General features: G+C 44.6%; 2 protein-coding genes across 4 annotated transcripts in view; both read right to left on the bottom strand.

Annotated features, from left to right (window-relative positions):
* LOC144681796 (interleukin-1 receptor-associated kinase-like 2) overlaps nucleotides 1–56,054 on the bottom strand; it is a 64,133-nt gene extending 8,079 nt beyond the window's left edge. The window contains exons 1-13 of one of the 2 annotated variants that reach the window (XM_078543804.1): nucleotides 55,839–56,054; nucleotides 42,073–42,252; nucleotides 31,738–31,878; nucleotides 31,127–31,230; nucleotides 29,587–29,781; nucleotides 21,700–21,764; nucleotides 18,850–18,964; nucleotides 13,775–13,890; nucleotides 12,524–12,734; nucleotides 11,104–11,166; nucleotides 10,354–10,545; nucleotides 8,058–8,892; nucleotides 2,505–2,637 (exon numbers count right to left, since the gene is read on the bottom strand). In XM_078543804.1, coding sequence (XP_078399930.1) covers nucleotides 2,505–2,637; nucleotides 8,058–8,892; nucleotides 10,354–10,545; nucleotides 11,104–11,166; nucleotides 12,524–12,734; nucleotides 13,775–13,890; nucleotides 18,850–18,964; nucleotides 21,700–21,764; nucleotides 29,587–29,781; nucleotides 31,127–31,230; nucleotides 31,738–31,878; nucleotides 42,073–42,252; nucleotides 55,839–55,938 — 2,450 coding nt within the window. In that variant the 5' untranslated portion in view covers nucleotides 55,939–56,054. The remainder of the gene's footprint in view (nucleotides 1–2,504; nucleotides 2,638–8,057; nucleotides 8,893–10,353; nucleotides 10,546–11,103; nucleotides 11,167–12,523; nucleotides 12,735–13,774; nucleotides 13,891–18,849; nucleotides 18,965–21,699; nucleotides 21,765–29,586; nucleotides 29,782–31,126; nucleotides 31,231–31,737; nucleotides 31,879–42,072; nucleotides 42,253–55,838) is intronic. The other variant, XM_078543805.1, reaches the window with a different exon arrangement.
* A 17,998-nt stretch (nucleotides 56,055–74,052) lies between these two features.
* On the bottom strand, nucleotides 74,053–140,515 carry LOC144681795 (protein SSUH2 homolog). 2 transcript variants are annotated; one of them, XM_078543802.1, is made up of 12 exons: nucleotides 140,398–140,515; nucleotides 118,907–119,011; nucleotides 116,917–116,995; nucleotides 109,636–109,765; nucleotides 106,068–106,128; nucleotides 93,600–93,724; nucleotides 92,734–92,796; nucleotides 90,548–90,630; nucleotides 86,403–86,495; nucleotides 83,849–83,954; nucleotides 82,845–82,952; nucleotides 74,053–78,096 (listed from the first exon to the last, which is right to left on the bottom strand). In XM_078543802.1, exons 1-12 carry the CDS (start codon nucleotides 140,420–140,422, stop codon nucleotides 77,959–77,961), a joined length of 1,116 nt encoding a protein of 371 aa, XP_078399928.1. In that variant the 5' UTR covers nucleotides 140,423–140,515; the 3' UTR covers nucleotides 74,053–77,958. The 2 variants fall into 2 exon arrangements, with proteins under 2 accessions (XP_078399928.1, XP_078399929.1); XM_078543803.1 differs by lacking the exon at nucleotides 140,398–140,515 and adding an exon at nucleotides 132,654–132,794.
* Nucleotides 140,516–144,179: the final 3,664 nt, after the last annotated feature.

The following is a 144,179-nucleotide window of genomic DNA, read 5'->3' as shown; positions in this document are numbered from 1 at the left end:
CTGCCCTTGTAGCCACTGTATTTACATGGCTAGTCCAATTCAGTTTCTGGTCAATTGTAACCCCCAGGATGTTGATAGTGGGGGATTCAGTGATGGTAATGCCATTGAACATCAAGGGGCGATGGTTGGATTCTCTCTTGTTGGAGATGCTCATTCTGACACTTGTGTGGCGCGAATGTTATTTGCCACTTGTCAGCCCAAGCCTGGATATTGTCCAGGTCTTGCTGCATTTAGAAATGGACTGCTTCAGTATCTGAGGAGTTGTGAATGCTGCTGAACATTGTGCAGTCATCAGGGAATATCCCCACTTCTGACCTTATGATGGAAGGAAGGTCATTGATGAAGCAGCTGAAGATGGTTGGGCCGAGGACACTACCCTGAGGAACTCTTGCAGTGATGACCTGGAGCTGAGATGATTGACCTCCAACAACCACAACCATCTTCCTTTGCGCTAGGTATGACTCCAACCAGCGGAGAGTTTTCCCCCTGATTCCCATTGACTCCAGCTTTGCTCAGGCTCCTTGATGCCATGTTCTGTCAAATGTGGCCTTGATGTCAAGGGCAATCACTCTCACCTCACCTCGGGAGTTCAGCTCTTTTATCTATGTTTGAAGCAGGGTTGTTATGAGGTCAGAAGCTGAGTGGCCCTGGCGGAGCCCAAACTGGGCATCAGTGAGCAGGTTATTGCTAAGCAAGTGCTACTTGATAACAATGCTGATAACCCCCTTCCATTACTTTACTGATGATTGAGAGTAGACTGATGGGGTGGTAATTGGCCCGGTTGGATTTGTCCTGCTTTTTGTGTACAGGACATACCTGGTAAATTTTCCACATAGCCGGGTAGATGCCATTGTTGTAGCTGTACTGGAACAGCTTGGCTAGGGGCGTGGCAAGTTCTGGAGCACAAGTCTTCAGTACTGTTGCCAGAATATTGTCACTGCCCATAGCCTTTGCAGTATCTAGTGCCTTCAGCTGTTTCTTGATATCACTCGGAGTGAATCGAATTGGCTGAAGACTGGCATTGATGCTGGGGATCTCTGGAGGAGGCTGAGATGGATCATCCATTTGGCACTTCTGGCTGAAGATTGTAGCAAATGCTTCAGCCTTACCTTTTGCACTGATGTGCTGGGCTCCTCCATCATTGAGGATTTGTGGAGCCTCCTCCTCCTCCAGTGAGTTGTTTAATTGTTCACTACCATTCACAACTGGATGTGGTAGGACTGCAGAGCTTAGATCTGATCCGTTGGTTGTGGGATAGCTGATAATGCAAGCTGAAACAATACATTGGTAAAGTCAAGTCAAAGGCATGGGCCAGGCTTTTTTGGATGGCAGAGCTTTCCTTCCCCTCATCCGAAGAGTTGCCAGCGAACATATTGCCGCTGATACTCGCTGCCCACAGCCATTTAACACTCCAATGGGACATGGGTGGGGGGGGGGGGGGGGCTAAGCCTTGCCCATCCCACTGTAAAATTGCAGAGAGATCAGGGCAGATGAGAGGCCAGTGGAAAAGGACATCTGAAGAATTTTATGGCCACTCCCCACGTACAAACCTGCTGGTGGGGTTGTGGGGGGGACACATAAAATTCTGTCCATGGTTTCATACTTCTTCATTCCAATTTCACTCCGTCCATTTCCTCTCCTGAAAGTAATGCTTCATGCTGGGATGCAGTAAGTTTAAGCATGAGGTTGGCCAGTTACAATCGTAATTTCTGCAGCTATTGTTCTGATCGTTCACTGAGCCTTCAGTGGAAAATCAGTAAATCTGGAGATACTGTGTAAACGGACTTTTACGTGATTTGTCTGGAATTTCTGTTCTTAATATGTGAATGGTCAGAGCAACTGAGAAGAGGTGGACACAGTTTTGAGATCCGTTTCACAAATGTCCCAGTTCTGAGCCATGCAATACAGGGAGGAGTCAAGCAAAGATTGCAGTATCTCCCTTGCTGGGGTATGTAAAATCATATATAAAAATACAATTAAGATTGACAACTGAATCTTCGAGCACCTGCCTAGAGCAGCATTGGTGTAGCAATTAGGCACTAACAGCAAGCCACATATATGTCTAATTGGATGTCTTTTGAACTAAGTCCAGTTTCTGGGGACGTCATTTGAACATGTTTCACTGTACTTGTTTTCTATTGCAATGATAAACTAGCTAAACTTAGCTACTGCAGTAAATATATTACTTTATTAATTTATTGTTTAGTAAATCTGTTTGATGGTTGTGGTTGAAGACGAAAAAAAATCATTAAGTCTTATTCTCTTCCTCTTGAAAATGAGAAACAACCCATAGAGGCATTGAAATACATAAATCTCGAGCATCATTATTCCAGACACATTATGAAATCTACCTGATAACCAGGCAATAAAGACACTCTCAAGAATATAGGGAGGTAGGGCTTACTGTTGAAATACAGGTCAAAGTATCTACAACAAAAATAGCAAAATAAATGCAAAAATGTAGCACTTGAGTTTATACAATACCAAAAAGACTGTCAGCGTACATACCTTCATCAGTTAAAGAGGGAGCTGAGAGGAGCTCTGCACTATCGATTCTCTCTTCTTCATACAAAAGGATCTTAGCCAATAGTTTCTTTTTGTGAGGGTTTATCTTGATATTTGAGGAAGACAATATTTCTGCAAACCAAATAGACAGAGAAAATTAAGTGCTGCAGCAGAACTGCATCGGGTGATTAATATCTGACACAGTTCACCACTCCTGCCCTGAAACCGAATGAAAGGGTTGTGTATTCATATGCTTTGCCTTCAAGTACTGAATTTTATGATGAAAACGAGTTGAGGAAATTATTCATCTAGTGATTTTTGAAAAAAAATGTCTGTGCTTATCTGAGTGACTTGTTAGTATGAGGAAATTAAATACATTTTTGGTTTGGACACGATCAGTATCAATAACACTCCCAGATCAGGTACAATAGTACAGGTTAGGTACAGAGTAATGTTATTTCTACTTCACTTGTCAAGCAGTCCTAGCTCCTGTAATGTTCCCTTTGTGCAGCCCTATTGGCCAGAATTTTCCCATTGGCATGCGGGGGCGGGCCCTGCACGTCGATGTGTAAAATGACGCGCGGTGACGTCGGGTGAGTGTCCCAATGTCACCACGCGCCATCGTGATATTTAGATGGGCGGGCACGAGATGTTCTCGGATGCGCACCCGCCATTAATTAATCACCCAGTTAAGGCCCTTGAGGCAGCAATTGACTGCAATTTTTCGGTGCCTTTGCGATCTTCAGGACGAGGGCAGGTGGGTAGGAGATATTTGTATGATAATAGGCGGGATAAGAGAGTTAAGTGGGGTTGCAGATGTTATCTTTCAGGTTTTTAAGTGTGAAAGTTACTTATACTTGCCTGTGTGAGCAGGAATACTTCAAAACTCATACCAGCTGCTTGGACAGGAATAAAGACCTTCAGGTCAGGACTCTACAGTAAAGATCATTTTTGGGGCCTGCAGCTTTCAGAAAGCCTTCCCTTAGCCTGGGAATGGGAGTTGTGCTCTCCACTTGAGGCACCTCCTCTGAGAAGGAAGGGAGGGCCAGATGGGGGAGGAGGCCAGGAGTGCACATTCAGCCTCCAGGGGAGCCACCTTTGGGAGGAGAGGCACAGTCACAAGGGGCACAGGGCCAACAGGAAGTCCAAGGTGGAAGGGCCCACAGAAGATGCCACTATTCTGCTTCCAGGGTACACAGGCGGCGAAACAGCTACCTCAATATGTCTGAGGTGCAGTGCCGAAGGAGGCTCCGTCTCTCAAAAAGGAGACAGTCGCCTCCATTTGTCAAATGACAGGCTCTGAGATCTCTGCAAACTGTGTGGGTGGGCACCCCATGCCAGTGGCTCTAAAGGTCACAGCTGCCCTCAACTTCAATGCCTCAGATCTTTCCAGGGGTTGGTGGGTGATCTCTGCAAAGTCTCCCAATCAGCTGTCCACACTTGTGTCAAGCAGGTGACAGACGCTCTGTTCAGGCGTGCATTGACTTTCATCCATTACTGCTGGGAGGAGGCCAGCCAGACAGAGCGAGCCAGAGGCTTCGCAGCGATTGCTGACTTCCCCTGTGTTCATGGTGCAATCAACTGCACACATGTGGCCATCAAGTGAGCCCGGTGCCTTCGTCAATAGGAAGGGATTCCACTCCTTGAATGTGCAGATAATGTGTGATCACAAGCTACAGATTATGCAAGTCTGTACATGGTACCCAGGCAGCTCCCATGACACTTACATCCTCAGACACTTCCAGGTGCCGAGGCTCTTCAGCGCTCCAGCACGGCTGGATGGATGGCTGTTGGGTGACGAGGGCTACCCCCTCAAAAGGTAGCTCATGATGCCTCTCCGCCATCCAAGAACAGAGGCTGAGCAACGGTACAATAAGAGCCATGCCTCCACAAGGGCTATGGTGGAGAGAACCATCGGTCTTCTCAAAATGCGCTTCCGATGCCTGGACCGCTCAGGGGGTGTACTCCAATACCCCCCAGATCATGTGTCGCTGATAGTGGTTGCATGCTGTGCTCTCCACAATCTGGCGCTGGAAAGGGGTGACGCAGTAGACGAGGAAGACGTAGACGCAGTTGCTCCGGATGCACACGATGAGTCCGAGGATGAGCATGCACAGGAGAATGCAGAGGGGGTAGACACTGACCCGGGCATACTCCAGGGAGGCAGGGACACCCAGGAGGCTTTAATCCAAAGAACCTTCAGCTACCCCACCACAGATGGACCTTCAACACACGCCAGGGCTGCAGGCTCCATACTTGATACCCGAGTGCTAAATCAGCCTGGATTAACTAAGGCTCTTGTCAATAAATCTCAATGCCACACAACTCACTCATAACATCATGGGTTCCTGTCCACCTGCAGAAGTAAGGAATCACCGTGAGGCATGGCATCACGTCAAAATTTATTGAGAGAACAAATGTAACTTTTTAAACCAAAAAAAGTGTTGGACATCACACCAAGTCTTCAATAAACTACTATGGGCCAACATAAAAGCACCAGCAAGAAACCCGTGGTGTGCCTAAGGTGCCTTAAGTTTACGCTTACGGGTGCTACATCTTGGTGCTGTCCCCTTGCTGAGCACCTGGCAGAGGAGCTGCTGCCCTCACCCAGAGCGCCCTGAGAGGAGCCCGCAGAGATGACAGGCAGCTGCTGTGCCGACATGAGGTTGCTTTGGACCTCCCTGCTCATTGTAGATGGATGGGCACCGAGCTGGGATACTTGGTGCCCACACCATCCCCCACACGGGCAATGACCAGCTGAGGTCAATGCCGCTGTGAGGGCTTGCAGGTCCAAACGCAACCCCAGGAGGCCCTGATTGTTCTCCTGGAGGAGCCTCTCCATGGAGGAAGCATGGCGCTCGGCTATGAGGCTCAATGCATTGGTGATGCTCCACATAGACTCCTCCAGCACGGAGACCATGCCACACAATGCCTCATGTATCTCCACCAGATGCTCCCGCATACCCTGCTGCACTTCCTGCGTTTGCTGCCACACAGACGACTCCAGAGGCACTTCATCAGCCACCCACCGAGCATGTGCCTGGTCCCCAGCAGTCCCCTGACTGCTGACGCCCTGGGCACTCTCTGTCTCTACCCGCACTTCAAGCGAGTGTGAAGTGCCCTCACCGCCGTGCCCCGGGACACTAGCCGAAGATCGAATTCCCGAGGTGCTTGTATCTGCGCTGGTGCCTGCCTGGGAGAAATGGTGTGACACTGGTGAGTGGATTTCCTCTGGGCCCTCAGGTTTGAGGTGGGCCCTCTGACTCCTCTGATGATGCTGAAAGGAAGAAGGATATTTGATTAGTTACAGTACAGACAATATCAATTTGCATGCCACTCCCCCGGATCATTATGCGCTCATCCTTCCATAATCAACGGTCAACCCATGTTGCTAACTTCAATCGCGGAGCATTCAGCAGTGCCATGGCTTCTGTGACACACATGGTGACCTGACTACTCGCTAAACATACCTCCCCGTGGTACCCCAGCCTCACCGCCACTGGTGGACCTGGGGGCATGGTGCCTCTCAAGGTCCATAGCCTGCTGCTTGAAAGCTGTAAGAATGGCCAACTGGGCCTGCCCTCCGCCAGTTCGCATTTGTTCCGACGCATTGTGCACAGTCTTCTCCTGAAAAGGAGAGAGGAGCATTGATTAGTCCAGCCTGCACCTGAATTCCCATCACATCCCTGCCAACCGAGCCAGAGTGGGACATTGCAGAACTCCAGTTCTTCGTCACCCCACAGCTGCTGCGCACTCACACAAAGAAGCCAGGGCTGACCCCACTTGCCCAAATGCTACCTCCTTCACGTGTAGCACCACAAGGTGTTACTTTGCTAAGCAAGGAGGCACAAGCACATGGAGCGTAAACACCAGAAGATGGATTGGTGCCCTGCCACCTGGAAGCTCCCCTCCCAGCATGTTAGCATCCTGACTTTCCAGTTCCAGCACTATGCCTAGGTGCAGATCCTTGACTTTCACCCCCATTTATACTCTGGGTGTCACACATGCTGCGGGTGCAGAACCCATCCTAGCTCAACCCTCCCAGGGTGATCTAGGCGTGGGCAATATCTGCGAGGGATACATGCCATGAAGGATTTAATGCCATTACTGTACTCAGAGTTACCGGGGTACCGGCTGCATTAAGTGACCTCAGCCAACATGGTACTCACCCTTCCTGAGCGCAGGCGGTCGTTGAATCTTTTGTGGCACTTGACCCATGTGCGCCGCACCACGTCATGGGAGCTCACACCCTCGGCTACCTCCTCCCACACACTTTTGGTCAGGTGGGGGAGGCCTTCGCCTCCCGTCCCTTGGAATCAGGACCTCCCGCCGCTGCCACCTCCTCCAGGAGGGCAGCTAGGCACTCGGAGAGACGAGGGGCACACTGCCCCGCTGCCCTACCCTCCGGTCTGGCCTGTCCCAACGGCCTACCCTCCGGCCTGGCCTGTCCCCTGGACTTGCGCGATGCACAGTAGCCCTCTGCTGTACTCTTCTGCCAGCCATTGTGAGCAGCCTTGCAAAGGCTGCCAGGCCTTCATTTAAACAGGCTGCCGGGTCGCCATTGGACCCGGCGATCTGTGCACACCCGCCGCTGCCGCTGCCCGCTTCCGCTATGTATGGGAGTCGTGAACTACACTGGGCGGGCCTTAATTGGCCCGCCCGTGTAAAATGGCAGTGCGGACCAGATCACGGGCGGTGATCGGGTCCATGCCCGCTCCTGCACGGCCCACCCGACATGGGGAAAATTCTCCCCATTAAGTAGTTTCTGAGCTAATATGGATAAGTACAAAATATCTACCACACACAACAATCTCAAAGAAGGGCCCATGAGTGCCAGTAAATAAAAGCATCCATAAAAATTACTGTAGCTAATGCCCTCTGGGAACTGGGTTGATATTCTCCAAAACTCAGTTCATATAGAATCTTTACAACTAGCCGATCGAGGTGATCTTTTAATTTTTCAGCTGGCTGACTGGTATTCAGGTCCCAGAAGTGGCAGAACAACATATGCCTTTCTACCACACCACCCAGTTTAGCACGTCATTTCCATCTCCAATATTTCCCTTTTGCTTCCCCTGATTGGAGTAGCGGGACAGCTTCCTTCTACTGGACTCAGGAGATAGTCTGCAACCAGGTCTGGTTCTTAATATCAGTAGGGAAACATTTTGGCTAATGCTGCGTGTGTTTAAATAGTACATGTGCTAATTTAAGTGACGTCACATACGACATGACATTTATTGTGTGCAATGTTACCATGGCACCTTTAGTGGCTTTAGTCAGATTGTTATCCAGTGATCTTCGGTAGAAATGACATACATGAAAGTTGGATAAGGGTAGGCCGAAGCGGAGCTGTGTTGACCTCCCAACCCCCACTATGGTTAAACGCCTCACTAATACTTTATTGTTTCGGTTTACTTAGATAATATATACTGGAAGGCCACTGCCATTCATGGAACAGTATCTCACTGCAAGACATTCAGGAGGAGAATGGTAAGGAGAAAAAAAAGTGAAAATATGTATATATGTTTGGTTTTTATAAAGTTGGACACTACCTGGACTCATGTTTTCAGGCACTCCTTTTTGACATCCTGCAGACAATGTTGAATGCTCAAATGCACATGCTGCTCCACCACATAGCTCATTGACATGTAAACTTTGGCAAGAAGTACATCTTGAGGGGGAATTTGAGTTTTCAGATTCTGAGTTGGTGATCAGTCTGTCTTGCATAAGAGAAACACCAGGGCTACAACAGCAGAGCTCTCTGACAGGGTCTGTGGAGCTGGCTTCTTTGTGGTTAATAGGATTAACTTTTCTATTTTTTGAGTCTAGATGAAATTCCCAAGTGCCATTTGATGCAGCATCACAGTAATCAAGTGGAGTACAAAGTTCATCTGAGACACGGCTTCTTGCTGGAGACAGTTCTTGAACAAAGCTACTACTGGTCTCCACAGGTTCCTGACTGGCTCTACAATCATCTGCATTGGTGCATACTGAACTGTCTTCAGTATGGTAGCATGAGCTGGAGTCACTGCAAACACACTTGGACTTAATATTGCACACTTCACAAGGTAATCGGCCAAGAGATGCAGTCACAGGGTAATAATCAAGATTCTCTGACTCATCTGATTCACATGGTATTTTCAGCAATTTTGCATCTGGCAGTTGTGGGGAGCTTTCTGGCAAGCCTCTGAAAATGCTTGGTCCCTGGGATTGCAAAGACTTTATGCTGTATTTGGGGGCCAGAGGAGGATAAAGGATCTCTGTATTTTCCTCTGGGCACAAAGCCAATTGTTTTAACTTGCATGAAACATCTTCTACCTCCTCAGGAGAGTTGTGCAGATCATGACTTTTTACCTGATGCTGAAGACTCTCCAGCATTGAATAAACCTGTAAAACACACAAAATTCATGCTAAATAACCACAGCGAAATTTTGTATTCATGAATGTGAGGGATGTCAGTGTAGGGGAATGAAATATATTTTCTTTTGCTGCATCAATCACTAGCAATGACCTTTGTATAAATATAAATCTACCCCGTCTCTGATCTAAATTTGGTAAAACACTATGACTGTGTGCATTTTTCTGTTTCCTACACTAGCCGTAAATCCAATCTGAGACTGCCCTTGCCCCGCTAGAAATCAGTGGGATTAAAAACAAAAATAAACATTTTATTGCAAAAGAGTATTGATCAAAATCATTTTGGCAACTGATACCCTTTGTGACAATACAGGTGTTTTCCTGTCAGGGTTGTGCACAGGCTTTGAAGTTCAAACTCATTTACATATTGCCAAACTTGAAAATTTGCTATGAACCAGTTCAACTGGGCACCATTTCAACATTTAAGAAACAATGTTTTTCTTCAAAAATATTTCTTTATATTAAAGGGCGAGATCTTGGACTGGTTTCAAAGTTTGTGACATACTGGGGTGGGAGTTAAGTTGGAAGCTCCTTCTTTAGTTTGTTATGGGGCAGTAAGTGGATTATTGGGATTCCTGTTTCCATGACTGCTGTGTTTACCTTATTCTTTCATGGGAAGCCAAAAATTGAAAGAAAACCATAGGTCGCAGAAATCCCTTCGACTATCTTCTTATTTAGCTTAGATTTAGGCATCCCTCTATATGTTCGACAGGTATTCCTGAATGTGCTCACTACAAAGACCCAATGCAATGTAGAAACTGCATTCCCAAGAATGCAGAAATTGCATTTCCCCAACTGTCACTTCAGGAAGCATGGTTTTCAAGGTTTAAGAAGAGGTACTGAGCAATGTGTGTTTGCTCTACACAGCCTCGTCAGTGTCAGCGCATCATGTTAAAATGAGTTTCTGGCCAGGATTTGAATACTGACCGTATCTTTCTGAAAAAGTCAGTGGGAAATCTGGCTCCCACATTAACCACGAGGCTGCTTGCCACCTCCCAGTGATCGACTGTCACAGGCTCTGATCTGGTCAGCTCCTTCAAAGCTAAGTTGGTCAGTTTTTTCACCATTGGTTTGTCTAAGTGTTTGATGTTGTCCTGTATTATCAATGTCATAGTCTTTAGTAAGGCAGAGCATTGTTCTGCCAGCAATACCTTTGACAGAACATAAGTACGATTTTATGACCGATGCTTTCTAGTTTTCATAGTGACTGAGACAAGTTCATTTTAGCAAATTCATCTTTATCAGAAAGCAAGTTCATAACCATGCTCAATGAATATTCCATTCTGTTAGTTACTGTTTCTAACCACACTGTCCCATCCCTTAATAATTTTCTACATCTTTTTCAAACTATTCCATAATCTCTTCTGTCCAATAAAAACAGCCCAAATCTATTAAAATTTTTCTTCATATTGACCAATGTACTTTATTTACCTCTTTCATCTCAGGTCTCTTCTTTTTGATGCACTGACAGGTGATAACAGCAAACTCAACCGCAAAATGCAAGGGAAAAGGGCCACCCTTGGTATCGAAGTGATTCTGATAAATGTTGTATGCTGTTTTCTCTAGATCTGCAGCACCTTTTGTTTGCTTTGCTGCCTCCAACTTTGCCAGCATAAGATCTTTCTGTTCAGCAGAAAGAACGATAAGAACATGTAATATAATATCAAAAAAATTGTAAACATTCACAAATATTTTTGAAGCCTTTTGGGCTTAAGGTAAAGGGTGTCAGGGCTGAGAAGTAGCACACCACCTTTGGTGTCAAGGTCGAACTCTTTCAGGTCACATCTAGAGTCAAGATGCCCTACAAAGCCACAGCCTCAATAAAGACTCCTGAGTCATAAAGAGGTGAGCATCATCTTTAGTGGGTTAACCAAACTGAAATATATGTCTATATAAAATGGAAACCTTCATGTATGAATGCAGAAAAGACACCAATTCAAGATTATAGTGTCGTTGGAGGGAGGAGAAGGAGGCAGAGTCAGAAAGGACGATTTAAAGGGAAATGTCCAAAATCTTATAGGGAGAGGCTGACATAAATAAAAGAGCCAACTAATAAAAAGGCATTGAAGTAGATCATTAGAGATTATTATTTGTGCCACTTTGTGTATCTGATTAGCTAGGAGAGGGGGTACAGCTAATGCAATGTACATTGTGGAGCATTTATTGAAGGTGTCTTCTTACCAGAAATGCTGGTTGCCTGCTCTCATCCACTGCTTTGATACCAGTCAAAATTTCAGCAAGAACCTGCAATAGGATGACAATGACACTTGAGAGCTTTACCCTTAAGCAGATAGGCATTCCTATACAAATATCGCACATTGTACCTTGAATCTACTCTATAAAGTATGAATGAGGGGACAGGTGATCTCTCACCACAGCACATTGTGAGTACTGACTCACTATCCCACCAAGTGCTCGCATACTATTTTGTGCCAGTGAATCTTTCAAATAATGACTTCCTATTCTCAGCCAAGGCCCTTGGGAAAATTGAAGGGCAAACTAGCTATTTCCAATTAGAACCTGAGGGAAAGGGAAATCCATTGGAACATAAAAGTCAGTCTGAATTTTCCTATTGTTCCAAGCAATGGAAGATTAGAGTAAAATCAGGTGCTTTTGTTTATACTGTACTAAAAGAATATCTTCACACAGGTAGGGTCGACCTGATATTTTCACGTCACTACTCTCCTGTTATTTTTTTAAAAAATTTATAATTGTACTTGGTAATGTTTTACAATGCTATGGTGGGTTTCACAGTGCAGCATTTCACAAGGCACATTTACATTGACTGTCAGCTTGCTACCACATCATGATTTTCAATCACCACAGAATCACGCCAAATATTGGCAGTGATATAGGGACGGGTGTCACCCAGTGTTATGTTGGGCGCAGATGAGGAAGGGTAGAGGAAGGGTACATATATCACAGGCAAAAAGGCTTTGGGGTCAGACTTAACCCCTTCCCCACATCAGCTGAACGTCCTGAATCATGTCCCCTCTTTATATCCCCCCAGTTAAAATAAATTCATTTCCCAATGGAAATGAGTTCAGTTCTGATTAACTCTTCATTATTTGGAACACCAAATCCCAGAATGCTCTTTATTCTCTGAATTCTCTCTGAAGCATTAACAACCGAGAAGGGCCCCAACACTGCCCACATAATTCTAATTGACACCTCACCCGTAATCTATATTAGGACACAATAAACTGATTTGTCTTGTAATCAAGTATCCTTGTGATAGATGCCAATATTCCATTAGCCCTTTCATAAGTATAACGATGACTGGATACTTTAAATGAATGGTCAAACCCATCACATAAGAAATAGGAACAGGAATAGACCATATGGCTCCTCAAGCTCCGCCATTTAATATGATCATGGTTGATCTTCTGCCTCAAATCCACTTTCCCGCCTGCTTCCCATATCCCTCGATTCCCTGAGAGACCAAAAATCTGTGTATCTCAGCCTTAAATATACTCAACAATGGAGCATCCGCAACCTTATGTGGGAGAGAATTCCAAAGATTCACCACCTTTTGAGTGAAGGGGTTTCTCCTCACCTCACTCCTAAATAATCAATCCCATATCACAGGCAAACTACTTACTATTCCAAAGCTAAAGGTGTCAACTTTTACAGACAGCTGCCTGAGCCGAATAAACTCATCAGGTAGATAGGCTAGAGGTCCCTGCAAAGTCTTGGTCTTCAGGGTAGTTTGGCTGTTGATGGGGTTCACACCTCCGCTAAGAGGGCCTAACTTCACCAGACCAAAGTCTCCTAGCTTTGGTGTAAAATATTCATCCAGCAGAATGTTAGAACTGCAACAGCAAGAACATTTTAAAAAATTAAACAATATATAATGTCTTATTATTTGGTAATTAACTATTAATTATGGCTTTAAACTTTCAGTAATTATATTACAATCAATACCTTTCAGTGCACAATGTCCTGGTACTTGATTTCCACAATCACATTTAAACTACCAAATACCAATTAAAAATCCCTCTACCAAATCCATATATATCCGTGGCTGTCTAATCTCAGAGTTTGAATGTGTAACCACCTGGATTTGTGGAATGCGGATTATATTAACCTATATTGCCGGGATTACGATTTCAGCTACACCATTTTGAGGAGCTCAACAGAGTCTAATAAATGAGGAATTTGGGAACAAAACCATTCTTGTACATCCATTACTTGTTTCAATTAAATGCTGACAAAAATCTGCAAGTAGGCTGCCCATCTACCAACATTCTTGACTGCAGTTAGTGCACAAAGATGAGAGAAAAGGAGAAAAATAGTATTAAACTCAAATAACTGAATAAAAATGTAGCTGGAACCGCTCCCTGACACCTCAATGGGTAACAGTACCACATGATGTACCACCAAGCTACCCAGCTGGAAGATCCCTGCTCTGGTTTCTGGACAAATCATTTGATCTCAGTTGGGGCAGAGGTGGGTGGAGTGCAGCGCTTCTTAGATAGGAAAGGCAGAACAATATCAGGCAGGATTCCTGGTTAAACTTGCTATCCTGTATCTTTCGAGAAAGTGCACATACAGACTTCGGGCAAGGATAGGACTGGGCCCAGCTATGATGTGCCAACAACAGTTGTTAAGCATTTTGTGGAGGAAAAGTGACAACTTGGGTGAGGTATCAGGCTTTGATTACTGCCTTCGGATTACTACCTTCACCAGCAGATTGGAAAATAGGGGAAAAGCGGCCTGAGGAAGGCGATGAATCACAATGAAGTATCTAGTACAGGTATGTGCTTTTCACATCTAGTCCAATTCCAGGAATTATTACCTTTCTAATTAAAACAGGCTTCGTGAATCAAAGGTCTGGAATTGGCAGTTTTACCTTTTTATATTTCCATGAATTAGAGGCACATTACTCTGATGCAGGAACTGTATTGCCCTTGCTGTACCAGTTGCAATGTTAATACGTCTGTTCCATGAAATGGCATCGGCAGGATTCTGGAACAGAAAATATACGGTTTAACAATTTCTTTGTGCAAAATGAAAGAGTGCTGGGCTGTTGGAGGTACTGTTCCAGGTGAAATGTTAAACTGAGACCCTGTCTGCCCTTTCAAATGGCTATCAAAGATCCCATGGCACTGCTCAAAGAAAACTAGGGGAGATCTTTAAGCATTCTGATTAATGTTTATCCCTCAATCAACATGACTATAAAAAAACTTATCTGATCATTAGCACATTGCTGTACACAAATTAGCTGCTGTGTTTGTCTACACTACAGCAGGGACCACACTTCAAAAGGACATTAACAAAAATACCTGGAAAAACTCAGCAGGTCTGACAGCATCTGCAGAGAGGAATACAGTTAACATTTCGAGTCTGAATGACTCTTCATCAGAACTAAGGAAAAATAGAAAAGAGGTGAAATATAAGCTGGTTTAAGGCGGGGGTGGGATAGGTAGAGCTGGATAGAGGGCCAATGATAGGTGGAGATTGCCAAAAGATGTCATAGACAAAAGGCCAAAGAGGTGTTGACGGTGATGATATTAGCTGTGCTAATGGGGACATTAAGGGTGGAAAGCAGGACGAGCAAGGGACAGATAGCCCTAGTGGGAGTGGGGTGGGGTGGGGGGAATTGAAATAGGCTATTTTTAAATGTATTTCCATCCATTGTTTCATCTCTACCTTTTAGCCGATTTCGATTCCCCCCCCCCCCCCAACTAGGGCTATCTGTCCCTTGCTCGTCCTGCTTTCCACCCTTAATGTCCCCATTAGCACATTTCTTAGCTAATATCACCACCGTCAACACCTCTTTGTCCTTTTGTCTATGACATCTTTTGGCAATCTCCACCTATCACTGGCCCTCTATCCAGCTCTACCTGTCCCATCACCCCCCCTTAAACCAGCTTATATTTCACCTCTTTTCTATTTTTCCTTAGTTCTGTTGAAGAGTCATACGGACTCGAAACGTTAACTGTATTCCTCTCCGCAGATGCTGTCAGACTTGCTGAGTTTTTCCAGGTATTTTTGTTTTTGTTCTAGATTTACAGCATCCGCAGTATTTTGCTTTTATTCAAAAGGATATTGTTGTGTGTGAAGAGCTTCAGGGCAACCTGAAGTCATGCATAATTAGGGGAATTGATAGCTTCCTTTGTAAGCAGGATCGAGAGTCCCGCATGGTATGTTGCCTGCCCGGTGCCAGGGTGAGGGACATCTCTGACCGGCTTGAAAGGATATTGGAGAGGGAGGGGGAGGATCCAGTTGTTGTGGTCCACGTCGGGACAAATTACGTAGGTAAGACTAGGAAAGAGGACCTGTTTGGGGATTATCAGGAACTAGGAACTAAATTAAAGAACAGGTCCTCAAGGGTTATAATCTACGGATTACTACCCGAGCCACATGCAAATTGGCATAGGGACGCGAGAATAAGGGAAGTAAACACATGGCTAAAGGAGTGGTGCGGGAAAGAGGGGTTCCATTTCGTGGGGCACTGGCATCAGTATTGGAACAGGAGGGATCTGTACCGTTGGGACGGTCTCCACCTGAACTGATCTGGGACCAATGTTCTAGCGAAAAGGGTAAATAGGGTGGACAACAGGACTTTAAACTAGAAAGTGGGGGGGGAGGGAAGGGTAAAACTCCAAGAAGCATGACTACTGGGAAACAAAGCAGCAGGTTAGTGTGTGGGGGGTTGGATTCAACTTCATGGAAAATTATGAAAAAACTGAAAAGGAGAGCCCAGGAGAGGCTATTAAAGTCTCCAGAACACAAAATAGGACAGAGTGTTTGGAAAGGACTAGGAATCTAACTTCAAGCACATCAGATAAAGGGATGACAATGAGAAAGGGGATGGGAAATACAGGACTGAAGGCGTTGTATCTGAATGCACGCAGTATACGAAATAAAGTAAATGAGCTTGCGGTGCAGATTGAAATTGGCAGGTATGATGTGGTGGGCATTATGGAGACATGGCTGCAAAGGGATCAGGACTGGGAGCTAAATATCCAAAGATATACATCCTATCGAAAAGATAGGCAGGTTGGCAGAGGGGGTGGGGTTGCTTTGTTAGTAAGAAATGAAATTAAATAGATAGCAAGAAATGATGTTGGGTCAGATGATGTAGAATCTGTGTGGGTAGAATTGAGGAACCGCAAAGATAAAAAAAACATAATGGGAGTTATGTACAGGCCTCTGAACAGTGGTCAGGATGTGGGGCACAAGATACACCAGGAGATAGAGAAGTTGTGTAAGAAAGGCAAGGTTACAGTGATCATGGGGGATTTCAATATGCAGGTAGAATGGGAAAATCAGGTTGGTAGTGGATCCCAAGAAAAGGAATTTGTGGAATGTCTACGAGATGGCTTTTTGGAGCAGCTTTGGTGGAGCCCACTAGGGAACAGGCAATTCTAGATTTAGTGATGTGTAATGAGGCAGATTTGATAAGGGAGCTTAAGGTGAAGGAACCCTTAGGAGGAAGTGACCATAATATGATAGAATTTACCCTGCAATTTGAGAGGAAAAAGCTGCAATCAGATGTAACGGTATTACAGTTGAATAAAGGTAACTACAGAGGCATGAGGGAGGAGCTGGCCAGAATTGACTGGGAGATGAGCCAAGCAGGAAAGACAGTGGAACAGCAATGGCAGGAGTTTCTGGGAGTAATTTGGGAGACACAGCAAAAATTCATCCCTAGGAAGAAGAAGCATACTAAATAGAAGACAAGGCAACCATGGCTGACAAGGGAAGTCAGGGACAGCACAAAAGCTAAAGAGAAAGCGCGGCGAAGAGCAGTGGGAAACCAGGGGATTGGGAAGCCTACAAAGACCAACAGAGGACAACTAAAAAAGAAATAAGGAGGGAGAAGATTAAATATGAGGGTAAACTAGCCAGCAATATAAAAAGATTGCAAGAGTTTTTTTAGATATATAAAGGGTAAGAGAGAGGCAAGAGTGGACATTGGGCTGCTGGAAAATGACGCTGGAGAAGTAGTGGTGGGAAACAAAGAAATTGCGGAGGAACTGAATAGGTACTTTGCGTCAGTCTTCACAGTGGAAGACACGAGTGACATCCCCAAAGTTCAAGAGAGTCGGGGGGGCAGAGGTGAGTATGGTGGCCATTACCAAGGAGAAGGTGCTAGGAAAACTGAAAGGTCTGAAGGTGGATAAATCACCTGGGCCAGATGGATTACACCCCAGAGTTCTGAAGGAGATAGCTGAAGAGATAGTGGAGGCATGGGTGGCGATCTTTCAGGAATCACTGGAGTCAGGGAGGGTCCCAGGGGACTGGAAAATCGCTAATGTAACCCCTCTGTTCAAAAAGGGAGTGAGGCAAAAGACGGGAAATTACAGGCCGATTAGCCTGACGTCGGTCATTGGTAAGATTTTAGAGTCCATTATTAAGGATGAGATTTCAGAATACTTGGAAGTGCATGGTAAAATTGGGCAAAGTCAGCATGGTTTCATCAAGGGGAAGTCATGCCTGAAAAATCTGTTAGAATTCTTTGAGGAGGTAACGAATAGGTTAGACAAAGGAGAGCCAATGGATGTTATCTACTTGGACTTCCAGAAGGCCTTTGACAAGGTGCCGCACAGGAGGCTGCTCAGTAAGATAAGAACCCATGGCGTTAGAGGCAAGGTATTAGCATGGATAGAAGATTGGCTGTCTGGCAGGAGGCAGAGAGTGGGGATAAGGGCGTCCTTCTCAGGATTGCGGCCGGTGACTAGTGGAGTTCCGCAGGGGTCAGTGTTGGGACCACAACTTTTCACTTTATACATTAATGATCTAGATGAAGGAACTGAGGGCATCCTGGCTAAGTTTGCAGATGATACAAAGATAGGTGGACGGACAGGTAGTATTGAGGAGGCGGGGCGGCTGCAGAAGAATTTGGACAGGTTAGGAGAATGGGCAAAGAAGTGGCAGATGGAATACAGCGTGGGGAAGTGTGAGGTCATGCACTTTTTTAGGAAGAATAGAGGCATAGACTATTTTCTAAATGGGGAGAGAATTCAGAAACCTGGAGTGCAAAGGGACTTGGGAGACCTAGTCCAGGATTCTCTTAAGGTTAACTTGCAGGTTGAGTCGGTAGTTAGGAAGGCAAATGCAATGTTGGCATTTATTTCGAGAGGACTAGAATATAAAAACAGGGATGTGCTGCTGAGGCTTTATAAGGCTCTGGTCAGACCACATTTAGAATATTGTGAGCAATTTTGGGCCCCGTATCTCAGGAAGGATGTGCTGGCCCTGGAGAGGGTCCAGAGGAGGTTCACGAGAATGATCCCAGGAATGAAAGGCTTAACATATGAGGAACGTTTGAGGACTCTGGGTCTATACTCGATGGAGTTTAGAAGGATTGAAACTTACAGAATACTGAAAGGCCTGGGTAGAGTGGACGTGGGGAAGATGTTTCAATGTTAGTAGGAGAGACTAGGACCCGAGGGCACAGCCTTAGAGTAAAGGGAAGACCTTTTAGAACAGAGATGAGGAGAAACTTCTTTAGCCAGAGAGTGGTGAATCCATGGAATTGATTGCCACAGGAGGCTGTGGAGGCCAGGTCATTGAGTGTATTTAAGACCGAGATAGATAGGTTCTTGATTGGTAAGGGGATCAAAGGTTACGGGGAGAAGGTGGGAGAATGGGGTTGAGAAACTTATCAGCCATGATTGAATGGCGGAGCAGACTCGATGGGCCGATTGGCCTAATTTCTGCTCCTATGTCTTATGGTCTTATGCAAGCTACCTCCTTTCATTCCTTAAATGCAGCAAACAGGTACTAAGTATCTGAAGCATTACTCAGTTGCATCAGATGTATCATAGGGAGGATCCCAGATTAACATGATAGTTGCTTTTACTGAGGCTTGATCACTAAGGGGTGAGGGAGTTATTACAGAATTACAAGTTTAAGTAGAAAATTTTGTTTGTAATTTCTAATACATAAAGTGAAAATGGAAGAACGACTGCTTACTTTGCACTGAAGTTTGCTCTCAAGCGAGCCGTTGGACATGTAACGATAAATGAGGCAGTAAATGCCATTTTCAGCACAGCATCCTTCTAGGGGCAAAATGTTAGAGTGTCGAAACCTGAGGCGGAAGAGGAAAAATCAAATTTCAATTAAATTTTTTGAGTAAGGACAGATATTTCACCAGAAACTTGCATCATCGCTTCAGCTTTTGCAGCAGATCACACCGCTCGTTTCCTTCTTTCGAATGCAAAGATGCATATTTTCATTTCATTCTGAGCAGCATCAGTGAACTAAAAATTTTTCTGTTAATTTTATAAAATGGATTACTATTTTGGACTTTGCATTGAATCAATGAGGGAGAGCTAGAACAGATTGGGGCATGGTGTGAACAGCATAGCCTAACCTATTGGAGCTCAGGATACTGGTTTGTGTCACTGCTGTCTCAAGATAGTGAACTTTCAGTCTCAGCAGTTACAATAGGAAAGGTGACCATCAGGTGAACCGTTCGTTTACAAGGAAAGAGGGAAAATTGGAGAATCAACTCAAATATTTCCAAGTAGCCATTTAATGCACAGTATTGGCAGAAACCAGGGAGCCGATCACCAGTTTCTTGGCTGCAATGTGAAAAGATCTAAAGAGATGGGGAACTAGAAGTAAGACTTAGGGTTGAACTTTGCCAGTAGCATCAAAATAGAGAACAATTTCACCACCATAAATACTTTATCCCCTTCCTTTTTAAATTTTATATTTCAGCTTTATAATATTGAAAAAACAACAAAACAAAGTACAAATCTAAATCAATTTCATTAATAACTCAATGTCAGTCAGTCTGACACATTACAGAGGGAATATCCATTTGTGCTATAGGTATCCTCCATTTCACTGATGGCACAAGTCCCAGATTCACTGCATTTACGATGGGCTGCGGGTGGATGCTGGAACAGTCCCCACCAGACCTACACATGTCATTTCAAACCTGCATAAGATCCCATTGAGGGAAGCACCCTTATTCAGGCAGGGTCAGAATTTTCCTACTTGTTCCCTCAAAACCTGCAGGATGGGGACCATTTATGATGCAACTTAACCTGATTCAGTTAGATAATGAGTATCTCTCTGGACTCATTAGGCTCAATTGGCAGCCGTTCATATTGCCACATGACTGTCTGAACTGATGCTTAGTGCAGAGTGAGAGGCTTGTCAGTGAGCCAGCTACACCAGTGTATTTGTTTGGAGATCCATGTTGGTCAAGGAAACAGTAGCATAGTGATCATTGGACTAGTAATTCAGAGACCTGGATGAATAGTCCAGAGACGCGAGTTGAAATCTCACCACGGCAGTTAGGGAATTTCGATTCAGTTAATGAAGTAAAAATCTGAAATAAAAAGCTAGTATCTATAATGGTAACCATGAAACTACTTGATATTATATAACTCCATCTGGTTGACTAATGCTCTTTAGGGAAGGAAATCTGCCATCCTTTACCCACTCTGGCTTATGGGTGACACAAGACCCACAACAATATGGTTGCCCTCTGAAATGGCCTAGCAAATATTCAGTGAGGGGAGAGTGACTGCCCTTGACATCAAGGCAGCATTTGACAGAGTGTGGCATCAAGGAGCCCTAGAAAAACTGGAGTCAATGGAAATCAGGAGGAAAAACACTCCACTGGTTGGACTCATACCGAGCACAAAGGAAGATGGTTGTGGTTGTTGGAGGTCAGTCATCTCAGTTTCAGGACATCACTACAAGAGTTCCTCAAGGTAGTGTCCTAGGCCCAACCATCTCCAGTTGCTTCATCAATGACCTTCCTTCCATCATAAGGTCAGAAGTGGGGATGTTCGCTGATGATTGCACAATGTTCAGCGCCATTCACGACTCCTCAGACATTGAAACAGTCCATGACCAAATGCTGCAAGACCTGGACAATATCCAGGCTTGGGCTGACAAGTGGCAAGTAACATTTGTGCCACACAAGTGCCAGGGAATGACCATCCCCAACAAGAGGGAATTTAACCATCATCCCTTGACATTCAATGGCATTGCAATTGCTGAATCCCCCACTATGCACATCCTGGGGCTTAGCATTGACCAGAAACTGAACTGGACTAGCCATATAAATACTGGAGAACCTTCATACGACAACCAGAATTAAGTAACTTTTAGTTAGTTTCTTTTCCCTCTCTAGACCAAGCCTCACAAGAGCTTGGAACAATCTAAAATGCTGTCTTAGGTAGGGAACGGGTGTCGGGGGACAAGAGGAGTGGATCCAACTTATGATAGTACAATAGATAAATAAAGTTCTCCTGAATTAACCCATGTGGCCAGGGGATGACACAACCTGTCTTTAGCAGGGTGAAGTAGCACAAGATCTATATATAGAAAGCACAAGTGGAAAATTGAACATTTTGACACCACAAGGAAGATGTCTGACATCATGACCTAAATACAGATACACACACCATCCTTAACAGCAACTTCCTTGAAACATTTCTTCTACATAATGAGTCTTTGAGAGATATAAATAACACTATAAGTATATAGAGGTCAAAGTATATAAAGGTCATCAGTTGATAAGTATTTATCCCTACAGTCTCTTCCTCGTCACATATGCTGTTAACCCTATTGAGTGTAGTCTGGGTAGGGAACCCCATCTCTGTATCTCCTGATCCCTATGCATTATCTCACTCTTGGCAACTCAACTAAAACCAAGGAGTCACTGGATGTGAATTATAGTCATAACCCATGATGCACACAATGCACCATATTGTGGGGTGGCCTCCTGGTGGTATTTTCTCATCACGAAAACATCACAGGACATAGAGGGATCTTGACACATGATAATAATATACTTACTTGTAAAGACTCTCAACCTCTCTGTGAAAAAAATCCTGCTTGATTTTCAAGTTGATGTCATCCACCTGTACAAAAAGCATTTGGATGTGAGACACACAAAAAGAACCAACACAATTTACAAAACAGAGAGATTTCTATACAGTATCCCTCGACAATAACCCATAACTTGCATTTCTGTGAACACTTAGAAAATTATTCCAAGGCATCTTGGAGACACTAAAAAACAATGACCCAAAGAAGAAAAGTTGAGGAGGAATGGCCAAAAGTTTGGTTGAAGGTAGGCAGAGTTACAGAGGTAGAAGTAGAGGGAGAAGAGGATAGGAAGTCAGAAACTCAACTTGGAGTCAAGCAGGATGTGGAGGTTAGTTCAGCTTGAGGTACTAACCAGAGGTGGGATGATGGGTGGGGCTGAAGAAAATGGCTTTGGCCTTCCCAGACTTAGCTGCAGCAAAATGTGGCTCATCCAAGGCAAGACACTGGGCAATCAATTAGAAAGCACACAGGTAGTGAAAATTTAGATGGAAGCATCCTCCAACTTTCTCTCTTGATAATGGGCTATTCAAGTAAAGGCTGGGCTCACAAGAAAACAAAGAGATAGGAGCAAGAGTAGACCATACAGCCCGTCGAGCCTGCTCCGCCATTCAATATGATCATGGCTGATCTGGGCTTCAGTTCCACTTTCCCACTTGCTCCTCATATCCCTTGGTTCCCTGAGACCCCCCCAAATATCTGTATATTCCAGCCGTAAATATTCAATGATGGAGCATCCACAATCCTCTGGGCTAGAGAATTCCAAAGATTCACAACCCTCTGAGTGAAGAAATTTCTCCTCATCTCAGTCCTACGAGTTCATCCCCTTATCCTGAGACTGTGTCCCCGTGTTTTAGATTCCCTGACGAGGGGGGACAACCTCTCAGTATCTACCCTGTCGAGTCCCTTCAGAATCTTGTAAGTTTCAATAAGATCACCTCTCATTCTTCTAAACTCCAAAGAGTATGGACCCAATTTACTCAGCCTGTCATCAAAGGACAACTGTCTCATCCCAGAGACTAATCTAGTGAACCTTCGCTGTACTGCCTCCAATGCAAGTATATATTTCCTTAAATATGCAGACCAAAACTGCACACAGTATTCCAGGCATGGTCTCACCAAAGCCCTGCACAATGGATTTAAAAAAATAATAAATGAATAAATATTTTTAAAAATTGGATTAAAAAAGGGTGAAAGATGGAGGAAAGAGTTCATGGGGAAGAATTTTCCCCTCATCAGGGGGGTAAGTGCAGGAGCGGGCGCGGGCAGGCGCACCTCCAGTCGACGCCCCCAATTGGGGGCGTGCCGCCATTTTACGTTGGTGGGCCAATTAAGGCCCGCCCAGCATGACGTCCGCCAGGAAACGCTATGCACTCCCTGTGCGGGGCGGGGGGGGGGATTCCCTCAGCCGAGAGTGCGCACTTTCGCACATGTGCACGAAAGAGCGCACTCATCTTCCTGAGGCTAGGTGCTGCTTCAGGGAGATCGGTGCCAAATTTAAAATAGGTAAAGGCGCACAAACAAAATTTCCCTGACATGTCCCCTCATGTGACACTGTCACATGAGTTGTGACATGTCCATCACTTTAAATCAAACATTTGTTACATTTTTTAAAAGCTTCATGAAACCTCATCCCACCCATGGATGAGGTTTCATGCTTTTTCTGAAGCCCGCCAAGTCCATTAATTATGTCAATTACTTTTTAAATGGCCTCAATAGGCCATTGACAGGTCGGCGGGTGCACAGCTGATTTGGATGCGGTACCGCCGACCTGAAAATTGAAATGACGCGGGGTGATGTCGAGCGGAACTCCCGACGTCATCCCACCTCATTTTATGTGTCGGCGAGCAGGCCCCGCCTCCCCCGCCCTAAAGATCCTGGCCATGGTCTGGAGTTGTTGAACTCAATATTCAGTCCGGAAGGCTGTAAAGTGCCTAGTCGGAAGATGAGGCGCTGTTCCTCCAGTTTGTGTTGAGCTTCACTGGAACATTGCAGCAGGCCAAAGATGGACATGTGGGCATGAGAGCAGGGTGGTGTGTTGAAATGGCAAGCGACAGGGAGGTCTGGGTCATGCTTGCAGACTCAGCGAATGTATTTCACAAAACGGTCACCCAGTCTGTTTAGTCTCCCCAATGTAGAGGAGACTGCATTGGGAGCAGCGAATATAGTAGACCAAATTGAAGGAGGTACAAGTGAAGCACTGCTTCACCTGAAAGGAGCATTTGGGGCCTAGGATGGTGAAGAGGGAGGAGGTAAAGAGGCAGGTATTGCACCTTCTGTGATTGCATGGGAAGGTGTCGTGGGAAGGGGATGAGGAGTTGGGGGTGATGGAGTGGACCAGGGTATCACGGAAGGAACAGTGCCTATGGAATATTGACGAGTGGGTGAGGGGAAGATGTGTTTGGTGGCGGCATCATGTTGGAGTTGGCAGAGATGGCGGAAGGTGATCCTTTAAATGCAAAGTCTGGTGCGGTGAAAAGTGAGGACAAGGGTGACCCAATCTTGGTCCTGTGGCGGAGGGGAAAGGGTGAGGGCAGAGGTGCAGGAGGTGGGTCGGACATGGTTGAGGGCCCTATCAACCACAGTGGGGGGAAACCCTTGGTTAATGAAAAAGGAAGACATGCCATTTTGGATGGTAGCGTCATCAGAACAGATGTGACAGAGGCCGAGGGACTAGGAGAATGGAGTGGAGTCCTTACAGGAAGCAGGGTGTGAGGAGCTGTAGTCGAGTAGCTGTGGGAGTCAGTCGGCTTGTAATAAATATTGGTAGACAGTCTATCACCAGAAATCAAGACAGAGAGGTCAAGGACGGGAAGGGAGTGTCGGAGATGGACCATGTGAAGGTGATAGAGGGGTGGAAATTGGAAGCAAAAATCGATAAATTTTCCCAGGTCCAGATGAGAGCATGAAGTGGCACCGATACAGTACTGAAAAAGAAGAGTTGTGGAAGCAGGCCTGGATAGGACTGGAACAAGGAATGTTCCACGTACCCCATAAAGAGACAGGCATAACTGGCGCCCATGCGGGTACCCATTGCCACACCTTTTATTTGGAGGAAGTGAGACAAGTTGAAGGAGAAATTGTTCAATGAGAGAACCAGTTTCAACCAGGCGGAGGAGAGTGGTGGTGGATGGGGATTGTTCAGGCCTCTGTTCAAGGAAGAAGCAGAGAGCCCTCAGACCATCCTGATGGGGGCTGGAGCTGTAGAGGGATTGAACGTCCATAGTGAAGAGGAGGTGGTTAGGGCCAGCAAGCTGAAAATTGTTGATATGACGTAGGGCGTCAGAGAAATGGCGAATGTAGGTGGGAAGAGACTGGAGAAGGGGAGTGAAAATGGAGTCAAGATGGGAAGAAATGAGTTTCATGAGGCAGGAACAGACTGACATGATGGTTCTGATAATGGATTTTGAGGAGGAGGTAGAAGCGGGCTGTCCGGTGTTGGGAGACTATGAAGTTGGAAGGGAAGATCTCCAGAGGAGATGAGGTCAGTGACAGTCCTGGAAACAATGGCTTGATGTTCAGTGGTGGGGTCATGGTCCAGGGGGAGGTAGGAGGAAGAGTCTGAGAGTTGGTGCTCAGCCTCCGCAAGGTAGAGGTCAGTACACCTGATAACAACAGCACCACCCTTGTCAGCAGGTTTGATAACAAAGCCAGTTGGACCTGAGAGAACAGAGTGCAACAAGTTCAGAAGGAGACAGGTTGGAATGGGTGACAGGAGCAGAGAAATTAAGATGGCTGATGTCACAGTTCTCAATGAAAAGATCAAGAGCAGGTAAGTGGCCAGAGGGAGGGGTCCAGGTAGAAGTAGAATACTGGAGGTGGGTGAAAGGGTCCGTTGGGCAAGAGTCCTCCCCACCTTCAAAGAAGTGAGTTTAGGTAAACACCTCAATGAATTTTGGGCTCAGCATGATGCTGACCTTGTCTTCCATCGACTTTGTCTCCGTGCTCACTTTGGCCATCTTAATCTCTCCACAGCTTCCAATTTCAGTCTCCCAACCCTGCACAGCCCAATTCTACCTCCTTCCCAAAATCCACAACAGGATTGTCCTAGTAGATCCATTGTGTCAGCCTGTTCCTGCCCCGTGGAACTCATTCTTTCCCATCTCGACTCCATTCTTTCTCCCTTTTTCCAGTCTCTCCCCACCTACATTCGCGATTTCTCTCACACCCTATGTCATATCAACAATTTTTAGTTTCCTGGCCCTAATCACCTCCTCTTCACCATGGACGTCCAGTCCCTCTACACCTCCATCTCTCACCAGGATGGTCTGAGGGCTCTCCGACAGAGGCCCGAACGATCCACATCCACCACCACTCCCCTCTGGCTGGCTGAGCTTGTTCGCTCATTGAACAATTTCTCCTTCAGCTTGTCTCATTTCCTCCAAATAAAAGGTGTGGCTATGGGTACCTGCATGGGCTCCAGTTATGCTTATCTCTTAATGGGGTATGTAGAAAATTCCTCGTTCCAGTCATACTCAGGCCCCCTCCCACAACTCTTTTTTCAGCACATTGATGACTGTATCGGTGCCGCTTTGTGTTCTCGTCTGGGCCTGGAAAAATTTATCGATTTGCTTCCAATTTCCACCCCTCTCTCACCTTCACATGGTCCATCTCCGACACTTCCCTTCCCTTCCTTGACCTCTCTTTCTCCATTTCTGGACTCCCACAGCTAACTCGACTACAGCTTTTCACACCCTGCTTCCTGTAAGGACTCCATCTCATTCTCTCAGCTCCTTCGCCTCCATTACATCTGTTCAGATGATGCCACCTTCCAAAATGGCGCTTCTGACATGTCTTCCTTTTTCCTTAACCGAGGGCTCCCCCTACTGTGGTTGACAGGGTCCACAACCATGTCCAACCCATCTCCTGCACCTCTGCCCTCACACCTTCCCCTCCCTCCCAGAACCATGATAGAGTCCCCCTTGTTCTCACTTTTCATCCACCAGCCTCTGCATTCAAAAAATCATCCTCCGCCATTTCCACCAACTCCAGGATGATGCCACCACCAAACACATCTTCCCCATTGTCCGCATTCCATAGGGGCTGTTCCTTCTGTGACACCCTGGTCAGTTCCCTCTGTAACACCCTGGTCCATTCCTCCAACACCCCCAACTCCTCATCTCCCTCCCACGGCACCTTCCCATGCAATCACAGAAGGTGCAATACCTGCCCCTTTACCTCCTCTCTCCTTACCATTCAAGGCTCACAAACAGTCCTTTCAAGTGAAGCAGCCCTTCACTTGCACCACCTTCAATTTGGTCTACTACATTCGCTGCTCCCAATGTGGTCTCCTCTACATTGGGGAGACTAAACGCAGACTGGGTGACCACTTTGCGGAATACCTTTGCTCAGTCTGCAAGCATTACCCCAACATTCCTGTCAATTGCCATTTCAACACACCATCCTGCTCTCATGCCCACATATCCGTCCTTGGCCTGCTGCAATGTTCCAGTGAAGCCCAACGCAAACTGGAGGAACAGCACCTCATCTTCCGACTAGGCACTTTACAGCCTTCCGGGCTTAATATTGAGTTCAACAACTTCAGACCATGAACTCTCTCTTCCATTGTCACCCCTTTTTTAATCCAAATTTATTTTGTTTTCATTTATTCATTTATTATTTATTTTTCCTTTTCCCCCACACCAACCCCCGCTCCCCCCAACCCAAACAAGGCTATCTGTAACTTGCTTTTATGATTTGCTTTTACAGAACACTGACCCTTGTTCTGCTATTAACACATTCTATCTTACCTTTATGTCACTATCATCACCTTCTTTAGTCTTTAACACTACCATTAACTCTGTCCTGTGTCCATGACATCTATGCCCAATTTCTCCTTAGCTCCCACCTATCCCTGACCTTCTATTTTACTCCACCTCCTCTTAAACAGTATGCAATCCATCACATTTCTACTTCTCTTTCTCTCTGAAGAAGAGTCATATGGACTTGAAATGTTAACTCTATTTCTCTCTCCACAGATGCTGCCAGACCTAAGCTTTTCCAGCATTTTGTTTTTATTTCAGGTTTCCAACATTCGCGATATTTTGCTTTTATCTTACCTATTCACCTTTTGTATGGCACCTAATTAAATATCTTTTGGAAATCCGACATCTATTGTTCCCTTGTTAGTCACAACCTCAAAAAACTCGAATAAATTTGTCAAACACAATTTCCATTTTGTAAAACCATGTTGACTTTGTCGGATCATACTATGGTTTTCTAAATGCATTGTTAACACTTCCTAAATAATAGGTTCTAGCACTTTCCCAGTGACTCACATCAGCCTAACTGACATGTAGTTCTCGATTTACTCTCTGCCTCCTTTTTTGAGTAGCGGTGTTACATTTGCTAACTTCTAATCTGCTGGGGCCGTTCCAGAATCTAGAAGCTTTTGGATGATAGTCGGCGTATCCACTATCCCTGTAGCTGTCGCTTTTAGAATCCAAGACTGTCGGCTATCAGGTCCTGGGGATTTGTCAGATTTTAGTCCCTTCAGTTTCTCCAGTACTTTTTCTCTGCTGATATTAATTACCTTAATATCCTCACTCCTATTAGCTTCTAGGTTACCCTCTATTTCTGGTATGTAACTTGTGTCTTCTACTGTGAAGCCAGACACAAAATATTTGTTCAACGTCTGCCATTTCCTCATTTCCCTTGGACAATGATTGGTCCCACAAATCTGTCTAATTATATGGAGCGCCAAAATAGCTGCCTTTTACTTCCTTTTTTTATATAAAATACGCAGGCTGCTGTACCACCAAACTATTCTCTGCTGATTAAGAAGGGCTGATGGGGAAGTGGGGTCTTTAGAATTAGTAAAACTAACACTAACAGTATGGAATGCCATTATTTGAGTTTGCATGTGGTACCTGATGTAGGCACTTCTCCTGTATTCAGGAGCAACACCACAATGCAAACAAAACTAGGAAATCAGAAGCATTATTCAACGCCATAGGATATTAACTCCTGTACTAAATAATTTTCATGCATCTGCTATTGATTTCTAATCTGAACTGCATTATTCAGACAGATTTCTGACGGCTGATTTTAACCCTGCCCATCCAGCAGAAACTGGACAGGTTGGCAGTAAAAATGGCTTAAATGACTTACCCCAACCCATCCTGCTGCCTTCCCTTGGGTTAAAATTTTTTAACCCACTCTTTAGAACAGGTGAGAGGGACACTCAGCGGAGAGCAGAGTAGTTAGATATTAAATACTCTGATCAAACTCCAATGTCAGAGAGGCACGGAAAGGTGAGTTAATTTTATTCTTTAGTTTCTTTTTAGGCCAGGATGAGCAGGGGTAGTCCTCTTGGCACCACAAGGAAATTTTGAGCATCCCCATACTCCAGGGTTCCCCTCCTGCAACCATGCGACACTCCCACCTCTGTCCCCCACACCCCCCACCCCTTCCGACGATACACTTAATTTCTGGGGATTGTTGCTTTGGGCCCACAGCAGCAGTTTCCTACTGCATGGATTCTTATTCCCACCTGCTGGCCAGCTAGCGCTGCCCACCAGGTTTAAGTGGGAGCCCATTTAGATGAAGCCCAGCTGTTACAGTCAGGCCTAATATTGTGGAGGGTGGGATAGTTTACCTTAGCTTTCGCTCACAGGCCTCCCTTTTATCAGCCCTTTTATCTCTGGCAGCAAGCATCAATTTTTGTAATTGCAGGCTGTAAAACTATACTGAATGTTAAAATGTACTAACTAAACCCGTGGTGATGAGGGGATCCTTGTGGTATCTAAATATTTTTAGACATTGTTAAGATGGAGATATTAAGAAGCAAGCTACATATTGGTGTGCAAGATCATCACAGCAGCCTATCTATTATTAGCACAAAATAAAGAGACTTGCCTCCTTTAGCAGTTTTATGGCATATTCAGTATTGAACCGGTGACTTTTGTAGACATGGCCAAATGTTCCTGAGCCAATCTTATACCTCTCATTGAAATTATCAGTGGCTTGTTCGAGGTCCTGCAAGGGCCAGATGCAGCTGGGTATTGCAGGGTAGTGATTAGTTTCCTGGAGAGGTCTGCTGCCAACTTCATCCTGAACAAAGCAGATAAAACATATTGTAACATGTACAGGAATTGGCATAGGGACATACACATGCAATGTACCACAGGGGTGCCAGAGGTGTATTACCTTTCCAGTTGTATGTGTCAATATGAACCAAGTGCTGCTCACATGTGACATTATTGTTCCTCACACGGCATTGACAAACAGGTCTGTTCTACCACTTTGGTGTGAATAATCAGATGAAAGGTCATATGGGGGGGTGCGGTGGGGAAGGAGCAAAGCTGCTCCCATGGAAGAAAATGAATAGAAAAATAAAATGGACGGCTGCAGGCATGTTCATACATAGAATCATAGAATGGTTATAGCACAGAGGAGGCCATTTGGCTCATGGTGTCTGTGCCAACTCTCTGCAAGAACAACACAGCTAGTCCCACTCCCTTGCTTTGTCTGCACAGCCTTGCAAATTTTTTCTTTTTGGGTAATTGTCCAATTCCCATTTGAAAGCCATGATTGAATCTAACTTCACCATCCACCCTTCCAGTGATCCTCATCACGGTTGCGGATAAAAGTTTATTTTAGTTCTGTTGCCATTCACATTAAATCAGTGTCCTCTGGGTCCCAATCCTTCCATCAATGGGAACAGTTCCTTCCTATCTTTTCTGTCTAGACCCCTCATGATTTTGAAAACCTCTATCAAACCTCCGCCCAACCCTCTCTTCTCCAAGAAGAATAGCCCCAACTTCTCCAATCCATCCATGTAACTGAAGCTCCTCACTCCTGAAACCATTTCCATAAATCTTTTTTGCACCCTATCCAATGCCTCACATCCTTCCTAAAGTGTGGTGCCCAGAGGTGAACACCAAATCAGTGTGTTATAATGATTCACCAATGTTTCAACCTGGAACAAAATTGGATCAGAATGCTTTTCAGAGACTCCATAATTGTACTTTTGATTACTAGAACTAAACGGTGAAGTAACTGCAACTATAGTCGTCAAAGGGTAGTTCATAAAAGTCCAGACAGACCTCAATTGTTCATGCCTTTTTACGTATAGGCAGAAATTAAGATTTAGCCCATCATACCTGCACCGACACTGGTTCTTCAACTAGAACTATCTACTTCAATCACATTTTTTTGCCCCTTCCTCATAGCCTTTTATATTCTTCCTTTTTACATACTTGACACTGTGATTTCACTCAGTGAGCAACTTCTAATTATTTGGTTCCTGGCTAATCTCTAATTCTCAATCAATGGAACCCCTATACTGGGATGATCAGTGGCATGTCGATATTATTTAGCTGGATGCTCAGTAATCACCTAATCATTGGAAATGTTCAGCTGATATAACAAGTGCCAAGTGTGCTGCTAACCTTACCATCTCTGGTGATGGCATATCGCATTTGTCACAGTCTGGCTTGAAAGTAGAGTTCAAGTGACTCGGAGGAATTGATGGTTTAGGAAGTGGATCAAGCTGGTGCACTGGAGAGAATAAAGACAAACATTAATCAGGAGAAAGAAAAATTTACAAACCAAAACCCTGCAATTCTGCACTAGCCCCTGACATAAACTGCTCAGTATACTCTTAACATCTTCAGTGTTTCACATGGGTAATGTTAGCCGCTTGTGTACGAAAGTTTTTACAAATGGTAGGTTGTTACAAGGGTGAAGGGTATTCTGTTTCTTGATAAAATTGTACAAATTCCAGTTATTTTAACTCCAGCCATGCCTTTCTGTCTGACAGTGTAACTGTTTCAGGTGTGTAAGATTATTTTATGTGATTGGAATTATTCCATTTGATGTAATTTTTTTCTAAATTGTCTTGTAGATGACAGAGTATGAATGTGTAATGTGATTTGACACTGGCGAAACTCTCAATTGTTACAGCTTGACCATCAGCATACTGATGGGACTGTGCTGAACTATATTTGGGAGTACTTTCCTACCACTGACCTATCCCACTAATAACTGTCCCAGTTCAGTCATTACCATTGTTTGATGAATCCATATTGTCTGCACAACTCGGTACTGGGCCAGTGGAAGATGGAGGTGGGTGGAACATCTCAGGAGTTTCTGGCCAAGGAATTTGAGAGCTAGCTGGCTGAGTAATGAAAGAAGCTGCTGGCTTCCCTGTTAAAAAGACAATTTTAGTATTAATACTATGCTTGAAAACAATAAAACTTACCATTCAGACACTGATGGGCAATCTACCACTCACCGTCCACATCTTGTGTAAATAGTATAGAATAAAGGATTTTTCATCAGCATCTTGTAAACTTGTGATCTCTACCACCTAGAAAGACAAGGGCAGCAAACGCATGGGAGCCTCACCACCTGCAAGTTCCCCTCCAAGTCACACACCATCCCGATTTGGAAATATATTGCCATTCCTTCACTCACTGAGTTGAACTGCCGGAACTCGTTTCCTAACAGCACTCTGGGTGTAGCTACACCACACAGACTGCAGCGGTTCAAGAAGGCAGCTCACCACCACCTTCTCAAGGGCAATTAGGCATGGGCAATAAATGGTGGCCCAGTGAGTGACAGACACCTAACATTTGAATGCTATTCCTGCTATCAATAAACCAGTTCGAGCACTGAATTTCTACGGTAATTTCTATCATTCACACATTACATAGAATAATCAATATTTATAAGATTCTGTATGCTGACAGAAGACATGCAACCAAAACCCTCCAGATACTGGCTATACTTTTGATAAAACCAGATCTGAAATGCTCAAGGAGCTTGAAATGATGTAACTTTGAAGATCAGTGGAAAACGTATTCAGTGTTTAACCAGGGTTTCCCGCAGAAGTTATGGCAGCTGATCAGGAGAACCCCCAGAGGAAATTCTCAACGTACTTGGCTAAGTGCTCACATAAAGAACAGCTGCCTGATCAGGCTATAATACAGAAAGCAGAAAGAAGGGGTTAAATTTAATTACTCAAACTATCCAAATGTGGGAAGTGATGTTCATAAGGCTAATAATCCGCAGTAATTCCATAATCCCTACAGACAGGTTTACACCCCCGTATATACCAATATAGCACTTACCAAAGTCACAAATGAAATCTAGTGTGACAAACTTGACCCTGGCTATAGCCTTCGACATGGTTGGCTTTGAAATTCTGATCCAATGCCTTCCATTGTCACCCAGCTGGGTGGGACCGCACTGCCCGATTCCATTCTTATTAATCCAATTGTAGCCAGAGTATCACTTGCAATGGCTTCTCTTCCTGCTCCCACACCTTAAATGTTTCCTCAAAGATCTATCCTTAGCTGCCTCTTATTTATTATCGACATGCTGCCCCCTCAGTGGCATAATCCAAAAACACAGCATTAGTTTCCACATGTACACTGATGACAGCCAGCTCTACCCCATCACCACCTCTCTTTATCCCTCTAAGTTGCCTGCAACCTGACAAAACTGCTGTTCCAACATCCAGGACTGGATGAGCAGAAATTTCCTCCAACTAAATGTTGGGAAGACAGAACCATTGTCTTCAGTCCAGGTCACAAACTTCATTCCTTTGCCACTGACTCTATCCATTTTCCTGGCCACTGTCTATGGCTGAACCAGGCTGTTTCACAACTTTGGTGTTCAATTTGACCCCAAGATGAGCCTCCTACCATATATCTGCACCAACGCTAATTCTGCCTCTTTCCACCTCTGTAACATCGCCCCACTTTACTGTTGCCTCAGTAGGTATGTTAAACCTTCTTCAGGCCACACTTGGAGTAGTGAACAGTTTCAGTGTTGGTATTATAAAAAGGAGATATGGACACTGTAGAAGGTGCAAAAAAGACTTTCTAGGATGATACCAAAACTGAGAGGTTCTCCTCCTCATTTTCAACTCCCTCCATGGTTTCAACCTTCCCTATCTCTGTGATCTGCAACCTTAAGCCCCTAGAGATTTCAGCGCTCCACCAATTCTAGCCTCTTGATTGATTCCCAATTTCAATCACTTCACCATTGGTGGCCTTGCCCTCAGCTACCTAGGCCCTAAGCTCTGTAATTCTCTCCCTCCATTTCTCTTTTCTCCTTTAAGATGCTCCTCAATACCTATATCTTTTGACCAAGCTTTTGGTCATCTGGCCTAATATCTGCTCAGTTACAAATTTTGTTTGATAAAGCTTGCAATGTGCCATGGGATGTTTTATTCTGTGCAATATACTATCTAAATGCAAGCTGTTGTTGGATTTGTGCTGGAACCACTATTGTTTACCATTTAGGATTTGGACTTAGAATCAGAGTACAATTAGAGACACCCATAGCTAATACAGAGGACGAATACTACAAAATGCAGGAAGACATTAATAAACTTGCAGAATGGGCGTGTAATTGGCAAATTAACTTCAATATAAATTAGTTGCGAGGTGCTACAATTTGGTAGGAAGAATAAGGTGGTTACATACTCTGGAAAATAAGTACCTAAACAGAATAGAGGACCAGAAGAATCTCAGAGTACAGATGCACAAATCACTAGTAGTGACACATGTTAATAAGGTCATAAAAAAGCAAGCAAAGTAATCCCCCTATCCTTCAAGAAATGGTGTTGATTTCTAGGCTGATAGAATTGAAGAGCAGGGAAGGTACGTTAAACCTTCTTCAGGTCACAATTGGAGTATTGTGAACAGTTCTGGTGCCCCTATTATAAAAAGAACATAGGGCCAATGTAGAAGGTGCACAAAGACTTTCTAGGATGATACTAGAACCGAGAGGTTATACCCACAGGGAAAAATTAAACAGGCTGTGGCTCTTTTATTTAGAAAGACGAGGACTCAGGGATGACCTGATAGAGGTCTTTATGGTCGTGGGAGGGTTTGATATGGTAGATACAGATAATATGTTTCCACTCGAGGGAAGACAGGAATTAAGGGCCATAAATATAAGATAATCATTAATAAATGCAATAAAGAATTCAAGAGGAACTTCTTTATCCAGAGAGTGATTAGAATGTGGAACTTATTACCACAAAGATGGATTGTTTGAACTTTTAGGGTCAGATTGCCATTTGTTACAAATATGATGCATATAAGATTGTTATGTTTTGGGACTGTATCTTTAATTTAGGGTAAGATGAAAGAGGTCATATGACCTGGTCTGAGGTCTCCTTGACAACAGGCCTGGGAGACATGGCTGCTAAGATTAAAGGGAAACTTGGTTGTTTTTCTGGGAATAAGGTGTAAGGTGTTCACACTTGGAGACAACGGCAGGAGCATCTCTGTTTATAATGGATAGACGTTTAGGGTGGGATTTTCCAGCAATGCCAGCTGGTGGACTTTTGGCTGGCTTGCCCGCATCCGCCACGGTAGGATGCCAGGGCCAGAAAATCCCAGCCTTAATCTCCAAAGCCCCAGGAAGGTGTTGAGAATGTCAGGGGCTTGTCACAGAATCACAGTGCAGAAAAGGCCCTTTGGCCCATTGAGTCTGCACCGACACGTGAGAAACACCTGACCTACCTACCTAATCCCATTTACCAGCACTTAGCCCATAGCCTTGTATGTTATGACGTACAGAAAGGTGTCACCCTTTCAGTCATTAACTGGAAGTTCAAATTTCTTTTTAAAAAAAATGTTAGCTGTCTCTATGGCGATCGTAACAAAGGACGTAGGACCATTTGTGACCATGGGCTTCAATGTGGCTACCTGGTTCAACAGGCCTCAGAGTGCCAACGAGCAGCTTACATAAAGAATATTGACTTGGGGGTATTTGATGCTGACCAAAAAGTAGAAGGTTTTACTCCATCTATAGTCCCACATTTTGAGTTGGAAAATGTATCACAGGGCGGAATCTTGCCCTTAGTTGGGCGGGTTTGGCGGGGGTGATCAGGAAGCTGACTGCTGCCCACGACCGAGGCCGGAAGGCGATTTCACACTGGCAGGCCAACTAAGGCCTGCCCAGCATAAAACGCAAGCGGCAGCACTCAATGCTGCCTGTGCAGGTAGGGGGAGGAGGGCGGACAAGGCAAACGTGACCTTCGCGCATACGCACAAGTGTGCGCTACATAATTTCCCTGAGGCATGGAGCTGATAAATAAATAAATAATGTAATAAAACATGTCCCCTGATGTGACTCTGTCACATGAGCAGGGACATATTATTTAAATTTTAATTAATATTTGATTTAGGAAAGCTCATCCCACCCGTGGATGAGGTTTCCTAAAAAGTGCAAAGGCAGCTTGGCTTTCTCGCCTGCCCCTGTAAGGTTGGACGGGCAGTGAAAAATTTAATTTAATAACCTTGTTAATGGCCTTAACAGGCCTCTTAATTGTCAGCAGGCGTGCTGCCGACTCTGGTCCGCGCCCACTGAACAAAGTATCGTGCCACTGCACGTTGATGGAGGGACACTCGCCCGACGTCACTGCGCGTCATTTTACGCTCGAGCAGGACGGGCCCGTGCTCGCCTGCCAAGCTAAAAATTTTGCCCCAAGAGTATGAACTGATATAGCCTCTACCACAAAAATTCAACCACAGTTTTTTGTTTGAGAGATGGTCACAGACCATGCCCTGTTTGGCTGATACTCCTCTTCCTTTTAATCTATTTTAGAATTGGCATGGAGTTGTGCTGAACCTTAAGCTCAATATAGCGTTAAGGAAAAAAGAGTAAGTGTGATATATAACAAAACAATAACAACGATAAGTGGGCTGTTGGTGTTTCCTTTGGTCTTTTAGTTACACTCATTGCTGAACTTTAATTAATTCTGATAATAGAAAGGAATAAGCAGAACTCTATATAGTGAAAACGGTTTGATTCAGTTCTGCAAAGCGAATCCAAGGTCCATACTTTGGGAACTTAACCAAATGATCATTTCCCTTAATTATCCCCTCGCTTATGCTGCGAAGTGTCGACACTTGTGAGGGTACATTTCTGAAGGCGCTGGCACTGCTCTGTTACTTAGTATTTACAACACCAAAACAGATGATTTGGTCCAAGTCCATGCCATTGGTTTTGCTACACACAGGTCGAGTAGTTGAAGCAACTACTTAAAGGGGAATCTAGATAAATATATGAGGATTTGTTGATGGGGTTAGATGAATAAGGGCGAGAAGAGGTTTTCGTGCAGCATAACAACCCACACCGACCTGTTGGATTAAGTTCCCAAAGTGTGGACCTTGGATTCGCTTTTCAGAACCGAATCAAACCTTCACTATGTAGAGTTCTGCTTATTTCTTCCTCCTGCCAGAATTAGAGTTCAACAATGAGTGTAACTTAAAGACCAAATAAAACCTCCAACAGTCCACTTTGTCATTGTGTTATATTTTGCACTTCCTCTTTATTCCGTTGACACTGTACTAAGCTTGAGGTTCAGCACAACTTCAATGACAATTCCAAAATAGATTAAAGGGAAGGGAGTACCTCGTCGAACATGGTCTGTGACCATCTCTCAAACAAAAGACAATGGCTGAATTTCTGTAGTAGGTTTTAGATAAATTTACACTCTTTGATGAATTTTAAAACTTAAGATATGAAATGGCAGGGCTACAGTATGAGTAAAACCTTTCTGTTTATGGTCAGCACTGAGCACTCCCGGGGAGAGTACCTTTCTCTAATTTGCTTGTTGGCACTTCAAGGTCTGTTGCACCCAGGCAGCCAATTTGCAGTCCAAGGGTCACGTACGGCCATTTGACCTGGCAATCTGGCCTCAAAAGTCCAAACAATTCCATCCCAACTGTGCTTATATCAGCAATGAGATTTTTGTAAACTAATGGGTCAGAGAATTTAAACTGTGTGTGTGATTCCCTGCGGCTCCATGTTATGCACTTAAATAGCTCATGAAGGCAACTTTTGAACACTTTTGAGGTACAGCATAGCTTAAGATGAAGGGTAAAGCAACCTTTTATACTTCAGAAAATAACAGTCCTTAATCCCAGCTTCAATAAAGCATTGTCTACTCTCTCAGACTAGTATTTTGATTTCCTACATTAGTTATTCTCCCAAGAGGAACAGGAGTAGCGAATTCAGCCCCTCAAGCATGTTCCCCTATTCAGTCAGCTTACGACTGATCTGTGAACTAACTCCATATATCCACCTTTGCCCCATGTCTCATAAACAGAAATCTATCAATCTAAGATTTAAAATTAATGATTTATCCAGCATCAACTGCTGTTTTGCAGAAGAGAGTTCCAAACTTCTACCATCCTTTGTATTTAATGTCACCCAACTTCACTCCTGAAAGGCTCAAATTTTGAAGTTATGCTCCCTAATTCTAGACTCCCCAACCAGCAGAAATAGTTTATCTCTCTATCCTGTCAGCGTAGATATCAGCCTACTAACATTTTGAAAACTTTGATAAAATCACTCTTTAATCTATTAAATTCCATGGATTACAAGTCTAGTTTGTGTAATCTCTGCTCATAATTTAAGACTTACAGTTCAGGTATTATTCTGGTAAATCTACGGTACACTCCCTCCAAAACCAGTATATCCATCCTAAGATGTGGTGCCAAAACTGAACACAATGCTCCAAGTCTAATCATGGTTTTTAATAGCTGAAGCATGACTTCTAACCCCTTGTATTCTTCTCTAGATGTAAATGATCGATGTACATGGACCCCATAGGTCCTTTTGGACCTCCACAGCTTCTAGCTTTTCACCAGTTAGAAAGTACTCTGATCTGTTCTTCTTCAGTTTGCAGCGAATAATAAACATTGAAATCCACTCGCCAAAGTTTTAGCCATTCACTTAATCAATCGATATCTCATCAGAATTTTACGCTTCCATCTACACTGCTTACAATGTTTCCTATCTTCATGTCATCAGCAAACTTGGATATGTGGCTCTCTGTCCCATCATTTAAATCATTAATAAATAGTAAATGGCTGAGGCCCCAACACAGACCCCTGTGGGATATTACTAGTCATATTCTGCTAGGGATTAACTATTAGTATTGCTTGGGCATCCATTCACTCTATCCACTGAGTGGCTTGGGGCCCTGTTCAATTGGGTGGTTTTATTGCTACCTGTGAAAGTATGGTGCATTGATAGAAGATAGAGCTGGTGAACTGATAAAGATATAGGCACAATTTTAAAAAGGGTGCAAGTAGAGAGATATGGGGGCATTTGTGCACAAATCATTGAAAGTGGCAGGACAGCTACAAAGCAATTAAAGCCTTGGGATCCTGGCTGTATAAGTAGAGCAAAGAGTGCCTCATTATGTAAAACATTAGTTTGTCACCAGCTTGAATGTTGTGTCCAATTCTGGGTACCACAGCTTTGGGAAGGACATGAAACTTTTGCAGGAGGTACAGGAGAGATTTACGAGAATGGTTCCATGGGTGAGGGATTACAATTACGTGGATAGACTGGAGAAGTTGGGGTTATTCTGCTTGTAGCAGAGAAGGCCAAGAGGAAGAAGAAAGTTCTGAAGAAGTCATATTGGACTCAACGTTAACTCTGTTTCTCTCTCTCCAGATGCTGCCAGACCTGCTGAGCTTTTCCAGCACTTTCTGTTTTTATTTTGGATCTCCAGCATCCGGCAGTATTTTGCTTTTATTCAAGGCTAAGAGAAGTTTGATAGACGTGTTTAAGATCATGAAGGGTTTAGATAGAATAAATGAAGAGAACTGGCTCCAGTGGCTGAAGGGTTAGTAACCAGTGAGCATTGATTTAGGGGGATTGGAAAAAGAATCTGAGGCGACATGAGGAATAACTTTTGTTTCCAAGCAGTGGTTAGGATTTGGATTGTGTTGGCTACTAGGGTGGTGGAAACAGATTCAGTAGCAACCTTCAAAAGGGAATTGGATGATTATTTGGAGGAGAAACAAATTTGCAGGGATATGGAGAAAAAGCAGGGGAATGGATCAAACTGGATTGCTCTTTAAAAGAGCTGACACAGAATGGCCTCCTCCCGTGTTACATTATCCAGACAGATAATAATTAATCAATCCTCCTGTTCTGATGCCCTGAGTTCGAATCTTTCACCTATACCTAAACAAAGAGAATCAAAAAACTGGCTAAGGTGGTCCATATTTCATGAAAACAAATTCAAAAGATGTTTGATGGCCACAGATTCACTTTTCATACAGTTTGAAGCTAAAAACCGCGATTCACTTGAATCCCTATAAATAGACGCAGACTGAAACTGAAATTGTTGGCTGAGGAGGTATATGCTTGTAATGTGTAAATCTGTAAATAAATGTAGAAGTGTGTAAACATTGAATCGCAGATTTTAGCTTCAAACTATGAGGAGTGAATCTGTGGCAATCAAATATCTTTCAAGGTTTAGTAAATAAATGTAGAATTTTGTGAACATTGGCTCCAGTTCTATCCCTCATGAACTGATTTTCCAAGTTAAAAGAATGGTATCCTGAACTTATGCCTCTAGCCCTTTTGCACATCACTGACTATTTTGCTTAATTTGATAGATTTTGGGGTAAAGCCATTAATCTGTGATAATTTAAAATCACTTTACCATTAAATTGTATTTGCTTAGGAACACTGCCTTTGAAGTGAACTTTTACATACCAGACAGTAACATGTATTATTTACAAGCTAAGGAAAGCAAACAAACTTAAACTTGCAGTAATATTCATAGATTTAAAAAAAGACATTCCCATCATCTGAATTGTGACTGCACTCTTACTTGTCACATATATTCACAGTTCGATTGATGGCAGCTGCTCAAGAACATAATAAGAAACAATAATAACAACAGTAAAACCAAGAGAGAAACATAAAATCTGATTTTCCTCAAAGCAGTTTCACATTTATCTGGCCCACAGGCACTGCTTTTAGCAGCTAAAAAGATCATTGTAACCTCCTAGACTCATTTCATGATATGATTTCTCAGGGAAGAGGAGGAGGGGTGAGGTTGGTCCAGTGGCAAATAGAAATAGGTATCTCCTTGTGGGGCTGGATGTTCTGTTCTGCAGTATAAGCAGACAAAAGTTAGCTCACAAGAGGCACTGGAGTCGGTGGATATGAGACACACAATTAGAGCTGAATTGCTCTCCTGTTCTTTCCCATCTTTGGGGGAAACACTGGCCAAGTTCCTTCAAACACAGTTATATTGTTCAGGAGGAAAAAGTCTTGGGGCCCATAGTCCATCTAACTCATGGAGCATAATGGATTTTTTTCTCTATCTTAAAAAAATGTCTAATATTTGTGACCTTGCTTTTTAGAATCTACTCAATTGTTCTAAGGATTTTTTGAAGGAAGAGAAGAGCAACAGGGGCTGGAATAGGTCATTTGGTCCTTTACGTGTCCGTCCCCATTCAATAAGATTATGGGCAGAATTTTACATTCGGCGGGTGAGGCGAGCCCGACACACTGGAACGTAAAATAATGCGCGACGATGTCAGGCGTACGTTCCGACGTCATCACGCTGACTCGCAATATTTCGTTCGGCGGGTGCGCGCCAGAGTTGGCTGCGCGCCCGCCAATAATTGAAAAGCCTTTTAAGGCCATTAGCATACTAATTAACTCCAAATTTACGCTGCCTGTCCAACTTAATGGTCAGCTCCGCGACCGCCCCCACCTGCTCCCGCCAAGCCCGCCCAATGTAAAATCCTGGCCTATGGTTGATATTCCACTTCAATTCCACACTATCCCCATATCTTTTTCGCTGCCGTAGTCCCAGAGGGCTGTAGGCTGCTCTCTCATTAGAGAGAGATGACCAGTGGTGAGTTAACCTGGAGGGTCACCACACCTCAGGTGCGGGGTGAGGCTGAGAAGGCGGGGCCTTCATGGATGACCTCAGCCAGTCATTGGGAATTGAACGGGAATTGAGCCTGCACTATTGCCATCACTCTGCATCACAAACCAGTTGTCCAGCCAACTGAGCTACATCAATTAATTCCTTTAGTACCCAAATATCTATCAACCTCTGTGTGAATATATTTAATGACTAATAAAGAGTTTGCGCTGATCAAGCTGAATGAGACTGTTCTGTGGAAAGATGCACTTCTTCATTACAGGCAACCAGAGTCAGCATCAAGCAACTCAAATCAGGTTTGGCATAGGCTACAGGTAGAATAATGCTCCCTCCAACTGTACTTTAATGAAATACCTCAGAGCTACACCCCATAATATTTTTTTCTTTCCACAGTGAGGTTGCCAATTTAGTGCAAAACTAGGGTCAATTTTGTATTGAGAGCTCTGTGCTTCCAGGAAATGGGCTTTGAGACAGCTCAAACCAAATTTCATCCATGAACTTCATAGCCAGAATAGAAGAGACGTCCATCAGTCTGGGCTGGATTCAAGCTGACAGTTCATTGAAGAAATGAATGTGTTTAAAACGAGCATTCCAATGTGCCTTTTCTGAAAAAAGAATAAAATTATCAGCATCCTAAGTATTTTTGACTAAAGGAGTGTGCTCACATGACAGAATAATAGATAGTGCACGGTACAGCTGCATCTCATTCAGGATGTGTAGAAGCTGTTGGACGGTTGCTTGTTTCATTCCCCACGCCCATATCAGCTCTCGTGTTCTGCTGTAATGACTTCCTCCAAGAGAACCAATCTTCCTTAGTTCAGTCTGATCAGCTATGATACGAGAGCCTGAAAGACAGATTTTAAAAGGGAAGTTAGAACTCTCAAAAATGCTGTGATGGCTTGCCTCCTAATTCTCCTTACTTCCCTCATACTGAGGTTATGCACAGAAGTCACTGGGAAAGGGAAGGAAAGTAAACTTTCCATTGTGCAATTGATAATATGATAACATTCTACTTTGCACATGTACCACTGGACCAACTTAACCAAGCAGTGCTGTAAAATGACATTGGAATAAAGGATGAACAAACTTATATTTATGTAGCACTGTTCACAACCAAAGGATGTCCTAAAGTGCTTTATAGCCAATGAAGTAATATTGACGTATTGGAAAATTGCAGCTTTGAGGAAAGATTGGATAGGCTGGGGTTGTTCTCCTTGGAACAGAGGAGGCTGAGGGGAGATTTGATTGAGATGTACAAAATTGTGAGGGGCCTGGATAGAGTGGATGGGAAGGGCCTATTTATCTTAGCAGAGAGGTCAGTGACTAGGGGGCATAGATTTAAAATGATTGGTAGAAGGATTCGAGGGGAGATAAGGAGAACTTTTTCCACCCAGAGGGTTGTAGGGGTCTGGAACTCACTGTGTGAAAGGGTAATAGAGACAGAAACCCTCAACTCATTTAAGAGTGTCTGGATGTGCATCTGAAGTGCCATAACCTGCAGGGCTACGGACCAAATGATGGAAAGCGGGATTGGCTGGGTGGCTTGTTTGTTGGCCGGTGCAGAGGTCAAATATCTATGTGGCCAAGTGGCCTCTTTCTGTGCTGCAAACGTTCTACGATTCGTCTGTGAAGTGTTGTCACTGCTATAATGTAGGGAAATGTGGCAGTCAATTTGTGCACCAGCAAGGCTGTATGAATAGCAGTGAGATAATCATCTTTGGATAGGCTAGGGATGTTTTCCTTAGAACAGAGGAGGCTAAAGGGTGACTTAACTAAGGTGTACAAAATTATGAGAGGCCTAGATAGGGCAGACAGTAAAGACTTGTTTCCCCTAGCTGAGGAATCAATTACCAGGAGGCATTGACTTAAGGTGATTGGTGGAAGGATTAGAGGGAACATGAGGAAAACCTTTTTAACCCAGAGGGTGGTGGGTGTCTGGAATTCACTGCCTAAATTGTAGCTGAGGCTGAAATGCTCAATTCATTTAAAAGGTACCTGGATTTGCATCTGAAGCGCTGTAACCTGCAAGGCTACGGGCCAAGTGCTGGAAAGTGGGATTAAAAATGAGCAGCTAGCTTTTTTATTCTCTTTTTATGGCCGGCTCAGACACAATGGGCTGAATGGCCTCTTTCTGTGCCATATTTTTCTAAGGTTCTATAATCGATTTTAAATTTAGTAGGTTGAAGGATAAATATTGTCCCGGGCACCAAAACAAATTCCCCTGCTCTTCAAATATTGCCATGGAATCTGTTAAATCCACCTTGGTTTAACATCTCATCTTAAATATATCACCTCTCAAAGTGCAGCACTCCCTCAGCACTGCGCTGGTGTCAGCCTAGATTATGTGTTCCAGTCTGTGAAAACCTTCTGACTCATATGAGAGTGCTACCACTGAGTCAAAATTGATAACTTTGCAATTTTATACCTTTCACAGAAACAGCTCTGCAAAAAGAAAATCCTCCTGATACTTAAACTAGATCTATTCTTACCTAAATTACATGCATGTCTGCTGGTCATTCCTAATCTATGTAACTCAAAAAGCCTATCCACAAGGATTAAATCTAATCCCATCATTATTTCAAAGATCCCAGTCCAAATTCCTTGAGGGGAATTTTCTCCCCGTCAGGCAGGTTGTGTGGGGCAGGGCGCGCAGCCGATCGGCTGGGTGCCGCCATTTTTCGTGGGCGGGCCAATTAAGGCCCGCCCAGCGTGACACGCACTCGGAAGCGCTGTGCACTCGGAAGCCGGTGGGTAGGCGTTGCCTGAGTCAGGAGTGCACTGTTCCGCACATGCGCGCGAAAGAGCGCAGAAATCTCCCTGAGGCACAGCGATGCCTTAGGGAGATTAGTTTTAAGTTTAAACAGTTTAATAAAGTGTTGAAAAATTTTTTATGACATGTCCGCTCATGTGAAACTGCCATATGAGCTGGGACATGCACGCTAATTTTAATAAAAAATTTTCTGAAAATTTTAAATCGTTCATGAAACCTCATCCCACCCGTGGATGAGGTTCCATGAAAAATGCGAAGGCCGCCTGGGCTCTTCGCCTGCCCGTCAACATTAAGGTTGGACGGACAGCTCAGCTGATTGCCTTGATTGCTTTTTAACAAGCTTTAATAGGCCTTTGACAGTTCGACGGGCACGCAGCCGGATGCGCTTGCTGAGCTGAAGATTCTGCCCCTTAAAGTCTATGCTTTTTAAGAGTAAAGCGTCCCAGCTCTTTAAGCCACTGGTAACAAGGTATCAATCTGGTGGCTCTTTATTGAACATATTCCAGGTCCCTCTCTATCACCTAAAATGTGAGGGGACAAAAATTGGACACAGTATTCTACATCAGGTTAAATCAAAGTTTTATACAAAATGTTTTCTGTTTTGCATTTGATTATTCTGGCAATCCATTCTAATACCACATTTATATAGGAAATTGGAGGAGTAGGCCTTTCAGCCCATCAAGCCTGCTCTGCCATTCAAACAGATCATGGCTGATCAGCTACCTCTACACCCATTTTCCCACACTATCCCCATATCCCTTGATGTCATTAGCGTACAGAAATCTATCGATTTCCGTCTTGAACATGCTCAATGATTAAGCTTCTACAGCCCTCCAGGGTAGAGAAATTCAAAGATTCACCACCCTCTGAGTGAAGAAATTCAACATCATCTTAAAGACCTGCTCCTTATTCTGAGGTTGTGCCTCTGGTTCTAGACTCACCAGGCAGGGGAAACATATTATCCACAACTACCCTGTCACACCCTGTTAAGAATTTTGTAAGTTTCAATGAAATCACTTCTCATTCTTCGAAACTCTAGAGAACACAGGCCCAGTTTCCTCAATCTCTCCTCATAAGACAGTCCTGCCATCCCAGGGATTAGTCTAGTGAACCTCCGCCATTCAATAAGATTATGGCTGATCTGATTGTGGCCTTAACTCCACTTTCCTGCCTGGCTCCCCTAATCCTTGACTCCCTTGTAGATCAAAAATTTGTCTAGCTCAGCCATAATTATGTTCAATCACCCAGCCTCCACTGCTCTTTGTAGTAGAGAACTTCAAAGACTAATAAACCTCAAAAGAGGAAATTCCTCCTCATCTCCATCTTAAACAGAAGACCCCTTATTTTGAAACTATGCCCCTTGGTTCGAGAATCTGGAAAAATATCACAGAACACCACAGATCATCACAGAATCACAGTGCAGAAGAGGCCCTTCGGTCCATCGAGTCTGCACCGACACATGAGAAACACCTGACCTACCTACCTAATCCCATTTACCAGCACTTGGCCCATAGCCTTGAATGTTATGATGTGCCAAGTGCTCATCCAAGTACTTTTTAAAGGATGTGAGGCAACCGCCTCCACCACCCTCCCAGGCAGTGCATTCCAGACCATCACCACCCTCTGGGTAAAAAAGTTTTTCCTCACATCCCCCCTAAACCTCCTGCCCCTCACCTTGAACTTATGCCCCCTTGTGACTGACCCTTCAACTAAGGGGAACAGCTGCTCCCTATCCACCCTGTCCATGCCCCTCATAATCTTATGTTAAATTAATGGACTAAGGAATTGCATGTGACTGCAATAAACAGTGTAGCACCACAGAAAATTATACGTTCAGCTCATTGTTTCATGTTTCACTGATTTCATGAGTTGGATTTTAACAGAGTTGTTCCTGCCACCTGTTCAATAACGGACATTATCTACTTCGTATTAAAAGAAGGGAGTGACAATACCTCTTCCCTTCCACTAGATCCACTGGCGCCTGCCATCCATCGGCTCCACAGGGAATTCCAGCCCTCCAACAATTAGCTCAAATATGAGCCCAAGTAATGATGCTGATGGACTCTTCAGGGATGGAGGGCATCACGGTTGAGCATTCATGCCTTGTACAGCATATACTTGTTAATCAGAATCACTCTTGGGTGCAGAAATGTTGGGCAATTTCCCCTTAACCCTAGTTTACATGGTTGAAATCAGCAAATTGTTCAGACTGAGGATCAAAACAGTGAGATTCTGATCCCCTACAGTTTCTGTCAGTCATGCTCCCACAAATATATATTTTCTTCTTCTTTGTCCTTTGCAACATATCTTTCTTGGTTTCCAAGACCACTTGACTATAATCTGCTGTCATCACCACAGGCTTGAGTTCCTCCTGGGCCTGTCACAGATTCTTTCTGCCCTACTCTAGGCATTCTGCAACATGCCACCACAATACCTGCTGTTGGTTCACTCACAGCAGCAATCTCAGCTGCCTTATATCCTCTCTCCTGATAAATATCCTGGCCAGTTCATTGGCCTGGGGTTAATCCCCCTCCCTCGCTCTCCAGCCTCAGCTTCTCTCTGTATCAACCTCCAGAACATTCACACCTTTTTATGAACATACTCCCTTCTTGGATGAGTGTTGGGCCTGACTATGGACAGTGAGTTGTATCCACTCACCAAAGGCTCCCCAATTTGATATATATATATTCCACTATGTTCCCTCCCCAGCCTGTTGTAGAAATGGCATGACTTTCATCACCAGATTCCACCTTGACCTCTTCTCTTTTTCTTCTGGCACATTTTCAACAAATTCCACCCTCCCCATCTTTTCTTCCAAAGCCTTGGTTGCCTACTTTCTATGCTACCTTCCTCAAGAACTCCTCCTTTAACCTTTGCACTGTGGCTCCTCATCTCGCCCACAGCCTCCTGTTAAACACACTATATGAAGTGAAGTTGTTTTAGGGATTAGTATGGCACCATGCAGCTCAAGGAGCTGAATTGTTGAAGAACAAATTGAGAATTTTAGTATGGAACAGTTAGCTGCTTGGGTTTAAACATCTGCTGATACACTGGGAACATATTTCAGAGGACATTTTGAACAAGTTATTCCTAATAAATAAAGTCGGGGAATGCAACTTGAAAATGAAAAGCAATTTTACCTGTGAAGTGCCAAAATGTTGTACTCACATGGTTATTGATTCTGCAGGTTCCTGGGAATACTCAGGATCTCTACAAATATCAGAGTTGGAGCTGGCATTTTGTTAGGTAGATGCTTGACATGGAATATATTAACAGTTGTCTGTATTTTATTCCTGGATTAAATTCTAAATGATGGCTTGGTGTTCTTGGTTTGGTACAACAGTAAACTCATCACAGACACTGAAAAAAATTTCACAGCCTCAGTAACAAGACCCATGTTTTTTGGACTTGGTGGAGTAAGGACATGCCATTTATCATTTCTGATGACATTTCCAAGTCCTGAATTGCTTGCTAGAAGGCATTTGGAGAAACTGGCAGCCGAAATGCCAACATTCAGTCGCTTGTGACCCACATAAGGATGAAAAAGTGCCAATGCAATTTGAAGTAGGAGCAAGTTGTAGTTGATGATACTAAGTATTAAGATCAAGTTTGGGGTTGTGTAGTGTAGGTGAAATGTGACATTGTCACTGTGCATTTGTGTTGAGAAGAAAGAGCTTGCATTTATACAGCACATTTTATAGCACCTACTTTTTCTCATCTACAGGCTGCCCCTCAGCAACATCGGAAAACACAGCATCAGGTTCCACATGTATTCTAATGACATCCAGCTGTACCTCATCACCATCTCTCTTGGCCCCACCACTGCTTCTGACTTGTCACGTTGCTTGTTTGGCATATTGGATGAGCAGCAATTTTCTTCCAGCTAAATATTGGAACAAAGTTATTGTCTTTGGTCCCTGCTACCAACTCCATTCTGCTCCCGGGCTGCTATCCGAGGCTGAACCAGACAGTTCATAACCTTGGCCTCTTACTTGACCGAGATGAACTTCTGACCACATATCCTCTCCGTCATTGGGGACTGCTTATTTCCACCTCTGTAGCATCACCAATGTCTGCCCCTCCCTCAGCTCATCTGCTCTGAAACTTACCCTGTCTCTGGACTTTATTATTCCAATGCTCCCCTGGCTGGACTCCCATTTTCCATCCTCCATAAACTTTGGCTCATCTAAAACTTTGCTGTCCATGTCCTAACACACACCAATCGCATTCACCCTTGCGCTTGCTGGCTTTGATTTTCAAATTCCTCCACCCCTTCCTATCTCTGTAACCTCCTCCAGCCGTACAACCACCCAAACTTAATCATTGTTTTATTAGCTGCCTTGCCTTAAGTACCAAAATTCCCTCCCTAAACCTATACCCATTCTTTAAGACGCTCATTAAAACTTGCGTCTTTGACCAAGCTTTTGGCCACCTGACCTAGTATTTCCTTACGTGGCTCTGTATAAGCTTTGGTTAATAAGGCTCCTGTGAAGCACCTTGAGATATTTAACCCAGTTAAGGGCACCAATAAATACAAGTTGTTGTCACCATAAGATTGATAAAGTGCTAATGCTCCTTGATTCAGGAGCAAGTTTGAGTTGACAAGTTTGGAGTTGTTTAGTTTAGCTGAGTTGTGTCATTGCTACTACATTGGTGTTGTATTTATAGACCACGTTTTCTGTCCTCAGAACATCTCAATTTCCACAACCAGTTACTTGTGAAGAGCAGTCACTGTTGTTGTCCAGGCAAATACAGCAGCCAATGTACATACAGCAAGATCGCACAAACAGCAAATGAGATAAGGTACAGGACCCCTTATCCAGCATCCCAAAACCCGGAAGGACCTGAAAACTGGCTACATTTAAAGCTGGAGGGGTACTTCCAGTACGCTGCATGTCCAGGTCACAGCGCACTGAGTCCCTGCTCTTTAGGTCTGACCCTATTTATTTCATGTAGGAATTAATGGCACATTATGGCCCCTCATGCCTTCCTCATCCCCACTGGGTCCGGTTCAGCAAAGAAATCAGCCAAGCTTTAAATTTTATTTAATTGTTATCCTATTCCCCCCCCACCCAAATCCCTGTATCCAGTACACTTCCCGGATACAGGGTACGGTACCTGTAATTCATTTTTGTTGTCTTTATTGAGGGAATAATGTTGGCCAGGACACGAAGATCTGTCTGCTTTTCTTTGAATAATGCCTTAGAAAAACTTTTACATTCATCCAAACAGGCATACAGAGCAGAACTGAGATCAGCTAGACAGACTGTAATGGTCTTTTCTAGTCCTCTATTCTCCTGTATTATTATGTAATGTTTCATCCAAAAGACAGCACTTCCAACATTGCAGTGGAGTGTCAGCCTTGTCATGCGCTCAGAGTCATAAGATTCCTAGATTTAGAGATTGCTGTAATTGGTAAAACCCTATTACTGGTCATGTTCTAAAGGATTTTGACATTAAATACAATTTTTCTGTGAGGTTGCTCCTTTAGTTGCACTTTTATACCAATGCACGTATAGCTTTGGAAACCTTTCAATTTGCCTACTCTTTGGGATTTCAGGAACTTGTCTGCTGTGGAGGTGCCTCATGCACAATTAGAAGTTTAGTTGATTGTTTAGAACAGTCCTACTTTTGATACTGCCTGGTAATCCAGTAGGAATCCAATGCCTCCTTGCATGATGTAAAATACCACATTTGTGAATGCAGTTTTTGATTTATCTGTGATGGCAAACTTGCCCTTAATATGTTGTGATCTATATGGTAACATCTGGATAGTTGTATCTGTACAGGATCATTTAAAGTTAATTGACACCTTCATCAAAAGTTTAACACTGTCAATCTTAAGACCATACGACGTAGGAGCAGAAGTAGGCCATTCGGTGCAACGAGTCTGCTCTGCCATTCAATGCAATCATGACACATCAGTATTGAAGTGACTTTAGCTGCTGATTGCCTGCATGTGATAAATGTGTTGAAGTCATGATCGGTGTGGAATAGTTTGATAACTTCATTTTTCTGGCTATGCATTGCATTCAACAAATATTTTTGTTTGCTTCTCACTGGGCACGTTGTTTGTCCTTCTTTGTGTGGATAACTTCCTTTCCAGTCATGGCATATATTTTGAATGATGGTCCTTTCGTTCAGAGTGAGCTTTTGTATTTTCCATGTTTTGCACTGTATGTTGTATGCTGTTCACAATATCATTCAGATGTTGCTGGTTTAGCAACTTAAAGCTTGAAAAGTGGACACTTCAACAGCTCCGTTGAAGTACACAAAGGCTGAGAAAAAAATAATTAACTCACGCAAATTCAGCTTGCACAGAGTTAAAATTACGCCCATAGTCGAGCCCTACACAACAGTAAAATGCGCAGCTTCGAATAATTTAGGAATTTCTCTCCTTATCCTGATTGGTAAATTTGCTTGTGGCAAATTTATTTGATTGGGCTGTTTCTTTCTGAAATGTATCCCACATTTTTATGGAGCTTTTGCCTAACTGCATCTTAATGGTTGAGCTGTACAGTAAATGGCAGTGTTTTAAAGATTAATAAATTCCTCCTGCTGTCTAATAGAACAGTATTCTATATATCAAAACCAGGCAGAAAATATTCAAGACAGCAGACCCATTTCCACTGAAACAAAGACAAAAAGTGCTCAGAAGAATCTTCAGTTTCGAGTCATATGGACTAGAAATGTTAACTCTGACTTTCCTTCCACAGATGCTGTCAGACCTGCTGAGTTTTTCCAGCACTTTTTGTTTTTTTTTCAGATTTCCATCATCCGCAGTATTTTGCCATTTCCACTGAAGTTGGGCAATCTCACTCAGTCTCTAAGGAGGGCATCTTCTTTTGGCAATGTAACCTCAAGCTTATTAATTTCCACATCATTGTTATCACTTCCAACAGTCATGTTTGTGAAGCTGAGGTCAAAAATAATAACCCACAACACTTCCTTCCATCAACATCTTTGCGGCTTAAAAAATTTCCTGTTTTTCAATGCAAAGTTTAATAGTGTGTCAACTGTGGCTCAGTTGGTGGCACACTTATCTCCGAGTCAGAAGGTTCTGGGTTTGAGTTCAACTCCGGGACCTAAGCACAAAAATCAAGCTGATACTCCAGTGTAGTACTGAGGAAGTGCTGCACTGTTGGATGTGCCATCTTCCAAATGAGGCGTTAAGCCGACGCCCCATCTGCTCTCTCAGGTGGACATAAAAGATCCTATGACACAATTTCAAAGGAGAGCAGGGGAGTTTTCCCCAGTGTCTTGGCCTATATTTATCCCTCCATCCTCATCATCAAAACCAGAATATTCAATCATTATCACATTGCTGTTTGTGGGAGCTGTGTGCAAATTGACTGCCATGGTTCCTGCATCACAACAGTAACTACACTTCAAAAACACTTCATTGGCTGTAAAAACTGAGGCATTCAGTGGTTTTGAAAAGCACTGTAGAAATGCAAGTCTTTTATTTTCTCCTCATCACTTTAATGTAGGATCCCCGAAGTTTTGTAAGTGTGTGCAACAAGCAATAGGATTCGTCCAAAGACATTCTGGTGCATTAGCAGCAAAACCTCCCTGAATGCGGTAATGCAATCACCATTTCAGATAGGCTTTTTTGTAATTTGCTTTTAAAATGGTCACTGTCTTGAAAAGATGATTGACAAACTTTTTATTTTCGGAGAAAAGAGTAAACTACTCTTGATGTTACATCCTCAGACATGAAAGGTGCTACAAGTTCCACAGTCTAACCATTTTCTGAGTAGTTTCTCCTGAATTCCTTATTGGATTTACTCAAGACTACCTTGTATATATGACTCCTAGTTGGACTTTCCCACATATGGAAACATTTCTAAATTCATCTCATCTCAAACGCCTTCATAATTTTAAAGATGTCAGTTCTAGAGAAAAAGAGCTTCTGCCTGTTCAGTCTTTCTGATAATCATAATCTCTGGTTATCATCCTTGTAAATCTTCCCCCAGTGTCTCAATATCCTTCTTTTAATACCGAGATGATATCCATGCACAGTAACCCAATTGTATATGATTCTAATCACTTCAATTTCTGTGTTCCATTCCACTTTGTTTTGCCCATCTTTCACCTCCTCCACTGTTCCAGACTACCTCACCACAACTGCAGGAACAATGGAACTGACTCCCAAACAGTACAAAATATGCCTCATGTTCACCACTCCCCATCACTCCTGAAGGCATAGACTCTATGGTTCCTTTTCCATATATATGAGTTAAACGAGTGCCCATACTTAATTGCGAACAGCGCTAAAGATTCAGCTGTATGGTTTTCTCATGAAAATGTTCACAGACAGGCTCTTTCCAGGTGATGACACAGGATATTGATCAGGATCAGTAACGCTGTCCAATTATTCCCCCCACCCCAAGACTTTGAGACCGGAGGTGAAAATCGGAGAGTAAAGAGAAAAGAAGTTTGGACACAGAGGGCAAAAGTCAGAGTGAGTGAAAATGCCCAATTCCTTCATTTCTGAATACACAAGGGTAGATGGGTGCTTTCTGCAGTGCAAAGATATTTGATATCTGCTACTTTAAAAAGATCCCTTAAATAAGGTCCAGTTTACTGGCAGAGAGTCAGTCCTTCAAATTGAATTTCAATGCTTTTGGTCATATAGTCAATCAGATATGAGTCAATTGGTACAATCTCTATGACAATGAGGATTTTTGTGTGGGTATTCAAAGAGAAAATTAGATGTTGATTTGGACTATCTTGGCATATCTTTAAAAAATATTTTCAATTTCACAAAAGAAAATCTTTTATTCTGTTGTAACCTTTCTTGGGACCCAAATGTGTGCAGGAACAGTAGCAGAAAGGAAGTGAGATAAAACAAGATAAGAGTCCCAGAAGTGCCAGCACATCTCATAATACTTAAGATTATGACCCTGAGGGAAGGTGTTGATCGCCTGTGTGATACTCCTCACGTGTGTGGGAGATCTGGCAGGCCTGCTGGTGTTTACAATGACTGGTATTGTTGACAAAAATAAAAACAGAGCCCAATATGTAGAATAACCATTCCCATGAATTTCACAACAGCAACATATATTTATATAGCACCTTTAATATAATGAAACATCCCAAGGTGCTTTACAGGAGTGTTATAGAACAAGGTATGACACCGAGCTATGTGAGGAGATGTTAGGTTAGATGACCAAAAGCTTGATCAAAGAGATGGGTTTTAAGAGGTGTCTTAAAGGAGGACAGCGAGGTAGAGAGGCGGAGAGGTGTAGGAGGGAATTCCAGAGCTTGGGGCCTAGGCAACTGAAGGCACAGCCACTAATGGTGAAGTGATTAAAATTGGGAATGCACAAGAGGCCACAATTAGAGGAGGGGATTGGCCATGGAAGGACTTGAAAACAAGAATGAGAATTAAGATTTTGCTTGACCCACATCGAATGTAGGTCAGCGAGCACAGGGATGATAGGGGAATGGGACTTATGGGGAGTTAAGGCATGGTTAGTAGAGTTTTAGGTGACCACAAATTATAGAGGGTAGAGTGTGGGAGACCAGCCAGGAGTGTATTGGAATAAGCAAGTCTAAAGGTAACAAAGGCATCGATGAGGGTTTCAGCAGCAGATAAGCTGAGACAGGCGAGAAATTAAGCAATGCTATGGAGGTGGAAATAGGTGGTCTTACTGATGGCACAAATATATGAGGCTGCAAGCTCATCTTGGGATCAAATGTGATACCAAGACTATTGCCAGGGAGAGGGATGGAGACAATAGTTAAAAAGTCATTAAAGGCAGTGTAAAATGTCATTAATGTACAAAACTGATATTGCTTAAGTCACAGTTTATCACAGTATCTAGGTCTCACAATGGTTTTACTTCATGTTTCATATGTGGTTACTTTACAGCGGAATACATCAAAATCAATGAGAGCTGATATCTGCAGTCCATTCATAACTTTGTTACTAGTTCAGCATTTCAGGTGGCTATCCAGCATTTGTGTAGACACCTTGCACTCTGTCCATGCCACGAGTGGCAATGTACCTTCAGCAAATTAACAACTCATCAAAAGCCACCAACACCATACCAAACCCTGCTTGAGTTCTCATGTTTGATGGTTGCCTGCCTGCAGCCTTGGGCATTGATGTTCCTGGAACTGCTGCTGTAGAAAACACACATCACTGACTATCTGGGAGAATCATATTTTCTTAAGTGGGCTGGAAGAACAACCACCTGTATATATTGTAGCACCTTTAAGGTACAGAAAGTTCACAGTAACATTATCAGATAAAATGTCTGACACCAAACCACACAAAGTGATAACAAGATAGGTGACTGAAAGCTTGGCCAAAGAGATATGTTTTAAGGAACATATTTGAGTAGAAGAGGTGGAGACATGGAGAGGCTTAGGGAAGGAATTCCGGAGCTCAGGGCCTAGAATGCCGAAGGTATGGCCGTCAGCAGTGGGATGAAGGAAATCGGGGGTACGCAAAAGGCCAGAACTGGAAGAACGCAGAGTCCTCAGAGGGTTTGAGGGCTGAAGGTTCCAGTAGAAGGCTCACCACCACCTTGTCAAGGACAGTTAGAGACGGACACTGAGTACTAAACTTACTAACAATACCATCTGCCAAGAATGACTCTAAGAAAAAGAGAGATATAACCTGGTGGCTATGACTTTCAGCTGCCCAGGCCCCAGGTTCTGGAATTCCATCCCCAGCCTTTAAGACCCTCTTTGAAAGCCTACCCCTTTAACCAAGTCACCTGCCGGAACATTTCGGTTTTTTTTTGCCTGATGACGCCCCTGTGAAGCCCTGAGGACGTTTTACTCTGTGAAAGGCGCTACATCATTGCAGATAGTTGTTGTTTGCAGGTGTAGACTCGCTTTCATGCGCCTAGGAGAGTGGCAAAGGCAGATGTAACGGGAAGTTTCGTGTCTTGTACCTAACAGAGTGGTGTAGAGCAAAAACAAACATTGCTGGAAAAACTCAGCAGGTCTGACAGCATCTGTGGAGAGAAAGAGAGAGTTAACGTTTCGAATCCCTATGACCCTTCTTCAGAACTATATGGTGTAGAGAGCGGAAACGCTGTGTGTACTCGCCCGGCCGTGCAATAAATAACGTCAGAAAGAGAAGCGAGCAATATCCTCAGGGGTGATGAGCACATGAAGGGGGCAGCGTCCTCGCCCAATTTGCCTTTGAGCAGAAGGCAGCTTGACATAAACATAAATCACCCTGGCGTTTCCTTTACAGTCACTCGCCTCTGATTAAACGTCTCCGGGTCCCAGAAAATAATGGGCACAACTGCCGAATACGAAATCCATACCAAAAAAAACCCAATAGAAGCACCAGTGAAAATCCCATACTCAGGAGCCCTTTAAACGGAGTTTGACTCAGCCAGCTAGTCCTGGCCGTGACCAAAGCAACAAGCTGATTTTATTAGTCTCACCCCCTCAACACAAAGGGACAGAACCCGTGTCAGTCAGTGCACAATGACTATAACTCATCTAATACTTGGGGAGGGGACTCCTGAAATCCTGAATGAAGGGGCTTCACCCCCCAAACACCTCTCCTCTCTGAAGCGGATGAGCAATTGACTAGGTACAAAGTGGAAGCCCTATCCGGAGCCAGCCCTGTTGACAAAGTATAACCAACAATTACACTTTGAATCTGTGCCCCACAACAGGGCTACTCACCGAAGCGATGCCACAGCCCCGGCGCTAAAGTGTCCATCACCAAATAAAACTCTTCCATAATCTTGGCAGGGATGTTATACACAAAGTGCTGAGAAGTCATTCTATATATTTATCCAAGGTTCCGTCCCTCTCCCGAAATTGGCCTGGTTTCTGACTGTCCCAGTCCGTTTAGTGAGGAGCTGGGCGAAGGACCCAGGCTTTTCTTCAGCAGCTCTGAGCTCACACAAGGACAGATTCCGGTGGGGTTTTTCCCTTTCCGCTCTCTCTCTCTCTGCTTTGCGTCACACGTAGAAAGTGAGGAAGTTGAGGTGGGAAGACCATCAATTACTGTAATGTATCAATGAAAAGGGTTTGTGATTCATTCCTATTCACAGCTCCCTCGCATTGACATTCGTCGCCAATACTTGTAACAATTGTGGTGCTGTTTTTGCAGTGAATCACCGCAGCTCTGTAACAAACGAGTGTGAACGCAGAGCGGAGTGACTCACTGGGTCACGGGCTTCACAGGACACGTCTGACCTTAGGGGTTAATAAACCCCGCTCGTCCAGTAATGTACGAGTTGGGCTGGGGGGCGGTCAGGGGACAGTTCATCTCTTCTGTATTTCTTCCTGAACAGGTTTGTGGGGCTGAAGTTCAATCCGAGGAAACAACAGTTGTATCAAGTTCTATTTCCCTGGAAGGAGGTCATAACCTGATTAAAATAAATGTTATACTAACGCATGCATACATCCTCCCCCCCTCCCCCCCCAAATCATTTCAATCCACATGCCTGTGTTAGAGAGAGAGAGAGACTCTGATACAAGCTTTTGTATGATATTGAGACTAGTTCTGACAAGCGTTTACAGTTTATCACTTGCTGTATAGTTCCAGGGAGCTAAGCAGTTTTCAATGATAGCAGGAGTTTTGCTGAGCGCTGTTTGCTCTGTTGATTCCCATGTTTCAGGAATATGACCTGGCCCTAGCGTACTTCAATTCTGGGCTGTAGACACCGAGGGAGTAGGGATTTTACAGCGGTAAAAGCCGCTGGTAATCCAAGCCCAAATTCCGAACCGCCACAATATATTTTATTTCCCACTTCATCTTTGAATGACTCAAACCGGACGTGACAGATGCCACCCAGTATTTCACCAAAATGACCCAATTCTGATTCCAGCGAGCTATTTCAGTGGAGTGGTGTGGGTTGGGGGAGGGGATCACAGACACTGCCTGAATAGTGCAGGCGTCAGCTGTGGCTCAGTTCATAGCACCCTCGCCTTTGAATCAGAGGGTTGTGGGTTCATGTCCCACTCCCAGAAACCAAGAACTGTGATTGTACTCGAAAGAGTTGCAATCTGTGACTGTTGATAACTCAAAAGAGTTTGAAAAAGACATCAGGTGTGTAGGCTGTATCTTTCCAATGAATCGCTGTGAACATACGGAATAGGAGCAGAATTAGGCCATTCGGCCCCTTGAGCCTGCTCCGCCATTCAATAAGGTCATGGCTGTTCTGTTGTGTTTGGAGTTCCACATTCCCACCTAACCCCAATAGCCTTTTGATAAAAGCAAAATACTGCAGATGCTGGAAATCTAGAACAAAAACAAAAATACCTGGAAAAACTCAGGTCTGACAGCATCTGCGGAGAGGGATACAGTTGACGTTTCAAAGGGTCATACGGACTCGAAACATCAACTGTATCACTCTCCGCGGATGCTGTCAGACCTGCTGAGTTTTTCCAGGTATTTTTGTTTTTGTTCCCAATAACCTTTTATTCCCTTGCCTAATGAGAATCTATCTACCTCTGCCTTAAAAATATTCAGTGACTCATCTCCACTGCCTTCGGAGGCAGAGTTTCAAAGCCACACAATCCTCTGAGAGAAAATATTTATTCTCATCTCTCTCCTATATGGGTGCCCCTAGTTCTGGACTCACCCACAAGAGGAAACATCCTTTCCATGTCCACCTTGTCAATACCATTCAGGATCTTATCTACTTCAATCAAGTCACCCCTCATTCTTCTGAACTCCAGTGGAAACAAACCCAACCTGTCCAACCTTTCCTCATAAAACAACCCACTCATTCCAGGTATTAATCTAGTAAACCTCCTCTGAACCACCTCCAATGCATTTACATCCTTCCTTAAATAAAGAGACCAAACTGCCATATCTGAGATGTGGTCTCACCAATGCCTTGTATAACTGAAGTACAACATCCTTACTATTATGTTCAATTCCTCTCATAATAAAGGATAGCATTCCATTTGCTTTCATGATTACATGCTGCCCCTGCATACTAATGTTTTGTGACTCGTGCATATGAACACCTCAATCCCTCTGCACCTTGGAATTCTGCAGTCGTTCTCCATTTAAGTAATATTCTGCTTTTTATCCTTCCTGCCAAAACGAACAACTTCAAATTTTCCCACGTTATATTCCATCTGCCATATTTTTGCCCACTCACTCAACTCATCTATATCTGTCTGCAAACTCATTATGTCCTCCTCACAACATACTTTTCTACCTATCTTTGTGTCGTTTGCAAATTTAGCTACCATGCCTTCATTCCCCTCACCTAAGTCATTGATGTAAATTGTAAAAGTTGAGGACCCAGCACAGATCCCTGCGGGACCTCACTCATCACATCCTGCCAATAAGACCCATTTGCACATATTCTCTGTTTTCTGCCATCCAGCTAATCTTCTATCCACACTAATACGTTACCCCCTACACCATGAGCTTTTATTTTCCTCAATAACCTTTAATGTGGCACCTTATCAAATGCCTTCTGGAAATCCAAGTACAGTATGTCTACAGGCTCCCCTCTATCCACAGCACATGTTACTCCCACAAAGAACTCTAATAAATTGGTTAAACATGATTTTCCTTTCATAAAAACATGCTGACTCTTCCCGATTATCTTGAGCTTTTCTAAGTGCTCACTTACAATTCCTGAAGCAGGACCAGGCCTGGTACTGAGATGAACGCTAGCAGAAGGCGTTTGACACAATCAAGGACATGCTCATGTTCATGGAAACACTGGCCCATTGCAACCTAGAATTACTCACCATAGTGGTGGATAATGCATCATCCATTGGCCTAGGGGTCGTACTGTTCCAGATTCAATGTGCCGGCTCTCACAGACTGGTATATTATGCCTCTAGGACACTGACAGAAACAGAGCAGTGGTATGCTGTCACTGAAAAACAGGCCCTGGCCGTCACACGGACTTGTGAAAAGTTTAGAGATTATGTCCTGGGACTCAAGTTCACTATCCAGACTGGCCATGAGTCATTAGTCACCCTGCTTAACACTAAGGAATTGGTGAAGATGCCACACTGGATTCAAATGTTTCAATTGCAGCCCATAGTGTTTGACACCAATACAGAATACGTCCGGGGAAAGCACCAGATCACAGCTTATGCTTTGTCCCACATCTCTGTGAGGAAACCAGCACAGAATGATGTACATTTTGCTGAGGAGGTGGAGTTCTCTATCTCCATGGCTATCAGGTCCCTTCTGGCGACCACCCAGAAACTGGAAGAAATTCGAGCAGCACAGGAATCTGACGCCAAGTGTGCACAGATAATGGAGTACTCTGCTACTGGATGGCCTGCCTATGATTCTAGCAATTGCATTCTGAAACTATACTTCGAACAGCATTGCCACCTTAGCCTCATGGATGGCTTGTTAGTCTGCACTGACCGAATTGTCATTCCCAGGATCCTAAGGCTAGGCATTGTCCAATGGTTTCATCAATGATATCTGGATATCACCAAGTGCAGGGCTGGGGTCCACAATTCAGTCTGGTGGCCATGTATCTCCAAAGCAACTGAAGACGTGGTTTCCAATTGTACCACTTGTGCCATCAATAGGCAAGACCACAAGGAACAACTGATGGCATCCTCCTTCCCATCCCGAACATGGGAGTGCCTTGGGATGGACCTTTTTATCTTCAAGGGTAAAACCTTTCTTATTGTCGTGGATTATTTCCCCCGCTGGACTGAGGTCAAATGGCTACATGGGCCTACCTCGGCAGCAGTTATTACCATGCTCAAGGAAATTTTTGCCACACATGGCATCCCCTGTTTGGTTGTCTCTGAAAATGGCCTGCAGTTCACCAACAACTGCCTTAAATGCTTCACAATGTCCATATCACAAGCTCACCCAGTTACCCACAGGCCAATGGGGAGGCTGAAAGAGGGGTCTGTACTGTCAAATCTTTATTTAAGAAAAATGATGACATTGACCTAGCCTTACTGAGCTACCAGTCTACACTGCTGTAGAACCGTGTGGCTCCATCACAACTCTTACTGGGTAGGAGATGATGTAAACAGTACTCAAGTCTCTCATATACCCCTCGACCATGCCTCAAGGCAACAGATATCAAAAAGGTGTGGGAAAAAGGAGACCACTACTGGGTGCTCCAGACTCATACACAACTGTTGCCACAAAGCTTAGGATTTACCAACACTTTCACCGGGGGACTCTATCTGGGTCCAGGACCGACCCGGCTAGGTTTTGAGTCAGTCCATTCATCCATGCGCCTACCTTGTGTGCACTGACCATGGCAACCTCTGGCAGAGGAGATCCGCACTGATATCCACCAGCAGACAGCCTCTACAGGATTGGATTGACTATGCGGATGACTGAGAGGCCAACCTGGACAACTTACTAGATGGTTCAACACCCCTCCACAGGACCCTCGCCCTTTCTAAAAGGAAACAAGAACACAATCCAGCAGACTGGTCTAACCACCTATCGCCATGACTCAGGGATGGTGACAGTGATTCAGTGGGGGAAGATGGTATGGGGAAGTAGGATGTGTAAGTAGTTAATGAGTAGTTTAATGAGTTGAACGAAAGACCTGGGGGAGACGTATATAAAGGGTTAATAGCAATTATGCTAATAGCTCATATACATTGGTGATGTCATGTGCCTCTAGAACTCAGAGAGAGATGCCTCTGGAAAGAGCCTCATGCTTATCTGCCCCTGTACATAGTTGTAAATAGTTAAACATTTGGAAGTTCCTGGATGCCCTTTTTCCAGTAGTCTCTTTCCGTTTCTGATAGTACTTCAGTTCCTTAGGCCGGAATTTTCCAGCCCCTCGCGGAGGCGGGATCTTCCGGTCCTGCCAATGTGAATAGAGAATTAAATGGCTCGCCGGCCCTGCTGTGGGGGAACCACAGCATTAAGAGACTGTAAAGGCGTCAAGGGGTATGGAGAGAGCACGGGAACATGGCGTTAAGACAGAGGATCAGCTGATAATCAATAAACTTCAATACCATTTACTGATGTGGTGTCTGAGTCTTTGCCTGATGTTTATTTCTCTGTCAAATTCAAACAATTTAAAAGGGCAATTTGGGTTCCAGTATTAGGCAGTGCACAGCTAAATTGGAATGGTCTAAAATAACAAACACCCCCTTTTTAAACTTGTAACAGTGGCACCCCAGATGGGACAGAGATAAAAGGCTAAGACACCTGAGCTGTGAAGACATCAGAAGTGAAAGGTAGAGCATGGATCTTGCATCTGCACCATTCTGGTTTAGTAAGGAGTTTGAAGCATTACATGCCGAGTGCTTGAAAGACTGCTATATGAACGTTGGTGAATTTATCACTGACAAAATGAAGAGCAGGCTGCGGAATCTAAAGATTGGTAAAAATCTTTGGGAATACAGTGCATTTCTATGTGCTTAACAGGCTGATAGAGCCAATCAGATTAAGGATTGTGAAATCCTTGAATTGAAACAGTTGTTGGAATAAAAGGACAAACTCCTTTTAAAACAACATACTAATATGCAACTTCGGATCCGCGATCTGGAAAGTTGAACAAAACACCCCTTTTTAAAACTTGTAATTTTAAACTGGTAACAATGACACCCGCACAGTTCGATGAATATAGACAAGCAATTGCTGTGGTTACAAGGGGAGAACCTGTCCTCGGGTTGTCCCCAAAAAACAGAAATAGAACCCAGCTCTGAGCTGACTTGTGCAGCCTCTTGGGTTCTCCTAGCCCCTTCAGCCATGTATTTCCCCCTTCCCCTTTGGAATCCATTATCAAGGAAGTAGTAATGGGACATTTGGAAAGTCAAAATGCAATCCATCAGAGTCAGCATGGTTTTATGAAGAGTAAATTGTGTTTGACTGATTTGCTAGAGCTCTTTGAAGTTGTGACAAGCAAAGTGGATAATGGGGATCCTGTAGATGTAGTATATCTGGACTTCCAGAAGGCCTTTGATAAGGTGCCGCACAAAAGATTAATAAACAAGATAAGATCACACGGAGTTAAGGGTAATATATTAGCTTGGATAGAGGATTGGCTAACCAACAGAAAGCAGAGAGTCAGGATAAATGGGTCTTTTTCTGGGTGGCAAGCTGTAACTAGTGAGTTGCCACAGGGTTCGGTCCTTGGGCCCCAATTATTTACAATCTATATTAATGACTTGGATTCAGGGATAGAAGGTACTATAGCTAAATTGCAGATGACACCAAAATAGGTGGGAAAGTAAGTTGCAATGAAGAAATAAGAAATTTACAAATGGATATGGACAGGTTAGATGAATGGGCCAAAATGTGGCAGATGGAGTTTAACGTGGTTAAGTGTGAGGTTATCCATTTTGGTCGGAGGAATAAAAAGGCGACTTATTATTTAAATAGAGAGAAACTTCAGAATGCTTCAGTGCAGAGGGATCTGGGTGTCCTCGTGCATGAATCGCTGAAAGCTAGTATGCAGGTACAGCAGGTAATAAGGAAGGCAAATGGAATTTTGGCATTTAGTGCTAAAGGAATAGAGTATAAAAATAGGGAAGTGTTGTTACAACTGTACAAGGCATTGGTGAGACCGCACTTGGAGTACTGTGCACAGTTTTGGTCGCCTTACTTGAGGAAGGACGTAATTGCACTGGAGGCGGTTCAGAGGAGGTTCACTAGATTGATTCCAGAGATGCGGGGCTTGTCTTATGAGGAGAGATTGAGCAGTTTAGGCCTATACTCGCTAGAGTTTAGAAGGATGAGAGGAGATCTAATTGAGGTATATAAGGTGCTAAAGGGGATAGACAAAGTAGACGTGGAGCGGATGTTTCCCCTTCTGGGGCATTCTAGAATGAGAGGCCATAGTTTTAGGATAAGGGGTGGTAGATTTCAATCAGAGATACGGAGGAATTACTTTTCTCAAGGGGTCGTAAATCTGTGGAATTCACTATCTCAGAGTGCAGTGGATGCCGGGATGTTGAATAAATTTAAGGAGGAGAGAGACAGGTTTTTAATTAGTAATGGGTTGAAAGGTTATGGAGAGAGGGCGGGAAATTGAAGTAGAGGCCAAAATGAGATCGGCCATGATTGTAATGAATGGCGGGACAGGCTCGAAGGGCTGAATTGCCTACTCCTGCTCCCAGTCCTTATGTCCTTATGTTCCCGCTCAGAAAACACAAGCGCCTGTCTCTGTAGTACCTGGAGATGCCCATGGCATAATAAGTGAGGAAACAGAGTGTTGCGCTTTCTCAAGCCGATGGGCAAACTTGTATTAGGGAGTTAGGAACAGTTAAAGACAATCATTCTCTTGAAGTGAATAGGAGATGGGGATATATCAGGTGGGGTCCTTCAGAATTGGGAAACATGGATTTAAAAAAGACTTGGAGATAATGGTTAAGCTGAGAAAGGACCTGTTTGCATTTGTGTATGGATGCGACTGTTGAGTTAGTTAAAGTTAAAACAAGTTACACCAACCTTTTTAGTTTGCTGAGAGCATTGCCCTTTTCAGAGATGGCTTGCCTGCCTGCCTGGTAGACACAAGCAGCAGAAATCCAGCTAGAACTGTAAATAAACATTTCATTTAATTTGGAACGTGTGAAATTTCAAAATGGATTTTGGAGTTTTAAGGTTAATAAACCTGTTAAGTTATAAACTAAAAGTCTCGCTGCTGGCCACAGTGGAACTTCTAGGCCTGAATTTCATGCTTGGCGTGCACGCATGTGGATCCGCTCCTGGCCACGGTTGCGTTGCAAACGCGATTTCACGCTGGTTGGTCAATTAAGGCCCGCCCAGCGTGAAATGTGTCTTCTCACTGGTCGGGAAGGGCTGGGCGGGGGCGGGAGCTCAATGGCGACCCGGCGGGTGCTTTAAAACTGGCAGAGGCAGCTCGCTGATAGGGGAGAATCTTTAAAGTCTGTCCAGGGAACCATTTAATTTGAAAAATGGCATCACCAGTGGCTAGAGACATCAGGCGGTGGGGCAAGTCAAGTGGGCACTCGGCCACCCGTTTTTTTAGATGAGTGCCTCGTAGTCCTTGTTGAGGAGGCGGGTGTCGGACGGGACACTCTAGCACCCAGAGATGGCAGGAGGAGGCCACCAAACCTGACCAAAAAAGCCTGGGATGGAGGTGGCAGCTGAGGCCAGCAGCCACTATGTTGTGCGGCGCACATGGGTGCAGTGTCACAAAAGGTTCAACGATCTGCTGCGCTTGGCAAGGCTGAGTACCAAGTTAGCTGGGAGCAGTGTGGAGAAGTGTTAAAGGCTAGCCACGCCCCCGTGGAGCTCAGGGGTGTTAGAGTGTGAGTGCCAACTGTCAATGACAGCAGAGCTGGCTAAGGGGGTGAGCCCTGACTGCTTGGCCTGAGTGCCATGCAGTTCGAGGGCCACGACTCAGATGTACCCTGCAAGGTGTCCCGGGGACAGGGTTGGCCAGACTGCAATGGCGCTGCAGGTAGAGAGTGGACTAATCCATGCTCCTCTGTCTTTTCAGGAGAAGACGAGTCATAACACCATCAAACGAACTAAGACAGGTGGCGACACCCCAAACCTCCTCATTCTGACGAGGTACAAGATGGGTGCCCTGAAGCTGGAGAGCCGCCACCCAACTCAGTTAGCTGGTCGTGGAGAGGCAGGGTCTCTGACGAAGGTAAGAGTGCAGAGCACAGAGGTGACAGTGTCGGATTGTGCAAACATTCTTGTGTAGTCTGATTATTAATGGGAGCCTCAAATCTGGAGTCCCCATTGAACATTGAAAGATGATGGTACCATGATGCAGATCTCCATTGTCTCACCAGGGTGCCTGGCATTCACAGTGACAGTGTGATGAGTTAAACTAATGACATGTCCTTGTTGTCCCTCAGATTCACCAGCACACACTCGAATGCAGGACCCCAAAGAGCCACCCTTGATGCCTGAGGATCAAGGGGCTTCAGATGCAGCTGCATCATACCCACTCTCTAAACCAGGCATCAGTGCTGATACCAGCACCTTGGTGGGCATTATATTGGCAGCTAGAATGTCGGAGCACAGCGGTGAGGGCACTTCACACTCGCTTGAGGAGCAGGCAGAGGCAGAGAGCGCCTAGGGCACCGGCTGTTGGAGGACTGCTGGAGACCAGGACAATGCTGAGTTGAAGGCAGATGATGAGCCCCTGGAGTCCACCATTAGACGACAGATGCTGGCTGTCCAGTGGGATGTGTGGGAGGATCTGGCGGAGATACATGAGGATATGTGTGCTATGGTCTCTGTTGTGGAGGAGCCCATGTGGAGCATGAGCACTGCGTTGATGCTTATGGCCGAGCACACTGTCTCCTCCATTGACAGAGTGGCGACTCTCATGGAGATGCAGCTCCAGGGACAGAATCAGGGCTTCCTGGGGTTGCGCTCGGACTCAGGAGGTCAGTGCTAGTGTGGGAGTTGGATGAGGCACCCTGTATCCCAGCTAGGTGCCCATCCATCAATGGTGAGCAGGGCGGTCCAGAGCGACCTCATGTTGGCAAACGAGCTGCTAGTCATCTCTGTGGGCTCCTCTCAGGACGCTCTGGATGATGGCAGCAGCTCCTCTGCCAGTGACCATGGCATCCGATGAGGCTGCGGCAGCAGGGAAGATGCCAGCCATGGAATTGGCCGCTCCCTCCCAGGCGGGGCCAGCACAGGCTCCACTGGTCAGAGGACGACCGGCAAGGTCATCAAGGCCAACAGGACAGCAGAGTGAGCAGGCTGTCTGCAATGCCAGTGCCAGCGAGGGGGGAGCACCTAGACGTAGTACCCTCAAATGTAAGTTTAAGGCATCGTGAGCACAAGACGTACTGTTCATGGGTGATCTTCTGTTCTGTAATTTTTAGTTAATATGTTTACTGGTGTGACCATTAACACCAGATGTTGTTATGTTCATTTGATGTGAGTGCCAGCATGATATCAATTCTGCTTTTGCCTTAATGGCCTGAGTGTGCTTCACTTGTTTTGTAGGTGCAGGGCATGCCAGTATCTCATGCTGGACGTGGGTGACTCTAAACTTTATTGCACAGGCACTGAGTGGACTTTGGGTTCAAATGAAAGGGTCATTTCAGACATCTGGGATTGAGGTGGCAGCTCTGGCATGAGGTGGAAGCAGATCTTTGGCAGCCTGGCTGAAGGAGCGTTGGATCAAAGTGTTCCTGGTGTCCCTGCCTCCCTGGAGGTTACCGATGTCTGCCTCCACACCCTCAGCGTTCTCCTCACCGTGCTCCTCTTCTGACTCACTACTGGACCCATCATCTGTGGCCTGTGCAGATGCCTCAAGATCCTCTTCCTCCAGTGGGTTCCCCCCTTGCCAGTGCCAGATTGTGGAGAGCACAACATGTGACCACTATCAGTGACACCTGTTCTGGGGGGAATTGTAGTGCTCCCCCTGATCGGTCCAGGCATCGGAAGACCATCTTCACGAGACCTATTGTCCTCTCTATCTCTGCCCTTGTGGAGGCATCACTCCTATTATAATGTTGCTCTGCCTCTGTTCTTGGATGGCAGAGAGGCCTCATAAGCCTCCTTTTCAAGGGATAGCCCTTGTCACTCAGCAGCCATCCACCCAGCCCGGCTGGAGCAGTGAATAGCTATGGCACCTGGGAGTGTCTCAGGATGTAAGCATCATGGGAGCTGTCAGGGTACCGTGCACAGACTTGTAGAATCAGCATCCTGTGATCACACACTATCTGCATGTTCATGGAGTGGAAGCCCTTCCTGTTGACAAAGGCACCGTGCTCACCCGCTGGTGCCTTGATGGCCACATGTGTGCAGTCTATTGCACCCTGGACACGGGGGAACACAGCAATCGCTGCAAAGCCTCTGGCTTGCTCTGCCTGACTGGCTTAGCCTGTCCAGAAATGAATAAAGGTCAGTACCCGTCTGAACAGAGCATCAGTCACCAGCTTGACTCAACTGTGGACAGCTGATTGGGAGACTCCACACAGATCCCCCACTGATCCCTGGAAAGAGCCAGAGGCATAGAATTCGAGGGCCACTGTGACCTTCAGAGCCACTGACATGGGGTGTCCACCCACACAGTCAGAGATGATTTCGGGCCCAATCATCTGGCAAATGGAGGTCACAGTCTCCCTTGAGAGGCGGAGCCTCCTTTAACATTGCACCTCAGACATATTGAAATAGTTGCATCGCCGCCTGTAAACCCTGGCAGCATGATAATGGCATCTTCTGCAGCCCCTTCCACCTTGAACTACCTGCTGATCCTGCGCCCTTTGTGCCTACGCTTCTCCTCCCACAGGTCCCTCCCCTGGAAGCTGTATAGGGACTCCTGGCCTCCTCTCCCTTCTGCCCCTTTCTTCCTCCTCAGAGGAGGTGCCTCCTGCAGAGACCACAATCCCCATTACCAGGGTTACAGAAGGCTGTCTGATACCTGGAAAGGTCCACATGGTCAAAATTCTCCAGAGGCCTTGGAGGCATCAGTGAGTCCTGAAATGAAATCGAGAAATGCTAAGAATGAAGCTCAGAACAGAGGCGAAGCTGTCAAGTTCAAATAAGCACCCAGCAGCAAACTATCTCCTGAACTCTTCACTACTCACACTGGCATTGCTGCTGACCCTTTTTATCCCATCCTTGGATGAGGTTTCATTAGAAGTGGGCTGCCCATTTTGCCCATGCGATGAGTGTGAAATCGCACGGGCAATGTAAAATTGGATCAATTGCATTTTTAATGGCCCTTTAATTGTTGGCGGGTGCGGCTTCGATACCCTCGCGCGCCCTCTGACTTGAAGATTGCTCGTGTGCGGGATAACGTTGGGACTCTCGCCCGACGCTATCTTGAGCTATTTCACATCGGTTTGGGTCAGGTGCACACCTGCCCGCGAGACATAAGATTTTGGCCTGAGTTATAATGTCGAGGTGTATGTGGGAGTCTTTAATTCCGGTTAAAAAGACACACACATGCCCTTTCAGGTTTAAATTTTAAATGTTCGATTGTGTGAATTGGAAATTGACTGTGGTTAATGGTTGTTCCAGAAAAAGTAAATGTTAAAAAGAACTATTATACAGGCAAATAAAAAAGCTTTGGAATAAAGTAAGGTTTAATCTAAGATGCAAAATGTTTTATTTTTGAGTTAATGCTAGTAAGGATTCTTTTTGTTGTGCTTAGTTCCCGAGGAAACATTTGTGGATTTGGAATGGGGAGAAAAAGTATAAAATTTGAGAAAGCAGAGTTTAAAAAATGGTGTTTGGATCTCCTTTGTTTGAAAAAAATCATGTAAGGTTATGCAACTGCGTGTCTCCAAAAATGTTTTGCTCTCCCCGTTTAAATTCTGTAGAGAAGTTAACCCTTTCAGCAGGCAGCTGATTTTTAAGTTGTTTGATTGTATATTAATTCACTGGGCTCCTGACCAGAGCCACAATGGAACTTTGTTCTGTTTCCTACAGGTACCAATGCATCCATTTCGATGTAAAGAACAAGAGATGAACATATGCAATTCTTTTAATTTCAGAAAAACAATAAATTATGCACACCCTTTTCTAAGAGTACTTCCACTACAGCTTCTTCTGGACAAAAATAAATTAAAAAAAAACAGGAAACCTGTTAGCCCAACAAAATTGTCATTTGAATTTAGAATAATTTTGAATGTAAAAAGTCTGGTGTGATCTGATAAGTTGCTTTTGAGAAACGGAAATGTCATCTTAAAAAAAAGAATTGCTAATGCCTGGAATCGAATGGAAATATTTAATTTCTGTTTTAAAGATATTATGAGCATATTTTATTGGACTATAAAATTTCTCCAGGGCTCATGAACAAGGTAAGATGGTAACTATTGCATATGTAAAATAGTATGAAGAGATAGAGTTATGGAAAAATGACACAACACCAAATGTTGTGATAACACTAAAAGTTGGAATAACCTATCTTGAATGCAATTCAATGGAATATATCAACCTGCTGTTAAAGTATGTTCCAGTGAAAGGAAAACATAGATGAGACTAGTAAATTGATAGATTCCTCTTGGAGATATTTGTGTCCTTGCCTAGGAATTCTTTTTTAAGAGAACTGAATTTGATAGTGTGTCCACTGCCCGAAACATCGGGACCAAAAGTGGAGAGATAAGCAAAGACTTCAAGATCTTTTGTTAAGATCACCTGAGAGTCAAGAATGTGTGGCATGATTTTGAGACACTGCATATGTGTGCAGATCTGCTACATGTGAAGTAACTAACAGAATGCACAGGAAATCAGTTCAAAAATGGGCTGGTTCAAAGGACAGGAAAAACTTATTGAAATGCACTGAAGAACAGGCCTCAGTCATGTACAACTACTTGACAAACAGCATGAAATGCTTAGTATGGCCATTAGAGTGAGACAACATCCTTAAATCAAGGCACCGACATGTACTCCATTGAGAAACTGATTTTAAGTCAGTTAGGATGGTAATGGTCAGAGGGAGTAAAATTCAAGTGAAAGTAAAACGAATTTTGGATTGGGACAAATGAAAACTGGAGTAATGATACTGAGTAAGAAAGATCCATGAATTGGATAAAAGGTTTAAAGAGAGAGAGAGAGCTGGAGGATCTTTAAAATCTATTTGATTTGATAAATTTGACATGAATACTTACGTGTACATAACTTAGAATTAACATACACTTTTGCAAGAGAATTTTATTGGCTGGGGTAATCTGTAGGTGGGAACTATCACTGCAGTTGAATAGTGACCAAGGGTTACGGTTCACACAAGAAATTTTCACTCAAGTGCAAAAGTTATTTGGAAACACACACAAACTTTACATCAAACACCATCCACAGTCTTCTAGAGTGGTGGAGAGAGCGAACAGAACTTTGAAAGCAAAATTGAAAATTGTGTACAGATTACCCCACTCAATGGGCGAACATGATGCCACTGTGAAAAGCATAAGTAAAGACGTGAAATTGTACCACATTAATCAGTTAAAAACTGTGAAAGAGTAAATACTACACTTTGTTTAATTGTAGATGTATATCCTGACATTTTATATCCTGACCTGCCTGAACTTCTTCTGAAGGATTAGCAATTTATGAGCAGGGATAGAAGCCTTGGAATCAATGCCATCTCCCAAGAGACTATGTGACCGGGCCAATTTTGTCATTTTCATCGGCCATCAATGTAACTGCTATAACATGACTATCCTTTGTTACAAATGTGACTGGGCCACAGAATGCGTCGACAGAATAATTACAGTCGAAGGAGGTGAAGGACTGAGAATTGAATGTAGTTGCATGAGTTTTGGAGACAAATGCTTCAAAAATAAAAAAGAGAGATCAAATAAGTAGTGAGGGATCAATATGTTGGGGATATATTTCACCCTCAACCTGGGGTGTTGTATGACTGAAGGAGAGTCATATAGAATCGAAACGTTGACTCTGCTTCTCTCTCCACAGTTGCTGCCAGATCTGCTGAGTTTTTCCAGCATTTTCTGTTTCTATTTTAGTGTCATACTTTGTTTGATCATGCTCCTGTGAAGTGCCTTGGGATGATTCATTATGTTAAAGGCACTATAGAAATGTATGTTGTTGTAGTTGTCGTTTCTTACATTAGAGCAGTGACTACATTTCAGAAGTATTTAATTAGTGGTAAAGTAATTTGTGACATTCTGATGTCGTGAAAGGCACTATATAAATGCACAACCTTCTTTTAGTATGATGAGAACCTTTCTTATGAAGATTGAGTAGGTTATACAGTTGTGATGAGCTTTAGAAATGGGACTCCAAGGAGTGTTCAAGCAAATAATTGTTCCAATACCGGATCCCAAAGTTCATACATAAAAGAAAAATAGCTGCCAGTGAGGGCATCAGCTAAAGCAGGGAACTCTGGGTAGATGCGTCCCACACTTGAGACCAAGACGGTAATGAGATCCAGGGCTGAGTGGCCATGTCAAAACCCAAACCGAGTATTGGTAAGCAGGCTATGGCTGAATAAGTATCGCTTAATAGCACTGTTAACAACATTTTCCATCGCTGCTGATGTTTGAAAGCAGAAAAAATGGGATGATATTCCATCTGTTGTCTTAGGTGCCTGCCAAAGTTCATTTGGTAAGACACTTGCCTCTGAGTCAAAAGGTTCTTGGTTCAAGTCTCAATCTAGGACTGGAGCACTAAAATCAAAGCTGACAATCCTGTGTAGTACTGAGGGAGTCCTGCACTGTCAGAGGAGCCATTTCCTGGATGAGATGCTAAACCAAGATGCTACCTGCCCTAAGATAAAAGCAAAATACTGTGGATGCTGGAGATCTGACATAAAAACAGAAAATGCTGGAAAAACTCAGCAGGTCTGGCAGCATCTGTGGCGAGAGAAACAGAGTTAACGTTTCGAGTCCATATGACTCTTCTTCAGAGGAGTCATACAGACTTTTTAATACAGTTTTTCCAGCATTTTCTGTTTTTATGCCATCTGCCCTCTCAGGTTGGTGAAAAAGATACCATTGCATGATTTCGAAAAAGGGCAGAATAGTTATCCCTGGTGTCCTGACCAATATTTATCTTTCAATTATCATCACAAAAAAATAACAGATTATATTCCTTTACTCCCCCAAGTCCTTGAACATACTGTCACCTCCCAAATATGTTCCCATTTTCCTAGAACTCCATGTTTGAATCCTGTAATCAGTTTTCTGCCCCTGCCACAGTACCAAAACAGCTCTTATCAACATCACAAATGACTTTCTGTGTGAATGTGACAAAGGTAAACTTTCCCTCCTCCTCCTTATTGACCTGTCTGCTGCCTACATACGAGCAAAGGGATCAAGAACAGCAGTAGGCCATTCGACCCCTCGAGTCTGCTCTGCCATTCAACAAGATCATGGGGCTGATCTGACTGTGGCTTCAACTCCACATTGCCGCCTACCCCCTGATGTCCTTTGACTCCCTTGCTAGTCAAGAATCCATCTACCCCTGCCTTAAACATATTCAATGACCCTGCTTCCACTGCTCTCAGGGCAAGAGAGCTCGAAAGACTAACCACCCTCTGAGAGAAAAAAAGTTCTCCTCATCTGACCTAATATCTCCTCATGTGGCTTGGTGTCATACTTGTTTTATAATGCTCCTGTGAAGCAGCCTGGGATGTTTCATTACGTTAAAGGAGCTTATATAAATATAAGTTGTTGTTGTTATTATCGAGTCATTGTCACGTTGCTGTTTATGGGAGCTTGCTGTGCACAGTTTGGCTGATGCGTTTCCTACATTCCAACAGTGATTACGCTTCAAAAGTACTTCATTGGCTGTAAAATACTTTGGAATGTCAGGTGGTCATGAAAGGCGCTGTATAATTACAATTCTTTCTTTTCAATATCGAACAACGTTGTGCTGTTCCCTCGCAGTACTTTGGTTCAACCACTGGATGTCATTAGTGTTATAAAATGAGGAACATTTTCCTCCCTCAGTCTGATGGTATTGGGGTACAGTACTTTAATTGTCCTAATATTAAGTGGGATAGCAATAGTATATGGGGCAGAGACAGAGAAGAGTTCCTGAAATGTCTTCAGGAGAATTACTTCCCCATCCATTATTCCTTTCCGTTGAAAGTTTTACCTGTAATTTTTCATTGCTGTCTGATGTTAAAACAAGCAGGCGATTGTGATGTGGAAACTACCCACCACTTATAGCCCATCATTCCATTGTTCACCAAGGTGCGAGGACTCTTAACAATTTGTTTGATTGTTTCAAAAAAATACTTCAGTTACTTTAATAACTTTTTAAAAAAATAACACAGCATCAAAGAATTCCATGGGCTGTTCTAACTGCAGGTTTCTGGTTTGATAAAGAGGTGCCATATTGTGTGAGCAACCAGAGATTTTTGGATTCCATGTATAATGCCTCACAAGATATGTTTTAAGAAGATGAGTGTACAAGGGGCTGTTGCATTTTGAGAAACTAAAACGGCAGCTATCTGAAAAGGGTATTCTGATCTTGTATGGACTGATTCCTGATCTGTTTAGATTTTGGCTATTATATGTAACTAAATCCGGAACAGCAATTAGCCTGTATAAACAGCGATGTCCTCAGAAGTCATTGTTCCTTTCAATGTGTTGGCCGTAGGAGTCACAATGTCATAGAGATAGGCAGCACAGTTAACTGTGATGTGACCTCTGTTATTCATTTGTTAAGTAATTGTGTGTTAATGACTTACTAATCACCTGCTCAATGAGTCCGATTTTGTTTACATCTATTCAGTGACCATGTAGCCAATATTTAAGCTGTGATTTTGTAACTAATAACTAGTTGTTAGGGTATGGCTTTTTGTGGGATTTCTTGATGGCTTGCCTGAAATGCTGGGTGAATGCCTTGCTCCCAGGTTTCTGCTGCTAACTACTGTAACCAGCCACTAGGAACTTTGTAATACTGTGCCAATCCTGCTGATTTTCCCCACTTTGCTGCAGGGAAGTGATCCATACAGCCCCTGATAGCATTCATAGAATTTGGAACTGACCACATAACCACAGCCCAGCCTTCCTCAGCACAGCCCTTCAGAGTTGCCTCACACTTTGCAAACCAGCAGCAGAATTGACTTTGAGAGCGGGGGATTAAAAATACTTCAAATTTCAGTTTCTAGCTTCCAAAGCTGTAATACTGAGTTCTGAGTGAGGGGGCTCACAGTCAATTTACTCAATGATGTAACAAAAGACTTCTGCTTGCAACCACTGATAGAGTTAACACACTTTATATGCAAAGGCTCATTGAGTGAGAAGTGCTGAAAACAGGGAGGGACCCTCTTCTAACTCTTCCTCATAAGCTGCTGGTCAGCTACTGTCCATTCCAATTGTATTTTTTCACCTGTATTTTCTTTCTTTCTTGGAATAGAAGCAAACATCATTCGGGAATGAAACAGAATGTATTAGGCTAAGCATCATCAATTCTGAGCTCAAGGGACTGAAACAAAGTGGGCAAATCTCACTTATTCATAAATTTGCTCATTAGTGTATTTAAACAGGAGCACAACTAACAGCAGAATGTGGGCCTTTGTTTTGGAAGAAAAACAAGTGAGCTGTGTATTTAAGCTTTTCCTTTATTAATTACATTGCACAAAGAACAGGGTACATCTACTTCAGTGATTATTTTATCACCTAACAACCAGTACTAGCCCATTCACTATTTTTCTATTGCCGGCTTGGAAAGTACAGCATTCTGATTGGTTCGGTACTATATTTTCAACCTTTCTCCTTTAGACTTTGGGAGATCAGCATTCATGCATAAGGAAGGTGATTGGTTGATGCACTGTCACATGCTCCAACACCTTGTAAGGCTGTGTTCTAAATATGACTAGCAGCGTCAGAATTGAAGAAGGGTCATGCGGACTCGAAATGTTAACTCTGTTTCTCTCTCCACAGATGCTGCCAGACCTGCTGAGCTTTTCCAGCATTTTCTGTTTTTGTTTCAGATTTCCAGCATCCGCAGTATTTTGCTTTTATCTTTGTTCTCAATAAGTATGTTCTCACTGAATAAGTGGCTCCATTTCATGAGCTAGAACAGGTGTAGAGGCGATGGGCCAATGACCTCCTCTGCTACAATTTCTATTCTAAGGAAGAACCATCTAAAGCTGTAACAATCAAACAGGCAGATCAGTGACGGACTGCTCTGTTATTTGAGACTTATGCCTGTACACATTTGCTTGTCACTTTTTAACTATCTGTCTTACAGAGAAACCTCTCTCCTGGCAGAGGTTTCAAAATGACTTGAGGTTCTTTTGAGCGAAGGCTTTTGACATTTTTGCCCCCCACGATCACGTCTCTGCCCGCACCCCCCAACCCACTCCGTATTCATCAGTCCCCTTTAATTGGAACTAAATTTCAATTACAAGCAATTTTTAAGCCCTACAACTAATATCGCCCCAGCACCCATCCAGATGGCGCCTTAAATATAATCGTGACCTGTTTGCACAAAAGCACGTGCTATTGTTAGTGAAAAGGTTGGCCCAAGGAGAGAGTTAAAAAACCCACTTTGTACTTCTGGCAACTCTTCACTTCCAATTATCACAGGAAAATGTGCTCAATTCAGGCTCAGCTTGGTGTCGTGCCACTTCCCACGTAGAAAAAAAGAGGATGTCCTGTATTTTCTGTCACAACGCAGTTAGAATAGAATGACATATAATGCAATTTAAAATCTATTATTCCCTATCATATGATGCACGCTATTTAGAAACAATTGACGTGTTCAGTTTTATAGTGTCACAAATACCAGACACATACGATTAATTTCATTTGATACAAAATGAAAAAGATTAAAATAGAGAAAACCAATGCCTTGTAGTCATAATGGGTTTGTGTTCTGTTGCAAGCTTTTCATCACAAGCTACTTAAAAGGGATGGTGAAGAAAAGTTAGGAATTTTGAATTCAGCCACAAAGATGCACACAAATTCTGTCCTCAGTCTGTGTGAGTAACCTGATGTTATCTGGGGCAAGCACAGGGGTGCCACCACTGGGTTAAGAAGGGAAGAATAATCAGCCAGCTCTTATCACTATCCATTGAATCCTGCTGCAAAATATGGATGTCAGGAGGATGGACTTCAACTGATTTCTGCCATGGTAAAATAGTTACTTCACACTAGGGTTACACATTAAGAATGGCTTTGGTGAGATAATGGAGGGCTGGCAGCACCTATACCTGTGCCGCATCTGCAGCTTCAGGTGGAGAAGAAAGCAAAGAAAAGGAAACACCATATTTCCTGTGAATTATCAAAACAACAAGCTTGTACTATGGCTATCAATCACCTTGGGGTTAGTTGTATTATATGGAGCAGGTTATTGCAAAGTTTGTTTATTCAAACTATTGTGATAGACTTCACTCTAAAGACAAAATATCAAGGTACAAATGAAATTCTCAGTTACTATTGTTTAGAACATCTACACCTACATATTGAATCATATTGCCCGTGAAGTAGCAACTCCAATTCTAAACTATAAACCAACAGTTTTTCCATAAACCTTAATTTCCATAACCTTTAACTGAATTTTCTTAGTAATAGGATGGTATATTTTGGGCAATAGGTTTTGGAAGGTTTGGCAGTGATTTAATTCTCCTGTGACAAGTACAAACATCCTTTGCCATCCTTCCAGATGACCACCAGAAATTTCTCCTTTAACGATTGAGGCGATTATCCCATGATAAGTACAACTGCCCTTCCCCTTCCTGCAAATTCCTCCTCTCTTTACCTTCTCTATCCTTCCTGGAATGCCATGAATTAGATCTGATGATGTTCTCCTAAAGGATTTTCTAGATCATGAAACTCCATAATGTATGGTGATTAAGGAAGGACCAAAGTTCTTCTCTCTTGCCAATTCCTAATTTCTTCAACTCAGACTTCCCCATCTGACTTTCTCTAGATCCTATCTCTTCCTTAACTATACCTGTCCTTCTAACGGACTTAAATTAAACTAACCTCTTACCCTTGGAGTTCGCTCATCAGAGAAAGTGTAATCATATTCGGGTCCCTTTTTTAAGAGGAGAATGTGTAGCAGAGCCAGAGGATGCAGTTAAATATTTGCAGGTTAATTTAGATCAGTTACACAATTAGGTAAACAGCAAGTGAAAATTAATACTCATAGTTCGTAAAATGAAAAACATTCCAAGCTACGTGAAAAATGGCAACAGATGATGAAAGAAATAGACTTAGCACAGGGACACTGAAATGGATCTGGGAGTGATGTTGAATCCATCACTTGCAATGTTGTTACAATATACAGAGGTAATTAAAAGTACAGAATGATGGGACACGCACTGGAGTATAATTCTATATAAAATTACATGGAAATTCATTGCACAGTAACATTTCTATTTGGATTGTCCATCTGGTTGGAGACAGCAGGCAGAATTTAGGCCATGCCCCCCCAAGCCCCAGAGAGTTCCAAGGTGAGGGGAGGCCATGTGATCAGGTGGGAGTGTGCGGGGTGGAGATCCAGCTGCCCTCCTGCTTTTCTCCAACTAAGTTGGGGCGGGAAGGCTTGCAGGCAGCTTTCCTGCCCGGAGGCCAATTGGGGCCCTAAAGTGACCACTTAAGGGCCTCATCCTACCATGCTACCTAGTATTCAACCAGCAGCAGGCGAAGGACTCACCTTCTGGGGAGGAGATGGAGGTGGGGGGGTGGGGGGAGGGAGCGGGGTGCATCTAGCAACACTGTCAGGTTTGCCAGTAGCCAGCTGGGGGGGAATGGTTGGGGGTGGGGGTTCAATCATTCACAGGCACTCTGTGCTCGATGGAGGCACTCAGCATTAGGAAGGGGGTGGCTGCTCACTGAGTGTCAACCTCCTGCCCTTTCTTCTAAGCTCCCTCCTCCCACGAGCTATTGATCCGCATTCCCAACCTCCTACCTGCCATCACTCCCCTCTAGCTTGGGGTCCCTCAGGTGCATTACTGGCACCACTACCAGTGTCGTTGCCTGTAATGGAGAAGTGCTGGCCTCTGATTGGCCAGCAGCTTTTGGGAGGTCAGGATTTCTATCCCTGGGTCTTAGATCCCAAGAAAGGCCCAACGCTGGCCGCTTAAGTGCCTGATGGGCACTTAATTCTGTAGGGCCACCGCATGGAGGTGATACGGGGCTCCTGCCCGTTCTGCAACTGGCGGGTGAGACCCCATCGTCAACAATAAATCGCAGCCAGTATTACAGTTTAATGGCTGAATGGCCTGTATAGATAAAACTTAAAACTTGCTTTTGTATAAGCAGATAACTCTGTGCACCAACTTTCAAGATAAGTTAATTTGGTTCATTATCTTTTCCTCATTCCTGCAGCAAGGATTACTTCAGTATATCGAGCTGCTTATTATATCTTTGTATATGTATATATCAACTTATTTATTAATCTTCCTATTGGTAAGTACGTTCAACACTTTCTGGAGATATACTCTATTAGAAACATTTAAATAGTTATGCAGTAAAGGGAAAATTAAATTGTGCATAAATCACGTCACATAATTGTGCAGGTCTTCCCAGGATATTCCGGAGCATGAACCTTATTTTCAGTGCCGTATACAAAGTAGGTGTGATCTTTTCCTTTCCACTGGAAGTGCACTTCGGTGACAGGAATGAGTTCAATTGAATGGCGCTGTCAAAGGGAGGAAATAAATCTGTTAGAGTTACAGTGAGATGGGAATATGTAATGAAATAGACATATTTTGTGCAGTGAATGGTTCTAGATCTGGAATACAGTGCCTGACAGTGTGGTGGAGGCACATAAAAGGGAATTGGATAACTATCCGAAAGAAAAGGTTTGCAGGGTTATGGGGAAAAGGCAGGAGAGTGGGGCTAGCTGAGTTGCTCTTGCAGAGAGCCAGCACAGACACAACCAGCTGAATGGCCTCCTTCTGTGCTCTAACCATCCTACAATTCTATGAGAAGTAATCAGTTAATTGGGATGAAGGCTGGACATAATCTGAACAAATGGTGAGAGCCAAAGTGACAACTAAGGGTCCTCAGGAACCTCTGAGGGCTCAGGCAGTAGTCCCACAAAGATGATTATGTGGAAATTACACAATGCCTTTTTAATGTCCCCAGTGGTCTAATACAGCACTTAGTGCCGTATTAAAGTGCACAGAACGGGAAGGTCTCAGGTTTGATCTCTGCTCAGTAAGAAATTAACTTGTTGTGATGATGTACATATACCTTTAAGGGCCTATTTCTTAACCTGCTGTTGATCACTACCACCAAGACAGAATGTGACGTAGTAGTCCCATGACTCTGAACTCAGTCTACAGCAGCAGCAGTTGAGGTCAGATTGACATTGTATGTGTATAGTCTTATCTTCAAATAAAGAATCCAGATTATTCTTTTACCAATCCTTGTCGTATGATTGGTACATTTTCGTCAAACAGAAGAACGCAACAAACTGATCTCAGGTAGACCATAAGACCATAAGATGTAGGAGCCGAAGTAGACCAATCAGCCCATCGAGCCCTACTCCACCATTCAATGAGATCATGGCTGATCTGATAATCCTCAACTCCACTTTCCTGCCTTTTCCCCATAATCCTTATTGATGAAGCAGGAGCAACAGAAGTAACACCTGAAGTTAGCATCCCTCAGCTGAAGGGTGGGATGGGGTGCAGAAACATCAGGTAGGATTCCTTTTGTAGAACACATTCAAGTAACCTCTGCTGGAAAGGTGTATGTGTGGAGACTTGATGAAAATATGGGGGTCAAGCAGTCAGCCGTTACCTTCAGTCAATGTCCACACATGGGAATTGGCCACTCTGAAGCTCTGTTGCTTTGTTAAAGACACAATGTTAATGTAGATTAGTGGGATCCCCAACAATGGAGTCCTCTTCAGTATCCCTGGCACTGGAATTGCTCCACAGTCCAAGTCAGTAACTTCAGGTAAGGAAGAAGAGCAAAGTGGGGGTGGGAGGGGAGGCATTAAAAGGAGGTAAATGAGTCCGTGTAGTAAGATGGTTTTAATCATTCTGAGATGAGCCATTCTAAAACATGATGAATGTTCATGTGCTACATACCGCTGTCAGGGAATGGTGGATCCAGCTGAGCTCTGATATAAAGTTAACTACTCATACAAATAATATTTTCCATTAGGATACTTTAGTCCAATGATTTTTATTAAGCTTTTATGCTGGACCTATAGGAAACAAGGAATGTAATTTCCTTGATTTAATTTCCCCAATGGGCAGGATTTGGTTCCGAGAGAGTGGTTTAAATTTTGGCATCGAGCAACTTGATCAGTCAGGAACAAAAACAAAAATTGTGGGAAAAACTCAGCAGGTCTGACAGCATATGTGGAGAGAAAGACAGGGTTAACGTTTCGAGTCCGTATGACTCTTCTTCAGAACTTAAGAGAAGTAAAAATGTGGTGAAATATATACTGTTTAAGGGGGGTGGGACAGATGAAGCTGGATTGAAGGCCAGTGATAGGTGGAGGCAAAGGACAGATTGCAAAAGATGTCATAAACAAAAGGTCAAAAGGGTGCAAGCATGACCCAGGCCTCCCTGTTGCTTGCCATTTCAACACACCACCCTGCTCTCATGCCCAAATGTCTGCCCTTGGCCTGCTGCAATGTTCCAGTGAAGCTCAACGCAAACTGGAGGAACAGCACCTCATCTTCCGATTAGGCACTTTACAGTCTTCTGGACTTAACATTGAGTTCAACAACTTCAGACCATGAACTCTCTCTTCCATTGTCACCCCTTTTTGATCCCCTTTTTTCAAATATTTATTTTAAAAATTTTTATATTTATACATTTTTTTCCTACCTATTTCTATTATTATTATTTTAAAAATGTATTTCCATTCATTGTTTTATCCCCACCTTTTAGCCTATTTTGATCTTTTTCCCCACGCCCTCCCCATCTCCCACCCCACCCCCACTAGGGCCATCTGTCACTGGCTCATCCTGCTTTCTATTCTTAATGTCTCCATTAGCACCTCCTTTAGCCAGTATCACCACCATCAACACCCCTTCGGCCTTATGTTTATGACATCTTTTGCAATCTCTCCTTTGCCTTCACCTATCACTGGCCTTCTATCCAGCTTCACCCCCCACTAAACAGTATATATTTCACCACATTTTTACTTCTCTTTAGTTCTGAAGAAGAGTCATACGGACTCGAAACTGTCTTTCTCTTCACAGATGCTGTCAGACCTGCTGAGTTTTTCCAGCAATTTTTGTTTCAGATTTCCTGCATCCGCAGTATTTTGCTTTTATTTGATTAGTTAGGACCCTGGATAAAGCTTCTGCCAAAGTAGGTGGGGGCCAACTTAACATATGTTTAGCATCATAACTTATTCTTACCCTTGCTACAGAAAGAGCCCCGCTGGCGGGAGGAGCTGTCTAGCCAGAAGAGCCTGGCTGTCGATGGGTAGCTGGGCAGGAGCCAGGCGGGCAGAGCATATATTTAATCAGGCAGTACCATCAAGACCAGCAGGCTCTGTACCTCCACTTGCCCAATTGTTCTATGCTCACTATTGGGCTCCCTTGCACCAATATCAGAAATAAGTGCCTTACAATTCAACATGACTACAAACTGCTTCTGCCATATGTATATCAAACTAGTTGTAAAAATTGTAGAGTTTAAATCATTTAATTACTAGCTCTCTTGATTAGAAGACTCAATATCAGCTCTCGGGAACACATTTCTGCATGATGTTACATGGAGCTTCAAATATTGACAAGGGCTCAGTTATATATTTTGTTCAACCTACTATGAGAGACAATGAATCCCGTTGTTTCCAAATAAATGGTTGAGATTTTGCCAAAGGTTGTCAGTATGCACGTTGTTTAGCAATGACATCACATACATACACGAATAATCTTTCTCTAGTGATATTGTGCTGTCACACTGTCATGTCGCTACCAATGTTCCCTCTCATGTCTGTTTGTTGTGCACAGCCGACTTGTTGCACTGCATAAAAGCAAAATACTACGGATGCAGACTCTGAAGAAGAGTCATACAGACTTGAAACATTACCTCTGTTTTTTTTCTCTCCACAAATACTGGTAGACCTGCTGAGTTTTTCCAGCATTTTCTGTTGTTGCACTGCATGGTGCCTTTAAGGTTGATGCATGTTGCTTGTATGCGGCCTCCTGTTTGTTTCCTACATGGCACATTCCTGATTGCTGCACTGCTGTGCACTTGTGCAGCTTAGAGCGACTGTTGGCCACTATGTAACCTTTTTTGGTTACTCACTGAACATGCGTTTTGGGTAGCAGCCGCCTGTGCTGTTTCACAGGCGAACCTACTGCACTATCCACAGCTAAACCCTGGAGAGTGGCACAATTCGCTTGTTTTCCAAAGACTCAGGCTGCAGTGTAAAACAGCTGTTAGGTGGCTCCATCTTCCTGCTCACGTTTCCCCTCATTTTAATCAGAAAGTTCTGTTCTGACAAAAGGACATTGATCTGAAACATTGGGCGGAATCTTCTGCTCTTGCTGGCACTGAGTTTGGAGGCAGGAAGGGCATATATTCACATGGGATGGTGCTGTACCGGAAACCCGCCACCTCCGCCTGAATTAAGTTCTGGATGGGAAAGCCCGAGATCAACCTTCCCATCCTGTCGCCAATTGTGGCCGTTAAGTGGCCAATTAATGACCATTTAAAGACCCTATCCTGCCACTGCTGGTATTAACCCAGCTGCAGGCGTGCCTGTTGCCATGTGGCATGCAGGACAGGTAAACCTGTGTGGGCTGCTTGTCATCTCTAGTTGGTGGTGAGGGAGGGGTGGGCAGGAGATCTCTTTATCAAAGGCACTTATTGCCTGATCGAGAGACTGGGCATCAGGAAGTGGGGGAGCCCGTCGAGAGCCACTGCCACCCCACAGTCCTTACTGGTGAACCCCTCTCCCCGCTACCCCACCCCGTGAAACCACCCCCACCCCCCCCATTACTTACACGTGGCCCGGGACACTACACGATCTTAGGATTCCAGTGCCTGTCGCTCTGTCAGCCTCCACAACCTCCCTTGTGGTGTGGTTGAGCACAAGAGCTGCCGACCTCTGATTGGCCGGCAGCTCTCGTTAGGTGAAACTTCCACCCGCCACCCCCCCCCCACCCCCCGCCCTCCACCCCCCCCCACCCCCACCCCACCCCACCAACCCTCGGGGCTTGATTCTGGGGGAAGGCCCCCCAGTGGCCTTGCCACTGCTTGATTGGCTTGTGGTTCAGTGGGCCTTACTGTAAATTGGCAGCGTGGGTCTTTCGCCGGCTCTCCAGCCGGCAAACGAGGCCCCCCGACACATCAACAAGATTCTGCCCATTAACTCTGTTTCTCTCTCCAGATGCTGCCACACCTACTGAGTATTTCCAGCACTTTCTGTTTCCAGCATTCGCAATAATTTGCTTTTCTCCTCACCTGTTGGATTATACGTGAGCTTTTGCCAAACTGAGCCCAGTGTTCCTGGATCCCCTGTTGGGATGCCTGCTTAATCCGAGACTCTGGGAAGTTCATTACAGGATACACCTAGGAAGCAGGAAGGAAATGTGGCATTGGGATAAGATATGAGCTAAAATGTAAATATTCAGTCACAGAGTAAACTGAGGGAACAAGGTAAAATTGCTAAAGGAATATGAAGGACTCTACAAACTATGCAGTGCCTTAGAGTTTAGGCAAAAATAACTTCTGCAGGTGATTTCTTGTACATTGAAGGACAACTTACAGTGGGCGCACTCAACTAACTGTCTCCATGACCTAGCACCCCATGAGAAAAGAATTTGCAATAAGCCAACAGGGCTTTGTAGGTTGGGTTGCGGGGGTTGGGAGGGGGGTGCATGCAGTGGGGTTCGATTTGGACTTTGGGCGATCACACAATCGGCCACCCATTCTCACAGCAAAGCGGTCCCCATGATTTTGAGGTCCCGCCCTCTGTTAAGTTTGGCAGGCATGCTGAAGGATGCCAAACAACAAAAGGTAAGTTGCAAACATGGAGAAGGGGGCCTTCCAGGATGACAATGCCCCAAATCATTTTTGTGAATTCTGATGTTCCTCTCCTGTTCCTGCAAGGCCCACAAAAAATAATTTAACTCACCTTTGCAGCCATATTTGGTTCCATCACCCATGGGACTGGTCAGAATGTCCAGGGCAAAGATTTGGATCCGCTCTGACTGAAAGGCAGTAAGGGCCTTATTTACAACAATAAGATTCCAATTTTCAAATTAACAGGAGAGTATTGCCCGGAACAAGTAGGTATTTAGGACAGCTGGTCATGGGGTCCCTTTCAAAACGGACCCGGCTGCACTACCATTGTTAAAGAGGCAGAATGGCCTCTGACCCCATTTTGAGGTCATTACCATCAGGTAAAGGCAGTAAAAATCACCCCATAACAAGTCTTTCGGTCTCATGTCTAACAAATCCCCTACCTGAATCTGTTGATCACTGAAGAGCTGCTGCCCATTGACTTTGCTGAGGACCTGTGTCGGAAATCCACATTGCTGTTCAACAACTTGTTCAAATTTGTTGTTTTCCCTGTTTAAGAAGCAGAGGGACAAGGGCAATCCTTTCATTAGAAATGCATCTTACTCTTAAATTCCCTTTTCCAAAATCTGAAATGCATTTCACTTGGTACCTCAGGAAAACTATATAAAGTTTTGTTCTAATTAAATATCTATCTATATATTGAAGAGGTACATTTTACAGAGCCCCATTCATGGTGTGGAGCCTTGATAGTTGGGCAAAGAGGTTGCAGAATCAATCATATACCAATCGTGTTACAGCCATTTCTCTTACACACGTCCCTATGTAGGGTGGTTCCAGTCTGGACGCAGTGTCTTGCAGTGCAACTCTTAAGAGTCTAGCAAGTTTGTCCTACCTCAAAGTGCCACTCTTGAAAATGTCACTTGACAACAACAACAACAACGACCTGTGTTTATATGTTACCTTTAACACAGTAAAACATCCCAAGGCACTTCACAGGAGCATTGTGAAATAACGTTTGACATTGAGTCACATAAGGCGATGTGAGGTCCGATAATCAAAGGCTTGATCAAAAAGGTGGGTTTGAAGGAACGTCTTAAAGGAGGAAAGAGAGATAGAGAGGCTGAGAGGTTTAGGGTGGGAATTCCTGAACTTAGGGCCTAAGCAACTGAAGGCACAGCCACCAATGGTGGAGCGATTGAAACCGGGGATGATCAAGAGGCCAGAATTAGAGGAGCGTAGATATCTTGGAGGGTTGTGGGGCTGGAGAGGATTACATAGGTAGGGAGGGATGAGGCCAAGGGGAAATTTGAAAAAAAGATTGAGAATTTTAAAATTGAGGCATTGCTTAACCAGGAGCCAGTTAATAATGAGCACTGGGGTAGTGGGTGAATGGGAATTTGTGTGAGCAAGGGACTGGGCAGCAGATCTTTGAATGACCTCAAATTTACGGAGGGAGGAGACTGGCCAGGGTGCATTGGAATAGTTGAGTATAGAGGCAACAAAAGCGTGGATAAGGGTTTCTGAACAGATGAGCTGAGGCGGTGTGGTCTTGGGCAATGTTATGGAGGTGGAATAGGTGGTCTCGCTGGTCCAGATATATAGTCAGAAGCTCATCTCGGGATCAGGTATGACAACAGCGTTGCAAACATTCTGGTTCAGTCTCAGACAGTTGCTTGGGAGAGGGATGGAGTTGGTAGCCTGGGAACAGAGTTTGTAGCAGGGTCCGAAGACAATGGCTTCAGTCTTCCCAATATTTAATTAGAAGAAATTTCTGCTCATCCAGTACTGGGTGTCAGATAAGAAGTTTGGCAATTTAGAGGCAGGCATGAGAGGTGGGGGTGAAATAGAGTTGTGTGTTGTCAGTGTACATGTGGGAACGGACGTGTTTTCAGTTAATATTGACGAGGGGCAGCATGTAGATGAGAAATAGGCCAAGGATAGATGCTTGGGGGATATCAGAGATAGTGGTGTGGGAGCAGGAAGAGAAGCCACACAAGGAAAGTGTATGTTACACATTCACCTGACTGACTGAAATAATAATGAAACTACATCATGTCACAATTGAGCAACCTGAAGAAAAAAATATCTAAACGATTGAAAGTCACTCATTTTCTGCAGTTTGCTGCTCGCTATGTTAAGGAACCACTGATTTACAAGCAGCTGCCAGTCTAGGCAAATTGAAAACAGAGTGGAACCTGAAATAAAAGTAGAAAATGCCGGAAAAACTCAGCAGGTCTGGCAGAAAACGTTAACTCTGTTTCTCGTTCCGCAGAAGCTGCCAGGCCTGCTGAGTCCTGTTCTCCTTTCCGATTTCCAGCATCTGCAGTATTTGGCTTTTATCAGAGTGGAGCTTGATCCTGGCCTCTCCAAACATCCAAACATGCAGATAAAAGCAAAATACTGCGGATGCTGGAAATCTAGAACAAAAACAAAAATACCTGGAAAAACTCAGCAGGTCTGACAGCATCTATCCAGCATCCGCAGTAGTTTTTTGTTTTTATCTCTGCGGAGAGGGATATAGTTGACGTTTACGGACTCAAAACGTCAACTGTATCCCTCTCCGCAGAGATAAAAACAAAAAACTACCGCGGATGCTGGATAGATGCTGTCAGACCTGCTGAGTTTTTCCAGGTATTTTTGTTTTTGATCCAAACATGTACATTTCCAGCAGCGGGTGCTGGAGAGCAACCAGGAGAATGAGAAGGCAAGCACTGTGGTCAACCGTTGTGCTACCAGCATAATTCTAACCTCACTTGTCAGCTTGGCAAGATGCTCTCCGGGTAAGCTTCCTGAGAGCTTGGCGTTTGGGTAGGGGGGAGCCAAATTTAAATATTGAAAATATGCGCATAGTTTTAATTGCCTCTGGTTCAAATCTTGTCACCTTTGATATAGCAAAAGCATTTGAAATTTTGATATGATGTGCAGCATGGCTAGTAAATATGGCAGACTGAACAATGCAACTTCTACTTAAGAAACAGAAACCAAAACAGAACTCACCATTTCACTGTCAACTGAATGTAGAAAAACAACTGGCCTTGGCCCTGGCATTCATTGCACTCCTGACAGCCATATCCAGAGCAGTGTTTACAACTGAGGGAAAAGTCAGAAACTTGTCATGTATTTGCTCTTGCGCTGGTTTTTTAGCACGAATCGCTGGATATTGGCATTACCGAAGCAAAAGATCACAACATTTTAAGCGCAAATTGTGTGCAATGCGGTTTGAGTTTTCCCCAATATTGTACGCTAGTTTTGATAACAATGCACCAGAAGCAAGCCTCACTCACAAAACAGGCCATGTTCACAGGAGCTTGTGCCTGTTTGCAGGCTTTCGAGGAGGAGCCTGAACTTAAGCTGGATCTTTTGGGCACAAGGACACCAATAAGTATATTTTGAAAGGTTAGATATGCTTTTTAAAAAAACTTACGAAGGGATAGACTACTGTAACCCTATATAACTAGAAAATAGCTTTGTATAACTTCTTGAAAGTTGTATTCAGTAACTCAGTTGGATTACCCACAGGTAATGGATTTAAAATGCTTATTTTTGGTGCTGAACTCTCTTTCAGCTGGATTAATCAAACTGCACCAAGTTACCACTTTTAAATACGACAAGGAATTTTTTTTTTAAAAGCAAATTTTTTTTTGGAGAAGTGACATTTTAAAACGTTGCCTGGTTGTGCTGATTCATAGTGGATCTTGTGCTCAGAGATAAGCAAATCAGCAGAAACTCAGGGCGGGGAGGGACGCTTTTCAAATCCAATACCATTTGCGTTCGAATTGCTGACTGTGCCCAAGGTAGAAATCTACCCCTTAGCCTACATCACATCTGGTGACTTCCAAAGGTCTGCTTCACAAGAGATTATGCCATCTGATGGCTCCTGTGTCTAACAAACAAGTAATGGCCAAATGCAAAGTGCTACAAAGTATTTACGGCGGTCATTTCATCCAACAAATCCCATGAAAAAGTTTATGCTCCACAGGATCCTCCTCTCACATGTCTTTATTGAACCATGTCAACATATCTTTCTTTTTCTTTTTCCCTCTCTCATCTGTTTATCTAGCTTACCCTCAAATGCACCTGTGCTACTCACCCCAGCCGCTCCCTGTGATAGTGAGTTCCAATTTTTAACTACTCTCTGGGAAAAGAAGTGTCTCCTGAATTCCCTATTGGGTTTATTAGGGATTATATTATATTTATGGCCACTGTAGTATAAGGGTATCCTGGCATAGCAAAGTTTAATGTGGAACTGGGAAACAGTACCGCCCTCAGTGTGATGTAAAGAGACACATGACCTGAGACTAGGCTGAGTTGTGGTCTGGACAGAGACCTGTGCAAAAACATGCATGGAGTTAGCTCATAGCTTGGGCTATACCCTATATATATGTACAGTTATGTGTTCTCAATAAACACTTAATGTTCAACCATACAAGACTCAGAACCTCTTTGTGACACCTACTGAACATGCAATGTACAACATCCACTAGTTCTGGTCTTGCCACAAGTGGAAACATTTGTACATCTACCCTATTTAACACTTTAAAAATCTTAAAGGTCACTCCTCAATCCTTTTTCTGGAGGGAAGAGCCCCGGCCTGTTCAATCTTCCCTTATAGGTATAACCTCTAAGATCTGGTATAATTCTAGTAAATCTTCCTTGCACCTTTTCTAGTGCATGTATGCTCTTTCTATAAAAAGAGCAGAACTGTGCACAGTATACAAAGTGTGGTCCAACCAAGGTTCTATACAAATTTAACATAACTTCTCTGGTTTTCAATTCTGTCCTCTGAGGAATAAACCCCCTGTGCTTTGTTTGTTTTTTTATGACCTTATTAATCTGTGCTTCTCCTTTTAGTTGTGTGCCCCCAGATGCCCCTGAACCTCCATCCCATTTAGATACTTATTTTCCAAGCGGTCTATGGCCTCCTTATTATTCCTATCAGAATGTAGCATCTCACATCCACCTATACTAAGGCTATTTGCCAATTTCATGCAAGTTTATGAATGTCTTCCTGTATTTTGTTGCAGTTCTCTTCTGTATTAACTACACCCATCAGCTTAGTGCCATCCACACATTTTGAAATTGTACTTCTGATTCCAGAGTTTAAATTGGTTAGGTAAATGGTGAACAACAGTGACCCCAGCAGTGATCCTTGTAGAACACCACACCCTACCATTTGCCGATCTGAGTAACCACCCTTAACCCCTACTCTCTAGCTGTTTTAAGTTTTGTGGCCAGCATGCTATAATTATGTTATTTGTCCCTTGACTAGCCTTATAATCGCTATATATTCCCAGTTTGTTTATCAAACATTGAATTAATTCAAGTAGACCAATAGTTTGAGGCATAGCACTGATGCATTCATATTGTTAATTGTATCTCAGGTTGACTTTACCATGTGTTTATTTCTTGTGGATCTGCATATGCTATATTACTCCAGTATTTGGTTGCACTTTGCAAGTTTTGCTTGAGTGCATTGCAACATAGAGCACTGGGGCTTGGGTTTGTGCCTGCAAATCTTTGCACACTAAATTCAATCATGTTACTGCAGGTAGGTACTGCACCAACTGAAGGCCATGCGATGGGGAGAAAGCTATGGGGAATTAATTCTATTCTAATAGCATCCTTTACTCATTCCATGGAGGTCAGTGTAACCTTGCTTCCGATTTTTTTTATTATTCATTCCTGGGATGTGGGCTTCACTGGCTGGGCCAGCATTTATTGCCCATCCCTAGTTGCCCTTGAGAAGGTGATGGTGAGCTGCCTTCTTGAACCGCAGCAGTCCATGTGGTGTAGGTACACCCACAGTGCTGTTAGGAAGGGAGTTCCAGGATTTTGACCCAGGGACAATGAAGGAATGGTGATAATTTCCAAGTCAGGATGGTGAGTGGCTTGGAGGGGAAATTCCTGGTGATGGCGTTCCCATCTATCTGCTGCCCTTGTCCTTCTACATGGTAGTGGTTGTGGGTTTGGAAGGTGCATCTAAGGAGCCTTGGTGAATTCCTGCAGTGCATCTTGTAAATGGTACACACTGCTGCTACTGTACATGGGTGGTAGAGGGAGTGAATGTTTGTGGATGTGGTGCCAATCAAGCGGGCTGCTTTGTCCTGGACGGTGTCAAGCTTCTTGAGTGTTGTGGGAGCTGCACTCATCCAGGCAAGTGGGGAGCATTCCATCACACTCCTGACTTGTGCCTTGTAGATGGTGGACAGGCTTTGGGGAGTCAGGAGATAAGCTACTCGTCACAGGATTCCTAGCCTCTGACCTGCTTTTGTAGCCACAGTATTTATATGGCTGGTCCAGTTCGGTTTTTAGTCAATGGTAATTCCCAGGATGTTGATAATGTGGGATTCAGTGATGGTAATGCCATTGAATGTCAATTGGTGTACTCTTGTCTCTTTTAGTTGGAGAGCAATTAGGGCAGATGATACAGAACTGAATATGGGCTTAGTCAGGATCCCACAGCCTCAAATGACACCCAAAGGTTTGAGGAAGAGAAACTCTGCCAGTGAGCGCAGGCGAACAGGGTGGGTTGCAGATGGTTCCCGAGTCATGTCATGGCTATCGCTACAATAATCTCTCTCCCACTAGCACAGCTAATAGGAGCAAAATATCCTGCTATCAATAGAACAACTGGTGCTGAACACAACATGGGAGCTCATTGGCTCTCAGTAAGATTTCTTATCAGTCAAAATATCACTATATATTTTGGAGGTGATGTGCAGCCCTGGCTGTCAGAGATCTGCTGTTTCTGAGGGTCTCACTACGGAAGCTAGATTGCCAGAATGCGCAGTGATTCACCACAGATTTGGCCACAACATGAAGCAAAAGATCACCATGAGCAGTATAACTGGCATATAAAATTTCAGCATTTTAACAGACAGAAAGAATCACCGGTGATATATACTCCATAAAGCCAGATGGTGAAGAATAGAACTGGAGCCAATCTTTACACACTTCTATAAGCATTTATTTACAGAGATAAACATTACATAGTTTCAGACTGTTTATATTTATAGGGACACAAGTGATTCCCCTGTTAATGTCCACCACCTGCATACAATTCAGCAAATGTAATGTACAAGTATCAACCAACTCTATTCTATAGGCTAGGTTGTTGCGTTTTAGGACCTCAACAGCCTTACCTCAACTTCCCACCGCCCATACAATGATCACATCTGTCATTACCAAGTCGATTTCCTTTGCCAAGGCAAACCCAGCATTTCACCTGTAGTTGCAAAATGGCTCATTGTTACTTTATATATTTCGCAAAATTGCCACCTCATACACTTGTTAGGACATTAATCTATGGGTACGACTCTGTTTAAAAAGGAACTGTTCTCTGGATTCAGGAGAATTGCTCCCTCCCTCAAACTCAGTGCAGTGGGGTCTATTGGGACCATTGGGTGGCGGAGTGAGCTCCTCACCCACTGATCATGATTTTAAGGCTATGGCCTCATGTACATTGGCCAGGCAAGCTGCAGGACACCATATAGCCACTGTTACACAGATTGCCAAATTCAATAAAGGAATGTTGAATGTTGAAAGTTTTTGTCACCAGGATGGGGAGTTACAATCGTGGAGAGTGGAGCAGTGGCCCAGGTTATTTTGTTGGGCTCGGAGAAACACTCCTGCTCCTCCTATGCCCAGAAAAATAATTTAAGGCTTACCTTTCCTGGTCCTCTTTGCCATCACCATCTCCTACTTAAAATGACAATTGGGGTCCTATTTATGTCATTGAATCCCAATTTCTACATTAAAAATGGCCTATCACCTGAAACATGTAAGCGCTTTGGACACCAACAAGGTATCCCACTTTTTAATGGTGCAGTGAGGCTATCAAGCCCCTTTTGAGGCTTTCAATACTCCATTAACTATTGTTGGGTACAGTACAAAAGATGCCTGGTACCCTCTATCACTTTGGCCATTCTACACAGAGAAACTTCCTCAGTGAAACTTCCTCAGAATTACTTTTCTCAAAGGGTCGTGAATCTGTGGAATCCACTACCTCAGAGTGCAGTGGATGCCGGGACGCTGAATAAATTTAAGGAGGAGATAGACAGATTTTTAATTAGTAATGGGTTGAAAGGTTATGGGGAGAGGGCGGGAAATTGGAGTTGAGGCCGAAATGAGATCAGCCATGATCGTAACGAATGGCAGGGCAGGCTCGAGGGGCTGAATTGCCTACTCCTGCTCCTAGTTCTTATGTTCTTACGTTCTTATGCGAGTGTTTGCAGGCTGTTTTACCAAGAGTTAAACCTGAACCCAATCCTAACCACATTCCAGATCCAGAAACACACTCACACTTTAGTCCAAAATTACACACATGTAGTTTGTCATTTTAAGTCAGTGGTTTTGGTAAAATTGCAGCTGCTGTGTAGATCTTGGTAACGTGTGCTCCTGGCAATGCTGATCACTGAGTCAGATGGTGATGGATTCTAACTCCACTACAGAACTTGAGCACACAATTTCACTGACACTTGAATGCAGTATTGAGAGAGTGCTGCACTGTCAGATGTGCCAACTTTCAGATGAAATGTTAAACTGAGGCCCCGTCCACCTTTCCAGATGGACATTAATAAGGTTCTTGTTACTATAATATTTGTTACAATATATATATAATATATATAATTTGTTAATATTCAAATTAGAGCAGTAGAATTTTCGCAGTGTCTTAAAGAACAATTATTCCTCAACCCTTGAGGGTCCTTAAGGTGGTGCAGAGGAGGTTTACTAGAATGGTTCCAGGGAACGGAGGTGATGTTAGCTACAAGTTTAGGCTGGACAAGCTGTGATTGTTCTCCTTGGAGCAAAGGAGATTGAGGGGAGATTTGATAGAGGTGTACAAGATGTTGACGGGTTTAGACAAGGTAGACAAGGAAAAACTGCTCCCATTAAATGATGGTACAAGGACTAGGGGGACATAGATTTAAGGTTTTGGGCGAGAGATGTGGGGAATGTGAGGAAGAGCTTTTTCACACAGCGAGTGGTAGTGACCTGGAACTCGCTGCCCACAATAATGATGGAAGCAGTGGACGATTAGTGATTTCAAAAGGAAATTGGATGGGCCCTTGAAGGGAATAAACTTGCAAGGGTGCAGGGCTATAGCAGGGGAATAGGACTGACTGGATTGCTCTACACAGCACTGGCATGGGCTTGATAGGTCAAATGGCCTCCTTCTGTGCCATAAATGACTCTGACACAGATCTTTAAAAGAGCTTAACCGGCCATTTATCTCATTGACATTTGTGGCACCTTGCTAGGGATAAATAGGCTACGGTATTTGCCTACAGATAACATTTCTAAAGATTGTCCATTGAGAAGTGCTTACCTGTCCTGTTTGAAAGCACTTATTGCATGGGACTTTACCCGTGGCCATGCACTTGTGGCACTCCTGAAAGAAATCACATTGGAACAAAGTGAATTTCCCCTCGCTGATCCTGGTGAGTGCATTGCCAGCATCTACCACCGCTCCCACTGGCACTGCTTGCAACGGACAACTGCCAGCCTCTGGCCAGCAGCTTTCATAGACCCGGATTTGCGAGGCCTGAGGAAGGCCACTAATGCATGGGCCTTCCCCGAAGATGGCAACATAGGGCTCTTGCCAGCTCTCCAGCTGATGGGTGAGACCCCTGTCACCTGAACACTTGGGTAAACTAGGATTTTTAACTTTTGGCTTTTTCATCATTTTATAAATGCTCAGAGTTAAAATGGAGGCTGCTCGCCTATCACTTGCTTCAAAATGGAAGGTAACGATCCCAGGGATTTAATTTGATTGGGAGAAAGTTTTAACAGTCTATTTTACATCACTCCTGATGTATAGTTCCATCTAACAGCATACAGCTTAATTAAAATGCCACTAAGGAAGTACCACAATCAGAAGCTTTTTCACCATTGCTAACTAAAGGGGCATGAACCTTCTCCTTTTTCCCCTGTAGACTCCAATACCTAAATCGCAGTGCCAGGCTGTACATCTGCAGCCAGAATAAAATGACACATTGTGGTCCATGAATGCCATTTGTCTTAGTTACTATCGCAACTTTGCCTCTGGAGCCAGGAAATAAATTCTCCTTGTGGGGGCCCTCCATCCAATATGTTACCGTATGGGTCAGCTTTAACTTGACTTAGTCCCTGGGATGATGTTTACCGCGGCACTCAGTCCCAACTGTGTCTGGCCTCTGTTCCAAGTTGCCTTACCTTTACAGAGGCAGTCTGAGGCACCTGTATTTTCTTCTTACTTTTCTCAAACATTTTTGGAATGTCAACTGCCACTTCCCAGGGAGGGGGAGGGGGCCCAAAGCCACAGTTGTCAATAATCTGATCTAGAAAGGAGAGAGAGAGAGAGAGAGAGAAAATACCGTTATGTTCTAACCACAGTTTACAGGGAGTTGCCCTTGGCTGATTTAACAATGCCACTGTTTCAACTCAGGGTCCAGGAGACTAGTGCATATGCACCATCTCCCTGGTGTTTGCATTGCCAGTTCCTTTATGCCAAGAGAAGGTCGTATACTTAGGCCCAGATTTTTGCTCCTGGGTCGGACATGCAGAGCCTGGAGGTTTCCCAGCTCCGTGAACCTGATCTGGGAAAAAGAGGCTCGGAAACTGGGATTTTTGGTTGTGGGGGTGGGGGTGGGGAGGGGGGGTAGGTGGGTGGGGGGTTGCCATGGTGGCTGGATTAGAAGTTGGACCCATGCCCCCGGAATGAGTACGGAAGCTGCCAGGTATGGAGGTGGGCTGGCTGGAAGGCCTGTCTCTGTGCGCTGGCACTGTCTGAAGGATTGAAAAAAAAGCAACAAAACAATAAAGGTCCCTTCAGCTCTCAATGCCACCCCACAAACTCCCCATGTCCCCACCCACCCCCATGGACTCCCATAACCCCCATGCCAACCTATGCTCCTGTACCCACCTCTAATGGCCCCTCATACTCCCTTATGCCACCCTATGCCCTGTACCTACCTCCAATGGCTCCTCATCCCCTTTGCCTTTCTACCCACCAATGGCCCTTCATACCCCTACTCAACCCCATGGCCCTTTATAGCCCCTATGTCAACTTAGTGCCAATACATGCCAACCCATGCCCTGACCCATCATCCATTGCCTTTACCCCCTTCACACCAACTATTATATCACTATTTAAAAAAAAACTCTGATTGATAAAAGACCATTCAATACATTGAAATTCCTTCAACTAATCTCTTATGAAAACAAACATTTCACTTAAGTACTTCTACCCTTCTCTTATGAAAACAAATATCTCTATTCTATAACCACTTGGAGCTGTCAATCAAACTGCTCACTTAGCAGGCACCTCACTCTGATGAGGTTAGTTTGTAAAATCAGTTATGCAGTACAAATCCTAGAACGATAGCACTCAAGCTTATGTCAACAGAGTGAAATAGCAGGCACCAATTTTTTTAAACTCCACACATTTTTTTCAATTTAAAACAAAGCATAGTCAAGTACCTTGACAACTTTGACAGTTCCAATGCATTTTGACAGATTGACAGTTCTTTGACAGATTGACAGTTCCAACTCTTTGACAGTTTGACAGTTCCAATGAGTTTATGCACTTTTTACACACACTTTTTAACAATCCCAAAGGGCACCAGACCTCTCCAAAGGAAAGGTCAATTTCTCCTTTGCCCCCACCAATCACTGGCCTTCTTTCCAGCTTCACCTTCTCCACCCCCCCTTAAGCAGTATAAATTTCAGGACAGTTTTACTTCTCTTTGGGCTGAATTTTTCCGTCGGCGACCAGGGGGTGGGACATGCTCACCAATGCAAAAATGACGCGGGATGATGTCGGGCGGAGCCCACCCCATTTAAACCTTCACGAAGGCGGGGGAACAGCGCGATCAACTGTCCACCCGCCGACCTGTCAATGGCCAATTGAGGCCATAGACAGGATAATTAAAACAATTAAAGGCCCTGCCCGTCCAACCTTAAGGTTGGTGGGCAGGCCAGGAGCCCCAGCGGGCTTCTGAAAAATCATGAAACGGCAGGATGAGGTTTCATGTAGGGTTTTAAAAACTTTAATAAGGTTTGAGTGAAATTTATTAACACGTCCCATCTCGTGTGACATTGTCACATGAGGGGGACATGTTAAGGATTTTAAAATTTTTCTATTTTTAGAGTTTGAAAACCTTTCCACGATCTCCCTGAGGCAGCACTTAGCCTCAGGGAGATGTGCGCTCTTTCGTGCGCATGCACAAAAGAGCGCACTCTTGCATTTGTGGAATCCCCCCGCCCGCACAGGAACTTCCCAGCGGACGTCACGCTGGGTGGGCCTTAATTGGCCTATCCACTTAAAATGGCGGCGTGGCCCGCTTCTCTGGCGGGGATCGGCTCCCCGCCCGCCAGAGATTGGGTAGGGTCCGCCTACCCGACAGGCAAAAAATTCAGCCCTTTAGCTCTGAAGAAGAGTCATGTGGACTTGAAACAGATGCTGTTAGACCTGCTGCGTTTTTCCAGCATTTTCTGTTTTTGTTTCAGATTTCCAACATCTGCAGTATTTTATTTTTATCTCTCCAAAAAGTACCTTACCTCCACCAAATGGCACCTGACCTCTCCCAAAGGTGTCCCGGGACTAGACCAAACGGGGTAACTTACCTCTCCAAAAGGGTACCCTGGCTCTCCAAACAAATCCACAAGGTTTTGGCCTGCTCCTACCAGGTCTAATCTACAAACTTTGGGTTTCAATCACCACCTCACCAAAATCACATGAGTGGAGGCAGCTGCCGATTTATATGGTCAGCTGCCTCTGAAAACCACGGATGTGCATTTTAGAACTTGCCCCATCTCCGCCCCTGCGAAAATGATGGAGGCCGGGTTCAGGCCTTTGCCGGTTTTTCACGCAAGCAGGGAGCCTCTCTGTCAGGGCGAAAATTCAGGCCTTAGTTTATCACAGTTTTCTCGGTGTCCCCAAATGTCAAAAAGTTGTGTTTAGCAGCGCAAGCAGAGCAAACCTGCTCACTGACACCAGGCTGTGGGAATTGGAACTCAAGCAGTATCCAAATAAAAAGCCTGGTGAGGAAAATGTGATGCAAGCTTTACTATTGTTTGGGGAGATAATGCCAGGATTATGTCAATCGTAAGTGACACAGTGATGTACCTTAACTTGATCTGCCCCATTACACAGACTACTTGTTGCAAACAAATGCAGTTTTTCATTCACTTGCTCTTTTTTTTGTTCATTCACGGGATGTGGGCTTCGCTGGCTGGGCCAGCATTTATTGCCCATCCCTAACTGCCCTTGAGAAGGTGGTGGTGAGCTGCCTTCTTGAACCACTGCAGTCCATGTGGTGTAGGTACACCCGCAGTGCTGTTAGGAAGGGAGTTCCAGGGTTTTGACCCAGCGACAGTGAAGGAACGGCGATATATTTCCAAGTCAACCTAAATGCAAAACTCAGCTCCACAAGCCAATCAATACAGCTCTAACTATCCAGCATTGGCTGTACAAATGCAAAATACTGCGGATGCTGGAAATCTGAAATAAAAACCAAAATAAATGCTGGAAATATGTAGCAGGTCAGGCAGATCTGTGTGGAGAGAAACAGAGTTAACGTTTCAGGTCTATGACCTATTATCAGAACAGTGAGAGTTTTTAAGCCAGTTGGAGCATGGGGGAAGAGGGTAGGGGAGAGGGGTGGGGAAGGGGGGGTGCAGGAAGAACAAAATCTTCCCTTTTGTTGTTCCTGCCCCTTCCCTGCTTTCTCTGGCTTAAAAACTCCTACATTTCTACTTTCCTTCTGTTCTGAAAGAAGGTCATCGGCCTGAAATGTTAGCTCTGTTTCCCTTCACAGATCCTGCCTAATATTGGAATTTGATTTAAGAAGTGTGCTGTTAGATTGGAACTTCGCTAATGTTACTCTATCATTTAAAAACGGTTGGGCGAGAGAAACCAGGTGGTTACAGTTCTGTCAATTTAATTTCAGTTGTGGGGAAGCTACTAGGGTCTGTCGTTTGGGACAGAAAGCTGGATTTTTAGCCCCTGCTGACGTTGGGAACGCAGATTGGGGTGGGGGGGTGTTGGCAGGGTCACCTGCTGCAACTGGCGATAGCAAGTCGTCCCACTTAAAGCTCTATTAAGGTCCATTGTTGGAGGCTGACAAGGATTTTCCACCCAGGCTCCACCCACCCCCACAGGTGGCAGGAGACAGTTAAGCTGTCTGGAGGCGACATCCCAGCGACAGACTGGGGTCCAGAACTCCAGGCAGGCCATGAGTCTCTCCCTGCTTACCTGAGTGCAACAGTCACAGGCTGCCCCTGCTTTGACATGTGAAAAAGCTGGAGAGAGGGTGTCACCATTTTGGGGTGCCCCCTCCCTCACTTTCCTTTAATGGCTTCATGCTGCCACTTGCAAGTCCTATTGGCCGCCCAGCTTCATGCACCATCTGTACTAGGACAGTGAGCCTGCCCTCTGGACATTAATTGACCAATTTGTGGAAAATCAAAGGTGAGTGACTGTTCCTCACACAGTGTGGGCTTCTGACCCTCATTTGAGCCTGATGGTGGGACCCTGAAACCCTCAGGGAAAATACTCCCCAGAATGACTGAACAAATATGAGCTGATCAGAGAGAGCCAGTACAGCTTTGTTAGCGTAAGTCCATGTAGGGCTAATATAGTTGAATTTTTTGAAGCACTTACTAATGAGTTAGATAAGGGATGTTATTTATATGAATGACCAGAAGGCATTTGATAATATCCCACACGTGAGATTATTAGCAAAAATGAGAGCTCTCAGAATTGGAGAACGCCTTTTGACTGGCAATTGGTTGGAAGGTAGTAGACAGAGAGTGGGGATAAAGGGTAGGTATTCTGATTGGTGTGATATAGCAACTGGTGTCCTCTAGGGATCTGTTCTTGGGCTTTAACTTTTCATCATTTTATTAATGCATTTGATGTAGGAATAGGGGGGTGATATATCCAATTTTTCAGATGTTAGTAATCTAGGAGTAACAGTGCCGGTCGGACAGGAAGTTGCAAAGGGACATAGGCAGATGAAGCGAGTGGACAAAGCTCTGGCAAATGGAGCTGAATGTGTGCAAATGTGAGATCATCTACTTTTCGATCTTAGAAGGATAAACCTGAGAATGGTGAGAAATGAGTAACTGGCGAGGAACAAAGAGATTTGGCATAAGAATTGGTAAAAGCCCAGAGACAATAAGGCTAATGGAGCTGGTATATGAAGGGGAGTAGGTTATGATTCAGTTGTACAAAGCCATGGTCCAGAACAGTGAGTAACAACAGGCTATTTGATGGCAGTATATATCACATATGAACATATGAACAAGGAGCAGGAGTAGGCTATTCAGCCCCACGAACCTGCTCCACCATTTAATAAGGTCATGGCTAATCTGATAGTAACCTGAAATCCGCATCCCACCTACCGCCGATAACCCATCACCCCCTTTCTTACCAAGAATATATCGACCTCTGCCTTAAAAATATTCAAAGACTGCTTCCACCACTTTTTGAGGAAGAGAGTTCCAAAGACTCATGACCCCCTGAGAGAAAAAAAATTCTCTTCATCTCTTAAATGGGTGACCCCTTATTTTAAACAGTGATCCCTAGTTCTAGATTCTACCATAAGAGGAAACATTCTCTCCACATCCACCCTGTCAAGACCCCTCAGGATCTTATATGTTTCAATCAAGTCACCTCTTACTCTTCTAAACTCCAGCGGATACAAGCCTAGTCTGTCCAACCTTTCCTCATAAGACAGCTTGTCCATTCCAGGTATTAGTCTGGTAAACCTTCTTTGAACTGTTTCCAACGCACTTACATTCTTAGGGTGACCAATACTGTACATAGTACTCCAAATGTGGTCTCACCAATGCCCTGTACAACTGAAGCATAACCTCCCTACTTTTGCATTCAATTCCCCTCGCAATAAATGATAACATTCTATTAGCTTTCCTAATTACTTGCTGTACTTGCATACTAGCCTTTTGTGATTCATGCACTAGGACACCCAGATCCCTCTGCACCTCAGAGCTCTGCAATCTCTCACCATTGAGATAATATGCTTTCTTTTATTCTTCCTGCCAAAATGGACAATTTCACATTTTCCCACATTAAACTCCATCTGCCAGATCTTTGCCCACTCACTTAACCTATCGATATCATTTTGTAGCCTCCTTATGTCCTCTTCACAACTTTCCTGCCTATCTTTGTGCCATCAGCAAATTTGGTGACCATCCCTTCAATCCCTTCATCCAAGTCATTTATATAAATTGTAAACAGTTGAGGTCCCAGCACTGATCCCTGTGGCATACCACTCGTTACATCTTGCCAACCTGAAAAAGACCCATTTATGCCTAACCTCTGCTTCCTGTTAGCCAGCCAATCTTCTATCCATGCTAATATGTTACCCCCTATACCATGAGCTTTTATTTTCCACAATAACCTTTGATGTGTAACTTTATCAAATGCCTTCTGGAAATCTAAGTACAGTACATCCACTGGTTCCCCTTTATCCACAGCATGTTACTTCCTCAAAGAACTCCAATAAGTTGGTTAAACATGGTTTCCCTTTCACAAAACCATGTTGACTCTGCCTGATGACCTTGAGCTTATCCAAGTGCCCTTCTATAACTTCTTTAATAACAGCTTCACAGCCAAGAACCCTGGCCCAATGTTCCTCTCCCTACCCCAGGAATGCGGAAAAGGTCCAAGGCAGAAAACAAAAGCAGTGCTTATTATCATAACTTTTAAACAGCCATGCGTGAAGTGAGGGGTTTCAAAAACATCTGAAGGATGTCCTTTAAAGAGCAGTGACAGTTATGCAGACAAATGTGATAATCAATGTGCACAGCAAACAATCCTGAGAGGAATGACGTCCAAAGTGTAAACATGGCAGATTCCACAGCAAATGAAACCATAGGTATACAACCATTTCCATTTAAAATGTAGGAACTGACCAGTCCACCCAAGGCCACTTGGTTGTGCAGGCTGCAATAGCACTTTAATAATTTTATTTTGACATGTTGATTCAAGTACACAGGCCCTTCCTTTAGGCATTAGTTCCTTCCTGGTACTGGCCACTTTCCATTTTTTTATTCAAGTGACTATTATTCATTATCACAGTATCTTTACAGTGCAGAAGGAGGCCATTTGGCCCATCGAGTCTACACTGGCTCCCTGAAAGAGCATTCCACCTAGTCCTACTCCCCTGCCTTATCCTCATAACCTTGCACATTTTCTCTTTTCAGGTAGCAATCCAAGTCCCTTTTGAATGCCTCGATCAAACCTGCCTCCACCACTCTTTCAGGAAGTTTGTTCCAGACTCCAACAACCCTTGGGGTGAAAAAAACTTTCCTCACTTCACATTTACTTCTTTTGCCAATTAATCTGTGTTGAGTCTGTGACCTCTAGTTCTTGATGTTCTCTTGATTGGGAACAGTTTCTCACTATTTACCCTGTCCATACCCCTCAGGATCTTGAATACCTCTATCAAGTCTCCTTTCAACCTTCTTTTCTCCAAGGAAAACAGTCCCAGCCCCTCCAATCTATCCTCATAGCTACAGTTCTTTATCCTAGGAATCATTCTTATGAATCTCCTCTGTATTCTCTCCAATGCCTTCACATCCTTCCTCAAGTATGGTGCCCAGTACTGGACACAGTACTCCAGATGAGGCCTAACTAGTGTCTTATGGAAGCTCAACATGACCACCTTACACTTATACTCAACGTCCCTATTAATAAAGCCTGAGATAATATATGCTTTATTAACTGCTCCCTCAACATGCCCTGCCATCTTCAATGACCTATGTACATATATATCAAGGTCCCTCTATTCCTGCACCTCCTTTAGAGGCTCTCCCTTTATTTTATACTGTCTCACCATATGCTTCCTGCCAAAACGAATCTCCTCACACTTCTCTGCATTGAACTTCACCTGCCACTTGTCTGCCCAATCCGCCAATATGTCTATACCCTTTTGAAGTTCAAGACTATTCCCATGACAGTTGACAACATTTCCAATCTTCATATCATCTGCAAATTTTGAAATCATGCCCTGCACGCCACAGTGTAGGTCATTAATATATATCAGGAAGAGCAAGGGTCCCAACACTGACCCCTGGGGAACTCCACTATAAACCTTCCTCCAATCTGAAAAACAATCATTTATCACTACTCTCTGTTTCCTGTCACTCAGTCAATTTCTTATCCAAGTGCCCACTTTCCCATTTATTCCATGAGCTAGAATTTTTCTCACAAGTCTGTTGTGTGGCACTGTATCAAATGCCTTTTGAAAATCCATATACACCACATCAACAGGTCAAACATGGGCAAGGAAACCTCGTGATTACCATATACTGCTCTCCCTCAGCTGTTGAATCAGTGCTCCTCCATGTTGAACGCCACTCGGAGGAAGAACTGAGGATGGCAAGGGTGCAGAATGTACTCTGGGTGGGGGATTTCATTGTCCATCACCAAGGTTGGCTCGGTAGCGTCACTGCTGGTTGAGCTGGCTGAGTCCAAAAGGACAGGTGGTGAGGGAACCAACAAGAGGGAAAAACATACTTGACCTTATCCCCACCAAACTTCCTGTCGCAGATGCATCTGTCCATGACAGTATCAGTAGGAGTGGGCACTGCACAGTCCTTGTGGAGACGAAGTCCTGCCTTCACACTGAGGATACACACCATTGTATTGTGTGGCACAAGCACTGTGCTAAATGGGATAGATTTCAAACATTTGACAGAACATGGCATCAAGGAGCCTGAGCAAAGCTGGAGTCAATGGGAATCAGGGGGAAAACTCTCCGCTGGTTGGAGTCATACCTAGCACAAAGTAAGGTGGTTGTGGTTGTTGGAGGTCAGTCATCTCAGCTCCAGGACATCACTGCAGGAGTTCATCAGGGTAGTGTCCTCGGCCCAACCATCTTTAGCTGCTTCATCAAAGACTTCCCTCTATCATAAGGTCAGTAGTGGGGATGTTCGCTGATGATTACACAATGTTCAGCACCATTCATGACTCCTCAGATGCTGAAGCAGTCCATGTTTAAAAGAAGCAAGACCTGGACAATATCCATGCTTGGGCTTACAAGTGGCAAGTAACATTCGCGCCACACAAGTGTCAGGCAATGACCATCTCCCACAAGAGAGAGCCTAACCATCAGCCCTTGAAGTTCAGTGGCATTACCATCACTGAATTCCCCGCTATCAACATCCTGTGGGTTACCATTTACCAAAAACCAGGACAAAGCAGCCCACTTGATTGGCACCACATCCACAAACATTCGCTCCCTCCACCACTGACGCACAGTAGCAGCAGTGTGCACCATCTACAAGATGCACTGCAGGAATTCACCAATGCTCCTTTGACAGCATCTTCCAAACCACGACCACTACCATCTAAAAGGACAAGGGCAGCAGATAGATGGGAACATCATCAAATGGAAGTTCCCCTCCAAGTCACTCAACATCCTGACTTGGAAATATATCGCCGTTCCTTCACTGTCGCTGGGTCAAAATCCTGGAACTCCCTTCCTAACAGCAGTGTGGGTGTACCTACACCACATGGACTGCAGCGGTTCAAGAAGGCAGCTCACCACCACCTTCTCAAGGCAACTAGGGATGGGCAATAAATGCTGGCCCAGCCAGCGAAGCCCACATCGCGGAAATGAATAAGGAAAAAACAACATTTCATTTATCAATCTTGTTCGTTACCTCCTCAAAATATTCCAGCAAGTTATTTAAACATGGTTTTCCCTTGATGAACTGATGCTGGCTTTCCTTAATTATCCTGTACTTGACTAAGTGATTATTGATTTTATTCCGTACTATAGTTTCCAGAAGTTTCCCTACCACTGAGGTCAAACTGACTGGTCTGTAGTTACCAGCTTTATCCTTGCACCCCTTTTTGAACAAGGGTGTAACATTCTCAATTCTCTAGTCCTCTGGCACCTCCCGTGTGCCTAAGGATGGCTGGAAGATTATCACTCGTGCCTCTGCAATTTCCACTCTCGTTTCCCTCAGTACCCTGGATGCATTTCATCTGGTCCTGGTACCTTGGCCAAAAATTTCCCCCTGTTGGGGGGGGGTTGTGCGGGGACGGACCGGGGCGGGCGCGAACTCAATCAGCGCCTCCAATTGGGGACGCACCACCATTTTACGCTCACCCGGAAGCGCTGAGTGCTCCCTGTGCAGGCGGAGGGGGGGGGGAATTCCCTGAGTGATTCCCTGCGCTCTTTCATGCATGAGCTGGGACATGTCAAAGAATAAAAGTATACATTTTTATTAGCTTTTAAAACACTTCATGAAACCTCATCCCGCCCGTGGAGGAGGTTTCATGAAAAATGCGAAGGTTGTCTGGGCTCTTCATCTGCCCACCAACCTTAAGGTTGGATGGGCAGCTCACTGAATTGAATTATTTAGGTTTTAAATGGCCTTAATAGACCTTTGACAGTTTGGCGGGCTGAGGATCTGAATGATGTGTGGTGACGTCAGGATGCGCGCCCTATGTCACCCACCGCGCACCATCTTACACCTCCGCTCGACCACGGGAAAATTCTTCCCCTTATCTATTTTAAGTTAAGATAGTCTTTCTGACACCTCCTCCCTCTCGATTTTAAGTTTCTCTAGTGCACCAGTTACCTCCTCTCTCACCTTGGCCTGGGTAGCAAGTTCTTCCTTTGTAAAGACAGATGTAAAGTATTCATTCAACACCTCTGCTATTTCTCCAGCTTCCACATGCAAGTCCCTTTTTTTTGTCGCTAATCAGCCCTACTCTTTCTTTTACCACCCTTTTATTATTTACATGCTATAGAAGACTTTGGGATTCCCTTATGTTTGCTGCCAGCCTCTTTTCATGTTCTCCTTGCTTTTCTTATTACTTTCTTCACTTCCCCTCTGGTCCTTCTATATTCAGCCTGATTTTCCATTGTATTTTCTACCTGACATCTGTCGTACGTGCACTTCTTCCTTTTCATCTTTATCTCCCTTGTCATCCAGGGTGCTCTGGATTTATTTATCCTATCTTTCTCTTTCAAGGGAATAACCCTGACATTGCCTGCAACACTTTTTCTTTGAAGGTGGCCCATTGTTCAGCCACTGTCTTTTCTGCCAAAATTTGATTCTAACTCACTTGACTCAGATGCAATCTCATCCCACTGAAGTTGGCTTTCTCCCAATTAATTATCCCTGCTTTCTAGATTGTTCTCTGATCTTTTCCATGATTAACCTAAACCTTATGATACAATGGTCACTGTCCCCTAGAGACTCTCCCACTGATATCTGATCTACTTGGGCCAACTCATTCCCCAGAACCAGGTCCAAAAGTGTGTCCTCTCATTGAACTGGAAACATACTGCTGCAGAAAATTATCTTGAACACATTCCAAGAACTCTTACCCCTCTTATCCTTTTGTACTATTCCAATCTCAGTCTAAATTTGGATAATTGAAGTCCCCCATTATGATTACTCTATAACTCTTGCACCTCTCCGTAATTTCTTTGCAAATTTGTTTCTCCACATCTCTTCCACTAGTTGGTGGTCTATATACTGCACCAATCCTTCACTGTCACTGGGTCAAAACCCTGGACCTCCCTTCCTAACAGCACTGTGGATGTACCTACACCACATGGACTGCAGCGGTTCAAGAAGGCAGCTCACCACCACCTTCTCAAGGGAAACTAGGGATGGGCAATAAATGTTGGTCCAGCCAGTGAAGCCCATATCCCGTGAATGAATTTAAAAAAAAATCAATGTTATTACACCTTTCCCATTCCTTACCTTTAGCCAGAGAGATTCTGTCCTTGGCACCCTAGAACATCCTCTCTATCCAGTACTGTAATGCCATTTTTAATCAATATTGCCGCTCCCCACCCTCCCTCCCCCCACTTTTCTTCCTTTCCTGACTCTCCTAAACACCTTGTACCCAGGAATATTTAATGCCCAGTCCTGCCCTTCTTTGAGCCAGGTCTCTGTTATAGCAATAATATCATAATTCCATATGTCAACCTTTACTTGCAGTTCACCAATCTTATTAACCACACTCACTCACATTCACATACATGCACATTAGCCCTGATTTAGGCAATTTTACTTTCCCACTTATTCTGATCCCATCTAATGACTTACTATTGCCTACTCTAATTCTATCAAACTCTCCAAGTATTCTATCTATCTTAATGTAACTCTCTGAGATATTCTCCTTATCAGTTGATACTTCACTACTTCCCACAGCCAGTTTTTCTCCAAATTTCCCCCCAGGTTCCCATCCCCTGCCAATCTAGTTTAAACCCTCCCAACAGCACTTGCAAACCTCCCAGCAAGAACACTAGTCCCAGTTCCTGTTAAGGTGTAATCTGTCCTTGTACAGGTCCCACCTGAATAATGAAGCCATGTGCAGTTGAATATCTTGCTGACGAGGTAAGCCTCAACAATTAGTAGCAGCATGAGGAAAATCTCATTGCCACTTTTTCTTTCCTGGTCTACAGGCATTAAGACCAATTACCGCACTCCTACTGAGATCAGCCAACTCAGCAAAGGTCAAAGGTTGCATCAGAGATCTTTCCAATCTACAGAGTTTAGCTATTCTTTCGACTGATTTGTTGAACCACCTGAGGAATTGCAAACGGCATTTGAACAAGAACACTGGGCTTTCACATACATTTATAATGGTGAGTTAGGTTTCTCTCAACATGACATACTCACTCCGGTAAGGTTCACTCTTCCATTCAGGTGATCTGGATTCAGTGAAGCTCTCTAGACGATACTGACATGAGAGAGAAAGTTAGATGAACCATCAAATTCTTCCATTGTTTTTATAAACCTTGAGGTACTTCACACAGTGCTACAGGTCATACAAAGTGACACAGTAGTTACAATGTGTTTTAGCCTGTGAGTGCTAATTGGCCTTAATTGGCCCACCAGCATGAAATTGCGGTCCGGCCCCAATCGTGGGCGGCAGTTGGCTGCCAAGCCCGCCCAACAAGGGCAAAATCCTCCCCTTGGATGATTGGCAACTTCACTGAATCTCTCTCCAGTGTCTTTGCTCTGTATGTCTTTCCTTTTCTCTCCTTATTCTCCTTCACATATTCTTTCCACCAGGATCTCCCACCTCACTATAGGCATAGAAATAGTAAAAGGGCAGGTAAGAGGAGGGGTGGGCCCAATTATGGTCCATAAAGGCCAACTACACATGGAGGCAGAGGGTATGGCTGAGGTACTAAATGAGTAATCGTATCTATCTTTACCAAGTAAGAAGACACCATCAAAGTCATAGTAAAAGAGGGAATAGTTGAGATACTGGATGGGTTAATAATAGATAAAAAGGAGGCATTAGAAAGGCTGCCTGCACTTAAAGTTGAGAAGTCACCAGGATCTGACGGGATGCGTCCGAGATTGCTGAGAGAAGTAAGGGTGGAAATTGCGGAGGCACTGGCCATAACCTTCTAACATTTAGATATTGAGGTTGTGTCAGAGGACTGGAGATTTGAAAATTTTACACCCTTATTCAAAAAAGAAGTGTAAGATAAACCCAGCAACTACAGGCCAGTCAGTTTAACTTCGGTGGTGGGGCAACTTTTAGAAACAATGGCTGGGATTTTCGAGCGGGACCAGAAATTCCTGTCCAAAGTCAACGGACCTTTGGCTGGTTCATCAAATTTTCTGTCCTGCCTACGATGATTCCCGTCATGGACAGGGCCGGAAAATTCCAGCCGATAATCCGGGGCAAAATTGACAGTTACTTGAACAAATGTGGATTAATTAATAAAAGTCAGCATGGATTTGTTAAAGACAAATCGTATTTAACTAACTTGGTTTAAGCTAAAAGATGGGGAGAGGGAGGGAAATTTAGAAATCCAAAGAAAAATGTCTAGGCAGCCGAGCAATGAAGTGATTTGGGTAAAGACAAACAGAACGCAACAGCTTAATGTAACTTGGCAGGCAGGAGACCCATTGGGTTGGGGAAGAGTTTTACAATCTTACACTGCATTAGCTTTTTGGGTGAGGTGTATAAGTAGTAAAAGGGTGTAAAGGGGTGGTAGTGGTAATGTCACTGGACTAGTAATCCAGAGGTCCAGCCTAATGTTCTGGGAACACAGGTTCAAATCCCACCACAGCCACTGGGGGAATTTAAATTCAACTGGCAACATTTGGAATTGAAAGCTAGTTTCAGTATGGTGACCATGAAACTATCATTGATTGTTGTTTAAAAGCCCATCTGATTTACTAATGCCCTTTAGTGAAGGAAATCTGCCATCCTTACCTGGTCTGGCTTACATGTGACTCCAGACCCACAGCAAAATGTTTGGCTCTTAACTGCCCTGTGAAATGGTCTACCAAGCCACTCAGTTCAAGGGCAATTAAGGATGAGCAATGCCCACATCCTATGAAGGAATACATTTTTAAAAACCCAATCTTGTCAGTTTTCTAATGGGTGGATTTGGTTAAAATTACTCTCATGACTCCGAGACGAACCGGAGTGAGGAACTTCATGCAAATATTGAGGATCCTTGATGTAGTTTCAGGATTGTGGCCTTTTAGCAAGGCAAAGACTTCCAGAGATTGACATCAAGGTCTCATGCCTTTTCAGAATTTTCTCACTTCGACCTTCTCTCCCTTTGGCTCTTTTTCTTCCGATGTGCTCTGCCCAGCTTCCTACCATTAACTCTTTCTTTAACTTAGATTTTAAAACAGCTGCTCAGAGACAGTACCCATTCCCAAAATCATATGGTCTGCAGAGTTGCAGCACCTGCTTCCCTCCACGATCAGTGGGATTGGTGAGGATATGATTTTACCATCTAACTCCAGGAAAATCCATCAAGAAGGCTGAGGGCAGCTGGTGCATGGGAGCACCGTCACCTCCAGGTTCCCTACCGAGTCACTCACCATCCTGACTTGGAAATATATCGCTGTTCCTTCACTATCGCTGGATGAAAATCCTGGAACTCCTTCCCTAACAGCACTGTGGGTATACCTACACCACAGGGACAGTAGCAGTTCAAGAAGGCAGCTCACCACCATCTTCCCAAGGGCAATTAGGGATGGGCAATAAATTGTGGCCCAGCCAGCGAAGCCCACATCCCCAGAATTAATGAGAAGTAATGGTCTGAATGTTCTATGTGAGATAGCCAGGTGGTGAAGACCAGGGGCAGAATTTTCTGCCTGTTGGGCAGGCGGGCCCGACCCAATCTCCGGCGGGCGGGGAGCCGGTCCCTGCCGGAGAAGCCGGTCCCTGCCGGCAGGAAGCGGGCGGGGATTCCCCAAATGCGAGAGTGTGTTCTTTCATGCATGTGCACGAAAGAGCACACATCTCCTTGAGGCTAAGTGCTGCCTCAGGGAGATCGCTGACAGCTGTATAAACTTAAAACTTGAAAAATAATAAAATCCTTAACATGTCCCCCTCATGTGACAATGCCACACGAGATTGGACATGTTAATAAATTTCACTGAAACTCTAATAAACTTTTTTAAACCCGACATGAAACCTCATCCCGCCGGTGGATGAAGTTTCATGTTTTTTCCAGTTCCCGCCCGGGCTCCTGGCCTGCCCACTAACCTTAAGGTTGGACGGGCAGGGCCTTTAATTGTTTTAATTATCCTGTCAATGGCCTCAATTGTCATCCCGCGTTATTTTGCCATCAGCGAGTGGGCCCCGCCCCCTGCCTGCTGACGGCAAAATCCAGCCCCAGAACTGCAACCTAACCTTTGCTCACTTACAGAGACAAACATGCACCCCCAAACCCAACAACCACAGTGTCAATCTGCTCCTAGTAATACCTCTTTTATAGTACTGGTAACCAATTAAGTGCTCTATGTGAAAGGGGCATGACTATCCAACTGTAACACAAACAAACCAAACTTTAAAGGAAACTTAATAACCTAAATTAAAATGTAACTGTCAAGGTTGCTGATGCGCTCCGGCCCACCGTGCTCACTGGCTGCAGAAAGCCTCAAGTATAACAGTGAACACTGCGTGTTCCCTCTTCAGGGGCGCCCAGGCGGAGATGTAACTGAAGGAGAGAGGCAGGCAGGCAGTCAGGCTGAACAACCCCCTCGACCACCTGCTGCTTGGACCTGTTAATGGCCACCTCCCACAAGGAGGTCTCCTGATCTGCCCGCTCCTGCTCTTATTTACAGAAGCACAAGTGAATCCTCAGCCCCACTACCTGAAAATAATTCACCGCTCAACTAGCAGTGAAGGGGACAATTTAGAACATAAACAAATAGCTGAAAGAGACTTCAAAGGCTCAGCAACAGTTGATCAATCACATACCCTGTACATGTTATATGGCTTTAACGCTTTGAAGACCATTTCTTCGGCTGGGCGACGGCTGTAGGTGACATGATCAGATGCAAACTTGATCAATGCTTGTCTAGCTGCATCCTCATCGATGGACGCAATACTGTAGGAGAGATGGTATAAAGGAAGTTGTGACTGTCCTTTTGTCAAAAGTTCCTTCCTTTACATACATTTGCCCATGTTCCTTTCATCCATGAAATCAGTCACTGCCAAAATTGAACGTTTTGTTGATAAAAGACAATGGCCGGGATTTTCAGGCCCATCATGGCAGACCCTCTGCGGGAGGTTCAGCGGCCCAGCCAAAAGTCCATTGACTTTTGGCAGAACTGGACGATCCCAGTGGCAGCTGGGGACGGAAAATCCCGCCCAATATTTCAGTATTTAAGGGTAAAATCTTTGATCAGCAATGGTCAAGAATGAATGTGTAAAATAAACCTCGTGTAAAATTCGGTACAATGCACAAAAGGACATAGTATGAGCATGTTAAGTGGTGATATGTAAAGTTCTGTTCTTAAATCTCTCATATAGATAAAATAATGATACAGAACTAAAGCAAAAGTGAAAAAAATAACACACTGGTCAGAATACCGCAATGTTTGGGCAAGACAATGGGAATTGAAAATGGATAAGTTGGTTTGGACTTTCTGATGAGTGTGATTTTAATTTTTGCCAATAGTCCGTTCCCATCAATATAACACACAGGCATATGCACAGACACACAGTGGATCAAATCTATGAGAGTAAAGGGGGCATGTGATAGTGCATAGGGCTGCAGGAGAATGCAAAGAAGGGGTGAGGCTAAGGAGGGGTTTGAAAATTGTAATTTTAAATTTAATTTAATACACTAGGGGAAGAGAATGAAAAGAAGGTTGGTGAGAATTGCAATGACAAGTGTATGGGATAGCACTGCAGCAGTGGAATCCCAGACGAGCACTAGTTTATATAGTATGGAATGCAGAAGACTGGTGGGAAAAGGTGGGGGAAACCAAGTCTTAAATAAGAAAGGAAGGGATGGAAGTAGTGTTAGAGATACAGCATGACTTGTTATGGAGGTGGGTGTAGGCATTTTGATGATGGTCATCAGGGAGTCAAGGATGCACAAGAGGTCAGGGTTAGAGGGATATAGAGTTTGTGGAAGATTATAGGGCTGGAAGGATTGACAGAAAAAAGGAGGGGTAAGGCCATGGAGGAATTTAAACATGAGGCTGAGGATTTTAAATTTGAGGCATTGGAATATTGAAGTTTGGTAAGGTCATCTTTTGGTCTATGTCATTAACATCACAAGTTGGCTTGAGTATTAAATACAAATGATTCAATTTCACGACTGTGTATCTTTGTGTTTCAGTACCGTAAGGATTTTTACTATTATCGCAGACAGAGTTTATTGGTTTTATTGATATCCATGATCAAAATGTTTTATCTGTGAGGTTAGTGTGGCTTCTTACCCACAAAGTGATTTGTCCCAATTTAAACAACTCTTCAGCAGTAAGCTTTTATGAATTTTAAAACAAATAAGATTATTTATTAGCATACACTTGCCTTGGAGGTTTAAACGTGACAAAGATTAGCTACAGATGAAGTAAAAAAAAATACAATTATAATTTGGAATGATTTTCATCTCTTTCATAGTAGACCTGTAGCTTCTTAGACGAATTGATGCTTTAGCTAGAGTGGAGGTCTTGTAAAAGCAAAGGGTTCTCAGTAAATTGTGAGGCTTCTTGTAGTTAAATTGCCAGGATGTCGGCAGTCAGGTGAACTTGAAGGTGGAGCCTGTTGGGGGGAGCGTCTTTTTCCCACTTTCAAAGTGTAGCTGTATATGACCTTGGCTGCATAGTTGTCTTGCAGCTGATTCGATGGATTAGATGGCGTTTCTGATGGAGCTGTCTCAGAACAGCTTTTGCTGTTATATTTTAGAAAGCAGGTAGTAAACATGACTGCCTTACCCATGTATCCTGTGACAAGTCCAAAGTCCTTTTCCAAATAAGGTGGTGTTTTAGACAGGTAAACATCCTGGGCAGAATTTTTTTTCTGGGATTGAGTCCCGTGGCGGAGTGGGAACAGGGAGTCCTTCCCGCCGTGGAGGCCAGTGGAAATTTGCTCCCATATCATGCAGCTCTGGCCTAATTAATTATGCAATCGCGAGTTTCCCGACGCTTTGCGCAGTGGGGCGGGCTGGATGGCATGCGTCCCGCCATCATATCCGGGCACCTTATTTAAAAGGCACCTGGACAACAACTTGCCCGCTGTTCAAGGAGGAGATGGCTCCCAAATTCAGTGATGCCTCCCCTGGGAGTCCTGCTGAATGAAGTGGAGGCCAGGAAGGGCATCCTCTACCCATAGGATGGAAGGAGGAGGCCAAGTTGACAGATGAACCTGTCATGGGAGGAAGCCTCAAAAGTGGTCAGTGCCCATGGCGTCCACCAGAGGACTGCCCTGCGGCGCAGGAAACACATGAATAACCTCATCTGCTCCGCCAGGGGAAGTGAACCCTCAACTGCTCACACTCACCTCGCTGAATGGCACAGGGGACATGGGCCTCAGTGGCAACGTGATAAGGTGATGCCTCATAGTCCTGCTGCAGTGCGTCTAGTCTGCAGGTGGAGAGGCCCCTGTTGGTCCCTGATCCTTCCACACATAGCGCTGTCTGGGAGTGTGTGGGGGGGTGGGAATAGGGGCTTAGACACTGAGGGCACCAGCAAGCACCCCTAATGACATGCCTCTGTGAGCCTTATCTTTATATCTGCATGGGCTTACCACTCTGGAGGGTGCTGCCCCACAGCCCTTGAAGGCAACCTGCAGTGCATCAATCAGATGGCACACAATCCCGGGCGTTATTTGGAAGCATGAGAAAGATATGTGAAACCCAATAGCTTTCAGGCCCATCTTCTCTCCTTGCACAGGAAAAGTTAAGGCACAACAGGAGAGAGTGAAGACAGGAGGGGGCCGACCTGAGCTGAAGAACCTGACAGACTTGGGGGAGAGGGCAGCCCCGCTGGCAGGGGAGGAACCAGACCCACCCTGCAGAGATGGAGGGGTCGGCGGGCTGCCTCCATCCAGTAAGGATCCATGCAGGTCACATTGAAACCGAAGGTTTCTCCCTGTTGCAGGCAGCTCATGTTGTCACCCACGCTCTCCTCTCTCATTTACAGGTGCCAGTAGGAAGAGGGAAAGGCAAGAGGACAAAGCCCTGTCTAACAGTCATACCAGCCCACAGAGGATCAAGGACATTGGGGAGGAGGAAGAAAGTCCACTGGTAGAGGCATCACAGAAGTCACCTGCACCCTCCACCAGCCCAGAGGTCCACACCTTGGTGGGAACTAGATGTAGCTCAGGAAAGGTCTCACATTCTGGTGGTCAGTGCATGGACACATGTCTGCAGCAGGAGGATGCAGGGTGAGCCAAGCTCACTGGCACTCGGAGGACTGCTGGGGAAGAGGCATCTGCGACATCTGAGTCAGATGATAAGCCTCTGGGATCGGCTGTGCAAAAGATGCTGGAGAGGCAGGGAGAGGCAGGGGAACATCAGACAGGGTGGCGGAGGCCCTCAACAGAGTGGCACAAGAGGATGAGGAATCTGCTCTCTGATGAAGTGGCTCCAACCTTTCACACAAGGAGATCTCCATGGTGGCGGATGTCATGGAGAACCTGGTCCAGCAGGTTCTGCTGGAAGTGTGCACTGACCTGCATTCCATCGCTTTGGCCATGGGTGAGGTTTCACAGTGGCTACGCAAGAGGGGGACAGGGCACCTCAACTTCCCTCCAAGCGCCCCTTCCCCTCAAGGAGTCAGGCAGGGACACTTGGGTACCCAACGGGAGGAGGAGCGGCTGTTCAATACCCCTAGGACCTCCATTCAGGACCCTCTGAGGGTGTCCAGCCCTTCGGGACCCTCCTTGCCTGTGGCCCCTTCAGCCTCATCCTCTGACTGCAGAGGGAGCAGTTGCCCCACAGCAGGACAGCCAAAGTAAGCTGGGGCTCTCTAGGCCTCGTGTCTCCAGAGGAGGGCTGCCAAGGTCAGCCTAAACAACAGGGCAGACTGGTCAGCAGGCTGCCTCCACCCCTGCTGCGGGTGTCGGAGGGAGCACTTAAAAGTGTAGGGAACGCAAGATTAAGAAGGTATGGTTGCACATATGGTTGCATGGGTGCACTATGATTGTTAATCTTATAACACTTTGTAAATAGACTACACTTGCACTTTAATGAGGTCTAATGTGGTTTATTTGCTACATAGTCCTTAAGGTTATGCATGCCCCCACTCAGCCAACTTCCGAGGGATGTCCCAGGCTTGATCTACATCCCCCCGAATCATGCATGTGCAGGGAGGCATAGGTATTTGTTGCCAGAGCCCTTGTGAAGTCATATACAAGAAGTCTCCCACACACACTGAGCCTTTGTCCTTCACACTCTCATCTGTCCCAAGGCCCTAGCATTGTAAGTACTACATGCTGGGGTTCCCCTTCGGTTGTCCAGTTGAGCTGACCTGCATCTCCGCCCACCCCCGATGCCCCGACTCCCATTCAGCATCTCGAGATCTCCACCATGAGGCTCTGCATAGTTACTTGTAGAGATAGTTATCGTTATCATTCAGGGGCAGTCAAGTACCTTTTCCCCTCCCCCCATTAGCCACACCTGCACCCCCCGCCACATAATCATTGACACACCCCCGACCCCCAGGTGTCATGTTTGACCTTGCATGGTTACCCTTCAACTCACCCCCATCACCCCCCGTACAGGTGAATTTGGATGTCTCCTACCTTCCTGAGGAGCCCACCCCCATGTCAGATAATCTACCTCCCCCATTCTGCTGACCCCCAGAATCTGCTTTGCCCTCTGTCTCCCCTCCAACAACCCCCTCTGCGCCCCTTCACCCACCATCGCAGGACCCTCACCCTCCCACTCTACCGGCTCCCACTGCCCCCTTTAACCCTTCATCATCCCTTCCTATCACTGATTTCCTGAGTATGCCCCCCCCGCCTGGACACATCTATCGACACCACAGACCCCTCCCTCTGAAGCCTTTTCCCCTATTCCCCCTCCCCCACATGCCTGTTCACAACTGCAAACAAACTCCCCCAACCCCGCCTGTTCATATCTGCACACCCCCCATGCCCATTCACACCTGAACCCCCCCACCTGCCAGCACTCGACCACTGCCCTCCCCACCCTCCTGCTCCATACCACTTCGCCCATTCAAAGACCCCGGCAGCATCTCTCTTTCCCCTGCCACCACCCCCGCCAAGGCATCCACTACCGCCCCTCCTCTTCATTCCTCTCCTCCCCATCTAATTCCCCCCCGCCGCCCCCAGTCCAGCCCGTCAGCGCCCAACTGTCCTGCAGCTGTCCACCTGCAGCCTGAAGATCCATCTCCTGGGAGGAGCTGCTGCTTGAAGATCCACGTGGCTGATGCTCCACCCACCCAATGCTGCACATGGTATTCCAGAGTCCAGGGTTGCTGGAGGCCCCTATCCCGATCTCCGCAGGCTGCCCCAGGCAGGGTAAATCCCGACATGCCAATGTCACGTTGGTGCAGATGTGTTCTGGACTAGCGTGATATCTCACTGGCAGACAACTGAGTTAGTGGGGTGGGTGTTGGGGGTTGCGGGGTGCGGGGGGATGATTCTGGTCGGGTCTTCATCTGCATCCCATTAATGGGATGCAAAACAGTTTCACGCCAGCCTCTGCGAATGGCGATCCGCCATGACAGGCAGGAGCGCAAGTTCCAAACCTCAGTTTACACCAACAGGAAACTGATTTTTCAGCTCCCGCCACATTGTTCCCCCCACCACCTGTCATTAAACCCACCGCAGGGAAATTCTGCCCCTGTGTTATGGATTTTCATACCCTGGGAGTTTCAGACAGCCTCGGTCTGTGTTTAGGAAGAGGAGCCATCACAATACAATGAAAAGTCAATGAGATCCATTTCATATTCATCCAACACACATTGAACTTCAATGTCTCTATCGTCCATGGTTCTTTCCATTGATGGTACATCCTTAACAGAGGGACATGTGAATTTCACAAGTGGCTATGATTGTCCATTTGTAATTAACTATTTGCTAGAGTTTTAAGACTGTCTGGAGCTGGATACTGCCAAGTCGCATGATATACTACAGCCATCCTAAACAGCTTTTGTTGTCTGCTTTTAAAAATATAGTTAAAGTTTGAAATGTCTTCATGCTTGTACTGGGCATGACACTATGGACCTTATTGCACCTGTTCAGCAATTAAGCTTCAAATAGAATTGGGATAACGTTTCTTCCCATAAGCCTGTGTAAACCAGATTTAAAAAGGGCCAAGAGCAACAGCTTTGTAATGTCTATTTTGTAGTCATTCATTAAAGTATGAGATGTAATGGTCTTGACTTCCAGCTCCCAGGAGAGGATGGATCACAAAGCAGAACATGCTGCACAGACTGTTGATACACTAAGTACCAGGGTTTGAAGTGATCACTACAGGGGCTTTTCTTTTTAATATGCTATAGACAGGTAAATATTTCCTAGGCCCCTTCATTCTTACTCAGGGCTGTGGTTCCACCTCTTACACAGTGTCTGTTCTGGTGCTTTCTCTGTAATAGAATAGTGTGATGCTAGTTTGCCTTGGTGATTTCCGTCACACGTAGTGCCTTGTGCATCTGAATTGGGCAAAGGCATCGAGTCAGGCCTAGGCTCTTTAATCCAGGAAGACAGAGTGGTGGAGTGTCCCCGGACACCTCTTCAGGGCCAGCACTCACAGAGCATGGCACAGAGAATCCTGGCATTAACTTGCCTGTTTGCCCTGGAAGTCAGAGCATAGAACCTTCTGCATGGGTATTTAAAGGAGGGGGGAGGTTAAACATCAACAAATGAATAGAAATATTCTATTCAAGGCCATCAGAATAAGAATTGATCTTATATTTCCACTTGTGGGAAGTTCAAAGTTAGGGGTCATAAATATAAGCCAGTCACTAATAAATCCAATAAGAAATTCAGGAGAAATATCTTTATCCAGAGAATGGCTAGAATGTGAAACTTGCCACCTCAAAGTGGGGTCAAGTCAAATATCATAGATAAGATGAGAGAGAAAGGAATAGAAGGATATGCTAATAGAGTTAGATGAAGAGGATGGGAGGTGGCTTATGTAGAACATAAACACCCGTGCAGACCAGATTGGCCATATAGGCTGCTTCTGTACTGTAATGCTATGAAATCTATCCCTTTAAAACACATCATCTACAGTAGGACCAATTCCAGATTATACCCTTCAGATTTGAATCTCACCTCCATTGCTGAACAGGCTGTGGTTGGCCACCCTCTGCAATAGTCACTGGATAAACTGGGGGAGGCAGATACCTTTCCTCTGTGGGAAATAGAGACAGAATTCTCTTCCATTACACAATATCATAATCATGTCAATATTACGTCGAGTACACACTGTTGATTTTATATTTGTTATAATCTTGGGTTATAGGGGGTTATGTACAAGTGATCGGTGGTTTGATCCTGTCAATAAAAGTGCATCTCAATCTGAAACAAACACTAGATATGGAGCATGAAATACAGAGTTAATGCTCCCCCTCCACCTCCCGCCCGCACCCCCCACCCCCACCCCCCGATGATCTAGCCACAACCACAATGCTCCAGGACCTGCACCATCCTTTATAAGGTACTCCACCAAAGCAAGGAATACCCAGAGAAACAATTAGGAAAAGTATTAGCAAGGAATCTAAAAAAAAGGTACAAAAAACCCACCAAAATCGAGTAATGCCCAATACAAATGCAGCTAAGAGTACTGAAAATTATCTGAAAAGAAACCAAGCTAGGGAATTTCTTCAGAGCCTCTGGTGGTCCTCTGTGCAGTGAAAACCCCGTTTCTGTGTGTAAATCGGGTTTACATAACACTGCCAACAAATTTATGATGGTGGAGTACAGAGCAGCTTGGAGGAAATTCTTGGCCAAAAGCTTTCCTTAAAAAAAGATTTCCTATTAAGAGACGTCCTACAACAACTGAGTTCCCGACAGTCCCGCGTCCCCACTTTGTAGAGGCGATGCTTGCACTGTGGCTGAGCCTCAACAGGAATATGGCAAAATTTGGCCCAGGTCACTTAGGGCCTCTCATACATATGATAATGAGGTGTACAATTCGTATTCAAAGACATTTATTCAGGGGAGTCTGCTGATTTTAGCTTGAGGTTAGAAAAGTGGGGATTCTTTTTTTTTTACAGCACTATGCGCAGGGCTTCAGTTAGATTATGAGCAAGGAAAGGCTGATTGCAATGATATAATTGAAGGTATTAATTCCTTGCTGGGATACGGTTCAATGGTTGCAAGTGCTCTCTGATGCTCATCTCAGTGGCAAGTGCTTATTTATGAAGTTTTGACAGTGATTGCTGGCTGACTGCATCCTATCCTACCCTCACCCAGTGTCCGCACATGCACTTTCACCTGGGTTCACTGGAAAATGACCTGGAGCAGGCGATCAGTTTTGTGTCCCCAGTCCACCCACCAACCCCCCCACATCTCCCCGCCACCCCCTTTGCCACTGTGCCAAGGCCAGATGAGGTGCCTCTATTGTTCTAGTTGAGACAAGCTTCCTAGAACAAACTTGAGGTCAAATCTTTTACTTTCCTACTCTTTGTTCATCCACTCCTAGGAGCATACAGCATTGAAGAAGGCCATTCAGCCCATTGTCTATGTGCAAGCTCTTTGAAAGAGTCCTGATTAGTCTCACTTCCCTGCTCTTTCCATGTTTCTCCACAGTTCTTTCCTTTTCAAGTACCATCCAACCCCCTTTAGAAAGTTGTTGTTGAATCTGCCTAACAACTCCTTTCCCTAACAACTCGCTGTGTGAAAAAACCTTCCCCTGATTCTTTTACTGATTATCTTAAATCTGTGTCCTCTGGTTACTGGTCCTTCTACCACTGGGAATAGTTTCTCCTTATTTACTCCATCAAAACACTTTATAAATTTGAACCACTCTATTATAAATCGCCCTTTGATCTTCCCGGCTTTCTCAGGAGAGCAATATCAGCTGCTTTAGTCTCTCTGCATAATTGAAGTCCCTCATCCCTGATATCATTCTGGCAAATCACCACTGAACCCTCTCCAAGGCCTTCACAATTGTTATACCTGTTAGTCTAAATTCATTTGAAACTCAACAAAATTTAGGTCAGATATAGTAATATTAATTTGGGTTGGTACAATCAATCAGGCTTGCATGACACCATATAATTAATCAGCATCAATCCTTGAATTGCTGCCCTTCACTTACCACCGCCTATGGCTATTGATTCATAGCCAGCCACTGAATCCAACATGCTTGCCGGTGGGGCAGTTGGACCTTCAGTCGACATCGGAGGATTTCCAGGTGCTGCCCCTGTGTGAAATAGAACATTTGGCTTAGCATCAGACATATTCTCTCTAGTATAAGAATATCTGGCATAGCAAGGGTTAACGTGGGATTGGGAAACAACACCGCCCACAGTGTGAGGTAAAGAGACACATGACCTGAGACTAGACTCAGTTGTGGACTGGACAGAGACCCATCTAGAAGCAAGCATGGAGTTAGCTCATAGCCTCGACTATACCCTGTATGTAGTTATGTGTTATCAATAAACATTTAAGGTTCAACCATACAAGACTCAGCACCTCTTTGTCAGACCTACTGAACATACAACATTCTCTTCCAAATGATATTTAAAGTGTCAAGGGCAATTAGGGATGGGCAATAAATGCTGGCCTAGCCAGCGATGCCCACATCTTATGATGAACATTTTTAAAAATGGCAAAATGAGTAAATTTATCAAGAAACTCTCACCTTCAGGATTCCTTCCTCAACTCAGCTGTTGCAAAGAGTCATGAGTAATTGGAGATTCTGTTGTTGCTGTCCCAAAGATCAGCTTTACAGTTGCAAGGAAGGAGAAGCAGGCTTGGGCCATAGTTGATGGCCACTACAACCGGCTTGTACTAGCCCAGTTCTGGATGGTAGTTACTGGTGCCCTTGCAGCACATGGCGCAGCTCGGTAACTGGCAGATTGTTGACCAGGACACTGTCAAGATTAGTTCCCCATATTCATCCCCAGGGACCGTAGATGTTGCAATGCCTGCGCATTTGGTTAGTGATACATTGGTGGGCATCGTCAGTCAGGCTACACTGGTTTTTAATTACACTGCCATGTCACTTAAAGTGTCATTTACTGCGATTGGTCTGCTTCCAAGGAACCATCTAGCAGTACGGTTAGTTTGATATTCACATTACTTATTTGCCATCCAATTTGATGTCCTTTATTCCTTTGGGAACAGGAGTCTCTGCAAGTGCTAACCGTTTGCCAAAGTGAGGAATCTGCACGTCTGTCTGGAGATGCTGGTGTGAAGATAGCCACATGAGGGCACAGAGAAAATCTGGTACAGCCTGACCTGTGTGGAGTTCCTCTTTTCATAAAGAACAGACAAATTATATAATGCTTTTCATAACCACCAGATGTCTCAAAATGCTTTACAGCCAATGAAGTACCTTTTGAAGTATAGTTACTATTGTAATGTAAGAAACACGGCAGCTAATTTGAGCACAGCAAGCTTCCAAAAGATGTACCTCCAACAGTGCTGCTCTCCCTCAGTATCCTGCACTGGAGTGTCAGCTAGATTTTTGCACCTAAGGCCTAGAGGGGGAATTGAACTTGGAACCTTGTGACTCAAAGGGGAGAGTGTTTCCATGGCCGTGGCTGACACAATCTAGCTCCCTCCTCTTCCTCCAATATGATAAAAAATTCCCATTGGTAACAACAAAAAAGGAAGAAACAAATGATGCAGATATGGCTCAATGTCTGTGGAATGAACATTCTCCTTTAATTTTTTAAATGTGAGTGGTGATGTCCCTTGAACTGGCAGTGAGTGAGATGCCAGTGAATGTGTGATGGGCTTGAGTGTGAGAGTTTAGGGTAATGAGATGGTTGCCATACCCTGGCTGCATGGATGAGATCATTCATCCTCTTTCTACACTGGATGGCCAACCTCTTCTGTGCAGCGTTGGCACTGACCACCACTGCCACCGCAGTGAGATTGTTGGACCTCTTGCGGCCAGAGCGGGGGTAGGGGACATCACGGCGGACCTCCAAAAGGCATTCTAGTAACGGATCACTGAACTCATCTTGGCTTTCAGGGCTACAAACATTGAGAACTGCGTGCACAGCTGCAGTTTAGATATGGCACCCGGAGTGAGGAAATGGTGAAGTAATGGCGTAGCGGGCGATTCAGAAGCCGCCCGCCCAGCGAGATGGCGTGTTTCCTGTGGCTGCATAATTAATGAGGTGAGAAGCGGACAATACTGCGTAAAAACCCGCCATTGAGGCTGGCGGGGAAAAAGTCTTTTTTCACGCCCACCTCCACATTTAGTGCAATTGAGAGTAAATTCCGGCCTTAGTCTCTTTATCAGACAGTTACAAACTGGTAATCAAGATTCTTCAGTTGTTAACGATTTTGATGCACTAAAGTCCTTTAGCAATTGTTATTTGTTAAAATTACTCCCAATTTCCTCCACAAGGCAAGAACTCACTGGGTTACATTTCCACAAGTGCTGACAATCCTTTGCTACCCTGCCCACATGTCTATTTTTATCTATGAGCCGAGGTCACATATTGTTTGACCATATTGCAACCGAATCCAATACTGATTGGTCCGCTGTTGTGGCACATTTTCTATTGTGGGCAGTGATCAGGAGAAGATCTATGGGTAATTTTGCTTCTCCCTCACATGCTCAAAGGCTTTGTAGACAATTATAACAATTGATTTCTCAGCTGCCTTTTTGTACGGTTTCCTGTTAATCTGGGGCCTGACAGGGGAATCTCCTAATGCTACTGTTTAAAGGACATTATCTTGGATGTTGCTGGGGAGTCGAGTGAGCTGGAATGTGTGAGGGAGCAGTTAATGTCAGCCATTGAGCAAGGATATGGCAATAGCCCTGTTGTTTGTACTAAAAACAGAAAATGCTGGCAAAAAAGATCAGCAGTTCTGGCAGCATTTGCGCAGAGAGAGAAACAGAGTTAATGGGCAGGGTTTTTGGGTTGTTGAGCAGGCACAGCAGGCGGGCCCAGGAGCAGCCGGGAAACAGCCCACCCACACCCAATCGATCCTTGACTGTGACTTCACGCTGGCCAATTAACGGCCAAGCCAGCATGAGAGGTGCGTTGAGAAGCTCAGCGCTGCTGGGAGGAGGACAAGTGCAAAAGTCTGCGCATGCGCAGGGGGAGCGCTCACTGAAAGCTCCCTGAAGGCACAGAGCTGCCTCCGGGAGCTGGAGAATTTCAGAATCAACAATAAAGGTTTTGAAAATCGGAAAAAAATGTCCCCGCATAGGACTCACTCACATCAACAGAAACATAATAAAAATTATGTCAAAACATTTTTACTTCTTTAGAAATTAGTGTGAGAAACCTCATCCCGCCCGTGGATCAGGTTTTCCTCAATAATGCAAAGGCCACCTGGCCAATTCGGCTGCCCGCCAAAGGTTGGACGGACAGCGAAAAATAGCAGTTAATTAATACTTTAATGGCCTTAATGGGCCTCTTAAATGTTGGCGGGCGCACTGCCGACTCTCGCACGAGCCCGTCGACTAAAATACCACGCAAGTGCGCGATGACGTCAGGACACTCGGCCGATATCATCACATGCTATTTCACGCTCAGGCATGTTGCCCACAAGCGAGCGGAAAATTGTGCCCAATGTTTCAGGCCTGTGACCTTTCATCAGAAATAGGCAACCTTAGGGCAGAATTTTGCGAGTCGGCAAGCGAGGGCGGGGCCCGCTCACTGACGAGTAAAATGACGCGTGATGACGTCAGGGGAAACTCCCGATGTCACCGCACCCGGTTTAAATTTTCAGGAAGGCTGGAGTGCAGCCAAATCAGCTGTGTGCCCGCCGACCTGTCAATGGCCAATTGAGGCCATTGACAGGGTCAATTAAGTAATTAAAGGACCTGCCCGTCCAACCTTAAGGTTGGTGGGCAGGCCAGGAGCCCCGGCGGCAATAGATAAAACATGAAACCTCATCCACGGGCGGGATGAGGTTTCATGTGGGCTTTAAAAAATTTTAATAAAGATTGCGTAAAAATTATGGACATGTGCCACATGAGGGGACATGTAAGGGAAATTTTATTTTACTATTTTTGTCTTTTTCACATTTGCAGACTATCTCCCTGAGGCCGCACTTAGCCTCAGGGAGATGAGTGCGCTCTTTCGTGCGGATTGCGCTTCTGTGCGGATTGGCCTGCCCATGTAAAATGGCGCTGTGTCTCCGATTGGGGGCGCTGATCAGAAGCGCGCCCGCACGTGTCCGCCCATCAACATCCCCACCCACCCACCCCCGACAGGGGGAAAATTCAGCCCTTAGAGATGTAATAGTGTTTGAGCGGGATTGAGTGACAGAGTAGTTTGGCTTCCGAGGCCAAAGGGAATGGAGATGGGACAAGAAACAAAGAAACAAAAGATGTGATACCGTGATGTGCCTAGAGCAGGGGTGCTGCTAACTGAAAGAAAGAAGCGAAACAAGTAAAGATAAAGAAACAAAATGGGCTGAGGGGGGCGCAGGGGGAACAGAGTTTACGGTCTGAAATTGCTGACCACAATGTTGAGTCCCAAAGGCTGTAAAGTGCCTAATCAAAAGATGACGTGCACTTCCTGAAACTTGTACTTTTGGCCTCGCTGGAAGGGCACTGTGGGCCGAGGGCAGAATTGTCAGTGTGAGAGCAAGGTGGGGAATTAAAATGACAAGCCACCGGAAGCTCGATCATGTTTCCGGACAGAACAGTGGTGTTCCACAAAGCGGTCACCCAACCTGTGTTTGGTCTCTTCAATGCAGAGGAGACCCCATTGTGTTAGGTTCAGTAAGTCCTCTGAGGAACCCAGATCATATCTATTATGGTGTCTTTAGTTTAAACACATTCGGATCAATCAGCAGCAGGTTAGTGTGTGGGGGGATGGATTCAACGTCATGGAAAATTATGAAAAAACTGAAAAGAAAGGAGAGCCCAGGAGAGGCTATTAAAGTCCACAGAACACAAAATAGGACAGAGTGTTTGGAAAGGACTAGGAATCTAACTTCAAGCAAATCAGATAAAGGGATGACAATGAGAAAGGGGACAGGAAATACAGGACTGAAGGTGTTGTATCTGAATGCACGCAGTATACGAAATAAGGTAAATGAGCTTGTGGCGCAGATTGAAATTGGCAGGTATGATGTGGTGGGCATTACAGAGACATGGCTGCAAGGGGATCAGGACTGGGAGCTAAATATCCAAAGATATACATCCTATCGAAAAGATAGGCAGGTTGGCAGAGGGGGTGGGGTTGCTTTGTTAGTAAGAAATGAAATTAAATAGATAGCAAGAAATGATGTTGGGTCAGATGATGTAGAATCTGTGTGGGTAGAATTGAGGAACCGCAAAGATAAAAAAACCATAATGGGAGTTATGTACAGGCCTCTGAACAATGGTCAGGATGTGGGGCACAAGATACACCAGGAGATAAAAAAGGCGTGTAAGAAAGGCAAGGTTACAGTGATCATGGGGGATTTCAATATGCAGGTAGAATGGGAAAATCAGGTTGGTAGTGAATCCCAAGAAAAGGAATTTGTGGAATGTCTATGTGATGGCTTTTTGGAGCAGCTTGTGGTGGAGCCCACTAGGGAACAGGCAGTTCTAGATTTAGTGATGTGTAATGAGGCAGATTTGATAAGGGAACTTAAGGTGAAGGAACCTTTAGGAGGAAGTGACCATAATATGATTGAATTTACCCTGCAATTTGAGAGGAAAAAGCTGGAATCAGATGTAACGGTATTACTGTTGAATAAAGGCAACTACAGAGGCATGAGGGAGGAGCTGGCCAGAATTGACTGGGAGATGAGCCAAGCAGGAAAGACAGTGGAACAGCAATGGCAGGAGTTTCTGGGAGTAATTTGGGAGACACAGCAAAAATTCATCCCTAGGAAGAAGAAGCATACTAAAGGGAGGACGAGGCAACCATGGCTGACAAGGGAAGTCAGCGACAGCATAAAAGCTAAAGAGAAAGCATACAATGTGGCGGGTGCAGTGGGAAACCAGGGGATTGGGAAGCCTACAAAGAACAACAGAGGACAACTAAAAAAGAAATAAGGTGGGAGAAGATTAAATATGAGGGTAAACTAGCCAGTAATATAAAAGAAGATTGCAAGAGTTTTTTTTAGATATATAAAGGGTAAGAGAGAGGCAAAAGTGGACATTGGGCCGCTGGAAAATGACACTGGAGAAGTAGTAGTGGGGAACAAAGAAATGGCGGAGGAACTGAATAGGTACTTTGCGTCAGTCTTCACAGTGGAAGACACGAGTGACATCCCCAAAGTTCAAGAGAGTCGGGGGGCAGAGGTGAGTATGGTGGCCATTACCAAGGAGAAGGTGCTAGGAAAACTGAAAGGTCTGAAGGTGGATAAATCACCTGGGCCAGATGGATTACACCCCAGAGTTCTGAAGGAGATAGCTGAAGAGATAGTGGAGGCGTTAGTGGTGATCTTTCAGGAATCACTGGAGTCAGGGAGGGTCCCAGAGGACTGGAAAATCGCTAATGTAACCCCCTGTTTAAGAAGGGAGTGAGGCAAAAGATGGGAAATTACAGGCCGATTAGCCTGACGTCGGTCGTTGGTAAGATTTTAGAGTCCATTATTAAGGATGAGATTTCAGAATACTTGGAAGTGCATGATAAAATAGGGCAAAGTCAGCATGGTTTCATCAGGGGGATGTCATGCCTGACAAATCTGTTAGAATTCTTTGAGGAGGTAACGAGTAGGTTAGACAAAGGAGAGCCAATGGATGTTATCTACTTGGACTTCCAGAAGGCCTTTGACAAGGTGCCGCACAGGAGGCTGCTCAGTAAGATAAGAGCCCATGGTATTAGAGGCAAGGTACTAGCATGGATAGAAGATTGGCTGTCTGGCAGGAGGCAGAGAGTGGGGATAAGGGGTTCCTTCTCAAGATGGTGGCCAGTGACTAGTGGAGTTCCGCAGGGGTCAGAGTTGGGACCACAACTTTTCACTTTATACATTAATGATCTAGATGAAGGAACTGAGGGCATCCTGGCTAAGTTTGCAGATGATACAAAGATAGGTGGAGGGACAGGTAGTATTGAGGAGGTGGGGAGGCTGCAGAAGGATTTGGACAGGTTGGGAGAATGGGCAAAGAAATGGCAGATGGAATACAACGTGGGGAAGTGTGAGGTCATGCACTTTGGCAGGAAAAATAGAGGCATAGACTATTTTCTAAATGGGGAGAGAATTCAGAAATCTGGAGTGCAAAGGGACTTGGGAGTCCTAGTCCAGGATTTTATTAAGGTTAACTTGCAGGTTGAGTCGGTAGTTAGGAAGGCAAATGCAATGTTGGCATTTATTTCGAGAGGACTAGAATATAAAAGCAGGGATGTGCTGCTGAGGCTTTATAAGGCTCTGGTCAGACCACATTTAGAATATTGTGAGCAATTTTGGGCCCCGTATCTCAGGAAGGATGTGCTGGCCCTGGAGAAGGTCCAGAGGAGGTTCACGAGAACGATCCCTGGAATGAAAGGCTTAACATATGAGGAATGTTTGAGGACTCTGGGTCTATACTCGATGGAGTTTAGAAGGATGAGGGGGGATCTGATTGAAACTTACAGAATACTGAAAGGCCTGGATAGAGTGAACGTGGGGAAGATGTTTCCATTAGTAGAAGAGACTAGGACCTGAGGGTACAGCCTCCGAGTAAAGGGAAGACCTTTTAGAACAGAGATGAGGAGAAACTTCTTTAGCCAGAGAGTGGTGAATCTATGGAATTCATTGCCACAGAAGGCTGTGGAGGCCAGGTCATTGAGTGTATTTAAGACTGAGATAGATAGGTTCTTGATTGGCAAGGGGATCAAAGGTTACAGGGAGAAGGCTAGAGAATGGGGTTGAGAAACTTATCAGCCATGATTGAATGGCGGAGCAGACTCGATGAGCCAAACGGCCTAATTTCTGCTCCTATGTCTTATGGTCTTATGGTCTAACAGGAATAGACTGAAAGAGATGTTAAGTTTCGTTTTAATGCTCACTTTCATATCTGTCAGCCTTGGCATGGTAGGAATGCTCTTAACTGTAAGTAAGAAGGTCTTAGGTCATTTTTTTCCACTAAAAATACACTTTACTTATAAAATTTGTAAAAGTACATTACAGAACATTTTGAATTGAAAATTACAGAACGAACAAGAGAATTCAACTTGTTTCCATCCACCATGTTCCACTCTGAGGCTCCTCAAAACACTTATCCCGAATTGCAATACTCTTGATATTTACAATATACATTCTGTCAGGCAATGAGCTCGAGAGCAAAAACATTTCAAATTGAATATTGCAGAAAGTGCAGTCATGCCTAGTATGGGCATTTCATATTATGAACTTTCAGTCAATACTTATAAATTGGACACAAACAAACTATTTAGATGGCTGCCGCAAATCATGTGACTTTTGGCATTTGGGCTACAGACAGTATCAAGTCTTTGGTGAATACCTAATTAAATATTGATTCAGGTTAGGATACCTTACAGCCATCCATGGAATTCACACATCTCATTGTTTAAGGATGGGCCAGCACCTAAAGACTATGGAGCTTCCAGGCTGCCTGTCTCCATGTTTCATACTGGACAAAAAGGAAGATTGAAACTCATTGGCTACTATCAACTTCCCTTTGTATCATGATGCCTCTCCTCATCCAAACTAGACTGGTTGGGCCTCAGAAGTGTTAACCCAGCGGTCATGTGATCAAAGCTGGTTTCAGGGACTGCACCCTTATTACTCCAGGATCCAAAAGATCCACCAGAACCATCTGTCATCAGCTAGCCTGAGAACCAGACTCTGAAACTAATTGCAAGTCATCAAACAGCCAAAGCACTTAACCTGTTTCAGTTTCAAAGTTCGCCTGAGAATCAACCTCCTAGATATTCAACTACAAGAAACCTTGCAATCTGCTGTGAACCCTTTGCTTTACAAGACTCTCACTTCAACTTCAAAACATCAAATCCATTAGAGAAATCACAGGCCTATCACATTGGAGACTGGAAATTGTAAATCAGAGACTGCGTAACTGTAATCTGTAAAAGTGCACTATCTTTATCGATGGGTGTGTGTGTTTGTCTGTGTGTGTACATGTGTGAGACCAAGTATGTGATGTTGTGTTAATTGGGGTAAGTATGTAAGAGTAAATAACCTTCTTTATTTTTAAACCCACGAAAGCTTGCTGCTGAATTATTTAATTGGAATGCAACACTCCAAGGGCACAAAAAGACACACATGTTTCCATACAAAACATACTGATTGTGGGAAGTAAGGGAGCACATCCATTCTATACGTGACAGTGCAAAATAATTCAATTTTTATCCAAACAGAGTGTCCCACTCTGAGGTGCTTCAATACAATTTCAATACTCTTGATATTCACAATGTACATTCCACGTCAGGCCTTCAGCCTGAGAGGCTCCACACAGTTTCCAGTCCCTCAGTATAACATACAAGAAAATAAGAAATAAAAGCAGGAGTAGGCATATGGCCTGTTAAGCCTGTTCCGCTATTCAATACAATCATGGCTGATTTTGGGCTTTAACTCCATTTTCCCACCTCCTCTCCATATTCTTTAATTCCCTCAAAGACCCAAAATCTGTCTATCCCAGCCTTAAATGTATTCAACGATGGAGCATCCCTCTGAGGCAGGGAATCCAAAGATTCGCCCTTTGAGTGAAATAATTTGTCTTCATCTCAGTCCTAAATAATAGGTCCCTTATCCTGAGACTGTGCCCTATCTTTTAGACTCCCCAACCAGTGGAAACAATCTCTCAGTACCTACCCTTTCAAGCCCCCTCAGAATTATGTAGGTTTCAATGAGCTTGCCTCTCAATCTTCTAAACTCCAGAGAATATAGGCCCAATTTACATAGTCTCTCATCAAAGAACAATCCCCTTATCCCAGGGATCAATCTAGTGAACCTTCGCTGTACCGCCTCCAATGCAAGTATATCCTTGCTTAAATGTAGAGGCCAAAACTTCACATAGTATTCCAGATATGCACTCACCAAAACCCTGTACAATTGTAGCAAGGCTTCTCTATTCCTATATTCCAATCCCCCTGCAATAAAGGCCAATATGCCATTTGTCTTCCTAATTGCTTGCTGCACCTGCATGTTAACTTTCTGCGTTCCTTGTACAAGGAACACCCAAGGCTTCTCTATTCCTATATTCCAATCCCCCTGCAATAAAGGCCAATATGCCATTTGTCTTCCTAATTGCTTGCTGCACCTGCATGTTAACTTTCTGCGTTCCTTGTACAAGGAACACCCAAGTCTCCCTGAACATCAATCACACCTTTTAAAAAAATATTCTGTTTTTTTAATTCCTACGACCAAAGTGAATAACTTGACATTGCCCCACTTTATACTCCATACACTTGTTGCCCACTCACTTAAACTGTCTTTATCTCTTTGCAGCCTTTTGTGTCCTTCCTGCAGCTTACCTTCCCACCTAACTTGGTATCATCAGCAAACTTTGATACATCACCTGTTTCTTCATCTAAGTCATTAATATAGATTGTAAATAGCTGAGGCCCCAGCACTGATCCTTGTGGCACTTCACTATTCACTGCCTACCAACTTGATAAAGCCCCATTTATGTCCACTCTCTGCTTTATTTTCCATTAACCAATCCTCTATACATGCTAAAATACAATGACTGAAATGCCTTAGACAGTTACCATTCCCTTTTCTGCCTTTGTGGAGGCTGCCCCTCAGTTGCTTTAGTGCGTCCCTCAGCATGCAGTCCTGGACCTTGGAATGTGCCAGTTTGCAACACTTGGTCGGGGACATCTCTTTGCATTGGAAGACCAGCAAGTTTCAGACAAACGAAAGACACTCTTTCACTGAGCTGATGGTCCTCCAGCTGCAGTTGTTGTTTATCTTGATGTGTGTTCCTGGAAATGGACCATAGAACACAGAGTCCTGCGTCTCAGAGCTGCTTGACAAAAACCACTGCATTTTTCTCCAGACCTTCTTTGCAATGGCGAGCCGCGTTTCTAGCCGCCGCACATCAGGAACCTAATTTCAATACTTTAGCATCTCATTATAAACCCTGCTCGCTCGATTCATCCCCCACACTGGATCATTTGGGCACATTGGCATGATTGCAAGCCAACATGTTTCACAACTGTACATAAGTGAAGTGCACCTGGCGAGTTGCACTATGCTTGGGACTTTGAGGTTTGTTTGCTTACTTTGCTTTGGGCAGCACATGCGATCATCAGCACCAGGCTTCTGTAAGGAACGTAGCTTTTTATCTCTGTTGGACAGTTGTAAAGAACGTATCTTTTTATTTTCTGTTGGACTCTGGTAAAATTACAATGGCTGCAGTTGAAAGACATGTCCACTGGAACAGGATGAGAGATATATACAATGTTGCAGTCCTGGAACAGAGTGTGCCATGAAAGACAGGAAGGTGCCGGAAAGGAGTCCTAGACCAAGGGAGCTGCCTGACAATAGCATTTTAATTGGCTCCTGAACAGGTGACCAAGGTTTTGTGTGACAGTAGTGTGCAGAATAGCTCCTAGCTCGAAAGGAACAAGACCTAAAACCTCTTTCTCCTGTGTGTGGAAGATTCCAGGAATTCCACAATAATAACTAGCTGTTTTTCTTCTCTTCATATCTCTATAATCTGCTCTCTCTCTGAAAACCCCTGTCAAGAGGCAAAGGGCAAAACCACTGTTAGAGACATTGAAAGGCAAGTGCCCAACCAGTGAACTAAATTCTGAAAGTGCTGGAAGAAAACTTTGTGTTATCAACAAGAACTGAAAGGAATTTGGAAGACATTGATCAAAATCAACCCATCGAAGGATAAATGTTGGCCAGAACACTGGGAGAACTCATCGGCTCTTCTTAAAGTGGTGCCATGATGTTCAACTGAGAGGGCAGATGGATCTCACTTTACAGTTTCACCTAACCAACAGTGCTTCCAACAGTGCTGCACTCCCTCCGTATTCCATTTACACATCAGCTTAGATATGGTTCGAATTCACATGAAGGTGGTATTCAAATCCTGCCTTTGTTATCTATAGACTTACAATTCCCAATTGTGAAATATGGAAAATTGCTCAGGTATGTCTTTTTCACAAAAAGTAGGACAAATCCAACCCAATCAGTTATCACCCCGTGTCCCCTCTCAATCATCAGCAAAGTGATGGAAGATGTTGTCAACAGTCCTATCAAGCGATACTTACACAGCTATAACCTGCTCACTGACGCCCAGTTTGGGTTCTGTCATGGTCACTCAGCTCCTGACCTCAATACGGTCTTGGTCTAAACATGGACAAAAGAGCTGAACTCCTGAGGTGAGGTGACAGTGACTGCCCTAGACATCAAGCCAGCATTTGACTGAGTGTGGCATCAAGGAGCCCTAGCAAAACTGGAGTCAATGGGAATCAGGGGGAAAACTCTCCGCTAGTTGGAGCCATACCTAGCACAAAGGAAGATGGTTGTGGTTGTTGGAGGTCAGTCATCTCAGCTCCAGGTTATCACTGCAGGAGTTCCTCAGGGTAGTGTCCTAGGCCCAACCATCTTCAGCTGCTTCATCAATAACCTTCCCTACATCATATGGTCATAAGTGTGGATGTTCACTGATGATTCAGCACCATTTGTGAGTCCTCAGATACTGAAGTAGCCCGTCTCCATATGCAGTGAGACCTGGACAACATTCTGGCCTATGATATACAAAATATGGCAAGTAGCATTTGCACCACACAAGTGCCAGGCAATGACCTCCAACAAGAGAGAATCTAACCATCGCCCCTTGACATTCAATGACATTAACATCACTGAATCTCCCACTATCAACATACTGGGGGTTACCATTGACATGAAATTGAACTGGACCAGCCATATAAATATTGTAGTTACAAGAACAGGTCAGGGGCTGGGAATCGTGGAGCGAGTAACTTGCCTCCTGACTCCCCAAAGCCTGTCCACAAGACACAAGTTAGGATGGAATACTCCCCACTTGCCTAGATGAGTGCAGCTCCAACAACACTCAAGGAGCTCAACACCATCCAGGACAAAGCAGCCCGCTTGATTGCCACCCCATCTGCAACCTTAAACATTCACTCCCTCAACCACCGATGCACTACAGCAATTCCCAAGGTTTCTTCGACAGCACCTTCCAAACCCGTGACCTCTACCACCTAGAAGGACACAGGCAGCAGATGCTTGGGAACACCATCACCTGCAAGCCCCCCTCCAAGCCACACACCATCCTGACTTGGAACTATATCACCGTTCCTTCATTGTCGCTGGGTCAAAATCCTGGAACTTCCTAACTGCACTGTGGGTACACTACATGCCCTGCAGTGGCTCAAGAAGACAGCTCACCACCCCCTTCTCAAGGGAAATTAGGGGTGGGCAATAAATGCTGGCCTAGCCAGCAACACTCACATCCCATGAATGGATTTTAAAAAATGCTGTTAAGGTATTTTGTTTCTGATTTCTAGAGGCAGAATTTTCTGCCTGTCGGGCGGGCGAAGTGGGAGCGGGCGCAGGTGGGCGAGGACCCGATCGGCGTCCCCAATTGGGTCCATGCCACCATGTTATGTGGGTGGGCCAATTCCCACGTCCATTATAACACTGGGCCACATGTTTAGTGAATCTTTTCTCTTATTCACAAGCTGATTTTCCTCAAAATCCCAACCTCTGGATTAAGCTTCACGGGTCCTAAATGTTTTACTCTCCAAGTCAAATCTCTCAACCCCCAGTCCCAAGCTGGATTCAGTGATCCAAAACGGAACTCCAATACTGAGAATCCTCTGGCCTCTTCTTTAATTACAACATTGCAGTCAATGATTCTCTTGGCGACTGAAGCAATGGCTCACTGGGCCAAACAGTTACCATTAGTAAGGATATTTATTAGCAAGAGAACAGTTAAATGGATTACAAGCCAGGTTAAACAGGTAGAGAAGCTTTCCACTTACCATATGTCAGTGTGTGAATACTCCGGGCTAGTTATTTCACTTTGCATCCCAGAAAAGCGCCCTGCTTTATTCATTACCATTAACACTTTGACCATTGATAACAATGCTTGCAAAAGTGCAGCAGGGTAACCTGGCTAATTTATGCTGGGCGTGGGTAGCCTGCTTCCTGGCCATTAATAAATCCTCAATCCATACTAATATATTACCTCATATCCAAAAAATTCAAATATTGTGGCACCTTAATGAATGCTTTCCGAAAATCCAATTACACTGAATCCACTTGTTCCATTTTATTTACCGTTAGAAATTAGACATATGAATAATATTGTGATGCAGATAATTGATGATTATATTAGACCTTGGAATAGCTAGAGGATTAGGTTAACGCCTTAAGTTTTGTTTTACTGGGGATTGCTAAAGTTTCATTTCATTGGAAGTGAAACTTAAGCAGTTCATTGGAAACAAAACTAGTGAAAGGAGGCACCATAGTGAATCATTCCATGGTTCAACAGCCTGATAATAATTAGAACAGTTAGCTTGGTTTTATGAACAGTTCTAAGCAGGAGGCAGGATCAACCATGACTTTCAAAAGGGTATTGGATAATTATCTGAAGCGAAAATGTTTAGAGGGCCTCTAATTCCATGAGCTCTAATTTTATGACACCTTAGTAAATAATTTCTGAAAATCAAAATACATTCACACTACCCTGTTCCCTCACACTGCATCCTGCTCCCTCACACTGTAGACTGCTCCCTTACATTGTGCCCCTGTCCCTCACACTGTACCCTTGACCCTCACACTGTACCCCTGTCCCTCACAGTGTACTCTGCTCCCCCACATTGTATCCCTGCCCATCACACTGTACCTCTGTCCCTCACACTGTACCCCTGTCGCTCACAGTGTACCCTGCTGCCTCACATTGTGCCTCTGCCCCTCACACTATATTCCTGACCCTCACACTGTACTCCCGACCCTCACTCTGTACCCTCTCCCTCACCCTGTATTCTCTCCCACACACTGTACCCTGCTCCTTCACACTTTACCCCATCCCTCACACTGTACCCTGCTCCCACACCCTGCACCTTGCTCCCTCAAGCTGTACCCCTGTCCCTTACCCTGTACCTAGGCCCCTCACTCTGTACCCTCTCCCTCACTCTGTACCCTCTCCCTCACCCTGTACCCTCTCCCTCACCCTGTACCCTCTCCCTCACACTGTACCCTGTTCCCTCACACTGTGTCCTGTCCTCACGCTGTACCCCTGCCCCTCAAACTGTACCTTGCTCCCTCACCCTGTACCCTGCTTCCTCACACTGTCCCTCACACTGTACCCTTCTCTCTCACCCTGTTCCCAGCTCCCTCACCCTGTACCCTCTCCTTCACCCTGTACCCTCTCCCTCACCCTGTGCCCTTTCCCTCACACTGTACTCTCTCCCTTAAACTGTACTCCCTCCCTCGCATTGTACCCTGCTCACTCACACTTTACCCCATCCCTCACACTGTGCCCCTATCCCTCAAACTGTACCCTGCTTCCTCACTTGTACCCCTGTCCTTCACACTGTACCCTGTTTCCTCACCCTGTACCCTGCTCCCTCACCCTGTACCCCTGTCCCTTACCCTGTACCTAGGTCCCTTACTCCGTACCGTCTTCCTCACCCTGTACCCTTTCCCTCACCCTGTACCCTCTCCCTCACACTGTACCCTGTCTCTTACATCGTACTCTCTCCCTCACATTGTACCCTGTTCCCTCACACTGGACCCGCTCCCTCACACTGTACCTTGTTCCCTCACACTGTACCCTGCCCTCATGCTGTACCCTTGTCCCTCAAATTGTACCCTGCTTCCTTACACTGTACCCTGCATCCTCACACTGTACCCCGTCCCTCACAGTGTACCCTCTCCCTTATCCTGTACCCTCTCCCTCACGCTATATCCTCTCCCTTACACTGTACTCTCTCTCTCACACTATACCCTGCTCCCTCACATTTTTTCCCGTCCCTCACACTGTACCCCTGTCCTTCACACTTTACCCTGCTCCCACCCCCTATAGCCTGCTCCCTCCCCTTACATCTAGCTCCCTCAACCTGTACCCTCTCCCTTACCCTGTACCCTCTCCCTCACACTGCTCCTTCTCACGCACAGTACACCACATCCTTACACTGTACCCTGTTCCTTTATACTATACCCTGCACCCTCACACCATGCTTTCAAAAGGATATTGAACAATTCTCTGAAGAGAAGGAGGGTCCCTAATTCCATGAGCTCTAATTTGTGACACCCTATTAGAATGATTTCTGAAAATCAAAATACATTCATACTGTACCCTGCTCCCTCACATTGTATCCCTTTCTCTCACACTGTACCTCTCTCCTGCACACCATACCTTTCTCCCTCACACTGTACTCCACTCCCTTGCTCCCTCGCACTGTACATTGGTGCCTCCCACTAAACTCTGGTCACTCACACTGTACCGTGATGACACATGTGCTTCTCAGGGGGAAAATGAATATATTTTACATTGCAATGATAGTCGCTTTATGGATATGTTTCTCTAGAAGATGATTTCTTGTAATAAGCCACTTGTTCTAAGAACTGATTAGGTGACCAAGCTGTCTGGGAGATAAACAACAGAAAATCAAAGGGTAAACAAGAAGTTTATTGAAGGGAACATCTCATTCAAGCAGTTTGGTTTAGAGCAAGCTAGCAGCAGGGATCATCACTTTCAGCAGAATTCAGCTGAAATTCTTTGTGCTGGCAAAAGGGTTTAAAACCCTTGATAACTAAGGACTCTAACAGTGAGTTGGACTCCTGGGATAGCCAAGCCGAGAAGAGAGAGGGTTCAAAAGGCCACACTACAGATTTAAAGAACATTAGAACTGGGATAGTTCTGACCTGAGGTGGCCATGCTTAAGACGCTAATGACGCCTATGTTGAATTGTGAGTCTATAACCAGGGGATAGTTGGAGGAGATTTTTGAAGGGAAAACCTTGCCAGAAGTAAATGGAAGGTCTAAGAAATCTGAATCCTTATATGATTATTTGAAACAGTCCTCAGACCAATCTTCCAATTTCTGGTAAGCATTTGACTGGAGTTTTTAGCGATGGAAGTCAAATAGGTCAGGAAGGAAATTTGAGTTAAGTTCAGTTTAGAGTATAAGTAACTGTGTTCACTGTACTTTGAATATCTTTAACATAACTGACTATTTAAGGCAATGTAGATATTAGTATTCATATTTTTTGATTTTTGAATAGTAACATTCTTTGGTTTTAACAGTGAACCTTGTGGATTTATTCTTTTAATAAATACCTGGGTTTTTGGATTTCAGAAAAATACTTAAAATGTTACTGGTCTCTGCTGAGATCATGACAGTACCCAATCCCATAGACAGTACCCTGCTCCCTCAAACTGTACCCAATCGCGTAGACAGTATCCTGCTCCCTCAGACTCTACCCAATCCCGTAGACAGTACCCTGCTCCCTCAGACTGTACCCAATCGCGTAGACAGTATCTTGCTCCCTCAGGCTCTACCCAATCCCGTAGACAGTATCCTGCTCCCTCAGACTCTACCCAATCTCGTAGACAGTATCCTGCTCCTTCAGTCTCTACCCAATCCCGTAGACAGTATCCTGCTCCCTCAGACTCTACCCAATCCCGTAGACAGTATCCTGCTCCCTCAGACTCTACCCAATCCCGTAGACAGTATCCTGCTCCCTCAGTCTCTACCCAATCCCGTAGACAGTATCCTGCTCCCTCAGACTGTACCCAATCCTGTAGACAGTATCCTGCTCCCTCAGACTGTACCCAATCCTGTAGACAGTATCCTGCTCCCTCAGTCTCTACCCAATCCCGTAGACAGTATCCTGCTCCCTCAGACTGTACCAAATCCTGTAGACAGTATCCTGCTCCCGAGTCTCAGGGTACTCTATGGACAGGGTGGATAGGGAGCAGCTGTCCCCCTTAGCTGAAGGGTCAGTCACAAGGGGGCATAAGTTCAAGGTGAGGGGCAGGAGGTTTAGGGGGGATGTGAGGAAAAACTTTTTTACCCAGAGGGTGGTGACGGTCTGGAATGCACTGCCTCAGAGGGTGTTGGAGGCAGGTTGCCTCACATTCTTTAAAAAGTACCTGGATGAGCACTTGACACGTCATAACATTCAAGGCTATGGGCCAAGTGCTGGTAAATGGGATTAGGTAGGTAGGTCAGGTGTTTCTCACATGTCAGTGCAGACTCGATGGGCCGAAAGGCCTCTTCTGCACTGTGATTCTGTGATTCTGTGAATCCAGTAGACAGTATCCTGCTCTCTCAGACTGTACCCAATCCCGTAGACAGTATCCTGCTCCCTCAGACTCCACCCAATGCCGTAGACAGTATCCTGCTCCCTCAGACTCCACCCAATCCCGTAGACAGTATCCTGCTCCCTCAGAATCTACCCTGCTCTCTCAGCCTGTACCCAATCCCGTAGACAGTATCCTGCTCCCTCAGACTCTACCCTGCTCCCTCAGACTCTACCCAATCCCGTTGACGGTACCCTGCTCCCTCAGACTGTACCCAATCCCGTAGACAGCACCCTGCTCCCTCAGACTCTACCCAATCCCGTAGACAGTACCCTGCTCCCTCAGACTGTACCCAATTCTGTAGACAGTACCCTGCTCCCTCAGGCAGTACCCTGCTCCCTCAGACTGTACCCAATCCCGTAAACAGTACCCTGCTCCCTCAGACTGTACCCAATCTCGTAAACAGTACCCTGCTCCCTCAGACTGTACCCAATCCTGTAGACAGTATCCTGCTCCCTCAGACTGTACTCAATCCCGTAAACAGTATCCTGCTCCCTCAGACTGTACCCAATCCTGTAGACAGTACCATACTCCCTCAGACTCTACCCAATCCCGTAGGCAGTACTCTGCTCCCTCAGTCTCTACCCAATCCCATAGACAGTATCATGCTCTCTCAGACTCTACCCAATCCCGTAGACAGTATCCTGCTCCCTCAGACTCTACCCAATCCCGCAGACGGTATCCTGCTCCCTCAGACTGTACCCAATTCTGTCGACAGTACCATACTCCTTCAGACTGTACCCAATCCCATAGACAGTATCCTGCTCCCTCAGACTCTACTCAATCCCTTAGACAGTAACCTGCTCCCTCAGACTATACCAAACCTCTCATACAGGAGCCTGATCCCTCACACACCTCAGGAACATAGAGAACAGCATAAAGCCATTCAGCCCTTCAAGTCTGTTCTGCCATACAATTAGAATTTGGCTCATCTGCAACTCAATCTCAATTACCCACCTTTGCTACATATCCTTTGATGCCCTAACCTAACAAAAATCTGTCAATCCTAGTTCTGAACATTTCAACTGACACAGTTTCTATAGCCTATTGTGGCATCTTGGGGGTGTTTCAAATCTTCACTACCCTTTGTAAGATGAAGAGGTTCCTGGTTTCACTTCTATACAGCCCAGTTCCCAATTTCATATTATGCTCTCTTGTTCTGGATTTCATTCTTGGATTAAAATAGCCTCTATTGCAAAGCTTCCAGCCTTTGATGAGGGTGAGAGCCGAACCAAGAATTGAAGATGTGAATCGTAGCTCAATCTGCTAGTGTTTAGCTGTTTTAGGCCCCTTGAATCTCAGGCCTTGGCAGAGACTCTTTGTTTATTCTGTTTGAAACTCAAATGCACCAGCAAGATAAGGAATGTATCAAACAATGCAAACATGAGGGTGTTGCCCTCAGAATCAGGGTGAGTTGGAAGGTCAGTCCATTGTAACCTCAAGATGTAATGTTTTCAAAGGGGCATCTTTATGAAAAGGCATGGTGCCCAAAGAACGAAACAAAAAGTTTGGCAAACTTTTTGGTGTGTGGGAAATGAAAAACAGAATGGAAAGAAAAGTGTCAGCAAATCTCACAAACCTTACTTTATTCTCTGCCTCAAAAACAGTGGTTGTCAACCTTTCCACCAACTACAAGTGTTGACACAGTCGATATGAAACGCCCTCCCTCAAAAAATTACCAAAATAAATGGAATGGAAGTCAGACAGGCTCCACCAGACTCCCACACGCAGAGTCAAAAACAGAAAATGCTGGGAAAACTCAGCAGCTCTGGCAGCATCTGTGGAAGGAGAAACAGAGTTAATGTTTCGAGTCCATATGACTCTTCTTCATGCTTTGAAGAAGGGTCATACGGACTTGAAACGTTAATTCTGTCTTTCTCTCCACAGATGCTGCCAGACCTGCTGAGTTTTCCCAGCATTTTCTGTTTCTGTTTCAGATTTCCAGCATCTGCAGTATTTTGCTTTTATCCCACTCAGAGTCGTTGAAGACAGAAATTTAAAACATAGAAAGAGTTTCAGCACAGAAGGAGACCACTCGGCCCATTTACCAAAGTGTCAGTCACCCACAAAAAAACAGTGATGTTAATACAAAATTATTTTTCGAGAATTATAATACAGAAACCGAGATAATTGTAATTAACTCATTAAAAATACAGAAAATGCAGAAATCTGATGGCAGAGGCTCCAAAGACACTCTCGCCTCTGAGTCGCAAGGTTCCGACTTCAAGACTCACTCCAGGGATCGAGCATAAAAATCAAGGCTGACAATCCAGAGCAGTACTGAGAGAGTGCTGCATTGTCAGAGGTGCTGTCTTTCAGATGAGGCATTAAACTGAGGTCGCTTAGGCGTTTGGCGATGATCTTCGTGTAGAGCCTTAATAAGATCGGGCCGATTGTTATTGGCCGCCAGTTGTCTATGCTTTTGAGCTTCTCCGTGTCATCGGTTTTGGGGATCAGGACGGTACGGCTCTTTTTCAGCATCCGAGGGATGGATCCAGTTTAATTAAACTGAGGTCCCATCTGCCTGCTTGGGTGGATGTAAAGATCCCATGGCATTATTTCAAAGAGGAGCAAGGGAGTTATCCCCAGTAGGCTAATACCTATCCATCAATCAATCAACATCACAAAAGAGTAGATTATCTGGTTGTTATCACATTGCTGTTTGTGGCAGTTAATTGGCTGCCGCGTTTCCTACATCGCAACTGTGGCTACATTTCAAAAATACTTCATTGGCTGTAAACTGTTTTGCGATGTCTGGTAGTCATGAAAAGTGTTATATAAATGCAAGCCATTCAATCTTTCTAAAATCAGATCACATTGTGGATGCTCTAGGATTCCTTTGTGGACCCACTGGGGTACTAGGATCCTAGTTTTAAAACTTTTTGCCCGATTTTAAGCCTACTCTCCACACAGAAGTCTGCAAATAAGACCCAGAAATTAAAATCTTGCCAACACCTACTAGGGCATTGAAGCCCAAACTGATATTCTACACAAGCAGATCTGGGAATTCAAAATACTATTCATTGTCTTCCAACAGCTGTTTACTGGGAGCTGAGACAGTCCATCTAAAATAACAGATGTGCTCCAAAAACGAGGGAATTATTTTAATTCTAATCAGATCCAATTCAGGAACATTTCTCAGTGCGGTTAAGGCGCCTTAAAGAACCTTGTTTCTTTGCACCTGAAGTATGGAGCATTGAGAAATATTTGCTGTATCCACACAGTAATCTGACTATCCAGATCCTGAAAAACCTGTTGCGTGGCCTGACAGCCTTGGTACTGGTGGCCCCGTGGCTTTGCTGGTAAGACTAGTGAGTTAAAAGTGGCCTTGTAGATCATACAGAACTAACAATAACACATACTTTTCCACTGAAAAAAGGCAGTGATCACAAGTATAAACTGCAGTTGACTTACATGGTTCTGCTTGTTGAGGATTCATGATTCACCAGCTGAAAGAATTATGTTGAAAATAATGATGGTTACTTAAAACGAAACTATCAGGAACTGAAAGTAAGCTGATCCGAACCCAATTAGACAATGACTCAACAACTCCCTCTTCCGCACAAGAGAGGTGTCAGCTGTGGCTCAGTTCATAGCACCCTCCCCTTTGAATCAGAGGGTTGTGGGTTCATGTCCCACTCCCGGAAACCAAGAACTGTGATTGTACTCGAAAGAGTTGCAATCTGTGACTGTTGATAACTCGAAAGAGTTTCAGCACAAGAGGAAATACAGTGAAGGGCCGGGGCTCCGTTAAAAGCAACCATTTATATAAGATATAAAGGCCTGAATTTTCACTTTTAAGTCAGGATCACAGAGTCGGGAAAATTCTTGGCTCTGCAATTCCAACTCGGAAGACTGTGTCCCAAACAGTTTGATTTTCATTCTGGGGGCTGGATGTTAACAGGAATTGGGTCCGCCGATCCCGAGAGAGTGCAGGGATAGCCACAGGGGCTGCCAGGTGAGAAGGCAGGCTGTGTGAAAGGCCCACATTGGCAATCCTGGACTTTGACCCATCTTTAAAAAAAAACAATAAAACAAAAAACAGCCCTCACCCCTCACACTCCCCATGCCCCATCCATGTCAACCCATGCTACCCCCATGGCCCTTTAGAGCCTCAATGCCAAGCAATGCCACTCTACCTACACCCTTTATAGATGCTATGCCAACCTATGCACATCTACCGAAGCCCCAATGTCCCCTTACAGCCCTGATGCCAATTTAGTGCCAACCCATGCCCCCCACCCACCATCCTTTGCCTTTACACCCTCCACATCAAGTCACCCAGTATTCACCATAGGCAGACATCAGGACCCATTTTGAGATGAAGTAAAATAGTTCTAAGTGTCTACTGCAGACTTTATTTTTAAAACAAAACACCCTCATTCATAAAAACCCATTTACTATATTTACATTCCTTTAACTACATTATCCCTCATGAAAACAAACATTTCATTCATGTGTTCATATTCCTTATTAAAACAAGCATTTGTATTCATATACACACATGGACTGCAGCAGTTCAAAAAGGCAGCTCACCATCAACTTATCAAGGGCAATTAAGGATGGGCAATGATTGGCCAAGCAGCGATGTCCACATCCAGTGACAGAATAGAAAAAAAAATCAAACACTCTATAACCACTTGGAGCTATCAATCAAACTGTGAACTGACAGGCACCCCACTGTGATAATGATAAGTTATGAAGTCAGTCACACAGCACAAATCCTATAATAATAATCCTCAGACTTATGTCAACAGACAGAATGAAATAGCAAGCACTGATTCTTTTTAACTGCAGCATAGTTTTTTTTATTTTAAAGGGCAGGACATTTAAATGCCTTGACAGTTTGACAGTTTCCTTGACAGCTTGACAGTTCCAATCAGCTTGACAGTTCCCTTGACAGCTTGCCAGTTCCCATAAGTTTATCCATTTTTACACACATTCATGTCTGCTTTTAAAAATCCCAAATGGCAATTTAACTCTCCCAAAAGGCACCTGACATCTCCCAAAGGGCACCTGACCTTTCCCAAAGGTGTCCCTGAACCTAGCCTCTCTCTCCAAAGACCTCCGGCAGCTTTAGACCTTCTCCTGAAAGGTCTAAAGCTCACAAGTCATGTTTTGGACATCCTATTTATAAAAATTGGATCTGTCTGAAAGCAGCTGCACTCTTACATGTGCAGCTGTCTCCATGAGCCATGGATGTGCAAACTACAACTCGCCCTGATCCCTCCCGGCAAAAATGGTGGGTGCCGAGTTTGGGGGGGCGAGGCTTCTGGAATCAGGTCGCAGCGCCATTTGGCTAAGCCAGAGACTCTCTCTGTCATTATGAAAATTCAGGCCATGGAATTGACCAAGAGGTTACGTGAGTGGGCAAAATATTGGCAGAAGGAGTATAACATGAGAAAAAGTGAACTTGTAGACTTTAGCAGGAAGAACAGAGGGCGCTGGTGAGAAGTGACTGAAGCATTCTGGGAGAAGTCAGCGCAGTCACCACGACTCAGGAGGGAATCGAGGAGAAGGACTCTTGCACTCAACAGGAGGAAGGGCATCCAACAGAGGGCGCTGGTGAGAAGTGACTGAAGCATTCTGGGAGAAGTCAGCGCAGTTGCCATGACTCAGGAGGGAATCGAGGAAAAGGACTCTTGCACTCAACATTTGAAAAAGAGCGTGGATCTTGTAGACAGGTCAGTTCAAAAAGAGCATGGAGATTGAAAATAAAAGGAGGGGAAGCTGAAGAGGAGCGGCCAGCCTGTGAGCGGCCAGTGGGCGAGTGGCCCAGTGAAGGAGTGGAGCTTTGAGGCTTTGGCTTGAGAGGTTTAGGTGAGCAGAGACTGAGTACGAGCTTGCTCCCAGTGGGGTAGGGCCGGGTAAAGTCCTTTTAAGTAAATTAGGAGTAGGTAATGGAGGCAGCAGTTGGGGCAGTCGAGTGCTCCGAATGCAGCATGTGGGAAGTCATGGACAGCACAATTGTCCCTGATGACTACACCTGCAAAAGGTGCATCCAGCTGCAGCTCCTGAGAAGCCGAGTTAGGGAACTGGAGCTGGAGCTGGATGAACTTCGGGTCATACGGGAGACAGAGGCAATAATAGACAGGAGTTTCAGGGAGACAGTCACCCCTAAAAGTCAGGAGGCAGGCAGCTGGGTGACTGTCAGGAGAGGGAAGGAGAATAGACAGAAAGAGCAGAGCACCCCTGTGGCCATTCCCATCAACAATAGGTATACCGCTTTGGATACTGTTGGTGGGGACGACCTACCAGGGACAAGTTGTAGTGGTCACGTCTCTGGCACCGAGGCTGGACCCTCAGCTCAGAAAGGAGGGAGGGAAAAGAGGAGAGCAGTAGTGATAGGGGATTTGATAGTTAGGGGGACAGATAGGAGGTTCTGTGGGAGAGATCGAGAATCCCGGATGGTCTGTTGCCTCCCTGGTGCCAGGGTCCGCGATATCTCGGATCGAGTTCTCAGTATTCTCAGGAGGGAGGGTGAGCAGCCAGATGTCGTGGTCTATGTAGGGACCAATGACGTGGATAGGAAGGAGGACGAGGTCCTGCAAAGAAAGTTTAGGGAGTTAGGTGCAAAGTTGAAGGACAGGACCTCCAGGGTTCTCAGGAGTGCTACCCGTGCCACGTGCTAGTGAGGCTAGAAATAGGAGGATAATGCAGCTAAATACGTGGCTAAGGAGATGGTGCAGGAGGGAGGGCTTCATGTTTCTTGATAGTTGGGCTCTGTTCCAGGGAAGGTGGGATCTGTTCCGACGGGACAGTTTGCACCTGAACTGGAGGGGGACTAACATCCTTGCGGGTAGGTTTGCTAGTGCTGCTCCGGGGCGTTTAAACTAGATATGCAGGGGGAGGGGAACCAGAGTGTTAGAGCAGATAGTGAGGTGGAGGAGAATAAAGGTCAAGCGAGGAATGCATGTATAGAAAGAAATCAAGGGTCCGTACGTGATAGAAATGTTCTCAGGTGCATCTATTTCAATGCAAGGAGTATTGTCGGAAAGGCAGATGAGCTTAGGGCGTGGATTGGCACTTGGGATTACGACATTATTGCTATTAGTGAGACTTGGTTGCAGGTGGGGCAGGACTGGCAGCTCAATGTTCCGGGGTTCCGTTGTTTCAGACGTGATAGAGGGGGAGGGATGAAAGGGGGAGGAGTGGCATTACTAGTCAGGGAAAATATCACAGCTATGCATAAGCAG

The sequence above is a fragment of the Cetorhinus maximus genome, chromosome 6 (assembly GCF_964194155.1).
Source record: "Cetorhinus maximus chromosome 6, sCetMax3.hap1.1, whole genome shotgun sequence".
NCBI classification, from domain to species: Eukaryota; Metazoa; Chordata; class Chondrichthyes; order Lamniformes; family Cetorhinidae; genus Cetorhinus; species Cetorhinus maximus.
The sequence above is the reverse complement of the archived record's forward strand: the minus strand, read 5'-3'. Positions and strand labels throughout refer to the sequence as shown.

What these genes read in the sequence shown, in the direction of transcription:
- LOC144681795 (XM_078543802.1), bottom strand. Translation starts at nt 140,422, where the DNA reads ATGAATCCTCAACAAGCAGAACCAT. An exon ending in AGCCATATAACATGTACAGG is followed by an intron (nt 106,129 to 109,635) that starts GTATGTGATTGA and finishes CTCTCATGTCAG; the next exon opens with TATCGTCTAGAGAGCTTCAC. An exon ending in ATGGGCGGTGGGAAGTTGAG is followed by an intron (nt 86,496 to 90,547) that starts GTAAGGCTGTTG and finishes CTTTTCCCTCAG; the next exon opens with TTGTAAACACTGCTCTGGAT.